The following is a 115,211-nucleotide window of genomic DNA, read 5'->3' as shown; positions in this document are numbered from 1 at the left end:
TTGATGGTGAGATTCATGATGTATGTGTGTGTGTGTGTGTGTGTGTGTGTGTGTGGATGAAAATGCCAATGTGGAATCCACAGTCCTGGCCACACGGGGGGTACAAAAAACCCATCACTTGTTGCGTTGTTATGCTTAAAGTTTGCAGTACCTAGCGCTGTTTTCTCTTTCACCTCTTTGTCTCATTCTTCACGAAGCAAAGAGAGCCACTCTCTTCTAGATGTGTTTGCAGGTGTGTCCGAGGTGTCGTTTGACCGTGTCCTTTAAAATCCTTCTTCTACCCTCCTTGGATGACCCCACTCTTAGGGCAACGGACTCTGCCTTTTCTCACCCATACAGATCAGTGATACATATATCAATAAAAAAAACCCCTTGTGTTATGTTGCTGCGACTTGATTTTTTTGGGACCTGACAATAGCAAGTGGAAGGTGATATGCTGCAAGTCAAAACTCACCTGTGCTGGGCAGCAGCACTATGAGAGAGAATCGAAGGCAGAACTCAAGTTGACTGTGCGGAAGAAGGCACTGGTCAGCCACTTCCGGATTTTTACCAAGAAAACTCTAGGGATCCACTATCTGAACCAATGCAGATGGAGGTGGGGCGTTCTGGGAGAGATGCGTCCACAGAGTCGAATGGGTTGGAAACGACTAGACAGCATAAGACAAGACTCTCCTTGCTTTCAGTTTCCCATTTCAGCTCCCCATTCGGCAGCTGTTTGGGTTTTCTTCATTCTTCTCACGTGTCCCATTCAGCATAGCTGTATTAAGGTGAGCAGAGCTTCGATGCTAGGGGAATGATTACATTCCAGAACTTCATTGTTCTTGTTCGTGATCTTGTCTTACTGATAACGATAATGATAATAATAATGTGGTATCTGTTAAACGCTTACCATGTGCCAGGCACCGTACTAGGGGCTGGGGTGTATCAAGCAAATTGCTTTGGACACCGTCCATGTCCCACATAGGGCTCACGGTCTTCATCCCTGTTTTACAGATGAGATAACTGAGGCACAGAGAAGTTAAGTGACTTGCCCAAGGTCACATAGCTGACAATGATGATGATGATGATGATGGCATTTGTTAAGCATGTACTATGTGCAAAGCGCTGTTCTAAACATTGGGGAGGACACAAAGTGATCAGGTTGTCCCACATGGGGCTCACAGTCTTAATCCTCATTTTACAGATGAGGTAACTGAGGCATAGAGAAGTTAAGTGACTTGCCCAAAGTTACCCCGCTGACAAGCGGAGGAGCCGGGATTAGAACCCATGACCTCTGACTCCCAAGTCCGAGTTCTTTCCATTGAGCCACGCTGCTTCTCAGAAGTTAAGTGTACTTCAGGGAAGTCACTTAACTTCTCTGTGTCTCAGTATCCTCAACAGGAAATTGGTAAGAATATAGTTGCCTCTTCAGACCTCATGAAAATATTGTGTGGGAAAAATGAGATCATTGATGTGAAAGTACTTAAAGAAAAGTATGTTTTTTAACTACTAGACAAATTCAGGTTTATTAGTATTATCATTATTGTGATGATGGCAGGAGAGTCAAATGGAAATGGAAAATACTGGGCAGACACTAACTAGATAATCTCACATTAGAGGCCCATATCTAGGAACACGAGAGCTAACGGAACATAGATGTTGCTATAGCTACTCTGAAAATCCAATCTGGATGTGCTACAGTTCAGAATTAGAAATGGAAAATGTAGCAAAATAAGCTCTTAAGTCTTGGCCCATTCTCCTTGCTCTCGTTTAATTAGCAGGGGGCTCTTAGCCTCTGAAAGGAAGAGCCGGGATGAAAGGAGTGCGTCCTTCTGCCGCCTGCTGACAACCCCTCTGTTATCATGGAGCCCCCGAGCCTTTGACGCACATCACTTCCATCCGAGATGTGGCCTCCGCTTTTTACGGACAATTCTGTCTTTAAAAACATGACCTGACTGATCTCTTAATCAACACCGGTCCACCAGGCTAACATAGGAGTGCCTCGATTCCGTGGGTCAACTGAAATTTTTGACTTCCTTATGAAGCTCCCGACCAACTGATTAATGGCACAGATTGAGCGATTACCATGTGCAGAGCAGGCACTGTATTGAGTGCTTGGGAGACTCCAATTTAGTTGGTAGGCACAATCCCTGCCCTCAAGGAGCTTAAGGTCCATCCTGTGCAGAGTACTGTGCTGACCTCTTGAGAGCCCAATAGAACTGGTGGAACGATCTCTGCCCTCAAGGAGCTTCCAGCCTATTGGGTGCAGAGCACTGTACTGAGCGCTTGAGAGAGTACAATTCAGTCGATAGACATGATCCCTACCCTCAAGGAACTTACAACTGAACGGGGGTTCTCTAGGCTGGTCAGTTCAAGTTTATCAGAGGTACCATCTGCCCCGATCCCTTGCTTTTCCCCTTTCTCTTTTATTGGAATGTCAAAATAATAGAATGATAATAATGGTATTTGTTAAGAGCTTACTATATGCCAAGCACTATACTAAGCGCTAGGGTAGATATAAGATAATCGGGTCCCACGTTGGGCTCAGAGTTTAAGTAGAAGGGAGAACAGATAATGGGTCCCCATTTTGCAGATGAGGGAATTGAGGCACAGAAAAGTGAAGTGACTTGCCCAAGACCACACAGCAGACCAGTGGTGGAGCCGGGATTAGCGTCTAGGTCCTCTGACTCACAGGCGCTTGCTCTTTCCACTAGACCACCTTGCTTCCCTCACGTAAGAAAAATGTGGACTCCAAACAAGAATCATCAAGCAGGAGCCAAACCACGAGCCCTGGGTAATATCCATAGATTCATTCATTCAATAGTATTTATTGAGCGCTTACTATGTGCAGAGCATTGTACTAAGCGCTTGGAATGTACAGTTGGGCAACAGATAGAGACAATCCCTGCCCAATGACGGGCTCACAGTCTAATCGGGGGACACAGACGAACAAAAACAAGACAACATAATCACGATAAATAGAATCAAGGGTATGTACACCTCATTAACAAAATAAATAGGGTAATAAAAATCAATAAAATGAGCACAGTGCTGAGGGGAGGGAAAAGGAGAGGGGGAGGAGCAGAGGGAAAGGGGGCTTAGCTGAGGGGAGGTGAAGGGGGGAAGGCAGAGGGCGGAGGGGGAGCAGAGAGGGAGTAGAGGGAGCAGAGGGAAAAGGGGAAGCTCAGTCTAGGAAGACCTCTTGGAGGAGGTGAGCTCTCTGTAGGGCTTTGAAGAGGGGAAGAGAGTTAGTTTGGCAGAGGTGAGGAAGGAGGGCATTCCAGGACAGTGGGAAGACGTGGGCCAGGGATCGACGGCGGGACAGGCGCGAACGGGGGACGGTGAGGAGGTGAGCGGCAGAGGACCGGAGCATGTGGGGTGGGCGGTAGAAAGAGAGAAGGGAGTTGAGGTAGGAGGGGGCAAGGTGATGGAGACCCTTGAAGCCCAGAGTGAGAAGTTTTTGTTTCATGCAGAGGTTGATAGGCAACCACTGGAGGTTTTTAAGGAGGGAGTGACATGCCCAGAGCGTTTCTGCAGAAAGATGATCCGGGCCTCAGAATGAAGAATAGACTAGAGTGGGGAGAGACAGGAGGAACGGAAATCAGAGAGAAGGCTGACACAATAATCCAGCCAGGATATTATGAGAGCTTGTACCAGCACGATAGCCGTTTGGATGGAGAGGAAAGGGCAGATCTTGGTGATACTGTAAAGGAGAGACCGGCAGGCCTTGGTGACGGATTGGATGTGTGGGGTGAATGAGAGAGCAGAGTCAAGGATGACACCAAGGTTGCAGGCTTGAGAGATGGGAAGGATGGTCGTACCGCCCACAGTGACAGGCAAGTCAGGAAGAGGACAGGGCTTGGGAGGGAAGATGAGGAGCTCAGTTTTGGACATGTTGAGTTTTAGGTGGCGGGCAGACATCCAGGTGGAGATGTCCTGGAGGCAGGAGAAGACACGAGTCTGAAGGGAGAGGGAGAGAACAGAGGAGGAGATGTACATCTGTGTGTCATCTGCATAGAGATGATAGTTGAAGCCGTGGGAGCGAATGAGTTCACCGAGGGAGTGAGTGTAGATGGAGATCAGAAGAGGGCCAAGAACTGACCCTTGAGGAACCCCTACAGTTAGAGGATGGGAGAGGGAAGAGGAGCTCATGAAGTAGACCGAGAATGAACGGCCAGAGAAATAAGAGGAGAACCAGGAGAGGATGGAGTCCGTGAAGCAAGGTGAGATAAGGTGTGGAGGAGAAGGGGATGGTCGACAGTGTCAAAGGCAGCTGAGAGGTCGAGGAGGATTAGGGTAGAGTAGGAGCCATTGGATTTGGCAAGAAGGAGGTCACGGGTGACCTTTGAGAGAGCAGTCTAGATAGAGTGGAGGGGATGGAAGCCAGACTGGAGGGGCTCCAGGAGAGAGTTGGAGTTGAGGAATTCAAGGCAGCGAGTGTATATGACTTGTTCTAGGAGTTTGGAAAGGAAGGGTAGTAGGGAGCTAGGGCGATAACTGGAAGGGGAAGTGGGGTCGAGAGAGGGTTTTTTTAGGATGGGGGAGACATGGGCATGTTTGAAGGCAGAGGGGAAAAAGCCATTGGAGAGTGAGTGGTAGAATTGCTGGATGAAGAGGCATCTGTTGAAGCTTGAGGTGGGAGGCTCAAAACATGTGAGACAGATGCGGAATACCTTACCACTAGAGGTGAATTTGGTACCACTGAAAATTGTGGGAGGGGGATAAACATATCCAAGTAGGGTGGGGATAAACCCTCTAGACTGTAAGCTTGTGCGAGCAGGGAACATGTCTGTTTATTGATGCATTGCACTCTCCCAAGCACCCAGTACAGATATTCAGGCAGGCCTGAATCAAAGAGATGGGATTTTTGTATCAGAGTTGTAGTTTGCCAACCACAACGAAGCAGTGAGTATCCATTCAAACTAGTGTAGACCAGTTGGTGAGAATCCATTTGTTTGGGTATTCTTGTGATTAGCATTCACTTGTGTTGTGACTGCCATTCAGTAAGGGTCAGTGTTTCATGATGTACCTGACAACCTAGAAAGGAAACAACTGGATGGATTCTCTTTATCCTGGGCCATCTGGTCTACGTCAGTATACCAGGAAAATACAGCCACCCACAGATACACATAAACAGATGGAAATAAAAATGGTAGTGTCCACCAGGGGCCTAAGAAAAATCAAGGTAAGCAGCCTCAAATCCATTTAACTTACTCTGCCTCTCTTTTCTACTTCACTTCAGAAAAGCAGCATGGCCTAGTGGCAAGAGCAAGGGCTTGGGAGTCAGAGGACGTGAGTTTTAATTCTGGCTCCACCTCTTGTCTGCTGTGCGACCTTGGGCAAACCACTTAACTTCTATGTGCCTCAGTTACCTTCTCAAGCCACTTCACTTCTCTGTGCCTCAGTTACCTCATCTGTAAAAATGGGGATTAAGACTGTGAGCCCCACATGGGAGAACCTGATTACTTTGTATCTACCCCAGCGCTTAGTATAGTGCTTGACACAAGGTCAGCACTTAACAAATACCATAATTATTATCATTATTATTATTATCATTATTCTCTCATCATTATCTCATTTGGCTTTCATACAGGTTGGTATTTGTGTTTTTTTACAATGGCTAAAATTCAAGTCTTGAGGAAAAAGGACCCCGGCTATAGCCCGACTTTCTAGAGAAGCAGCCTGGCCTGGTAGAAAGAGCCCGGGCCTGGGAGAGAGATGACCTGGGTTCTAATGCCGGCTCTGCCACTTGCCTGCTGTGGGACCTTGGGCAAGTCATTTAACTTCTCTGTACCTCGGTTCCCTCATCTGCAAAATGGGAATTGAATCCTCCTCCCTGTTACTTAGACTGTGAGCCCCATGTGGGACCTGAACATCTTGTATCTTACCTAGTGCTTGGTACGATGCTCGGCACATAGTAAGCACTCAAAGAATATCATAATTATTATTATTATCATTATTATTGTTATTATTTCTAGTCCAGCTCTGCTCTCATGTATGGCTTCTGCTCACTTAGGGCGTGGAAGCAGGGCGAAGGTGGATGTTTGGGGTCTTTTAGCTTCGGGATAGGAGGCTTTGGATTGATGGTGGTTGCAGCTAGGAGGGGTAGAAGGAAGCACTATTAGGTGTGCTGTTGGCAAGGAAACTGTGACTCTCCAAACTAACCTTGCATTGTCTCTGCCCGTCTATGTTCTTCTCATCTGCACCAGAGTCGGCTTGTTGGCTAGCTACTGCTCTTCCACCTTGGAATGCGTGAAACTCAGTTTCTGCAAGGAAGTCACCCTGGACGCAGTCAGGAAGCTTTGCAAAAATGGCACACGGTAAGAGGACTCAGCTTTTCCCACCTCTTTGCCCTCCCCTCAGGTTTAAAAAAAATCACATAACTGAGGAAAAGAGAAGTGAAGTGACTTGTCCAAGGTCACGTGGCAGAGAGGTGGCGGAGCTGGGATTAGGTCCTTCTGACTCCCAGGTCTATGCTCTCTCCAACACTTTCCGTGCTACTGCACGTGCCACTCTTCAGTTGGTGAGACTTAGGGTTAGGGTGTCTATAACTTGCTGGGTACTGATTAGTAGGTTTCTGATGTGTTTTCCAACTTTTCCAATCAATCAATCAATCAATCAATGGTATTTCTTAAGTGCTTACCATATGCAGAGCACTGTTCTAAGCTCTTGGAGAGTCCAGTAAAATAGGGTTGGTAGACACAATCCCTACTCTTCGGGAGTTTACAATCTAGTGGCTGTAGGGTTATGGACTCAAGTGCGTAGCGGTTGCAGTGAGGAGGTAAAGGGTGGAGAGATGAGAGATCAGGCAGGAAAGCCTTCCTGGAGGAGGTGTGATTTCAGTAGGCCTTTGAAGATGGGGTGAGTGGTGATCTGTTGAATTTGAAGCGGGAGGGAGTCCCAGGTAGTGGGGAGGGAATGAGCAACGGGGTTAGAGGTGGGAGGGATGAGAACGATGCACAAGGTTGGTAATAGAGAAGCAAAGAGTGTGGGCAGGAATATAATGGGAGAGGATTGAGGATAGGTAGGGGGCAGAGAACTGACTGAGCACCTAATAGCTGATGCTCAGGAGTTTGTGCATGAATATGCCATGTAAAACACCCAGCCATACGGTTAATGTGTACATCACAGAACTTCCAAATACATCCAAACAAGTTTGCCCAGGATTTTTGAGAAGCAAAAGGCAAACATCTATTGTACTTCTGCAATTTTAAAGAAAAGATAACCTTTCCAAAAAGTGTTTGGGTCAACGCTGGCATATTCTTCTTTGAAAAAAATCAATCAATGGTATTTATTGAGCAACTTACTGTGTACGGAACACTATACTAAGTGCTAGGGAGAGTACCATACAACATAGTTGGTAGACAGGTTCCTTGCCCGCAAAGAGCTTACAGTCAATCAATCAATCATTTGCATTTATTGAGCACTTACTGTGTGCAGAGCACTGTAGTAAGAGCTTGGGAGAGTACAGTATAATAATAGAACAATATGTTCCCTGCCCGTAACGAGTTTATAGTCTAGAGATAAGCTTACAGTCTAGAGTCTAGAGAAAGATTGATTGGTTTTAATAACTGTGGTATCTGTTAAGTGCTTACTATGCCCTGGGCACTGTACTAAACGCTGGAGTGGATACAAGCAAATTGGGTTTCTCACAGTCCCTGTCCCATGTGGGGCTCACATTCTCAATCCCCATTTTACAGATGAGGGAACTGAGGCCCGGAGAACTGAAGTGACTTACTTGCCCGAGACATAAGCCGACAAGTAGTCGAACGCGGATTAGAACCCATGACCTCCTGACTCCCAGGCCCGTCCTCTACCCGCTATGCCATGCTGCTTCTCTACCATGGTTTTTGAGCTTCTCTACCATCATTTTGAGCTTCCGGTGTCGAAGTTCCTTTTTGAAAGATTTTTCAGGAAAATGGGGCTAGATGGGCCAATTGGAAAGGTACAGACCTGGAACATTACATGATCAAATCCATTCTGAGCACTATGCTCTTCCAGTAAATACTCCAAAACATTCAGGCACTTAGTAGTTCTCTACCCACAAGTTCCTGACACGATGTTTGCTGTTGCTGCTGCTGCCACAGCCACCACAGTTGGATTCCATCGTGCTGTTTATTCTGTGGCAGAGGCTGAGGAAGACAGAAATTATGTATGGTCTCTCATCTACACAATAGCACCTATGTTGTCATAGAGATGCTCAAAACAAATAGAGCTGATAGAGTTGGAAGAGGGTGAATTAAGTTGGTGACTGCAAAGAGAAAGAATTGATGCACAAGCTCTGGAAAATGTAGGAGGTGCCATAAATTGGGTCATGGCTTAGTAATAAAAATAGTAATAATTATGGTATTTGTTAAGCGCTTACTATGTACCAGACACTCTTTCATTGATTCATTCAATAGTATTTATTGAGCACTTACTATGTGCAGAGCACTGTACTAAGCGCTTGGAATGGACAATTTGGCAACAGATAGAGACAATCTCTGTCCAGTGGTGGGCTCACAGTCTAAACGGGGGAGAGGGAAAGCAAAGCAAAACAGAACAAAACAAAATCAAGACAACATCATCAAGATAAATAGAATCAAGGGGATGTACACCTCATTAGCAAAATAAATAGGGTAATAAATAATATATACAAATGAGCACAGTGCTAAGGGAAGGGGAAGGGGGAAGAGCAGAGGATGGGGGGGAGAGGAGGGAGAGAGCAGAGGGAAAGGGGGGGCTAAGCCTGGGAAGACCTCCTGGAGGAAGTGAGCTCTCAGTAGGGCTTTGAAGAGGGGAAGAGAGTTAGTTTGGCGGAGGTGAGGAAGAAGGACATTCCAGGACAGCGGTAGGACGTGGGCCAGGGGTGGACGGCGGGATAGGCGTGAACGGGGGACAGTGAGGAGGTGAGCGGCAGAGGAGCGGAGTGTACGGGGTGGACAGTAGAAAGAGAGGAGGGAGATGAGGTAGGACGGGAGAGGTGATGGAGAGCTTTGAAGCCAAAAGCACTCTTCTAAGTGCTGGGGTAGATACAAAGTAATCGAGTTGGACACAGTCCCCATCACACATGGGGTGCACAGTCAATCTCCATTGTACAGATGAGGGAACTGAGGCCCAGGGAAGTGAAATGCCTTGCCCAAGGTCACATAGCAGACAAGTGGTGGAGCCAGGATTTGAACTCATGACCTTCTGACTCCCAGGCCCGTGCTCTATCCCCTAGGCCATACTGCTCTGCTCACAGGAAGAGCTAAAGAAATGCCATGTATTCATTCGCTCGTTCATCCAGTCTTATTTATTGAGCACTTACTGTGTGCAGAGCACTGTACTAAGGGCTTGGAAAGTACAATTCAGCAATACAGAGGGACAATTCCTGCCCACACGGGGCTTACAGTCTGGAAGGGGGAACTGGTTGCTTGCTTGCTTGATTGATTGATTGTATGGATCAAGCCAGTGGTTCATCTAGCCCACTATCCTGTCTCTGACATAGGTAACAGGATGGTGGAAGGAACCATGTGATGGTTGTCAGTCAGTCAATTGTATTTAATGAGCTCTTACTGTGTGCAGAATCCTAACTAAGCACTTGGGAGAGTACAATATAACAATATGACAGACATATTCCCGGCCCTCAGCGAGTTTACCATCTAGATGGAGAGAGAGACATTAACATAAATAAATAAAATTATATAAATACATAATAAAATACATTAATAAAATACATGTCCTCCTCAACATACATCCTTTGGCTAGGGATAGACCATCCATCCATCCATCCATCTATCCATTCATTCATGTGTGCAGAGCATTGCAGGAAGCACTGGGGAAGAATGCAATAGAGGGAAGCAGTGTGCTCCTCAGAGTCAGAGGACCCGGATTCTTATTCCGCCTCTGCCACTCGCCTGCTGTGTGACCTTGGGCAAGTCACCTAACTTCTCCATGCCTCAGTTTCCTCCTCTGTAAAATAGGGATTCAATACCCATTCTCCCTCCCACTTAGACTGTGAGCCACATGTGAGAGAGGGACCCAGTGCCATCTGCTCATCTCCTATCTACTCCAGCGCTTCACTCATTCATTCAATCGTATTTATTGAGCACTTATTGTGTGCAGAGCACTGTACTAGGTGCTTGGGAAGTGCAGTTCAGCAACAAATAGAGACAATCCCTGCCCATGAAGGGCTCACAGTCTATAAGGGGGGAGACAAACATCAAAGCAAGTAAACAAGCATCAGTGGCATCATTATAAATAAAAAGAATTATAGATATATGAGCATCATTAATAAAAATAAATAGAATTATAATTATAAATATGTTCATATATATACAAGGGCTATGGAGCGGGGAGGTGGGTAGAGCAAAGGGAGCGAGTAGGGGCGATGGGAAGGGAAGGGGGAGCAGAGGAAAAGGGGGGCTTAGTCTGGGAAGGCCTCCTGGAGGAGGTGAGCTTTCAGTACAGTGCTTGACATACAGTAAGTGCTTAACAAATACCATCCCCCAAAACAGAGGATAAACCAAACATGATCCCTGGCCTCCACAATCTGAAAATGAGGGTGGGGAGAGGCGACAGATGCACTCAGAAACATGGCAAGGATTACCCACTCCCCAGCCCTTCTCTGCAACCGCATCCTAATATTAATGATCCGAACAGATCTACGAAGTTTCTGTGGATATCCATAGATGTTCGGTTGCATTCATTCACTCACTCACTCATTCATTCATTCATTCATTCGTATTTATTGAGCGCTTACTATGTGCAGCGCACTGGACTAAGCGCTTGGAATATACAATTCGGCAACAGATAGACAATCCCTGCCCAATGATGGATTTACAGTCTAATCGGAGAGACAGACGGACAAAAACAAGACAACATAATCACGATAAACAGAATTAAGGGGATGTACACCTCATTAACAAAATAAATAGGGTAATAAAAACATATCAAAAGGAGCACGGTGCTGAGGGGAGGGGAAGGGAAAGGGGGTGGAGCAGAGGGAAAGGGGGCTTAGCTGAGGGGAGGTGAAGGGGGGAAGGGGGAGGGAGCAGAGGGCGGAGGGGGAGCAGAGGGAAAAGGGGAAGCTCAGTCTGGGAAGGCCTCTTGGAGGAGGTGAGCTCTCAGTAGGGCTTTGAAGTGGGGAAGAGAGTTAGTTTGGCGGAGGTGAGGAGGGAGGGCATTCCGGGACAACGGTAGGACGTGGGCCAGAGGTCGACAGCGGGATAGGCGTGAACGGGGGACGGCGAGAGGTGGGCGGCAGAGGAGCGGAGCGTGCGGGGTGGGCAGTAGAAAGAGATAAGGGAGGTGAGGTAGGAGGGGGCAAGGGGATGGAGAGCCTCGAAGCCCAGAGTGAGAAGTTTTTGTTTCGTGCGGAGGATAATGGGCAACTGCGGGTTGCAGATCTCCTTCCCTTCCGCCTCCCTCCTATCTGTGCACCCAGTGCATCTCTGCGGTACAGTGCTCTGCACACAGTAAGCGCTCAATAAATGCGATTGAATGATTGAATGAATCTTCCCATCCAAGCCTCTCTCAGGCGCTTAGGGAGGATGGGATCCCGCGCCCCCTGCTGGCCGTCTAAGGACGGTATTACGGGCTCTCGTTATATCCCGGCTAGACTACTGTGTCAGCCTTCTCTCTGACCTCCCTTCCTCCTTTCTCGCCCCGCTCCGGTCTATTCTTCACTCCGCTGCCCGGCTCATCTTCCTGCAGAAACGATCTGGGCATGTCACTCCCCTTCTTAAACAACTCCAGTGGTTGCCTATCGACCTCCGCTCCAAACAAAAACTCCTCACTCTAGGCTTCGAGGCTCTCCATCACCTCGCCCCTTCCTACCTCTCCTCCCTTCTCTCTTTCTACCGCCCACCCCGCACGCTCCGCTCCTCTGCCGCCCACCTCCTCGCCGTCCCTCGGTCTCGCCTATCCCGCCGTCGACCCCCGGGTCACGTCCTCCCGCGGTCCCGGAACGCCCTCCCTCCTCACCTCCGCCAGACTGATTCTCTTTCCCTCTTCGAAACCCTACTTAAAAATCACCTCCTCCAAGAGGCGTTCCCAGACTGAGCTCCTCTTCCCCCTCTACTCCCTCTGCCATCCCCCCTTTACCTCTCCGCAGCTAAAGCCTCATTTTCCCCTTTTCCCTCTGCTCCTCCACCTCTCCCTTCCCATCCCCACGGCACTGTACTCGTCCGCTCAACTGTATATATTTTCGTTACCCTATTTATTTTGTTAATGAATTGTACATCGCCTCGATTCTATTTAGTCGCCATCGGTTTTTACGAGATGTTCTTTCCCTCGACGCTGTTTATTGCCATTGTTCTCGTCTGTCCGTCTCCCCCGATTAGACTGTAAGCCCGTCAAACGGCAGGGACTGTCTCTATCTGTTGCCGACTTGTTCATCCCAAGCGCTTAGTACAGTGCTCTGCACATAGTAAGCGCTCAATAAATACTATTGAATGAATGAATGAATGAATGAATGAAATAGCACCAGACCGACGTCCTTCCCCTGTCATTCACTCAAACAGTTGGATTTATTGTCAGACTTCATTCATTCATTCATTCATTTCGTATTTATTGAGCGCTTACTGTATGCAGAGCACTGTACTAAGCGCTTGGGAAAGTACAATAGAACAGGTACGTTCCCTGCCCACAACGAGCTTACAGTTCTGTGGCGGGGTCAGTCCCTTCATATTAATGTCTGTCTCCCCTCTGGGCCGTAAGCTCGTTGTAGGCAGGGAGCGTATCTGCTGATTCTGTGGTATTCTCACAAGCGCCTAGTACAGTCCTCTGCTCATAGTAAGCGCTCAATAAATGCAACTGATGGATTGATTGATTGGTTTCTGCCTCAGTTTTGGCTTTTCTCTTCTTACTTTGCTGGGAGAAGGGCCAGTTCCTTCACTAGAAATGTCCTCTCACAAGAAAAGCACCTTCTCTTTCCTCCTGCTTTGTAGAAACACAAACAGCTTTACTCTCTTGCAAAACTTTAGAGTTTCATTGGCCAGAATAGAAGCAATGAAATTGATCAAACACCTACTGCCTGCAGTGCATTGTAATGACGGCTTGAGAAGTATTTTAATTCAACATCTGCCACCCCCACTAGACTATAAGTTACTTGAGGGCAGAAATAGTGACAAGCAACGAGCAACTAGTAACTACACGACAGGCAGGCAGAGGCCTTTCCCGACTAAGCCCTCATTTCTCTTACTATCCTCTCCTTTCTGTTCCGCCTATGCCCTTGGATCTTTACCCTTTAAATTCTTCATAGTCACCCCACCCTCAGCCCCATAGCACTTATGTACATATCCATAACTTATTTTCACATCTGTCTCCCCGTTTAGACTGTAAGCTTCTTATGGACAGTAATAATATTGATCATTACCATACTAGTGAAGTGCTTACTATGTGCCAATCACTGTTCTAATCGCAGGTATGGACCCTGTCCCATATGGGGCTTATATTTTTAACCCCCATTTTACAGATGAGGTAACTGAGGCCCAGAGAAGTGAAGTGACTTGCCCAAGTCACACAGCAGACATGTGGTGGAGTTGGGATTACAACCCAAGTCCTTCTGACTCCCAGGCCCAAGCTCTATCCCCTTGGTCACAGTGCTCCTTGAAATGTATCTACCAACTCGGTTGCCCAGTACTCTCCTAAGTGCTTAGTACAGTGCTTGGTACGCAGAAAGCCAGTAAATACCACTGATTGATTTATGAGTTGATCACCTGTCTCAAAACCTAGTTCTCATTCAACTTTTCACATTTTCTGTGGTCTTTCCTGTAGACTCAAAATGCTGCATCTTTATGGCTGCCATTTTGCTGCTCCTGACTTGAGACTGCTGAAAGACATTTATAAAACAGTAAACGTGTTGCATGACCTCTCTGCCACCAGTTGCTGTTGATGTTTGTGGAGAAGGTGGAGCTCTGCTCATGGGGAAAATGCCTCTGAGAGAATACTGCTTTGGTGAAGATAAGCTTTGCCCTTTTGTAATGGTACTTGTAGAGCACATGTGCCAGACATTGTACTAACTGCTGGAGTAGTTACAAGATAATCAGTTGGACATTCATTCATTCAATCGCATTTATTGAGTGCTTACCATGTGCAGAGCGCTGTACTAAGCACTTTTAGTCCCTGTCCCACATGGGGCTCTCAGTCTAAGTCGGAGGGAAGATGATTTAATCTTCACTTTATAACGGAGGTAACGGAGGCACAGAGAAGTGAAATGACTTGCCTGAGGTCCCACAGCAGACCTCAAGTTGTAAAGCCAGTATTAGAACCCAGATCCTCTGACTCCCAGCCCCGCGCTCTTTCCAGTGGGCCACATGGCTTTCAGTGCTTGAGAAGCAGTGTGGACTAGTGGATAGAGAATAGAGCAGTGAATAGAGCAGGGGCCTGAAAGTTAGAAGGACCTGGATTCTAATCCCAGCTCTGGATTTGGGAGGGAAGAGGACGAGTTCAGTTTTCGGCATATTAAGCTTGAACTGGAAGCAGAACATCCATGTAGAACTGTGCTGGAAGCAGAAGGAAATACTAGATTGCAGAGGAAGAGTGAGGTCAGGGCTAGTGAGGAAGATCGGGAGTCATCCTCATAGAAGTGGTTCCAGGTCAGAGGAAGGGCAAGAGCTGGAGTTTGGACATGGGAGAGGCAGAAACGAGTGACAGAATGTGGGTTTGGGAGGAGCAGAGAGTGTGAGCTGGGGTGAAAAGGGAAAAGAGTGGATAGGTAAGGGGGAGAGTGAGCTGGAGGGGTGCTTTAAAGCCAGAGGTAAGGAAGTTCTGTTTGATGCACATTAAGTCGTTTATCTCTGTCCGCTCCATTAGATTATAAGTTCCTGAAGGGAAATACAGTGCTATGCCCTCCATAGGCCTGGAATAACTTCCTTTGATGATGATGATAATGATGATTTAAATACTGCACTTTATACATATTGTCTGTTTCTAGAACAGTGGTAGTAGCAATTTACTGAGCACTCAGTTGGTGCAGTGCACTGTACTAGGCATTTGGGAAGTATTCATTCAATAGTATTTATAGTAGTATTTATTGAGCGCTTCCTATGTGCAGAGCACTGTACTAAGCGCTTGGAATGAACAAGTCGGCAACAGATAGAGACAGTCCCTGCCGTCTGACGGGCTTACAGTCTAATGGGGGGAGACAGACAGACAAGAACAATGGCAATAAATAGAGTCAAGGGGAAGAACATCTCATAAAAACAATGGCAACTAAATAGAATCAAGTAGAGAATAATGATGTGATACATTCCCTGTCCACAAGCCGCTTACACGCTAATGGGGAAGACAAACAGAAAAATGAAAACTATACAAAGTTTAGTTGGAGCCTCAGTTTCCTCTTCTGTAAAATGGGGATAAAATGTCTGTTCTCTCTCCTTCTTAGACTGTGAGCCTCATGTGGGCCAGAGGCTGTGTCCAATCTGATTACCTTGCATTTTCTCCAGTGTTTGACTTATACAAAGCACATAATAAATATCATTATTATTATACTTAATGATACATTAATGTTTATTTTCATTAGTGTATCAAAGTACAGCATTCTGTACACAGTAAGCTCTCAATACATATTATTAATTGCTTGACTAAAAGGAAAATAAATTTAAAAACCTGGTCTCTTCCTATTTATTTATTACCTAAAATCAGTTCATAAGAAAGTTAATTTTCCTTTTTGCCATTTGCTGTCTATATCCAATACCTCCCTGCCTCTTTCCAACTTTCCCCTATCACTGTGGCTTTTAAAATTGTTTTCCCATCTCCCCACAGCTCCCAGAGTAGCAGAGGTATTCATTAAGCAAGCAGTATGGCCTAGTGGCAAGAGCATGGCTTGGGAGTCAGGTTGTAATCCCGGCTCTGCCACTTGTCTGCTGTGTGACCTTGGGCAAGCCACTTAACTTCTCTGTGCCTCAGTTCCCTCATCTGTAAAATGGGGATTGAGACTGTGAGCCCCACGTGGGTCAACCTGATTACCTTGTATTTACCCCAGCGCTTAGAACAGTGCTTGGCTCATAGTAAACGCTTAACAAATACCATAATTTTTTATGCACTGTGCTAAGTGTTTGGAAAATTACAACAGAAGCCCGAGACATGTTCCCTGTCTACAATGAAATAACATTCTAGTGGGGGAGACAGACATAAAATTATTTTAAAAGGAGGAAATTAGAACCGTAATCGATCATACAAAAATACCTAAGTGCTGAGGGTGGGTATAGAGAAATGTGTAAGTGAAAGAGAACCAACCGGTGACTACTATCTTGCCTCTCCTCACTATGCATTCTCAGTTCCTCTCCTCCTTGGCTAAGCAAAGGAACAGGGATTCCCTCCCTACACCCCCAGTGAAGCAGCATGACTTAGTGGAAACAGTACGGGCTTGGGAGTCAGAGGATGTGGGTTCTAATTCCAGTGCCACCACTTGTTCATTCATTCATTCATTCAATAGTATTTATTGAGCGCTTACTATGTGCAGAGCACTGTACTAAGCGCTTGGGATGAACAAGTCGGCAACAGATAGAGACAGTCCCTGCCGTTTGACGGGCTTACAGTCTGCTGTGTGACCTTGGGAAAGCCACTTAACTTTTCTGTGCCTCAGCTACCTCATCTGTAAAATGGGGATTAAGACTGTGAGCCCCACGTAGGACAACCTGATTACCTTGTATCTATCCCAGGGCTTAGAACAGTGCTTTGCACATAGTAAGCACTTAACAAATGCCATTATCATCAACACTCCCTCTCAGGATGGCTTCTGGAGAGTTCCCAGTACTCTACCAGTCTCATTCATTCATTCATTCAATCGTATTTAATGAGTGCTTACTGTGTGCAGAGCACTTTACTAAGTGCTTGGAAAGTACACTTTAGCAACAGAGACAATCCCTACCCAACAATGGGCTCACAGTTTAGAAGGGGAAAGACAGACATCAAGACAAGTAAACAGGCATCAATAGCATCAATATATATAAATATAATTTAAATATATATACACTATTAATAAAATAAAAAGAATAATAAATATGTACATGGGGAGGGGAGGAGGAGCAGAAGAAAAGGGGGTCTCAGTCTGGGAAGGCCTCCTGGAGGAGGTGAGCTTTCAGTAGGGCTTTGAAGGGGGGAAGAGTGATGGTTTGGCGGATGTTAGGAGGGAGGGCATTCCAGGCCAGAGGTAGGACGTGGGCCAGGGGTCAATGGCGAGACAGGCGAGAATGAGGCACAGTGAGAAGGTTAGCACCAGAGGAGTGGCTACAGGAGGGAGAGTCAAGCAGAGGCACAACTGTTCCATTCCTATCTTGGGCAGTGGCTAGCGAGTGGAAGGCAATCTGCTACTAGTCAACTCACCTGTGTTGGGTAGCAGCGGCACGAGAGAGAGTCCAGGGTGGTGACAAGTTTACCGCGCAGAAGGATTTTTACCAAGAAAACTCTATGGATCCACTACCAGAACAATTGTAGATGGAGGTGGGGCATTCTGGGAAAGATGTGTCTATGAAGTCGCTATGGGTTGGAGACGACTCGACAGCACAAGGCAAGACAAGCCACAACACTCTGCTGAATTTTGTTATTTTGTGTGTTTGTCTTTGCCTTTTATGCCATTTGGATGTTTGATTGTTTCATCCCTCATTATATCTTTCACCAGTTCCCCCTCCCCCCACTTATATTCTTAGGTCATAAGCACCCTGAGGGCCAGGTACTGTGTCCGATTTCCACCCGTGTGTATTTTTTCCAGTGCCCGGTATAGTGTCCTGCACACAATAAGCACTTAATGAAAATCGTCACTACTGATGGGTTGATGAACTTAAGGTGTTCATCAGGGAAAGTTTGTTGGAAGAGGTGGGATTTTAGAAGGGCTTTGAAGAGGTTTGTTGGATTGGCGGGGATAGGGAGTTCCAGGCTGGTGGAAAAGGGTCAACATGGGGATGGAGGTGGGAGAGTAAAGAGCGAGGTAGAGCTAGAAGGTTGGCTCGAGAGGAATGACTACCGAAGAGTAGTGCGCGAAGAGAGCTGATGTGCAAGCCAGGAAGAGTTGGTGGAAAGCCTTGAATCTGACTGTTGGAGAAGCAGCGTGGCGCAGTGGAAAGAGCACGGGCTTTGGAGTCAGGGCTCATGAGTTCGAATTCCAGCTCTGCCACTTGTCAGCTGTGTGACTGTGGGCAAGTCACTTAACTTCTCTGTGCCTCAGTTCCCTCATCTATAAAATGGGGATTAAGACTGTGAGCCCCACGTGGGACAACCTGATTCCCCTGTGTTTACCCCAGCGCTTAGAACAGTGCTCTGCACATAGTAAGCGCTTAACAAATACGAACATTATTATTATTACTGTGAGGAGTTTAAGCTACATGCAGGGGAAATGAGCAGCCAGGGGAGTTTTGAGGAGATGGGTGATGTGACGTGAGGAAAAATTCAAGAAGACAATCCATGCAGTGCTATATAATACAGATTGGCCTTCCCAGAATAAGCCTTTTATTTCCCCTATCTGTCTCCCCTTAGATGGACTATGAGCTTGGTTGTGTACCCCTTAACTACAGCCCCTCAATACTTACATAAACAGTCTTACACTCTGTTTCCCCTATCCATAATCTATTTTAAGTCTGTCTCCCTCCACAGACTGTGAGCTCTGTGTGGGCTGGAATCACACTTACCAACTCTGCCAAGTGCTTAGTACAGTGTTCTGCACACAGTAAAGAGCCCAAAACATTCCATTGATTCATTGCTTGAAATGGCAAGAGGTTGGAGGCAAGGAGTACAGCAAGGAGGCTATTACAATTGTTTGACTGTAATATAACAAGTGCTTGGGCCAAGATGGTCGCGGTCTGGGTGGAGAGGAATGGGAGAATATGAGAAATGTTGTGTAGTGAAAACTGGCCAGGATGTGAGAGTTGAAAGATGGTCAAGGGTAACGCCAAGGCTGTGGACTTCCGGTACCAGGAGGATTGTGGAAAAGTTGGGAGGAAGAAGAGGTTTAGGTGAGAAGATGAGAAGTTTGGTTTGGGACATGTTAAATTAGAATTGCTGATGTGACAGCTAAGTGGAGATGTTCCTAGAGACAAGAGGTGATGTGGAACTACAGGCTAAATTAGAGGTCAGGGCTGGAGAGGTAGATTTATGAGTCATCCACAAAGAGGTGGTAGCTGAAGCCATGTGAGCAAATGAGCTCCCCGAGAGAGAGTGGGTGTATGGAGAGAAGAGCGGGAGACCCAGAACAGACCCCTGTTATGGTCCACAAAGCAGAAGAGGAGCCAGTTAATGAGATCGAGAAGAAGCAGTCAGAGAGGTCGACAGAGAACGAGGTTAATACCGTGTCAATAAAACCGAGGCCTGGTAGTGTTTCTGAGGAGGCTAGGTGTGGTGATCTGCACGCAATAAGCTCTCAATAAATACCACTGGCTGATTGATTGAGGGAGTGGTCCACAGTGATCAAAGGTGGCTGAGAGGTCAAGGTGGATTAGAATGGTCTAGAACCCACTGGACTTGGCCACGAGGAAGACAACGGTGTCTTTGGAGAAACTAAACTCGCTATGGGTGGGGAACGTGTTTGTCAACTCTGTTGTTTTATACTTTCCAAGTGCTGAGTACAGTGCTGATCATCTTATATCTACCTCATCGCTTAGAAGCGTACCTGGCACATAGTAAAAGCTTAACAGATACCATTAAAAAAAATAAATAGAGAAGCAGCATGGCCTAGTGGATAAAGCATGGGAGTCAGAAGGTCCTGGGTTTTAGTTCTGTTCCACCACTTGTCTGCTGTATAACCTTGGGCAGGTCACTTAGCTTCTCTGGGCCTCAGTTACCTCATCTGTAAAATGGGGATTAAGACTGTGGGCCTCACGCAGGACGGGGACTATGTCCAACCTGATTACCTTGTATCTACCCCAGCTCTTAGATAGTGCCTGGCACATAGTAAGTGCTTAACAGATATCACAATTATTATTATTATTTCAGTGTTCTGCACATGGTAAGTGCTCAATGAATGTCATTTGTCAGACAGTTGTATTTATTGAGTGCATTCTGTTTGCAGAGTACCTTATTAAGTACTTGGGAGAGTACATTATAACTATAACCCTAATTATCTCTCCCAGCACAGTTTCACATTACTTCCTGCCTTCAAGACATCTCTACTTGGATGTCCTCCTGTCACCTCAAACTTAACATGTCCAAATAGAGCTCCTTATCTTCCCACCCAAACCCTGTCCTCCCCCTGAATTTCCCATCATTGTAGATAGCACCACCATCCTTCCTGCCTCACAGCCCATAACTTTGGTATTATCCTCGAGTCACCTCTATCGTTCAACCCACATATTCAATCCATCACTAAATCCTATCAGTCCCACCTTCACAAGATTGCTAAAATCTGCCCTTTCCTTGCCATCCAAATTGCTTCCATGTTACTACAATCACTCATTCTATTCCGCCTAGATAGAGGCAGTGTTGCGTAGTGGATAGAGCACGGGCCTGGGAGTCAGAAGGTCATGGATTCTCATCCTGGCTTGGCCACGTGTCTGCTGTGTGACCTTGGGCAAGTCACTTCACTTCTCTGGGCCTCAGTTACCTCATCTGTAAAATGAGGATTGAGACTGTGTCCAACCCGATTTGCTTGTATCCACCCCAGCACTTAGTACAGTGGCTGGCACATAGTAAGTGCTTAACAAATAGCACAATTATTATTACTGCATCAGTCTCCTTGCTGACCTCCCTGTGTCCTGTCTCTCCCCACTCCAGTCCACACACCGCTCTGCTGCCTGGATCTTTTTCCTTCAAAAATGTTCTGAGCTTGTGTCCCCACTCCTCAAGAAACGTCAGTGGTTGCCCATCCACCTCTGCATCAAACAAAAACTCCTCACCATTGGCTTTAAAGCAGTCCATCACCTTGCCCCCTCCTACCTCACCTCACTACTCTCCTACTACAACCCAGCCTTCACACTTTGCTCCTCTAGTGCTAACCTTCTCACTGTGCCTCGATCTCGCCTGACTCACCGCCCATTCCTGGGCTACGTCCTGCCTCTGCCCTGGAACACCCTCCCTCCTCAAATCCGACAATTACTCTCCCCCTCTTCAAAGCCTTATTGAAGGCATTTCCAAGAGGTCTTCCCTGACTAAGCCCCCTTTTCCTCTTCTCCTACTCCCTTCTACGTCACCCTGACTTACTCCCTTTGTTCTTCCCCTCTCCCGGCCTTATAACATTTATGTACATATCTGTAATTTATGTAATTTATTTATATTAATGTCTGTCTCCCCCTCCCCTGCCCCCGTGTCTGTTTACTGTTGTATTGTACTCTCCCCAGTGATTAGCATAGTGCTCTGCAAACAGTAAGTGCTCAATAAATATGACTGAATGAATGACTGAATAACAGACACATTCCCTGCCCACAACAAGCTTACAGTCTAGAGGTTGTTTGATATTGGTGTTGGGATAGTGCAGTTTCAGTGGAATGATGGGGTCGAAAACCTGATTGAAGCAGGCCAAAAAGAGTTGGTGGAAAGGAAAGGAAGGAAGTGGGTGGGTACAACCCAGTTCAAGAATTTGGATAGGAACGGTAGGAGGGAGAGGGGGTGATGGCTAGAGAGGGCAGTGGGATCGACAGGGACACCCTGTGACCCCACAAGCTAGTACCAAAAATGAGCTTAGTGCTGTAACATCGGAACCAATTTGTACGAGAGCTGAAATTTTTCAACAGTGTAAGTGCTGTTTGCCGTAACTAGAAATGACATCAATTGTTGACTTCCTGTATCTGTCCATCTTTCAAATGAAATTTTTTATAGTATCTGTTATGCGCTTACTCTGTACCAAGCCTGGGGTAGATGCAAGCTAATCAGGTAGGACACAGTCCATGTCCCACATGGGGTTTACAGTCTCAATCTCTATTTTCAGATGAGGTGACTGAGACACAGAGAAATGAAGTCAGTCAATCATATTTATTGAGCATTTACGGTGTGCAGAGCACTATACTAACCTTTTGGGAGAGTGCGGTATAATAAAGTTGGTGGATATCGTTCCCTGCACATGACTTGCCCAAGGCCACACAGCAAACAAGTGGTGGAGTAGGGCTTAGAACACAGGTCCTTCTGGCTCCCGGGCTTGGGCTTTTTCCACTAGGCCATGCTGCTTCTCATCTTGCTTCTCACGCTGCATCTTGGTGTAGGATGCTGGGGTCTAAGGGCAAAGGATGAATTCCTTTGCTGCAGAGCCCTGGCAGGATTCGAACCTACCTAGGGACCTAGGGTTGAGATCCTGCCCCACAGATGCCCCAGGCTTTCAACAAGTTGAAATAGTATTTATGAAGTACTTATTACATGCTATGTACTTACCATTATGCACTGGCTTCTGTGACCTTTGGACATTTGATATTCACCCCCCCCACATACATCCCCCACAACACTTATGGTATTTATTAAGTGCTAACTATGTGCCAAACACTGTACTAAATGCTAGGGTAGATACAAGGTAGTCAGGTTGGACACAGTCCCTGTCCCACTTAGGGCCCGTACTCTTAATCCCCATTTTACAGATGAGGGAACTGAGGCCCAGAGAAGTGAAGTGCCTTCCCCAAGGTTACACAGCAGATGTGGGGTGGAGCCAGGATTAGAACCCATGACCTTCTGATTCCCAGGCCCGGGCTCTATACACTACTAAGCCATGCTGTTCATATCTTTAAATTATATATTAGAAATTACTTATATTAATATTTGTCTCCCCCTCTAGACTGTAAGCTTATTATGGGCAGGGATCCGGTCCACTAAATCTGTTGTATCATACTCGCCCAAGCGCTTAGTACAGTACTCAGCATACAGTAAGCACTCAAATACCATGGATTGATGTACCAATTACTACATAATAGGGAAGCAGCATGGCATAATGGATGCAGCTCTGACCTGGGAGTCAAAAGGTCATGGGTTCTAATCCCAGTTCTGCCACTTGTCTACTGTGTGACCTTGGTCAAGTCACTTCACTTCTCTGTGCCTCAGTTCCCTCATCTGTAAAATGGGGATTGAGGCTGGATGCCCCATGTGGGACAGGGACTGTATTCAACTCAATTTGCTTGTATCCACCCCAGTGTTTAGTATAGTGCCTGGCACAAAGGAAGTGCTTAACAAACACAATTATTATTCATTCATTCAATAGTATTTATTGAGCGCTTACTATGTGCAGAGCACTGTACTAAGCGCTTGGAATGAACAGGTCGGCAACAGATAGAGACAGTCCCTGCCGTTTGACAGGCTTACAGTCTAATCGAGGCAGACGGACAGACGAGAACAATGGCGATAAATAGAGTCAAGGGGAAGAACATCTCATAAAAACAATGGCAACTAAATAGAATCAAGGCGATGTACATTTCATTAACAAAATAAATAGGGTAATGGAAATATATACAGTTGAGCGGACGAGTACAGTGCTGAGGGGATGGGAAGGGAGGGGGGAGGAGCAGAGGGAAAGGGGGAAAAGAGGGTTTAGCTGCGGAGAGGTGAAGGGGGGTGGTAGAGGGAGTAGAGGGAGAAGAGGAGCTCAGTCTGGGAAGGCCTCTTGGAGGAGGTGAGTTTTAAGTAGGGTTTCGAAGAGGGGAAGAGAATCAGTTTGGCGGAGGTGAGGAGGGAGAGCGTTCCGGGACCGCGGGAGGACGCGGCCCGGGGGTCGATGGCGGGATGGGCGAGACTGAGGGACGGTGAGGAGATGGGCAGCAGAGAAGCGGAGCGTGCGGGGTGGGCGGTAGAAAGAGAGAAGGGAGGAGAGGTAGGAAGGGGCAAGGTGATGGAGAGCCTTGAAGCCTAGAGTGAGGAGTTTTTGTTTGGAGCGGAGGTTGATAGGCAACCACTGGAGTTGTTTAAGAAGGGGAGTGACATGCCCAGATCATTTCTGCGGGAAGATGAGCCGGGCGGCGGAGTGAAGAATAGACTGGAGTGGGGCGAGAGAGGAGGAAGGGAGGTCAGAGAGAAGGCTGACACAGTAGTCTAGCCGGGATATGACGAGAGCCCGTAGCAGTAAGGTAGCCGTTTGGGTGGAGAGGAAAGGGCGGATCTGGGCGATATTGTAAAGGTGAAACCGGCAAGTCTCGGTAACGGATAGGATGCGTAGGGTGAACGAGAGAGACGAGTCAAGGATGACACCGAGATCGCAGGCCCGAGAGACGGGAAGGATGGTCGTGCCATCCACGGTGATAGAGAAGTCTGGGAGAGGACCGGGCTTGGGAGGGAAGACGAGGAGCTCAGTCTTGCTCATGTTGAGTTTTAGGTGGCGGGCCGACATCCAGGTGGAGACGTCCCGGAGGCGGGAGGAGATGCGAGCCCGAAGGGAGGGGGAGAGGACAGGGGCGGAGATGTAGATCTGCGTGTCATCTGCGTAGAGATGGTAGTCAAAGCCGTGAGAGCGAATGAGTTCACCGAGGGAGTGAGTGTAAATGGAGAACAGAAGAGGGCCAAGAACTGACCCTTGAGGAACTCCAACAGTTAAAGGATGGGAGGGGGAGGAGGCGCCGGCGAAGGAGACCGAGAATGACCGGCCAGAGAGGTAAGAGGAGAACCGGGAGAGGACGGAGTCCGTGAAGCCAAGGTGAGATAAGGTATGGAGGAGGTGGGGATGGTCGACAGTGTCAAAGGCAGCAGAGAGGTCAAGGAGGATTAGAATGGAGTAGGAGCCATTGGATTTGGCAAGAAGGAGGTCATGGGTTACCTTAGAGAGAGCAGTCTCGGTAGAGTGGAGGGGACGGAAACCAGATTGGAGGGGGTCTAGGAGAGAATGGGAGTTAAGGAATTCTAAGCATGAATTATTATTAACACAATCAGCTGTCTCAGTTCCACAGATGCGGAGCTCATGGAAGGCTCACAGTCTAAGGGGGAGGGAAGGAGACGGATCGTGTCTATCAACTCTATTGAATCGTACTCTCCCAAGTGCTCAGTACAGTGTTCTGTACACAGTAAAAGCTCAATAAATATCACTGATTGGAGAGCAGGTATTTTAACCCCATTTTACAGATTGGGAAACTGAGACAGAGAAGTTAAATGACATGTCCAAGATTACACAGAAGGCCAGTGGTAGAACTAGGATCAGAACCTAGGCCTTCTGGACTCTCAATTTCATGTCTCCCTACACTTCAGAAACATCCAGTGGTTGCCCATCGATCTCCGCATCAAACAAAAACACCTCACCCTTGGCTTTAACGCACTCGATCAGTTCCCCCCATCCTACCTAGCCTCAATCCTCTCACAATGCAACCCAGCCCACACACTTTGTTTCTCTAGCACCAAACCAATCACTGTGCCTTGATCTCATTTCTCTCACCATTGACCTCTTGCTCATATCCTCCTACCAAAATGGAACTCCCGCTCCTTTCATTGCTTTGTTTCCAACTGAACACCACTCTCAAGGTTACATTCAGGGTCCCCTTCTATTCTCCATCTACACCCACTCCCTTGGAGAACACATTCGCTCACATGGCTTCAACTACCACCTCTATGTGGATGATTCTCAAATCCACACCTGCAGCCTTGATCTCTCTCCCTCTCTGCAGTCTCACATTTCCTCTTATCTTCAAGACATCTCTACTTGGATGTCCTGCTGATAGCTCAAACTTAACGTGTTCAAAACAGAACTCTTTGTCTTCCCACCCATACCCTGTCCACCCCCTGATTTCCTCATCACTGAAGACAGCACCACCATCCTTTTTGTCTCACAAGCTTATAAACTCAGTGTTGTCTTCAACTCATCTCTCTCATTCAACCCACATATTCAATCTATTGCTAAATTCTGTTGGTTCGACCTTCACAACATCCCTAAAATCCACCATTTCCTCTCCATCCAAACTGCTCCCATGTTAATCCAAGCACTTCTCCTAGTTCAGTGCTCTGCACATAGTAAGTACTCAATAAATACTATTGATCGATTGATTGATCCCACCTTGATTACTGTAGCAGCCTCCTTGCTGACCTCCCTTCCTCCTGTCTCTTCCTACTCCAGTCCAAACTGCTGCCCGGATCATTTTTCTACAAAAATGTTCAGGACATGTCACCCCGCTCCTCAAGAACCTCTGCATCAAATAGAAGCTCCTTATCACTGGCTTTAAAGCATTCAATCATCTTGACCCCTCCTACCTCACCTTGCTACTCCCCTACTCCAACCCAGCCCACACACTTCATTCCTCTAATGCCTACCTACTCACTGTACCTTGATCTCATCTATCTTGCTGCCAACCTCTCGTCCATGTCCGGCCTCTGGCCTGGAACACCTTCCCTCTTCATATCTGACAGACAATGACTCTCCCCATCTTCAAAGCCTATTGAAGGCACATCTCTTCCAAGAGGCCTTCCCTCATTACCCACTCCCTCTCCCTTCTGCGTCACCCTAACTTACTCCCTTCATTCACCCTTCCCTCAGCCCAACAGCACTTTTGTTTCACCCAAAGGTGGCTGAAGGTGGCTGAAATCTGTATTTATTTATATTAATGTCCATATCCCACTCTAGACTAAGTGTGTTGTGGGAAGGGAATGTGTCTACCGACTCAGATATAGTGTTATGTTGTACTCTCCCAAGCACTTAGTACAGTGCTCCGCACAGTATGAGAAGCAGCGTGGCTCAGTGGAAAGAGCACGGGCTTGGGAGTCAGAGGTCATGGGTTCGAAACCCAGCTCTGCCACTTGGCAGCTGTGTGACTGTGGGCAAGTCACTTAACTTCTCTGTGCCTCAGTTACTTCATCTGTAAAATGGGGATTAAGACTATGAGCCTCACGTGGGACAGCCTGATTACCCTGTATCTACCCCAACGCTTAGAACAGTGCTCTGCACATAGTAAGTGCTTAACAAATACCAACATTATTATCATTACAGTGCTTCTTCAAAAGCCGTCAGATCTTTTCTGATCCATAGTGACGCCGTGGACACACCCTCTCCAGAAGATCCCACCTTCTGCCATAAAGTCGCATTCTGGTTATGTGTTTTCTTGGTAAAGATATGGAAATGGTTAGTGTCTGTGCAGTTAAAAACTGGAGTCTCTGCCGTTGTCTTTGATTTGCATTTTATTCACTTGATCATCCACCTTTGACTTGTTCCCATGCCGCTGCTGCCCAGCACAGGGGAATCAACTTTGTCTGACGCTTTGGGTTAGACCTTTCCATTATGGGTAACTCTATATGGTATAGCTCTAAGCTTCATCAGCGGGTGCAAACTCTCCTGCCACAATAAGGCGTCGATTCATAGGAGAGCTGCACACAGTAAGCACTCAATAAATATGATCAATTGATTGAGTGACTCTCGTCACCTTCAAAGCCCTCCTAAAATCATATCTCCTCCACTAACCTTATACTCCCTCCCTTCTGTTTCATCTAGGCAACTGGGTCCATAGCCCTTGAACACCTTGCCATCAACCCCAGCACTTATGTCCACATCCTTATACCCTGCCATGTCCTTTATCTATAATTAATTTTAATGTCTATCTCCCCACTACATTGTAAGGTAGAGGGCAAGGAGTGTGTCTACCCACTCTGTTGTACTCTCCCCAGTGCTAAGTATACTGCCCTGCACAAAGTAAGTGATCAATAAATACTATTGACTGGTCTTTCCAGTAGGCTGTACTGCCTCCTTTCTTCCACTTCCTTCCTCTGTCTCTGGAATTGGAAAAATGGTGGCCAAGGGCTGGAACTTTGCACTACTGACTTCATGGTTGCTCTGCTTTTAGCAGTATGGAAAGACATTCCTGGTGCCAGGAGTTCTTCTTCTTGGGTCTCAGATCAGGAAGAGAAAGGCAATATATACATAACCTGCAAGAGGAAAGCTTCCCATTAACCCACTACTGACTTCATGGTTGCTCTGCTTTTAGCAGTATGGAAAGGCATTCCTGGTGCCAGGAGTTCTTCTTCTTGGGTCTCAGATCAGGAAGAGAAAGGCAATATATACATAACCTGCAAGAGGGAAGCTTCCCATTAACCCACCCCTTCACTTTAAAAGGAGGTTGGCCAGGAAATCCCCAGCTGGTAATAGCTAAACTGGTTGATTCTATTTTTTCTCAATGGCATTTATTAAGCATTAATATGTGCCGAGCACTGTTCTAAGCACCGGGATAGATGCAAGTTAATCAGGTTGCACACAGACCCTCTCCGACATGGGGTTCACAGTCTAAGTTGGAGGGAGGAGGATTTAGGCCTCATTTTACAGATGAGGAAACTGAGCTACAGAGAACTGAAGTGACTTGCCCAGGGTCACACAGCAAACAAGTGGCAGAACCAGAGCTAGAAACCAGGTCTTCTGACTGACTCCCAGGCCAGTGCTCTTACCAGTCGGCCACACTGCTTCATCTTCTAATATGTTATTCCCCGGGGCCCAAATCCCGGCTATTTCTTTGACTGTTCTGACACCCTGTTGGCTCAGCCCTTTGAAAAGGCAAATGTGTCTTAGCAGACAGAGGGGAGCAGACAGAGGGGAGTATAGGAGCAGTGTTGCCTCAGAATACAGTGAATTTTGTTATTCGCTGTTTTATACAACGAGTTTGGTTTTTCCCCATTTTAAAGGTTGTCGGCTTTCTGGCTCCATAACATGCCAGGAGAGGCTGGGATGTAAAGCCATTAAGAACCCTAATGGCCTTTGTTGGAACACGCACTTACAACCCAAGCACCCAGAAGAAGGGGCAGTCGGGTCGGAGTGAAACAGGAGACTGATAAAGAGCAAGTGGGTAATTAATAAAGGCTCTGAAGGAGATGAAGGGCTTAAACTGCTCAGTTCAGATGAGCAGACTAGCCCCAGTCCATTCTCTGGAAGAAGCAAGGTGGAGGAAGAATTTTTGGCCCTGCAACAATCACACACACACACACACACACACACACACGTTTAGGAGGATTAATCTTGTACTCGTGTTCCAATGCTTAGTACAGTGCTTTGCACACAGTAAGCACCTAGCACAAACTACTACTATTATGTGTTATGACAAAAGTAAATACCCACTGGTCATTTCCATTGCAGTAGAGACAATGTTATTTATGGCAGTGCTCACAGATTTGGTGGCATGTGTGTATCGTCTGACTAAAAAAGAGATTCCACATTAACCACTTCATGAATTATAAAGAAAAATTAAATCTGTTTCTAAAATGACCAGAGAATATGCACCCCCAACACTTATTTAGACAATTAATGATTAAGCAATTTAAATCGCGTTAACTAGGAAATTAATTTTCAATGCACTATCATTTATCCAGGTTTAAAGAGCTACTTTCACTTAGTAATTAAAATGCTGGATGGCTGTAGAGAACACTGCAGAATCCTCCAATGAAAAAGCTCTTGTACTTTTCCTGCCAAATTTATGCATGGAAATTATCAATAGCAATTATACCGTGAACATTGTCATTGTCGAAGGCTCTCACACCAACTGGGTAAATTCAAAGAAATACGATTTATTCAAATGTTTGGATGGAACCTTACACCTTTGAAGATACAACTTCAAGGACAATTTGCCAGCTCATACTCCTACGTAATTTTAGCATGAAAGAAATCAGAGTGGTTGGAAATTGAGTCTCCTGAGAGAACAATATAGTGTTGTCCTTAGTCAAAGAATACAGCGCTGAGGGTGAAATTCACCTACGAGCGAGCGTGTGGCTGAAAAGGCCAATGTGAGACCCTCGATCTCGATCACATTGTGTCCACAGAAAGGCCGTCCCTTGTTGTGTCGTTACGTTTAACATTTGTAGAGCCTGGTGCTGTTTTCGCTTTTTCCTCCTTGCCTCTCGTTCTTCAAGAAACTTTTGATCAACGAGAGCCACTCTTTTCTTAATAGCGGTGCGTCGTGCCGGTCTCTCTGCAACCGACTCCCAGTCTGCAGCCGGGTTGCAACATTAACCGAGGCTCTGTCGGACCGCGTCCAGCCCTCCCCGTACAGCCGTTATTTGGATATCTGGCAATGATGGAAATAGTGCTATTTGTTAAGCGCTTACACTGCTCCAAGCCCTGTATTAAGCACCGTATGCCGAGAGTTGGTAGACACATTCCCGGTCTTCCTACCTCACTTTCCCTCCAGTTACCCCTTCTGGATCACTTAGCCATGATTTTTCCAACCCCCCGGCACCTACTGATGTTTTCAGCCTGCACGATTTATAGTGGTCACGACTTCTGCACCACTCTCCCGGTGAAAGTTTCCTTGCATTCGTTCGGAACCCCCCTCCCTCCTCCCGGTGATGAGAGCATAAGTAAAATGCGGGACGGAAACGGGGTTGGGGCAAGTCGCAGAAGCGTCCCGGGCCTGGAAAAAACTAGGTGCGAGGTGTGGCGGGTGAGAGAGGGGGATAGGAAACCACAGTCCAGGATTCGGGAACGACTAGGGCGGAGGGCAATCCACAAAATCCTAGTGTGTTCCTCGTTTTACAGGTGGGGGGACGGGGACGGGGGACTAGTATCAGTCCCAGGAAGCGCCGATGCTGGTGTGGATTTGTCTTTTCTCGTTGCCTTCGCCAGGGCAGCGCGATCCCGGCGAAGGACCGTGCGCACTGAGCGCTGCGCTCAAGCTCAACGCCGCGAAACAGGGAGGCGGCTCCGTCCGGAGCCCGCAAAGTGGGGCTCAACTCCTGACCGCCCCCGCACACCTCCCCCGGGGAGGGGCGGAGCCAGGGGCGCGACAGGTGGAGGCGGGGCGAGCCGAGCAGACAAGAAAAGCGGAGGCTCCGCCGGCGGGAGGAGTTTCGGAGTCCGAACCGCAGGAGGCACAGGTGCCTCTTGTCGGACCGGCCCGAGCTGCAGCCCGCAGCAACCAACAGCGAAATCTCCCCAACTAGGCGCCGTCGCCTCTTTGCCCTAACTCTTCCTAAGTTGCGGGAGGCATTTCCTCCTCCGCCACCGGGGCAAAGCCGTCTCCTCCTCCTCCTCCTCCTCCTCCGCCACCGGGGCAAAGCCGTTTCCTCCTCCTCCTCCTTCTCCTCGGCCGGTCAGGGATGGAGGCGGACGCGGAGCGGGAGGAGCTGGCCCGGCTCCGCTCCCTCTTCGCCGCTTGCGACGCCAACCGGTCGGGCCGGCTGGAGCGCGAGGAGTTCGGCTCGCTGTGCGCCGAGCTGCAGGTGCAGCCGGCCGATGCGGAGACGATCTTCCAGCGGCTCGACGCGGACCGGGACGGGGCCATCACCTTCCAAGAGTTCGTCCGGGGCTTCCGCGGCGCCAACCGCGGGCGGCGGCTTGACCTGCGGCGGCGGCTTGAGCTGCGGCGCGGGGTGCTAGAACGCGGGCTGGGAATCGTCGGCGGCCCGCAGCTGGGCGACGAGGAGGAGGACAGGGAGGAAGAAGCGGAGGGCTATTACGAAGAGGAGGAGAAGGAGGCGACGGCTGGGGAGGCCTCGGGGGGCCCGGAGGGCCTCGGGCAGGCGTGGCAGGACTTCCAGGCCCGGCTCGGAGAGGAAGCCAAGTACATCCCCAGGTAAGGAAAGGGAGGGGGAGGGGGAGACGAGTCTTCCCCCTCCCCGTCCCGCTCCCCCACCCCCTGTCCCAACCTTCCCACTCCCAAAGTTTCTCCGTTCCCCGCGCATCTGCCAGGAGCGCAGAGTTTGCGTCCCCGGGGAACTGAGCGAAGAGTCCAAGACTCGAGAGTGCGCGCCAGTTGGCCCGTTTAAGGGGGACACCTTCTTCCCCCCGCTCTTCTCCCCACCTTGGCCAGAGATCCTCCCCGCTCTTTCCCGGCCACGGGGGTTCGTCCCGGGAAGTCACGCTGCATCCGTCCGCAACTCTGACACGTGTTCGGGGGGCGTCCAAAGGGGTGCAGGACCCCTGCCTCTCTCCCTCCTCTTCTGTCTCTCTCCCTCTCTCTTCCTCCGCGTTTCTTCGGAAGAGTCTCTCTGCCGCCCCGATCTCCCTTAGGTTCAAAGTGCTCAACCCACAAGGGTCTGAGCGCAGAACCGCTTTTGATGTCTTGAGCCCTGCCCACCTCGTGCCATCGCCCCGGCTGCTTTGCAAGAGAAAGAGTTGCCTTTCCAGGCAGCTTCCGAAACTTCAGCGTTTCTGTCTTTGAGAACACTTTCCCGGCGGGGGGTGGATGCCTGATGCAATAAGTGAAACCGAAAGACCTGGGGAAGGGAATGCCATTACAAGGAAGCCGCGCAGGTGTGCTTAATTCAAGCCGTCCTGCCGGCTTTCCGGGGCTCTTCCGCCCAACCCTAACTTACTGGAAATCTCCCTTCCTCTCCAATTAGTAGACAATCGGTAATATTTACGGAGCACTTAGCGGGTGCGGAATCCCTTACCCTTGGGAGAGTTACAGTAGAGTTAGCAGTTGTGATCCCTGCCCCAGTGAGTTAAGTCTGAGAGAGAGCGCAAACAAAAACCCTCTGCAGAGACGGAAAGCCTGACGAAGCGTAAGTATGAAGCAGTATAAATATCAGGAAGCTTGGTCGATCTCAGACAACTAAAAGTTGACTCGGAGTTAGTGTTTTCCTTCTGAATCCGTCCCATTCGCACGTAATCCTAATTTGTGGAAACTGCCATGTCCACGTAGCGGCCCCCTCTGTTTCCTACCTTACTAGAGGCTCAACTCTGCTCCTCCTTTCATTCAATCGATGGTATTTATTGAGCGCTTACTGTGCGCAGAGCACTGTACTAAGCGCTTGGGAGAGTCCAATACAAGAGAGTTGGTAAGCACGTTCTCTGACCACCAGGAGCTTATAGTGTGGGGGAGCTCACCTTTACTTTTTTTTTTTTTGGTAGAACCAGACTTCTCCTAGCTATTAAATCCGGCGAGGTACATCCGCATCATATGTGGAAAGCACTTAAAAAATCTCCCTCAAGATCAGAGATGAGAAAATGACTATTAATAGTTGGAGTGTAGAGAGGGTAACAATTTCATAGCTGTTACACCTCATTCGTAAGTGATCGTTATTGATGTTGGGGATGTTACAAAATGCCGTATTACCAGATGTGGTTTCAGACTATTTTCAGGAGATTATAAAATGCAGTATTTTACCTCTCCAAATGTCCCCAGACTAGACTTTAACAGATATGCCGCCCTTCTCCCAAGTTTGTGTTCTGATAGGAGACAAATCAGCCAAATATTTCATTCAATAGTATTTATTGAGCGCTTACTATGTGCAGAGCACTGTACTAAGTGCTTGGAATGGACAATTCAGCAACAGATACAGACAACCCCTGCCCCAGTGACAGGCTCACAGTCTAATCCGGGGAAATATTTTTTTTCCTAAACTCCTATGTTAGCTCGTTGTTTAAATGGGGGGGAAACCCCCCCCCCTCAGATCCTTCTCTTGGTAGCCATGAGCTCCCTCTTCCTCCAGTTCTCCACCATTCAAACCCTGAAGTGGAAGAGATGCCTGTGACTTAATTTAAGGCAGGTCAGGTGTAAGAGGGGTTCGTTGCTGTAGAAACATGAAATCTCATAACTCACTGGCCTAAGTATCACAGGGGTCAACTTCAAATAGGAATTGTAGCTGTGCACATTGAGGATAAATGAACCCTCTCTTCAATTTGGCATCATTTGGAGAAAGTTTTCTCATAGTGATAAAACATGGAATAATTTAGTCTGACATGTACAAGAATTCTAGTTCATTTGGCCACTCTGAAGGGATTTATAAATCAAAGTCTGCCTAGTTTTGTTGTCATGTAAGTGCTTCTCCAAATGTATAATGGAAATAATAACCCAGGCCTCTCTGCCAGGTTGTGGTGACACATAACTGATAAAAATGCAAATGATTTTGTGACCATGAAGCACCAAAAGAGAGAAGTGCTATGACCCTTGTGGGCACTCAGTAAGTTCTTGTTACTTCTCAATTGTCAGTCAACAGAAAATGCAGCAGATCTTGAGTGAGGGCAAAAAAAGAGTTTCTTAATGTGCTGTGATTTGGCGTCGGATGGCCTCTCAGCATTAGACAAACACATTTTTCCTCCTTCATGTGTCACTTACCACATTTAGAGTGGCACTTGAGTGGGTTGCAGTGTGGGGATTGGGCCAGACTGATGGTAGGAAGGAGCAAGCTTGGATGGTCTGGCATGGATGTGATTTTTATCTCCAGTTTTGTTAGACAAGATGCAAACTGTAAAGTGAATAAATTCCTAAAAATAAATTCCTAAAAGAGGTAGCTCAGGTATGACTGTATTTGGTGTGCGTGTGTTTATGTATATGTATATGTGTGTGTGTGTGTGTGTGTATTCAGTTCTGGACTGGCTATAGCACCGTGGAATAACTTTAGGATCTTGGAAAATTCTCAGGGAAGTTGAATGCTTTGGGAAGGTCTGTAAAAGCAGTATTGAATTCTTGGGGTTCAAGAGTGTGTGTGTGTGTGTATGTGTATATACATATATATATATACATACACACTGATACAAAGAGACTTATGACTTGCAAACCCTGACTGCCTGTTACAGTTATATGAAAGTCTTCATATATTGTCCATGGGGCCACGTATAGATTCTTCCCTATTTCAACCCATACGTGGTTTGTGGGAAATATGAAGGCTCTCTAAATCTATTACAAGCCAAGAAAACATATCCAATCCTCTGTGTGTTAAGTACATAATGTTGGTATTTGCTAAGCGCTTACTATGTGCCGAGCACTGTTCTAAGCGCTGGGGTAGACATAGGGGAATCAGGTTGTCCCACATGGGGCTCACAGTCTTAATCCCCATTTTACAGATGAGGGAACTGAGGCACAGAGAAGTTAAGTGACTTGCCCACAGTCACACAGCCGACAAGTGGCAGAGCTGGGATTCGAACTCATGAGCCCTGACTCCAAAGCCCGTGCTCTTTCCACTGAGCCACGCTGCTTCTCTGAAGTACATCTAGACGTATGCACACTGCTCTGTACAGAGCTCAACAGAGGCACTCATTCATTCATCTATGAGTGAAAAATCAAGGGTGACAAACATGTAATTATGTACAGGCAGTCCTCGGCTTAAAATGTTTCGAGTTACGATAAACGGCACTTACGGCATTTCTAAATTTACACCATTTCAGCTTTACAACACGTCGGTTTCGACTTATCAACACTAGCCTCCCTTATGGCACTAGCTCCGTTTACCACCTACGGGACAGTACTTCATCTGAGGTAAGATGGATGTGTCGACCCTCCCTGGTGACTCCACCTGGCGACCAGGTAACCCTGCACTCCCCTCTGCTCCTCCATAAGCTTTCCCCCTGCCCGGCACTGGTGGGTAGGGTGGGTTTTTTTTGTTTGGTTTTTTTCAAGTGACTGGGTTGGCTCCTTCCCTCACTGCAGCCCCCTCCTTCCTCTCCCCATGCCCACTCCCTGCCAGGATCACCACAGCAACGAGGAAAGGGCCAAGCCAGACAGGCCAGGGGAGGAGGCCTGAGAGAAGAATGACCACTGCCACCCACCTCTCCACCCACCCCTTTCCACCCTCTCTGCTTGCAGCCCCGGAAACAACACAGCCTTGGGTCGGAACGGGATGGGGAAGAGGGAGGGCGGTGATGGTCGTCTTCCCGGTCTTCTCCCCTGCTCAGGTCAGTTCTGCCCAATCCCTGTGGCTGAGGCAGTCAGTCCCTGCAGGGGAGTGGGATGGGGGTGGGGGGCTGTACCTTGGGAAGGGACCAATCTGGCTGTGAGACATGTATATTCTCTATTTTAATAAACAAAACAAAAACAACCCTCAAAGCATTGCCTGGCAGGGGAGGAAAGGGGAGAGACCAGGGAATGTTGGGCTGGTGGTCTTAAGGGTACAGGGATGGATTTGGCCAGGAGAAACTATGGAGAAACTATTTTAAAAGCTGCAATGTTGGGGGTGAGGGGAAAGGCCGGGAGGGAAAGTTTAAAGAGGGTGGGGGTTTGGGTTACCAGATGGCTAGGGAGACTCACCAGGAAAGGTCGACACTAGGGTGTATAGTGGACACCCAGATGCATGTGATGTTGCATGCGGTACTTTGCCAGAGTACCCCCAAATCTACACAATGCTTCCCCAGAAGCTTTCTTGGGGGGTGGTGGGCAAAAAGAACCCTGCACCCTTTGCTCCAGAACCATTCCCAGAACCCCGGGAATACAGTCATTGCTTCTGAGCTGTGGAACCGGGTGGCAAGAGCCAAGGCAGAGGGACCCTGAGAATAAAAATACTGGGAAGAAAGATGTCTGGTGGCATAGGAGTGCAAGGCAGGGAACAGACCAGTTGAAAACTGGACTGTCCAATATCAAACTAGATGTCAATTGGTTGACATGTCCAATGAAGGCAAAGTTGGTTATCCTGTTGTTGTACCTTTCTGCCTCAATGTAAATTTAATGTAACTATATTATCCATAAGAGAGAAGCAGCACTGCCTAGTGGAGAGAGCACAGGTCTGGCAGTCAGGACCTGGGTTCTATTGCCCGCTCTGCCTCTTGCCTGCTGTGATCTTGGGCAAGTCACTTCACTTCTCTGGCCCTCGGTTTCCTTCATCTTTAAAATGGAGGTTCAATGCCTGTGCTCCCTTTCTATTAGACTGTGAGCCCGGGACTGTGTCCAACCTGCTTAATTTGTGTCTATCCAGTGTCTGGCACATAGTAAGCGCTTAACAAATACCGTAATAGTAATGATCTTTGGGAACATGGGTAAGTTTGATTAAAAAGATGATGTCCATCCTCGGTTCTAGAGCCAGTCTCCCATTTGTAACATTATCCCTATGAGAAGATTGGCTCTGACCGCCAACATTTCCCCTAAGATGCAGTTGGCAGTAACCAATCGTGGCTTAAGCCCGAGGCCTGCCTGTATTTTTCTGCACTATAATTTTTAAACAATGTCTTGCCCAAACAGAAATTTTCATGTTGGATGTTACCTTCCATGTGAACAGCTTGGGTAAATTTGTCACCTTTGCCTGAGCCATTTAATATTCCCAGCTACACCAACAGGCTTTTACTGTCTCTTCTATTCTGGCCTGTTCATCTTAGCATCTTTTAGGTGAAATCAAAGTTCCAAAGATACATCCTTAAATATATCTTCATCTCCTCATCTTTTTAAAACCTCATCACTCCCTTTTTGGGAACAAAAGCTCATTTTTGTAGCCACCCCTTGACCCAGGGCTAAAGATCAGTGATGCTCTTTTCATTCCTGCACTGGCAGGGACATTGGTTAAGCAGAGTGGTCATGGTTGAAGCTCTTGGATAGCAAGCTTATTTTGCACCCCTAAGTTTTGTGATCATGAAGGAATCTCCCCGAGTAGCCAAATAGGCTGGGGGAAAAAGACAGATTGGCAAATCAGAAAGTTTTCCAACTTGGCCCATCATCAGCTATTGAGTGTTACATTGTCCTTGCACTTGGGGATATGCAAAGAAAACTGAATTGAAGACAGCCCTCTTGCCCTCACTAGAAACAACCAACCACTAAAATTTAAAAGAAACAAACACCAACATTTGCACAAGTGCTGCTTTGCAGGAGTGGTCAGAACAGTATGGTGTTCTGTCTCCTCAGTCCAGTAAACAGATACATCATCTATGTTCTTTCCTCCCCTACTTCTTCTACCTCCAACCCTCCTCCCATAATCTATAAAGAACCATGCTGTCATTCTGATGCACCAGTAAGATATCTAATAGAATGGACTAGTTCTATTACTGAGGTCAGGGAATTGCCAAGTTGGGGATATCACAATGGCTGGAGACTATTCAACTATACTGCAAGACATGTTTCACCTCCTTAACAAACTCTTAGACTCGTGTACACAAATTAATTAGGATGAGACTAATCAAAAGACAAGCTTTTAACTGGATGTGTGATATGACTGTCTCTAGATTGATATACTTCTGTCGGTGTCAGTTATTTTACTTCTGTCTCCATTTCACTTCCCACCTCTCTGTCTTTGTTTGTCTTTGGGTTGTTTCTTCTCGTCTCTGTCTCTTGGTCTCTAACTCTGTATTTTTAGGTATGTCTGTTCAAATTTATCTCTGAGTGAGCAAGAATAAAGAGTCATTGTTCTCATTTGAGATTTCTCTTTGAGTTTAAGCTGTTCCGTTTCAAACTTGGTCACTTTAACGATTGATAGATATAATTCATAATATTATGATGGTGCTCAGATTATTTTATGTTAAAATGCTGTCTTTGGCATGCTTAAGAAAATATTATGGAGTTGAGGTCTGAATATTTGCCAAGTCACAATTCACCCAAGTAGGGCGGGCCCATAGAGTGTGTGAAAATACCCACAGTGGTGAAAATATCAAATCCATATTTGAAAAACCTGATCCCAAACTTAGTGAATCTTTTAGTGAAGTTCTTTTACATTGTCTTGCTTTGTTTATATTTTCCTCTTGTTGCCTAGGCATTTTAAAATCAACTTAGACGTTCAAGCATTACTAATCACATGACACATTCCTCAAATAAACACGTTGACTTGTTCTTGCACCCTAAGAATTGAGTTACGGTCTATATTTGGAGCCAGAACTCCCTAGGGTGGGGAAGGAGGAATCAGGATATTTTTAAGTAGGAGCTAAAATTCAGTTTCTGAAGTTTTTGCTTAGGAAGAGTCTATTGGTACCTTGCTCCTTGGAGAATTTGTAGGGCACCCTCTTAAAATGTTGAAGGAAGCAAATGAGGCTTAAACAGTGTGTTGAAACCAATCCCAAGCACTGAAAGTGGCAGTTACAACTGCAAACTAAAGCCATCATATCTGTATGAGGAAGGAAGTTTGGGCCCAGTGGTCTTCATTATGTTTGTGGGAGGATGGCTGATCACACAGTGTGTTCTTTGTTCTTAGAAGCAGCGTGCCCTAGTGGAAAGAGCATTGGCCTGCAAGTCAGAGGACCTGGGTTCTAATTCCGGCTCTGCCACTTGTCTTTTCTGTGCCTCAGTTACCTCATCTGTAAAATGGGGATTCAGTACCTGTTCTCCCTCCTACTTTGATTTTGAGACTTGTGTGGGACAGGAACTGTGACTGACCTGATTATCTTGTATCTTCCCTAGTGCTTAAAACACATAATAAACACTTAACAAATACTATTATGATGATGATTATTAATCGATTATCTCTGAATACTAAAGATAATTACTGTGAACATGTAACCAGGTATCCAGTGTGGGGCAGATAGTGGTTTTTTTAAGGCCTGAGATGGGGGATAGTGGGGAGAAGACTAATCAGGGTAGCATCTAGCTCAACTTTACAAAAAATATTCCCTAGTCTGCAAACATGTTTTTGAATCCTTAAACTTTTTGTGAGCCCAGCCTGCACTATGCAGTGTCTTAGCAGTAATGTTTCTCATAGCCATGAGGATTCATGGTTCAGAGTATGATCCTGTCAGTGTGTGTGTGTGTTTGTGTGTGTGTGTAATTTTGATTGCAGTTCTCATCCAGCACTTGCTGAGAGTTGTTTTTGTTGTTGTTTCCTGGACAGTGCCAAAATGCCGTCAGTGGGGAGAGGGTGGAGTGAAATGTCCTTGAGAACCAAGCAAGTGTAATGATTTTTGAACCCCAAGAAGCACTATCACAGCAGCATGGTCTAGTGGATAGAGCCTGGGCTTGGGAGTCAGAGGACATGAGTTCTAATTCCGGTTCTGCCACTTGTCTGCTGTGTGACTTTGGGCAAATGACTTCTCTGGGCCTCGGTTCCCTCATCTGTAAAATGGGGATTAAGACTATGAGCCCCATGTGGAACATGGACCGTGTCCAACCTGATTACCTTGTATCTACCCCAGTACTTAGAACAGTGCTTGGCACATAGTAAGTAATAAACAAATACAATTATTATTATTATTAGTATTAGTTGCAGAGAGATTCCACAAACTGGGGAAAACACTTTTTGGGGGAGTAGGCATGCTGTAGAAACATAAGAACATAGCCCCCTCTACCTGAGCTTGTAGTGTGCAGTCAATATGATGTTTTATATTGTACTCTCCCAAGCCCTTAGTACAGTGCTTTGCACACAGTAAGTGCTTACTAAATATGATTATTAATAATATCACAAATACTCATAGGATAGCCAGGTCAAACTTCAAAACTGTCAAACTACTCCTAAGCAAATAGCTAATGAAATATTTGGAAGCTATTGAAAGTTTGAAATGGGTGATACAAATTCAGTAGTGAAACAATGAGGAATTTGGCCTAGAGAAAATGCCTGGGCCACAACTCTGCTCTGTATAATTTATTTCCTAGTTAGCACCCTTTAATCTGAACTCTGAAATGTTCAACTCTTAACCACTTTACCATGCAGGATAACCATCTAATCACATCTCCCAAGTCCATTCTGCACTTGATTTATTATTTTTCTGTGAAATACAATGTTTTAAGGTAAAAAATATAAACCACGAATGCATTTGGTATTGGAAATAAGGCTTCTCAGTGGGATATTTGCTCTTTGGTATCCACAGTTGTCAGCTATTCCAACACCTGGTGTATTTCCTAGCTACTCTGTTATTCCTCTGATATTACTGTATTTTTTTTGGAATTTTTATGATGTGTCTTATTTTACATACAGTTTTGACCTGATTATCAAACATAAGCTCCTTAATGTTTCTTTTAAAACACTCAACCACGTTGACCCCTTCAATCTTCACTAATTTCCTACTACAACCCAACATGCTCATTTTGCTCCCCTAACTCCAGCCTACTCACTGTACCTTGATTTCGTCCATCTTACCACCACCCCTCACCCATGCTTCTGGCTTGAAACACCCTCCCCCTCCGTGTTTGACAGATGACCACTCTCCTCACGTTCAAAGCCTTATTAAAATCACATCTCCTCCAAGAGGCCTTCCCTGACTAAGCCCATATTTCTCCTTTTCCCTCTCCCTTCTGCATCACACTTGCCCTTGGATTTGTACACTTTAAGGACTAGATATTCACTCCACCCTCAGTCCCATGATACTTATGAACATATACATAATTTATTTTAATATTTTTCTCCCCCTCTAGACTCTAAGCTCCTTGTAGGCTGGGAATGCCCCCGCTAACTCTGTTTTATTGTAGTCTCTCAAGCACTTTTAATACAGTGCTCTGCACACAGTAAGAACTCAGTAAATACCATTGATTATAAGGCAAACTGCTTAATTGACTGTCAAAATAGCTTCTGAATATTTTGAAAAACAAATATTGTATTGTCTTCGTGGTTGCTGGAAGTGAACTACAAGGAATGAATTGCTATCCCTTTTCAAAGAGAGAGATTTTTCTTTCCCCAAGTCTCCCAGGAGTTGAGTTTGGGAAGCGGGGAATTGTTTACCTTTTAGCCTTTTTGTTTCCTCACTGAGTTATTGAGCCAGAAGCAAAAGCAAAAAAAAAGACAAGTTTTTCAAACCTGGCGACCCATGGATAATGTGCGAAATCCGATTTTTATCGGATTTTTTTTTCTGTTCACTTTTTAAAAAATTTAATCAGATCCTATTTAAGGCTGTGGGCAATTAAATGTTAAAAGTAATTAAACTAAAAGGGCATCAGTGACTCTGCAAGTACTGATGATGGATTTTAGGCAGTTGGTGGTGTAAGCCTAGAAATCTTTTTCTTTAAAGACAAGCGACTGGGCTTTTTTGAGTATATTATTTTGAAAGACTGTGTGCTATTTGCATAATCTACTTTAATTTTTGACCATTTCTGAATGGAAGAAAGCTGTGGCGTTTTTCTCTACACCAAGAACAGCTGAGCTGTCTCCTAAATGGAACTCTGGGACAGACTTAATGGGAAGTTTTGCTCCTATCTGGTGGTTAGGATTGGGCAGATTTCAGAGTTTAGGTTACACAGTGCAGTTAAAAATTAGTTTTATCTTTTATGCACATACACTTTGGAACTTAAAATATAGGAATTGGTGGAGCTGGCAGAGATCGGAGGGAACTGAGGAATCAAGAGTTCCCTCAGTAAGCTCCAAGTGCTTAGTACAGTGCCCTGCACACACTAAGCACTCAGTAAATACTCATTGATTAATGAGTGATGGAAATGTGTTCCCTGAAGCAGTTTGAGTCAGTTCTTGGCTACCTTGAAGAATTAATTTATCTCGATGGTTTCTCCTCATGGCTTTAAGAAGAGTTATTCTTGAAGCTCCCTGCATCTACCCATGAAATCCAAAATAGGCAGGTCAGTTTTTACAGGAAAATTGTCAGAGAAGATAGACTCTGGGTTCAAAGTGAAGTTATCTCATGCCAATCGAATTATTTGGTCAATCAACTGCCAAAGAATAAACAGATGTTACAGCAGTAAAAGAACAAGCAAGATTCCAATTTCATTGAAGATAGTTTGTCAAAGTCAATGTCTAACTTTCCAGGCATAGTTTTCAACTTGACTCTGAGGGGAAAAAAAAAATGACCTCCTTCCCTCTGGTAATGATCCCTTGCATTGATCCATCAGTCAATAAGTGGTATTTAATTTTTATGGTATTAAGCACTTACTCTGTGTCAAACACTTCTAAGCAGCAGGGTAGGTACAAGTTAATTCGGTTGGGCAGAGTCCCTGTCCCACATGGGGCTCACAGTTTAAGTAGGAGGGCGAACAGGAGAACTGAGGCACAGAGAAGTTAAGTGAATTGCCCAAGGTCACTCAGCAAGCAGTTGTCAGAGCCAGGGTTAGAACCCAGGTCCTCTGATTCCCAGGCTCGTACTCTTTCCACTAGACCATGCTGCTTACTATGTGCAGAGCCCTGGGCTAAGAGCTTGGGCGAGTACAGTACAATAGATGTGGTAGAAGAGATCTCTGACCTCAAGGAGTGCTTTCCTTAAGTTGCTGCTCCACCCAGCCAGCTGGCAAGGGAGGGAAGGAAGAAGGGAGGGCCACGGGCTTTCATTCATGCATAAATGAGGCAACCGATGAGGTACAGAGAGGGTAAATGACTTGGCCGATGTCACCCACCCAGGCCTCTTGCCTCCCATTCAATGCTATTTCCACTAGAATACACCTCCTGACTGGGACAAAACAAAGAGAGTAGTATGTTCCTTTTTATTCTGGAAGGTGAAACTGGATACGGGTTAATGAATGAAGGCACACCATTGTGAATGAGCGAATGCCATTGTTAGAATGAAGATGGGGATGGATCTCTTCCAACTTGAGGTACGGCTGACGTTCAAGACTGTTAACAGTGGACAGAAACATCCTATTTGGAGGAGAGAGTCATACCCTGTAGAAAAACAGTGAGGAAAAGAAGTACTCAGTTGCTAGAAAAATACTAATAGGAGCTCTCTACTTGCAGACACACATACTCCCACCCCCACCCCACCCCCAGATGATGTGAAAAATAGAACATACTAGAGAACAGTACCAATGCTGTGAGTTGTAACTTCTTAAACGAAAATGGAAAAAAAAAGTACCATCTTGATCATTTTGAGTCAATGAGGAAAAAAAATGTTGGGTATTTTAAAATGAATTCATTCAATAGTATTTATTGAGCGCTTACTATGTGCAGAGCACTGTACTAAGCGCTTGGAATATACAATTCAGCAACAGATAGAGACAATCCCTGCCCAAGGCTGGGCTCACAGTCTAATTGGGGGAGACGGACAAAAACAAGACAACATAATCACGATAAATAGAATCAAGGGGATGTACACCTCATTAACAAAATAAATAGGGTAATAACGAATCCACTTCCAAAGCTTTACCGTGGCAAAACTTTCATTTCCTCTTTTCTGACTCCAGTTACTGCAGCCTCTGTACAGGAGAATTATTCCTTATCTTTCTCCATTTTATCAATACCATTTTACAGTATAATTGTTGAATGTCCCAAAATACAAGTGGAAAGAGGAAATGGTCTCGCTTTATTTTTCCTCTCCTACCATCTTGGGAAATTACTCTTATATGAAAGAAAATAGAATAAGCGTTCCCCCAATTTTCCTAGATCACTTTCCAAAATGAATATAATATTAATAACAATAATGATGATGGCATTTGTTAAACACTATGTGCCAAGCACTGTACTAAGCGCTGGGGTGGATACAAGGTAATCAGGTTCCACCTGGGGCTAATAATCTACATAGGAGGGAAAATGGATATTGAATCCGTATTTTGCAGATGAGGGAACTGAGGCCCAGAGAAGTTAACTGTCTTGCTCGGGGTCAAACAGCAGGTATGTGACAGAGCCGGGATTAGAACACAGGCCCTCTGACTCTCAAGCTTGTGCTCTTTAGGCATTTGCAGAAAGATGCCAAGTTTCCAGAAGGGGTAAATTGGACCAGAGCTAAAGCCCAGGCTGGGAAGAGACCGAGTGAGGGACCTGCTAGAGTAAAAATTTTCAGAGAAGCCCTAAGAGTGCTATCACCTCCAGATAGTGCCAATTGCCCTGAGTGACTGCAGAGTTCCTGATAGCCCCTTACTGTAAATATTCTCATGAATACAAAAACAGGATCCTGATTTTTGGAAGCAGTTTATGAGGGGGTGGGATGTGTGTGTGTGTGCCCGCGCATATGTGTGTGTAAGTAAAGCTCCCTAAGTGTTTGTGGGTGTATATATTTAGTGTCATGTACACACAGTTCTCCCAAGCACTACAGCACTTGACACATTCCCTGGCATTCTGAGAGTTAACAGGACAGACTCAATTTGTTTAACATATGATTCAAGACAAACAAAGTGAGCCTCAAGTAGTGCTGGTGAAATAAAGACTACCCAGAAGGAATGGGCGGGCAGTATCTGAGCCAGGTTCCAGAAGAAGGAAATAACCTGTTTGAACATTAGCCCAGGGTGAAGTAATCCTGGCAGCTATGTCTGCCAGGGCTAGGTAGGTGTTCCTTATTTTGGTGGTGTTTTGGGTTTTGTTTTTCTTTTCACAGGAATTTCCCCCAAATGCACCCAAGGTTAATTTAATGTTATGGAGATTGTGCCGTGCAGCAGGATTTCTATCTTTGAGGGCAGGGATGACGTTTACTTATGCTGTTGCATTCTCCCAAGCACGGCGAAGGTGCTGCTTAAAATCCCATTGATTTGATCGGAGCCGGGTATGACAGACCCTGATGGCCCTGTGCTTGCTAGCTTGGGGCGGATGACTATGCCCCTGGAAGTGAAATCTTAGCTTGGTCCTCAGGTTAAGGGGTCTGGTGAGTTTCTCAGGTATGGTGGTACATGCAAGAATTTTCCCTTCTTCATCTGGGCCTGGGAATAGAATGAGTGAATCAGTCAATCAGTGGTATTTATTCAGCACCATATGCAGAGCACTGTATTTTGCCCTTGGGACTGTAAGCTCCTTGTGGGGAGGGAATGTGTCTACCGAATGTGTTGTACTCTCCCAAGTCTATTAACTCTGTTTTATTATAACTACCTTCTCTATGCTCATCTGTAGAATGGAGATTAAATCCTCCTCCCTCCAACTTAGACTGTGAACCCCATATGGGACAAGGACCGTGTCCAACCTGATTATCTCGTATCTACTCCAGCACTTAGTACAGTTCCTGGCACATAGTAAATATTTATCAACAACCCTAAAGAAACACTGTACTAAACACTGGGGGCTTGTTGATGGCAGGGACTGTGTCTACCAACTCTGTTATATTGTACTTTCGCGAGTGCTTAGCTCAGTGCACTGCACATAGTGCTTCATAAATCTGAAATATTTCAGAGATACATTATAACCAGATCTGGCACAATTTGTGTTCCACACAAGATTCACGGTCGAAGGGGGAGGGAGAATGGGTATTTTAATCCCCCTCTTAGAGAAGAGGAAACTGAGTCACAGAGAAGCAGCATGGCCTAATGGAAAGGGCATGGGCCTGGGAGTCACAGAACCTGGGATCTAATTGTGGCTCTGTCATTTGTCTGTTGAATGCCCTTGGGCAAGTCATTTAACTTCTCTGTGCCTCAGTTCCGTTATCTGCAAAATGGAGAGTCAATACTTGTTCTCCCTCCGATTTAGACGGCAAGTCCCATGTGGGACTGATCACCTTGTAACTACCCCAGTGCTTGGTACAGTGCTTGGCACATAATAAGCGCTTAACAAAACTGGTTACAAATGCGGTGTGACCTTGGGCAAGTCACTTACCTTCTCTGTGCCTCTTACCTCATCTGTAAATTGGGGATTAATACTGTGAGCCCTATGTGGGACATGGACTTGCCCAACCTGATTAGCCTGTACCTACCCCAGTGCTTAATAAAGTGCCTGATATGTAGTAGATGTTTAACAAATACCATAAAATATTATTATTGTTATTATTATTAAATGATTTTTCCAGCTTCACATAGCAGTCAAGTGACAGAGGTGGAAATAGAACCCAGGTCTCCTGACTCGCTGTCCTGTACTCTTTCTATGAGGCCATGTGGCTTCTCTTGGTTTACTGGATTAACATTAGGCTTCCAAGTTTTCCTATAGTTTCTGCTTTGCCAATTTATATGATTTTCTCAAAAACAATTCAAATCCTTTATGCCTTGTGCATTTTTTTGAAGCAGCATATGCTACTTGAACGCTATTATAAAGGAAGTTTAGTAGTTCAGAATCCATCGAAGTCCGGAAGATGCTTTAAAATATCACATAGCTAGCTCTCAATTTTCTCTCCTCATGCTCAACTATTCATTGCAAGTAGTAGCATTCTGACTCTATAATTGTGAAGTACTTTGAAGGGATGCAGAGAGCTTCTCAAACATTAAATGGCCAGTTCACACAGTGACTTGATGAGATCCGTAAATGTTATTCTCATTCATAGATGGGGAGATGGGGACTGACAGATACTGCAGTTTATACTTGAAGTCAGGGTTAGAACTAGACTTGGTTGTTCAGTTGAGTGCTCATACAGTTAAAGAAACACCTGGTGAAGGGCTGATTGTGCTTCTCAATTTCGATAGGTTTACCATTTTTCTTGTTTGGAAGAACTGCCTTCACCCCCCCACCCCCATCACTACCTTCTTGAACACATGACTTTGTATGAGTCACAGTGGAAGGTTGGAATCCTGCTGAGCACGAATGTTGTAATAGCTACTTTTAATCACTTCTCCCCTGGTGTCATGTCATACTAGAACAGACTTAAATCCCCAGGAAGAAGTGAAAACCAAGACAAGAATGGGGAAAAGCTAAGAAATCTCACACCACTGGTTTGGGTTAAAATTGTGGCAAGCTCTCCTTCCCAAGGCTTAGGGTGGCTGCATGTATTCTGTTGAGTTTTGAGGTAATTCTTAAAGACCAAGCAGATCTAGTAGAAGATGGACCTCTTGTCTTGGACTGGGTGCACTGAATAAGTCATAAGGAGACTTGGGCTCAAGAGCCAACTCTGCCACTGACTTTCTTGGGGGTGTCTGGGCAACTTCATCCCTCTGGACTCAGTTTCTCCAAATGTGACAGTGTTTTGCTTCTTTAGAAGGAAGATGCCAAACAGTGAATCCAATGTCTGTACCATTGTGACTTAATAATAATAAATAAATAATTGTGGTATTAAGTTGCTTACTATGTTCCAGATACTGTACTAAGCACTGGGGTGGATACAAGTAAATTGGATTGGACCCAGTCCCTGTCTCATGAGGGGCTCACAGTCTCAATCTCCATTTTACGGATGAGGGAACAAAGGCCCAGAGAAGTGAAGTGACTTGCCCAAGATCACACAGCAGACAAGTGGCAGAGCTGGGATTAGAACCCATTACCTTTTGAGTTCCAGGCCTGTGCTCTATCCACTATGCCATGCTGCTTCCCCTATGATCTGCCTTGCAATGTGCCCATTTTTACTTATTTCCATTAGCATCATTAGGGATTGTTGCTCAGTCTGGGACCACCTGACTCTCTAATACGGTGTGTTTCCCAGAGACGTCATTTTTTCATTTTGGTTGCTGGATTTGAGGTCCTGGCAGCTTCCCGTGTGAGGTTAGGGTTAGCTTCTGGGAGGTGGGAACTTGCTTTACTACTCCCGGTAGCACAGTTTAGCAAATCCCATCCTCCTCCTCCTCTCCTCGCCACCATCGTGCTGCTTTTCGAGTGCCTAAGCAAGTTGTTGGTAGTAAGAAAACATTCCGAGAGAGTACTTTTGATGTGATTCATTAAGGGCCTAAGTGTTAGCTATTAAATAATTTTCCTAGCCTTGACTTGGCAATCAGCCCTCGGGGAGGCAACCATAGCCTTCTGTGTTTTGCAGAGGACCCAAATACGTTCATTCATTCAATAGTATTTATTGAGCGCTTACTATGTGCAGAACACTGTACTAAGCGCTTAGAATGTACAGATCGGTAACAGAGACAGTCCCTGTCCTTTGACAGGCTTACAGTCTAATGGTTGTCAGCCTCAATGAATAACGAGCTCGTTGTGGGCAGGAACGTGTCTCTTGTTTTATTGTACTCTCCCAGGCGCTTAGTACAGTGCTTTGCACATAGTGAGCGCTCAATAAATACGATTAAATGAAAAATTTGAGCAGTACACAATTGACCGTTAGGAATCTCAGCACACCGTCAAAAGTTTGCGGCCGTTCCCCAGCTGGGCAGCGCATCTCGCATTTTGACGTCTGGCCCAGCCTCATTGACGGCTCTTGGCTCTCTCCCATCCCAGCCCAGCCCAGCCTGGTCTGGGCACACCCTTTTCTTGACTGCGGAAGTGTAATCTTTTTTTGCTCTGCTTCCAAAGAGAGGCGGGAAAAGCTGTATTGGTTCCCCGTCGCGGTAAATGTCATTTTAAAACGTATCAAATGCATGTGCAGTTGCTCTCATTCTGGGAGAATCTGGCAATGAGAAGCAATTCAGAATGAAGATTTAAAGAGAGCATGGCCAACCACTGTTTGCACAACAGCCAGCTTAGGTGGACAAAAACCGGCTGGGTGGCTAGCTAGAGGGTGAGTTCTGGAAAGCATTTTAAATGATGGGGAGGGAATTTTTCTAAAACCAGTTTGAACTTAGCCAGCATAAAGTGGAGAATTTAACTTGCTTAACCATCTAGCAGGTAGGTGTGGTTTTTAAATTTCTGGAGCCTCGCAAAGCACCTGACAGGCTTTCACTTATTAATATTATTATTTTATTTTTATGATTATTATTATTAGACTAATGATTCTGGGTTCTGACTAGAAAATGCTAAGTGACATGACCAATGAAAATTCCCTTCCTAAAGACAGTGATTGGAAAACCACAGGAATGCTTGCCATTGAAAATAAGAATTATTTCCTCAATGAGCAAGAAATCACTTATGTAATAATAATGATAGTAAAAATTGTGGTATTAAGCGCTTACTATATGTGAAACACTGTTCTAAGCACTTGGGTACATACAAGATAATCAGGTCCTACATGGGGTTCACAGTCTAGGAGGGAGAACAGGTATTAAATCCCCATTTTACAGATGAGGTAACTGAAGCACAGAGAAGTGAATCGACTTGCCCAAGATCACACAGCAGACAAGCAGCAGAGCTGGAATTAGTACCCAGGTTCTCTCACTTCCAGGCCCGAGCTCCTTCCAGTAGGCCACGCTGCTTCTCAACATGCAGACAGAGTGTAAGAAATTAGATTTACTGAAGCTATGTGGCATTCTGAAGGGAATTTTTATCTCATTTGTATTTAATCTCTTTTAAATTTCTAGAGAACTCATATTTTGATATTCTTATAGTCTAGGACCTTTTTTTCTGTCTGAAAAAAGGAAGTGTTTGTTCTCCAAAAATCATCCCTGATTTAGAAAGGCCCTCTGGTGTGGCAGTGTTGAAATTGCTTCTTTCTTGCCTTTAGAGGTGTTGAGGAATTCCTCAGATACATGAAGGCTTCCCAGCTGGCTCTGAAATCACTAATTACTCAGTAAGCCTCAGCATTTAGTGCTATGCTAGACGTTGATGCATCGCTGTCTTTTTGTTTTCATCTGCCATTTTTGGGTAGGTACATTTCTGGCGAATGCTACAATTATTTAAGTTTGCCTGAGTCTCTATGTATTTATTACATGGGCTCCCTCTAGATTGTAAGGTCCTAGAGGGTAGGGAAAGTATCTTGTTCTTTTATAACCCCTTTAGCCCATGTTCAGCGCTCAATAAATGTTGCTGACAGATGTTAACTAAGGAATAAACTCTTGTCATAGTGGGTTTCCCCTTATCTGCTGTTTCCGGTTGTCTGTAATCAGTACAGAGATGGTGTTTTCTCTGTCTCTTGCTGTCCTTCTCCTTTGTAATTTCATAGCCCCTGGACATTTAATGTTTCTATCTGAACTCACTCAACTCTATCTGGGATTTCTCTAGGCTTCAGTGTGGTTTAGACATCAGTGGATCATACTTTCCTTTCTCATCGACTATCTGGTTCATGTGGAAGAAGGGAGGAAGAGGGCTGAGTATAATGGTTAAGACTGATCTGAAAGGGAACTGTTGCCAGAATCCATCAAAAGTATTAATCGAGGGCAAGATTTCAGTGCTTTACTAGGCACTGAGAACGTTTCAGAGGAAGAAAGAGCCTTGGTGCTACTAGTCTGATGGAGAAGCAGTTGATTTAATAATGGTATTAATTGAGTGCTTACTGTGTGCAGAGCACTGTTCTAAGTGCCTGGGAGAGGGCAATAAAAGAGAGTTGGAAGAGACATTCCCAGCTCACAACGTGCTTACAGTCTAGAGGGGGAGACAGACACTAATGTAAATGAATCATTTATAATATATAATTTATAGATATGTACATAAGTGCTGTGGGGCTGAGGGTGGGGCGAATATCAAATACCCAAAGGTCACAGATCCAAATGCATAGATGGTGCAGAAGGGAGAGGGAGTCAGAGTAAAGAGGGGCTTAATTGGGGAAGGCCTCTTGGAGGAGATGTGACCTTAATAAGGCTTTGAAAGTGGAGGGAGTGGTAGTGTGGCATATATGGAGGGGGAGGGATTAAGACTGAAGAGCTCAGGGGCTTGATTGTACAGGGAGAGGTAGACAGGAAGAACTTGGATAGACAAAACACTCATGCTTAGGTTGAGTGAACAATTCTTTAAAATGGTGGTGCTTAGAGGCTTGCTCCAGTCAAAAAGTGTGTGTGTGTGTGTGTATGTGTGGTGGGGGATGAGGAAAGAGCCAGTAGACTGATGGTTGCATACATTTGCAGGTCCCGGTTTTGTATGAAGACTGAAGTTAGCCATGCTGCCCCAGCCGCAATGACCTCTTCAGAAAAGATTCTGGTGTTGGGCAGGCGGGGTCCCAAGTTTTAACAAGGCCACAGGGCTTGGACTAACACAGATCCAGCCCATAGGGAGCTCTAGAAGGCTGGCCAAACCCAAACTTAAATCAACTCTTACACTAAACAATTGTTAAATTGTACTTTCCCAGGCACTTAGTAACAGTGTTCAGCACACCGTAAGTGCTCAATAAGTACGATTGAATGAAAGATCTGCAGCAAAATGGCATAATGCCACCAGTGGAAGCAAATGCACATTTGGACAGAATCAACAAGTGTCCTCTCCAGATGTTCTCATACTCCTAGTCACATACGATTCTTCTTTCCCCTTGGTTGTAAATGATCGGAGGAGAGGGCTGGGGCTTAGCTTATCTGTGCGATGACCAAAAAGATTCCCCCAAAGATTCCCCGAAATGGCTTGGCTGTTGGCTTGCCCTTTAATCCAGAAATGATCGACTCGCTTTGACCTCCTGCACTGTAGGCGAACTGCTTTGGGTGGTCAAGTGCTATGCGAATGTCCAATGCTGACTCTTTCAATTTTGCAGAAAAGAACAGGTCAGTGTTCTCTATCAGAACATCAGCCTCTTTGAGCCAAGATTAATTCAACCTTATGAGCATGTTATCAGGAACTTCATCCGGGAGATCAAGCTTCAAAGCACGGAGATGGAGAACCTTGCTATTGCAGTTAAAAGGTATTTAAAGACATTTATGGAGTGGTTTTCGAAAACACAACACTTGATGTTTAGACTTTGTAGTCCATGGCTGTGTCTTTGTATAGTTAAGCCCTGGGCCTGGGAGCTTCAGCGAAATCAGGACTGTATTCTCTTCTTCTTTCTCCCTCTCTCTTACCCACTCTTTCTCCACCCCAGTCTTAAGAATAACTCCACCACTAAGGAGTTTGCCAAACACTACACCTTGTGTGTGTGTGTGTGTTAGGTGGGAGTGGGGAGAGGGGAAAGGGGTCATGCCAGGCATATGCAGGTTTTGGGGATGCATTGGGTGGCCGGGGTGAGAGGAGAGCTGATGTGGTGTGGTGACCACCTAGAACCGCCACAGTAGAAGGAGCAATGGACCAGCCAGGTATAGTCTGGGGAGCTGGCTTTCCCCTTCACCCAATCCGATCCAACTGTCCAAGTGCGTGGCCTGGTAGATAGATAGAACACAGGCTTGGGAGTCAGAAGGACCTGGATGCTAATCCTGGCTCTGCCACTAGTCTGCTGTGTGACCTTGGGCAAGTCACTTATTCTCTACACCTCAGTGACCTCATCTGTCAAATGGGGATTAAGACTGTGAGCCCCATGTGGAATGTGCACTGTGTCCAACCTGATTAGCTTGTATCTACCCCAGCACTTAGTATAGTGGCTGACACATAGCATTTAACAAATACCATAAAAAAGTGGGGTCAATCAATCAGTGGTATTTATTGAGCACTTACTGTGCAGAGCACTGTACTAAGAGTTTAGGAGAGTAAACTGTAACAGAGTTGGTAGATACAAGCTCATTATGAGCAGGGGATGTGTCTGTTCAATGTCATGTTTACTCTTTCAAAATTCTTAGTACAGTGCTTTTCACATAGTAAGTGTTCAATAAATTAATTCATTCAGTTGTATTTATTGAGCATTTACTGTGTGCAGAACACTGTGCTAAGTGCTTGGGAAAGTACAACACACAGAGTAAACCACAACAAAAAACAGTGACATTCTCTGCCCACAACAGGTTTACAGTCTCGAAGTGGGGGAGACAGACATCGATACAAATAAATACCATTGAACGAATTGTTCCATTGTACTCTCCCAAGCGCTTAGTACAGTGCTCTGCACATAGTAAGCCCTCAATAAACACGATTGACTGACTGACTGCCCACCACATGCTCACAGTCTAGAGGATCGCGGAAGAAAGCGGCTGCTTTTAGAAGGGCACACCTCAGCCACTCATATTTTTAACTCTTCCCTTCTAGCATTAGCTCCAAAGGGGATGGTAAGGAAACATACAAGAAGTGATAGGCAACATTCTGCCACACCACTGGATGTGGGACTTTGCAGAAGGGATCTCCAAAAGGCCCTGCAATTACTAGTGCTTCCGTGCCGTAATCTTGTAGCCTGGCCTGGCCCGATCCTAATAAGGTAGCCAGATATTTGGAGGCCTGAGTCCTGTCTTAAAATAAAAGCCAATGACTCTGCAGCAAGCCCAAGGGTTTTAAACAATACAGTCCTGGAGACCATGGCTCTACCTGTGTGGTGGACACATCGTCTATAAAGCTTAAGATCCCCCTCAGTTATGCTGAGCATCTGCAGGAACTCCTCACTCTAGGCTTCAAGGCTCTCCATCACCTTGCCCCTTCCTACCTCTCCTCCCTTCTCTCTTTCTACCGCCCACCCCGCACGCTCCGCTCCTCTGCCGCCCACCTCCTCACCGTCCCTCGGTCTCGCCTATCCCGCCGTCGACCCCCGGGTCACGTCCTCCCGCGGTCCCGGAACGCCCTCCCTCCTCACCTCCGCCAAACTGATTCTCTTTCCCTCTTCAAAACCTTACTTAAAAATCACCTCCTCCAAGAGGCGTTCCCAGACTGAGCTCCTCTTCCCCCTCTACTCCCTCTGCCATCCCCCCTTTACCTCTCTGCAGCTAAAGCCTCATTTTCCCCTTTTCCCTCTGCTCCTCCACCTCTCCCTTCCCATCCCCACAGCACTGTACTCGTCCGCTCAACTGTATATATTTTCGTTACCCTATTTATTTTGTTAATGAATTGTACATCACCTCAATTCTATTTAGTTGCCATTGTTTTTACGAGATGTTCTACCCCTTGACGCTGTTTATTGCCATTGTTCTTGTCTGTCCGTCTCCCCCGATTAGACTGTAAGCCCGTCAAACGGCAGGGACTGTCTCTATCTGTTGCCGACTTGTTCATCCCAAGCGCTTAGTACAGTGCTCTGCACATAGTAAGCGCTCAATAAATACTATTGAATGAAAAGGAAGTACACAACTCTTCTACCTCTTGCCTCCTGTTGGCTGCTGCAGTACCTTCTCATGCAGACAAATATAATGATAAAGGTAATGATTGCTGGATTTGTTCAGTCCTTACTATGTGCGAAGCACTGTACTAAACATTGGGGTAGATACAAGATCATCAGGTGGGACACAGTCCCTATCCCACAGAGGACTCATGGTCTAATAAGGAAAAAGGAAAGGCAATGAATCCCCATTTTACAGATGAGGAAGCTGAGGCGCAGAGAGTCAAGTGACTTGCCCAAGGTCACACAACAAGGAAGTGGTGAAGCTGGGATTAGAATCCATGTCCTCTGATTCCCAGGCCCTGCACTCTCCACTGAGCCAGCATATTAGGAATTAGAAATCCTCTCCTTTCCCAAGCCCCACTATTACTATTTCCAACTAACAGCAAGTCTGAATGATTCATTCCTCACTTTTACAAATAAAGTTTTCTCTGAGCTGGCTCCAGTCCAGCCTTTGAGCCAAATAGGGCCTGATTGGCCACTAGTTTCATGCCCAAGAAGGATGGCCACCGACGACAGTAAGAAATTCCGCAAGCCACCACTTTGCCGATCCTGTAATGTGACTTGTTATGTAAGTGTAGGTGACATAAGGACACAAGTGAAAATGTTCTTTGAGGAAGTTTGCAGAGCCTATCTAAAAGCCGAGTATATCCCTGGCTGGAGCCCTGATCCCCCTCCCTTGCTTCCCTTAGAGGATTCCAGAACATGCATGTTCAATGTACCGGGCATAAAGTCATACAGTGCCATATTGGTACTGGAGCTGGGTACAGATGAGCTGAAATCCAGACTGTCCAGTGTGAAAGCAGATGAATGGTCAGTGTAAAGCTGAGAGAGATGGTTTCTGCTACTTAGAAAAGGACTGGGGAGAGAATTTACCATGCTTGATTGCTTTTAATGTAGTTTTCCCAGTTAACTTTCTTTAGTTCCTTAAGTAATTGTCTCTTCTCTTTCATGCTTATAATTTTCATAGTTCTAGTCCCTCTCAGTTAACCTGGAAGCTTCCTTCCTATGTCATATCCCCTAGTTCTTTCAGTCCCTTCAAAAGTGGATTGTAGTTCTTGAGATTCTGGGCTATTTTTCTGCGGGGTAAGTGAATTTTCAGTTGGCTAATGAAAGCTTACAACCCAACCCATACCAGTTTTCTCTACTCAAAGTTTTCATATTTTGAGTTAGTTTTCTCATTAGCCTTATCAGGAATTTGATAAAAATCTACATTTTGCTGAAATGTAATTTTATTTCCTGTTTAATAAAAACTTGGGGAAGCAAGTGCCATTCTACCTGCCTAGCCTGGCTTTCTCCTCTTCCCCTCCTTCCTGCTTCTTCCTCTTCCCCACTCAATTGCAGGGCTAGTCCCATTGTTAAGGGTGAGAAAGCCAAACTGTTTTTGGAAAGGGAAGATTGGAACCTCTGGCTGAAGCCATTCCCTTCTTTTATACCTATAATTCTGTATTGCACATGAAAGAAGGTAGAGGTAAGATCGAGAAATGGCAACTTTTGCCCACAGTGCTTTTCTTAAGTGTTACCTTTTACTAACGTGTCTCATTAGCGTGCTTGGTCTTCTCAATTTCAGGGCACAAGACAAAGCAGCCATGCAGTTGAGTGAGCTGGAAGAGGAGATGGATCAAAGGATTCAAGCTGCAGAAAACAAGACTAAAAAAGAAGTGAGTTTCTCAAATTTGTGTCCTTACTGAATGTCGGTTCAGAAGATGACCTGACCCATCTCCTAAAAATGTGCATATCAGAACATCCTCTGATTAACCTCGTCTAACCACATTTAATTGCAAAGACAATTGAAAAAAATTCAAGAAAGTAAATTCAAAGATTGAAAACCACAAACTAAGATTTCCATCAGGAAATCTTCAAAGTAGATCATCAGCTCTCTATTCCGTGGCCTACCTTCCCATCCCATTGCAAAAAAAAAATGTGTATTTTGGGAGAAAAATGGAATTCAGTCAGTTCCCCAATAATACAGGAGGTTAAATATTCTTGAAGACATTCACTTCCCAGGATGCTCACCTAGATTGTCACTGCCCCAGTTCTTCCGGCATTATTGCCTTCTGTTGAGATAGTTGCATTTTGTTGAAAGAATGCTCCCTACTTCCCCAACAACGTTCTCTCTAAAGTATCCATTAGGGAAGATGAGACTAACTGGGTTTTTATGACTCTGCATTTTCTGATGATTCATCTATTTACTCTTTGACTACCTGGGAAATACCATCTCTAGGCAAATGATTCCCAAATCAATGTCTCCAGCCCTGATCTCTCTCTCTCTGCAGTCTTGCATTTCCAACTGCTTTCGGGACATCTCTACTTAGATGCTTCTCCACCCTGCCCTCTACCTCCACAACCCATTAAACCTAACGTGTCCAAAACAGAACTCCTTATCTTTCCACCCAAACTTTTTCCTCCCCCTGACTTTCCTGTCACCGTAGACAGCAGCACCATCCTTCCTGTCTCACAAGCCGTTGGTGTGTATCAACTCATCTCTCTTTTTCAATGCACATATTCAATGTCACCAAAGTCCTGTCAGTTCAACCTTCACAACGTCATTAAAATCCTCCCTTTCCTCTCCAAACTGCTACTGTGTTAATCCAAGCACTTATGCTATCATGCCTTCACTACTGCATCACCTTCCTTGCTCATCTCCCTGCCTCCTGTCTCTCCCCACTCCAGTCCACATTTCACTCTGCTGTCCGGATCATTTTTCTACAAAAAAAACATCAGTCCATGTTTTCCCCACTCCTCAAGAATCTCCAGTGGTTGCCAATCTGTCTCTGCATCAAACAGATACTCCTTACCATCAGTTTTAAAGAACTCAATCACCTTTCCCCCTCCTACTTCTCCTTGCTACTCTCCTGCTACAACCCAACCCTCACACTTTGATCCTGTAATGATGACCTACTGATTGTACCTTGTTCTCATCTGTCTCATTGCCGACCTCTTGCCCACGTCCTGCCTCTAGACTGGAATGTCCTCCCTCCTCATATCTAACAGACTATTACTCTCCTCATCCTTCAAAGTCTTATTGAAGGCACATCTTTTTTTTTATGGTACTTGTTAAGCACTTACTATGTGCCAAGCACTGTTCTAAGCAGTGGGGTAGATACAAGGTTGGACACAGTGCCTGTCCCACATGGGACTCACAGGCTCAGTCCCCATTTTACAGATGAGGTAACTGAGGCCCAGAGGAGTTAAGTGGCTTGCCCAAGGTCACACATCAGATAAGTGACAGAGACGAGATTAGAATGCATTACCTCTGACTCCCAAAGCCCGTGCTCTTGCCACTAGGCCATGCTGCTTCTCAAGAGGTCTTCCCTAACTAGGCCCTCATTTCTTCTTCTCCCACTCCATTTTGTGTCACCCTTGCATTTGGATTTGTTCCCTTTATTTACTTTTCCCTCATCCCCACAGCACTTATGTACATGTCCATAATTTATTTATATTAATGTCTGTTTCCCCCTCTACACTGTGTTTGTTGGGGCCAGAGACCATGTCTACCAATACTATTATATGGTACTCTCCCAAGCACTTAGTACAATACTCTGCACTCAGTAAGCACTCAATAAATACGATTACACAAACATTACTGCAGGAAGTTGTTGTACAGGCTGATAATGTCAGTAGGTTCAAGAAGGTGGGGATGAGGTTCAGTCATCCCCAAATATTAGGGCAGTTGTCATGGATGGATACCATCCACTGCTTCTTTCATGTGGTGGTTGAGCCACTGTCAGAGGCAAAATTCTGGACCGGATGGACCATTGGTCTGATCTAGGATTGGCAATTCTTACATCTTTATGGCAAAAGCAGTTTCTGCCCCTTCATCAACTAGGAGGAAACCAAGAAGGGTATCTTAGAATTACACACCATCACTATCATGAATACCCAGTATTATCACTCAGATCTCTTTTACAGATGGATTCTTGTCCCGTAAAAGAGTAACAGGGAGAAATTGATGATCTGATAGGATTGCAGTGATTTGAATTATGGGAGTGTAGCAAATTTTGGGGTGGTTTGTAGTGGTCTTGACTGTGGTAGGTCCATCGGATGTAGGATAATCGTGAATTGAAGTCGTCTCTTCTCCCTGTAGTGTTTGTTAATTTTGGGCATTTGTCAGAGGCCTGATGGGCATCGGTGCTGACTATAGTAATAATGGTATTTATTCATGGGAAGCAGCGTGACTCAGGGGAAAGAGCACGGGCTTGGGAGTTGGAGGTCATGGGTTCTAATCCCGGCTCTGCTTGCTAGCTGTATGACTTCTCTGTCCCTCTCTTACCTCATCTGTAAAATGGGGATTAAGACTGTGAGCCCCACGTGGGGCAACCTGATCACCTTGTATCCCCCCAGCGCTTAGAACAGTACTTTGCAAATAGTAAGAGCTATTACTTAGTAAGTGTAACAAATACCATCATTATTATTATTATTATTATTATTATTATTATTCGACACTTGCTAAATGCCAAGCACTGTACTAAGCATAGAGGTAGATATGACATAATCAGTTGAACACAGTTTTTGTTCCACAGGGGGCTTACAGTCTGGGGGAGGGAGAACAGAGATCTTATCTACATTTTACAGATGAGGAAACTGAGGCTTAAAGAAGTTATGTGACTTGCCCGAGGTCACACAGCGGGACTAGAACCCCAGTCTCCTGATTCCTGGTCCTGTGCTCCGTCTACTAGGCCTTGCCGATTGGAGCATAGGCTTGAGGCAGCCCTGTTAAGGATGAGGTTAGCAACAGAATTCCCCAGATATTAATTTACTACATTCCCGGTTTGATAAAATGTTCACTAGTCAGCCTAGGTGAGTGTCTTTTTTTTTTGTGTGTGTGTGTGTGTGTGTCCCCTCAACAAGAAACACCCCTAAAGCAATTGGAACCTATAGCAATATTTACTTAATGGGATTGTCCTAAAGTGTGTCATCCAAACTTTGGAAACAATTTCTGACGAAGTCCTGACTCATACGATGGAAGCTCTTTGTACTGTGGCCCCTGTCCTTAATGTCCCACATGAGGATCCCAGTCTAAGAAGGAGGGAGACCTGGTATTATATTCCCATTTTTTTTTTTAAAGAGGAGGAAACTGAGCCACAGAGAAGTTAAGGGACCTAGCCAAGGACAGACAGGAGGCAAGTGGCGGCCCTAGGATTAGAACCCAGGTCCCCTGACTCCCAGCGCTCTGCTCTTTCTGCTAGGTCATGGTGCTTCTCTGTGGTGAGGGGTGGAGGGGATGCCCCTCAGAGAGGTCAGTGGGGTCCCTTTTGGTCTTCTAGAAGTATCACCAGAAAATGCCTGGGCCATCAGCTTTCTGGTGTCTTTCCACATCCACTGGATCCTACTTCCCATGACTGCAGACATTATTCCCCCTCATGGCTCCAGACTCTGTTTTCCCAGGTGTTGGCAGTGGTAGAGCTGCATGCATTGTGCTGGGGAGAAACTTATTGACATTCATGTTCCCTGAGATAAAGGGCAACACACACACACACACCCCTCCCCCCCCCCCAATCTCCTCCTCCCCCCCATGAGGGCAGTTTCCACATAGACACACCCAGGGTCAGGGAGGTGTACACATCCACAAACAAGGGTTTCTGGAAGTGGCCAAACAGATATGCACACATATATACACATGGACACACAAAGTTAGGTAGATGTAGGCATAGACAAAGATATCGGGTGAGGAAGGTGACAGCAAGAACCACAAGGAGCTAAGAGTACGCACAGGGAAAGCAGTTAGGGTTTGGTATTTACTGAGCACTTACTGTATACAGAGTACTGTACCAAGTGCTTCGGAGATACAACAGAGTTAATAGACATGTTCCCTGCCACAACAAGCTTACAGTCTTAGAGGGAGGGAGGCAGACATTAATATGAATAAATTATGGGTATGTATTTAAATGCTGTGGGGAAGAGGGAGGGGCAGGTACCATGTGTCCAAAGGGTACAGATCCCAGTGCATAGACAACGCAAAAGAGAGAGGGAGTTGGGGGAAAGAGGGCATAATTGGGGAAGGCCCCCTGGAGGTTTGACCTTAATGAGGCTTTGAAGGTGAGGATTGTGGTGGTCTAGCATATATGGAGGAGGAGGAGGCAGTTCCAGGCCAGAGGGAGGATGTGGGAAAGGGGGTCAGTGGCATGATAAATGAGATCAGGGTATAGTGAGTAAACTGGTGCTAGAAGAGCAAAGTCTGGGGTTTGGGCTGTAGTAGGAGATAAGTGAGGTAAGGCAAGAGGGGCATGGTGATTGAGGGCTTTAGAGCCAATGGTAAGGAGTTTCTGTTTGATGTAGAGGTGGATGGGCAACCCCTGGAGGTTCTTGAGGAAAGTGGAGATATGGATTGAAAGCTTTTTTAGAAAAATGTTCTGGGCAAGTGTGAAGGATGGACTGGAGTGGGGAGAGGCAGGAGGCAGAGGCAGTAGTCAAGACAGAGCCCCCTGAGATGAGTTGGGTGGGGAGCTCATTAAATTATGAAGGCAAAGTGTAATCCCATGGATATCAGAGCTCCCTTTGCCTCTCTGGAGTTGGCATCCCTGGGGTAGAGCTTTATATGAACTAAGAAAGAAATACAGTGGGTCCAAGTGGATGTAGCCTCAACCATGAGTGAATGCTAATTACAGAAGAAACTAACCATAAAATTTACCTTTGCCATAAAATCCAAAACAATTATGGTGTATGTATTTGGTGTCTTGTCATTCATTGATTTTATGTGTATCTCTGCAATTATCAGCTTTTATCCGAGAGCACTGTTCTTCATTCTGGAATAGGCTGAATAGAAACTATGAACAGATTGTTTTCTCTGATTCAGGAGAGACAGTCTTATAAAGTTCTAGCCGAAACATTTGTGTTTTGTCACACGTCTCCCGTGGCAGAGTTTTGTTGTGGGAAAGATTCACATCATCATTACCATAATGGTTTGAAGGGGAAGGTTTTGTCTTCCAGCACAGTCCACTGGAAAAGGTGAGTGTTGAAGTCATTCATTCTTTAGCTCTCCTTTGTGGGAATCAATCAGTAGTATTTATTGAGCACTTACCTTGTGCAGAGCACTGTACTAAATGCTTGGGAACTTTCCAGTTAGTGTGTCATTTAGACTGTAAGCTCCTTGTGGGCAGGGAATGTGTCTTCCAACTCTATTGCAGTGTACTCTCCCAAGTGCTTAGTACAGTGCCCTGCCCACGGTAAGTACTCAGTAAATACCCTTGATTGATAGCTGCTGTCTGGGACGAATAAGTGGTGATTCCGTGGATCCTATCAGAGATCTGTGAAACCATCTTGATGATTCTTTGTATTTTGCGTTCTAGGAAAAGCGGAAAGCTGAAGAGGCACTCAATGATCTCAAGCGACAGTATGAGGCAGAAGTGGGAGATCTGCAGATGACCATCAAGAAACTCAAAAAGGTATGCATGACAGTGGAGGACAGAATTGGGCATCTGACTGCTGTCGGCATCCTGTGGGTGTTAGAAGTTGGAAGCCCCTCCCTTGAGGGCCCCTGAAGCCCACTGAAAGGGTCTCCTTATCCTCTAGACTCTCATCCATGGCTCTCCTCACTCATCGTTGGCCTAGTGGTTCAAGCACAGGCCTGGGACCTAGAGTAAGCTAGACTAAGTTTGTTGTGGGCAGGGAATGTGTCTGTTTACCTCTCCCAAGAGTTTAGTGCAGTGTTCTGCACCCAGTAAGGGCTCAATAAATATGATTGAATGAGTGAATAGAGGAGTTTTCAGGGCCTGGGCCACGACTAGTCATGATAATGTTTGACTTTGGGTTTGGAATATCAGTAGACTTTGCTGAGCTGGAAACCTCCTGTAGCCATTGGAAAAGACAGTGATTTCCTAGTACCTAGTACCTTCCTCTGACGGGCAGGTAAATACTGCTCTGCTAATTTGTATAGGGAAGTCTGTCAAATCACTAACGGATTCTAGATTTTGCACCTCTCAATCCTATGACCTTGACCTCAGTTGGGTTCATTGTGTTACCACTGGAGAGATGAGAAAATGTGACATACACTTTCATTCATTCAGTTGTATTTATTGAGCACTTACTGTGTGCAGAGCACTTACTAAGCACTTGGAAGAGTTCAAAATAACAATAAACAGACACAGTCCCTGTCCACCACAAGCTTGCCACACCCAGCATTAAAAGTGATATTACAAGTCTTAATACAATTTAAACTCTAGACTGTAAGTTCATTATGGGCAGGAAACTGATTCAGTAATTCTGCTGTATTGTACTCTGCCAAGCGCTTAATAGAGTGCTCTGTTCATAGTAAACACTCGGTGAATACCATTGCTTGATAACCAAGTGCTTGGAAAATGACTATCAGTCTTGAAAATAGTTTTCAAGACCCATCTTGAAATAAATTCTATTTGGATCCCAACATCTGCATTGGGCCCTCTCCCAATAAATCGTGTCATCCCTACCTCCTCCTGGCCATTCGTCCTTCCTCTTTATGTTCTCTTAGAGGAGAAGGCAAAAGAGAAAGAGTTCTGTGCAGCCAATAGGCTCCAAATTTGCTCAAAGCCAAAGCAAATGGAGAAGAGGCAGAATATATTTCATATTACACACATTACTTGATTCTTATTTGGCCTGACTTTTTTTTTTTTGAACAGTGGATTTTTGGCCTATGCTTATGTTCATGGCTTCATTATCAATAATAATAATAATGATGATGGTATTTGTTAAGTATTTACTATGTGCCAAGCACTGTTCTAAGCACTGAGGTAGATACAAGGTAATCAGGTTGTCCCACATGGGGCTCACAGTCTTAATCCCCATTTTACAGATGAGGTAACTGAAGCACAGAGAGTTTTTATGGAGAGGGGCTTTTCAGAACATGAAGATGGCACACATGAAGATGAACCAGCCTTATGGAGTTATGTTAAAAGTGAGAGATGAGTAAGATATATTTAGGAGAAAACTTGTATACTCAAGCCTTTCCCCCACCCCTGTTCTTCATAAATAGATAACTGGGCATACCAGGTAATCATTTAATTGAATGTATTTATTTAGCACTTAGTATGTGCAGGGCATTGTTCTAAGCACTTGGGAGAGTACACCACAACAATATGATGGACACAGTCCCTGCCTACCATGAGCTTACAGTCTAGAGGGAAAGACGGACAATAATATAAATAAATAAATTACAGATATGACCATAAGTGCAGTGGGGCTGGGATGAGGGGTAGTGAGTAAAGGGAACAAGTCAGGGTGATGTAGAAGGGAGAGGGAAAAAGAAGAAATGAGGACTTAATCAGGTCAGGCATCTTGGAGGAGATGTGTGTTCAATAAGGCTTTGAAAGGAGGTGGAGGAGAGTAATTGTCTTTTGGATATGACTTGTCCTTTCCAAGCACTTAGTACAGTGCTCTGCACACAATAAGCGCTCAATAAATATGAATGAATGAATGAAGAGAGAGGATCTTCCAGGCCAGAAGCAGGATGTAGGTGAAAGATCAGCCATGAGATATACGAGATCGAGGTACAGCGAGTAGGTTGGCATTAGAAGAGCGAAGTATGTGGGCTGGGGTGGAATAAGAGAGGAGCCAGGTGAGGTAGGAGGGGGCAAGGTGATTGAGTACTTTAAAGCCAATGATGAGGAGTTTCTGTTTGATGCAGAGGTGGAGTGACAACCACTGAAGGTTTTTGAGGAGTGAGGACCGAGCATTTTTGTAGAAAAATGATCCAGGCAGCAGAATGAAGTATGGGCTGGAGTGGGAAGAGGCAGGAGGCAGTGAGGTCAGCGAGGAGGCTGATACAGTAATTGAGGCTGGATAGGATAAATGCTTTAGTTTAATGTGGTAGCAGTTTGGATGGAAAGTAAAGGGCAGATTTTAGCGATGTTGTGAAGGTTGAACCAACAGAATTTAGTAGATTGAATATGTGGGTTGAAAGAGAGGAGTCAAGGATAATGCCAAGGTTATTAGCTTGTGAGACAGGAAGGATGTTGGTGCTGTCTTGTAGTGATGGAAAGTCAGGGGGAGGACAGGGTTTGGGTGGGAAGATACGGAGTTTGAGGTGATGGCAGGACATCCAAGTACATTCCAAGTGCTTAGTACAGTGCTCTGCACATAGTAAGCGCTCAATAAATACTATTGAATGAATGAATGAATGGAGATATCTTGAAGGTAGGAGGAAATGCGAGACTGCAGAGAGAGAGAGAGAGATCAGGGCTGGAGATGTAGATTTGGGAATCATCCTCATAGAGGTGGTAGTTGAAGTCATGGGAGCGAATGAGTTCTCCAAGGGGGTGGGTGTAGATGGAGAATAGAAGGGGACCCAGAACTGAACCTTGAAGTGCTCCCACAGCTAGGGAGTGGGAGGCAGAAGAGGAGCCCGCGAAAGAGACTGATGAGTGGCCAGCGAAATAGGAGGAGAACCAGGAGAGGACAGTGTTAACGAAGCTGAGATTGGATCATGTTTCCAGGAGAAGGGGATGGTTGACAGTGTCAAAGGCAACTGAGAAATCGTGGAGGATTAGGATGGAGTAGAAGCTGTTGGATTCAGCAAGAAGGGCAAGGGGAGTTGGGTTTAGGTTGCTGTTGATTAAATGATGTGGATGAAATTCATTTCGTGGTGTTTTGACTGATCACATAAAGGCATTTAAGATGTAATGTATGAAATTGCAATTTTTAACCTTCATAGTTTTATTTTCTATGGGATTTAACAATCCATACCTTCCACTGAACTGTCCCTCAGTGTTACATTACACTGTCCTCTGAATGGTCCCCTAAACTTCTCCGTGTTGTTACCTCATTTGTAAAATAGGGAGTAAATCCAACTCCTACTTAGCCTGTGAACTCCATGTGGGACAGGGACAATGTCTAACTTGATTAACTTGTATCTTTCCCAGCTCTTAGAACAGTACCTGGCACATAGTAAATGCTTAACAAGTGTCGTAATTATCATTAATCATTCCAGCATGGCCTAGGGACTATCTTGTATCTACTCCATTCATTCAATAATATTTATTGAGTGTTTACTATGTGCAAAGCACTGTACTAAGCGCTTGGAATGTACAATTTGGGAATAGAGACAATCCCTGCCCAATGACGGGCTCACAGTCTAAACAGGGGAGACAGACAGCAAAGCAAAACAGAACGAAACAAAAGCAAGACAACATTATCAAGATAAATAGAATCAAGGAGATATGCAGCTTATTAACAAAATAAATAGGGTAATATATATAAATGAGCACGGTGCTGAGGGTAGGGGAAGGGGGAAGAGCAGAGGTTGGGGGGGAGGGGAGGGGGAGCAGAGGGAAAGGGGAGCTCAGTCTGGGAAGGCCTCCTGGAGGAGGTGAGCCCTTCAGACAGTGTTTGGCACATAATGAGCCCTTAATAAATGCTATCAGTATTATGTGAGAGTTACTTGTTGAGTAAATAGACCCATCAGGAATGGGTTTGTAAGCACATTTTGTCTTTGCTTTTACAGCTGGAAGAACAATCCAAAAACATAAGCCAGAAAGAAGACATGGCTGCATTAAAAAAGAAAATTCATGACTTATCCATGGTAAGAATTGCCTCTTCATTTAAGGAAATAGATTTTTTGGTAAGCTCTTTAATAAATAGACCAGAAGTATAACCCCTATCTTGTAGAAATCAAAGCTCAAAAGGAAATCTATTTTGTGTCATTGAAAACACTCTGAAATGTCGGTGAGCAAAGATGATGTGTTTTACCTTTCTCTAACACTCAGGGTGATATTTATGAAGGTAGAAGAACTTCATCATGATATTAGAAGTTATTTTTAGTAATAATAGTACCTACTACAGTGCTCTGGCACAGACACTCAATCCTGTTGCTGCTAAAGTACTCATCTTTTGAGCAGACTTTTTAAAAATGACCTGCTCTCTAAAACGTATATTACGTCCTCTTCTCCCCCGGCTGTTCTTCTCTCTCTCCGTGCCCCCCTCTCCCCTCCGGCCCCCCCCCCCCCCTACGCCTCCTGACACCAAGAATTGGACATTCTGTTGTGTAAGAATGGTATCTGTAGCAACTGGAATCTTCTTACTTAAGGGGGCCTGGCATAGTTCATTTGCCTGGAGTCTTCGTTTCAAGTGAACCTAATGGTCCATCTTTAGCTACTTGACTTTGGATTTCAGATATCAGAGAGAAAGCAATTTCAGGGGTTTTGAGTTGGGATACTTTTCACTGTCAGGCTTTGTTTTTTGAGTTGGTTTTGTCTAAATAGTAGTTTTGCTTTTTGGAGGGGATTCTTTGCAGTCCAAGGGGTGGGGGAATGGAGGGAGGAGGAGGGAGGAAACCATTTATGAAACTAGAAACATATTTACTTATTTCCTGTAGGAGAACCAGAAAGTGAGAAAGGATCTTTTAGAGGCACAGACGAATATAGCCTTTCTTCAGAGTGAACTAGATGCCTTGAAAAGTGATTATGCTGATCAGAGCCTGAGTTCAGAAAGGTAAGAAGCAAACTTAGTACAATGCTTGACACATAGTAAACGCAAAAGATTATTATTACAATTATTATTGCTCTCCACATTTAAGCCCCTAGAAGAGCTGCACTTAGAGCCACACATTCTACCTAAGGGAATTTTGTAAGGAATAGTCCCTAGAGGCTGGAATGTGACACCATCAACTCTAATGCTAAAGTCTATTGGGGCATCTGTAGTGTTTTGCTCTGTTTTGCTTTGCTATCCGTCTCCCCCGTTTAGACTGTGAGCCCGTCATTGGGCAGGGATTTTGTCTCTCTGTTGCCGAATTGTACATTCCAAGCGCTTAGTACAGTGCTCTGCACATAGTAAGCGCTCAATAAATACTATTGAATGAATGAATGTTTTACACTTCATCTTGTGGAAACATTGTGGAAACTGGATGCATCCTTAAGACCTTTTGCTCAAGGCGTCACTCAAGATGTTCCTCCCATTTAGGCTGAAACTATGAGTTCCCTTCTTGATCATCATAGCTGGGAGACTAGATTTAGCTTCTCAAGAAGTTTCATTGGTGATCCCTGGTGAGCCTTATACAATATCAAAAGCAGGACAAGACGACCCACAAAGAGTCCTGGAACACATTGGGCTCATCGGCACCGAGGCATAGCTCAATGTAACTTGACTTCTCTAGGTGGGACAAAAGGGAATAAAGGATAAATTAGGGACTCTCCCCCACCACTGCCCTAACACTGAGGGTCCCTCAAGGTTCAGTTCTGGATCCCCTTCTATTCTCCATCTACACCCACTCCCTTGGAGAGCTCATTCACTCCCATGGCTTCAACTGCCACCTCTGTGTGGATGATTCCCAAATCTACATCTCCAGTCCTGATCTCTCTCCCTCTCTCAAGTGTCGCATCTCCTCCTGCCTTCAAGACATCAACACTTGGATGTCCTCCCATCACCTCAAACTTTAACATGTCCAAAACAGCGCTCCTTATCTTCCCACCCAAGCCCTGTCCTCCCCCTGACTTTCCCATCACTAGACAGTGCTGCCGTCTTCCCTGTCTCACAAGCCCATAACCTTGGTGTTATCCTTGGCTCCTCTCTCTCATTCAACCCACGAATTCAATCTGTCACTAAATTCTGCCGTATCACTAAAATACGTCCTTTCCTCTCAATCCAAACTGCTACCACGTTAATATAATCACTCCTCTTATCCTGCCTGGATTACTGCATCAGTCTCCTTGCTGTCCTCCCAGCCTCCTGTCTCTCCCCACTCCATTCCATACGTCACTCTGCTGCCCGTATCATTTTTCTACAGAAACGTTCAGGACATGTCACCCTGCTCCTCAGAAAACTCCAGTGGTTGCCCATCCACCTCCATATCAAACATAAACTCCTCACCATTGGCTTTAAAGTACTCCATCACTTTGCCTCCTCCTACCTCACCTCACTTCTCTCCTTCTACCACCCACCCCTCACATTTCATTCCTCTAGTGCCACCTACCTTCTCACTGTGCCTCCATCTTGCTGGTCTCACCGCTGACCCCTAGCCCACGTCCTGCCTCAGGCTTGGAATGTGCTCCCTCCTCAAATCCGACGGACAATTACTCTCCCCCTCTTCAAAGCCTTATTGAGGCACATCTCCTCCAAGAGGCCTTCCCAGACTAAGCCCCACTTTTCCCCATCTCCCACTCCCTTCTGCATTACCGTGACTTGCTGCTTGCTTGCCTCAAGCCGAGAGAGTGGAACAGATATTTCGGAGGCCCAGTAGAGCACACTTTCAACAACTCGGGTGGCGCGGCAGGCAGAGCAGCCCCTCGTGAGGAAATTAGAAATGTAGAGGCTGGGAGTCCCAGAAACAGCTTGGAAAACAGAAGCGGGCCCTGCAGGTGGCAATGGCAGCAATGCAGCAGGGACTATTTTTATTATGTTTAAGCGCGCCATGTGGAGGGGACTGTTGATTGCACACTGGTCGTGATAACCACAGCCTTGGGCATGGAGAGGATCTCCTATCAGTGGAGTCATCTTTGAAAAATGAAGGACAGTTAAATCTGTCATATATGATGGCACTTAAACCTCTATGTGCGTGTACGTACCCCCCCCCCCCCCCCCCCCGCGCGCCTTCAACCTTGGAGAAAGGTTCTACTGCAGCCACTTCTGACTCAGGATCAGGAACCAGGACCAAATGAGAAAATTCCCCAAAATAACAAGGCGGTAGAGGATCTGGTTGCTAGAGAGAATTGGACTTCTACCCAGATTTATATGGGAGACGAGGACACCTGGAATCAGTCAGTAGTATCGAATACCTACTACGAGCAGAACATTGTAACATCGATTAGAGTGTAAGCCCGTCAAAGGGCAGGGACTGTCTCTGTTACCGATTTGTCCATTCCAAGTGCTTAGTACAGTGCTCTGTACATAGTAAGTGCTCAATAAATACTATTGAATTGTACTGAGCACTTGGGAAGTATAAATAAAATGGTAGACACGATCCCTGCACTCATGAAGCTAGCAGTCTAGCGAGGAAGACAGACACTGAAATAAATGAGACATAGGAGGAGATAAAAGTATAAATAGAGGTGTACATAGATACTCCATAGCATGGGAGCACCGTAATATTTTACGTTGACCTTTTTAGGGTAATGTGTGCACTGCCTCTGACTTAGGTAAGCCACTTAGTGGTGCCCTGTCTCAGTTTCCTATGCTGCAAGATGGAGTTATCAATCACTGGATTCCATCTAATACACTGCTACAGCCCTTTGAACTCCTCAGATAAAGGTGCTGTACGAACCTGAACTTCAGTTTAGGTCATTTGTAAAGGGAAAGAGGGTTAACAACATCTAGCCTAACGGACTTTTCCAAATTTGCATCCTGGTCCCAATTCTCATAGCACGAGCCAGGGCGTTTCATCTGTCCTTTATCACACTCTTCCCTGATGCGTAATGTAGTGTTTGGCACACATTAGTCACTCAAATAGTACTGAATACATAAACTCAGCAGTTGATTCTTCAGTCTTATTTACTGAGTGCTTACTGTGTGCAAAGCACTGTACTAAGTGCTTGGGAGCATACACTATAACAACAAACACATTCCTGCCCACGACAAGCTCACAGTCTAGAAGGGGAGACAGGCATTAATATAAATTAATCAAATAAGCAAATTACAGATATATACATAGGTGTTGTGGGGATGGGAGGGAGGATGAATGAAGGAGCAACTAAGAGTGGCACAGAAGGGAATGGGAGAAGAGGAGAGGAGGGCTTGGTCAGGGAAGGCTTCTTGGAGGAGATATACCTTCAGTAAGTTTTGAAGTGAGGGAGAGCAATTATCTGTCCATCCATCCAGCCCAGTATTTTGTCTGAGTGGTGGTAAGGGCAGGGAATGTAGCTGTTTATTGTTGTATTGTACTCTCCCAAGCACTTAGTAGTGTTCTGCACACAGTAAGCTCTCAATAAATTACGATTGAATGAATGAATGGTAATGAGTCGTTTAGAGCAACAGTGAGAGGAGAGTGACCTCCTGGACACCCCATGGAAAACTGAGGGAATGAACTGAGGTCTGGAACTGAAATGAGTGCTCTAAATTGCCGTGTAAATGATATACCTGATAAATTTACAGGGATCTGGAAATAATACGGGAATACAACGAAGACAGAGATAGTCTGGAAAGGCAAATCGAAATGCTTCAGTAAGTTCCTAAGCACAGTTTTCCTTGTGTTTAGTTTTCATTGTTCTTATTGACAAAATATGGTTTGTGCAGCTACCTAAACTTTAATATGTATCCTATGGGTTGGGATTGGCTCTTCATATGTTGTTCTCTTTGCCCGGGACCATCACTTCTCTTCGAGAAAGACCTGAATTTTAATATGGAAATTGAGTATGATTCTGCCAAGATCATTTCATGGACACATGATACTTTAGCTATTTCTTTGTTGTGGCCTGGTAGAAGGAGAGGGATTTCCTGCAGTAGCTAGTACGGATTATAATTTTGATATTTAAGTACTTCTTATGTACCAGGCACTATTCTAAGCACTGGGGTAGATACAAGTTAATCAGGTTGGACCTGGTCCCTATCTCACGTGGGGCTCACAGTCTAAAGTAGGAAGGAGAACAGATTTGGAATCCCTATTGTACAGCTGAAGAAACTGAGGCACAGAGAAGTGAAGTGACTTGCCCGATGTCACCCAGCAGGCAAGTGACAGAGCCAGGTCCCCTGACTTGCAGGCCCATGCTTTTTTGATTAGGCTATGCTGAATTCAGAGGTGTCTGGGGAATTGTTTCAAGATAATCCCCATTTCCCCACACCTCATCTCTCCCCTCCAGGACTACTCTCTTCAGCCCAATGGATGGATGCCTCCATGTCTTTCTCTGACCTTAATAAGGGCCTCAGATTGCTTCCATTCTGCCCACTCCCCCATCCACCCTTAAGCTAGCCAGGCCTCTTGACCAGGGTTCATCCAAATACCAGGGAGAACTTGTGAAGATGAAATACCAGTTTTGAGGGATTCTTTCTTGTTGTGATAGCTGCCGTAACCGTAATAAGCAATTCACACTTTTCCTAGCTTTGAAAAATCAACTAAAACCTGTAATTCTCTTCTCCTCCTCCACATCTTTGAACTCCAGAACAGCTAACAGAAAACTTCATGACAGCAATGATGGTCTAAGAACTGCCCTGGAAAACAGTTTCAGCAAGCAAAACCGAAGCCTGGTATGCAATATAGTTTCGTTTCTTATTCATATACAGTCTGCTGTTGGTCTATGGGATTTACCTGACTAGAAGTATAAGTGCATGTATCAAGAGGAAGAGAACTCCTAACATTTTTTTTTTGAGCGGATTTCCAAACACACCTGGATGTTAACAGGTCCTTAATAATAATAATAATAATTTTGACATTTGTTAAGAAGCAGCATGGCATAGTGGATAGAGCACAGGCCTTGGAGTCAGAGGTTCTTGGGTTCTAGTCCTGGCTCTGACACTATGCTGTGTGGCCTTGGGTAAGTCACTTAACTTTTCTCTACCTGTTACCTCATCTGTAAAGTGAGGATTAGGACTGTGAGCTCCATGCAGGACAGGGACTGTGTCCAATCCGATTTGCTTGTATCCACTCCAACACTTAGTAGAGTGCCTGGAACATAGTAAGCCCTTAACACATTCTGTAATTATTATGATTATTAATATTACTATGTGTCAGGCACTGTTCTAAGTGTTGGGGTGGATACAAACAAATTGGGTTGGACACAGTCCTTGTCCCACATGGAGCTCACTGTCTTCATTCCCATTTTACGGATGAGGTAACTGAAGCACGGAGAAGTGAAGTGATTTGCCCAAGGTCATACAGAGAAGAGGTGGCAGAGTCCGGTTTAGAACCAGATCTTTCTAACTCCCAGGCCCGTGCTCTATCCACTAGGCCATGGTTTAGAGTACTCAGAGTTTCCTTTGAAGTTGTGGAATCTCACTGAATTATGCTTTTTCAATCAACAGTAGACCAACTGTGACAGGTAATTACAGGCTTGTATGTTTATATTCCAGCGTGCGAGCAGTGTATCTCCGGTGAGCGTGATTGCAAGAAACAGTCCCAAACTGCACGGTGGCCAATCCCCTCAAACTCTACAGTCTGACAGGTAGGTTCCCATGGTCTTTATGCTTCAATCCTTTGTATTTATTGAGCACTCATTGTGTGCAGAGTGTTTAGTGTATTGCAGGGCACTGCACTGAGCACTCGGGAGAGTACAGTAGAGGAGATAACCATGCTGTCTGCTCTCAAGGAGCTTCCAGACTACCGTGTGCAGAGCACTGTTCTAAGCACTTAGGGTGCATTAAAGTAGGTAGACACGATCCCTCCCCTCAAGGAGCTTCTGATGTAGTGGTTCTTGAATCGTAGTCCACTTGTATTCGAGAAGCAAACTACTTCACCTAAGAAATAGAAAGCTGGAATAATAATGGAGTTAAGGAATGAGCTGTCTTCTGTCTCTCCCCCCAAAAGTTCCAGAAGGAAGGAGAATTTAGTAAGGTGGATCAGTTTGTAATAGGGCTCTTGTCCCATGAAGCAGAAAGTTTTGTGAGTTCTTTTTGTTCTTTGAAACATTCATGAGGCTCTCATTTGCAGAACACGAGAGAGCAACATGAGAACATCAACCCCTACAATTTACTGAGCACCTACTGTGTGCACGGCACTACTGTAGGTGTAACATTCGGCATGCTCACAGTTTCCATATTCAACTCTGCAAGGGATTTTGGCAAGGCTGAGAATTATCCCATCTGTCTTGGCTATGGCTTCAGGACCGGTGGATTCATGTCTCTCCCTTTGCTGAGTTCTCCTGCTTAGGTGCCGTGAGCAGGCTTCCCTCTGCCTTTCCAAAGCAGGCTTTTCTGTCTGGCGATGGAGTAGTTGGAATTTGGGTTTTTCTCTGGGATTACCAGCCAGCCTAATTGAGGGAGCCAGCTTGCGGAGACCTAAAAATATCCCCATCTGTCTTGGCTTTGGCTGGTCCTATCCATACCATTCTTTAGTGGCTCTTTCCCCTGCTAGGTTGTAAATTCTTTGAGGGGAGGTGTCACGTCCAGTACCTCTAGTCTACTCTCCCAGGTGCCTAGTATAGTTCCCTGCACACAGTAGCCGCTCAAGAGATAAGATTGAGCGATTGAGGTGGGTTTTTCTTCAGCAGTGTTCCAGGCGGGATGTTGATGATTACCACTTAAATGTATTTTTCTTTGTGGGTCATCAGGAGGTAGGAAATGAAGGGATCGGATTATGTTCGGACCGATGTTTGAAGCATGAGGAAAGGAGAAGAGATGGCCGGTGTGTCATTTCAATGGGAGAAATAAAGAAGTGGAAAGATTTATGCCATTTCCCGGCACTGGCAGATGCCCCATTAATTTGCCCAAGTAACTGAACAGCTCCTTCGGCTCCGTGCAAGTGTAATGGTTTAGACTGGAGGGCTAGCGACCCGGTAATACTGTGATTACAGTTTTGTTTGTCTTTAATCTCACTGCTGTTTGGTGCTAACTACCTGAACTAGAATCCCGGGTATTTTTCCTAGTGGGAACCCCTCATGATCACATTACCGCGGCAGAAGAAAATGCCTGTAAAGAATCAGTGCCTGAATGGTGACTGTGAAATTCAGATGAAAGCAAGGTGGCCCTAGGCTACAATGTCTTGTAATCTCATCAGCCAACTTTAGCACTTAGGAATGTATTTATACCCATAGTAATTGTGGTATTTGTTAAGCATTGTGTGTCAAGCATTCTTGTAAGTGCTGGGGGAAGGTACTAGATAATCAGGTCTTCCTCAGCCCCCTTATATTTATGTTTATACATTAATTTATTTTGACTAATTTCTCCATAAATATTTTATGTTTAGCTCCCTGCATTAGAGGGGAAGCCCCTCGTGGGCAGGGAATGTGTCACTTCCTTATTCTGTACTTCCCACGACCCTGGTATAGTGCATTGCACCAACTAGTCATTCAGTAGATAGTACTATAATGTTAACAGTAGTAGGGAGGTTTCAGATACTCCCGAAAAGGAGTGGGTGGCATGCCATCTAGTTACATGCTATCTCCAAGTGTATCGCCGGTCTGAATCATTGTCATCTTCTGCATTTATTTGACATATTTTGAGTTACACCCTCCAGTAGATTCGAGAATTCACAAGAGCTTTATAGGATAAGTCCCTGTCTTGGAGGAGCATGAGATCAAATGGCAGAGTGGCAAACAAACATTCAGTTAGATCAAACGGAGCAGTATAATGGACATTTACCTTACCTACCTGCTGAAGAAACTGTAAAGCACAAATGAGTTCTTAATGTGATAATGGTTGTTTTTAAGACACTGTGATGATTATCACAGGCACAAATACTGGTGATGATGATTCCCTGATAATTCTTGTTTATTTGGAGGCAAACAACTGGAAGTTTTTGGAAGAAATTCTTGGCAATAGAAAGGGTACATCGAGAATGTGTACCACCCGACTTAAATAGTAGGCTTGATGTATGTTTGAATGGTTTGTGGAAGTGTTGAAAATTGAAAATGGTGGGATGTATGCAGGGTGGGGAGGGGTTGGATGGGAGTGAGCTGAGGGGGGCTGGATTGTGGGGATGGGGTGGGAGGGATGGACTGTGGGGATGGAGAGGAGGGGGGCATGCTGAATGTGGGGAGGGCCGGGGTGGGGCAACCAGAGGGAGGGGACTGAAAGGACACTGGGGGCGGAGGGGTGCAGGGTGTTTCCAAAAGAAAGTCTGGAGCTGAAGCGGCTGATCTGGAGCACCAGCGACCAACCCAGGCTTCTCTAGTGGGTGGGGGCTTATCAGCTCCCAGCCCAGGGGATCCCCAGAGGGAATGGATGAGCTCTAATGTTTACTCGTTGATGTGCAGTCTTGTTTGTCCTTTCTCCTCAGTGCATTCCCAGGTTCAGGTCAGTGTCCTGCCTCTTTGGCACGGTCTCGGGATCATCTCCATCAATGGTATTTATTGAGCACTTACTGTGTGCAAAGCACTGGACTAAGCGCTTGGGAAAGTTTGATACAACAGAGTCAGCAGATACGTTCCCTGCCCCCAACGAGTTTAGGATCCCAGTTGGTGGAGGGGGTGTGGGGTGGTTGGCCCCTCGAAAGTGGAGGGCATCTCTTTGGAGGCAAATTAGTGATGAGCTGAAAACGTGGGATGCTAACCCCTTGGTTTCACTTTACTGTATCCTGTCAGGAATATTAATTATTGGGAAATAGTGTTTAGAGATTAAATCAGAATTGCAAATCACATTCTTTTTGGTGGTGATTTTATTTACAATTATTGGCCTCATAATTAGCATTGGCCTTACCCCACCTTCTAAATTTGCCTCTGGAGTCACTCCCCCATTCCTCTACCAGGCACAGATTCTAGGACAAACCGAACAGAAAGGGAAAGAAAGGAGAGGCAGATTATGGTTCTCATCAAGGCCAACCTTAATTTCACTTGAGTCTTGGGCACATGGGCTGGTACTTATTTTCATGGTTAGACTGAAGATTTAGTTGAGATGCCATTTTTTATATGAACATGGCTTTTTAAAAACTTGACTTTACATTCATTTGGGTGTCTGTGGAGCAATAGGTTGCTGTGGGACACAGTGTTGAAATCTGATAATTATGATTATGGTATTTATTTAGCCCTTACTATGAACAAGCACTGTGCTAAACTCTGGGGTAGACACAAGACAGTCAGGTTGGACTGTGTCCCTGGCCCACCTGGGCTCAGAGTCAAATCGAAGGGAATAGGATTTAATCCCCATTTTACAGATGAGAAAACTGAGGCCCAGTGAAGTGACTTGCCCAAGGTCACACAGCAGACACGTGATGGAGCAGGGATTAGAACCCAGGTCCCCGACTCCCAGATCCCTGTTCTTTCTGCTAGGCCAGACTGATTATAATTATAATAATAATGTTGGTATTTATGAAGTGCTTACTATGTGCCAGGCACTGTTCTAAGCGCTGGAGTAGATACAAGATAATCGGGTTGGACACGGTCCCTGTCCCACATAGGGCTCACAGTCATAATCCCCATTTTACAGATGAGGGAACTGAGGCTCAGATAAATTAAGTGGCTTGCCCAAGGTCATAAAGCAGGCAGCAGACTCCTTCACAGGCTGGGCAGAGCAGTCATTATCCTGGAATTTGGGTGATTCTCAGAACCCTCCTCTAAAGTGTTTTGTGTCTTCCCCCTGAACCCCTTTTCTCTTCAGGTTGTCACGGTCATCTTATATGGATGAGGATTGTGATTCTTTGGCTCTGTGTGATCCCATGCAACGGATTAACTGTGAGGTGGATAGTCTGCCTGAAAGCTGCTTTGACAGTGGCCTATCTACTTTCAGAGATTCCAACGAATATGACTCTGAGATTGAATGCAAGCCCCCAAAGATTTTCCAGCCACCCCAGAGTGCTCAACAGAGTGTGACCGGAGATGCGTCTGATACAGATGTAAGTGCCAGCACTTGCTGATTTTATGAGAGAAAGAGAGAGAGATGGCATTGCTTGGAGAAGCAGCGTGGCATAGTGGGTAGAGCACGGGCCTGGGACTCAGACGTTCATGGGTTCTAATCCTGGCTTTGCCACTTGTCTGCTGTGTGACCTTGGGCAAGTCACTTCACTTCTCTGGGTCTCAGTTACCTCATCTGTAAACTGGGAATTGAGACTGTGAGCCCCATGTGGGACTGTGTCCAACCCGATTTACTTGTTTCCACCCTAGCACTTAGAATAGTGCCTCACATGTAGTAAGCTCTTAACAAATACCATAATTATTATTATTATTAGAAATCTGTTTTCAATCATGTTTATTGAGCGCTTAATATGTACAGAGCGTTGTACTAAGCACCTGGGAGAGAACAATTCAACAGAGTCGGTAGACATGTTTCCTGCCCACGGCGAACTTATGGTCTAGTTTTCCTGCTTGAAACTGGTCTTGGACAGGAGTTCAGAGTATATTGGGATCGGAAGTGTTAAACATAATGAATAGACATGAAAAATGTCTCTTAAGAAAGAATAAGGTGGAAAAACCAACACTTCATTGTTGAGAAACCCTCTTCGTCTATATTGAGGATTATTGATGTAAATATCACAGCGGTGAGCTGTTAGGCAGCAACTAACTTGATCCTGTCCAAATGATGGGGAGGGTCTGGAATGGATCAGTGAAATCCCTGAATAATCCAAAACTTTATTTTCACCAGTGGTTTTCCTCCCCTCCCTAATAAAGCTGTTGGGTTTGAATTTTTTTTTTTAATTGTATATGTTAGAAACTTCCTATGTATTAAGCATTGTATTAAGCACTAGGATAGATATAAGTTATCAGGTCAGACACAGTTCCTGTCTCTCATGGGGCTTACAGTCTAAGGAAAAGGGAGAACAGAACCCGTTTTACAGTTGAGGAAACTGAGGCACAGAGAAGTAAAGTGACTTGCCCAAGGTCACACAGCAGGCAAGTGGTGGAGTTGAGTTCAGAGCCCACATCTTCCGACTCTCGGGCCTGTGCTTTTTCCACTGGGCCATGCTCCCCCAATTTCCATTTCCAAGCATTTCTATTTCTTGCTCATCTCTTTTGGTGGAATGGTTGAGAAATTGGTGGTCAGAGGAATAGTCAAACTGCAGATAGCCTCAGGGAAAAGGGGATCTTGAAAAATCAATGGTTCCCTGTATTAGAGGCCCAGAAAGATCCATTTCTACCAATGAACACTGATGTGAAAGCATTAAGAAGACAAGAACATACCCAGTGCTATTTCTAGGTCAAACTGTGGTCCATCCAGCCCAGGGTTTTGTCCCCATGGCAAAAGGATGTTCCTAGGAACCGGGTGATAGTGCTGTCCTGGACATCCATCCTCATGGCTTGGGATGACCCATCCAACTTGCCTATTTCCTGTGGTAACCTATCCTGACTGGCTTATCATGAGTTTGCCCAAATCCTTTTGAAATTTGCTTATATTTTCAAGTAAATGTGGAAGCAAAAGTGCTATGAGCTATCATATTAAGTCTAGCTTCCAATTAGAGTTAACTTATACTTTTATATGAGTTGAAGACATGATTTTTAAATGACTTTTTCTATGAAGTGGGTGGAGGAGAGTGTTTTTAAGTTTTGTAGAATACTAACTTGATATGGATTTGTCCCCTTTATTCACCCCACCCTGAGCCCCACAGCACTTACGTGCACATCCACAACTTATATTAATGTCTATCTTCCTCTCTAGACTGAAAGCTCCTCGCGGGCAGGGAACGTCTACCAGTCCTGTTGTGTTGGAGTCTCCCAAACACGCTGTACAGTGGTATGCTCAATAAATACAATTGATTGATAAGTCTGCATTTGGCACAGCTTTAACGCTAAAGGTATGATTGGGAAAGAATAAAATGATGGTTGATAAACCGGGACAAGTTAAGCAAACTCTTTCTCCCAAGTTTTGGGGTAAATTGGTGAGGCACCAAGCTGCTCAGGAGGGTGTGAGGTTAGATTATCAGAATGGTGTGTCCTTATGGGTCAGGAAACTATTGACACTTAGAGATGGTCCTTCTGCTCTTATTGTGCAGTGTTGACCCAGCTTCCAGTGTGGTTTCAGTTGGATCATACCCTTGCCTGCTGTGTGACCTTGGGCGGGCAACTTCACTTCTTTGTGCCTCCGTTTCCTCAACTGTAAAATGGGGATTCAAACCTGTTGTCCTTCCTTCTTATCTGTGAACCCCATGTAGGACCTGATTATCTTGTACCTATCTCAGCACTTAGTACAGTGGTTGGCACATAGTAAAGACACAAGAAATGCCACAGTTAAAATAATATTATTATTAGTAGTAATAATAATGATAAAAATAATGGGATCTATTAAATGATTACTGTGTGCCAAGCACTATACTAAACCCTGGGGTAGATACAAGATAAGCAGGTGCCACGTGGGGCTCACAGTCTAAATTGGAGGGAAAATAGGTATTGTGTCATCAATTCATAGATGAGGAAACAGGCACAGAGAAGTTAAGTGACTTTCCGAAGGTCATGTAGCAGGCAAGTGGCACAGCCAGGATTAGAACCCAGGTCCTCTGACACGCATGCCTGTTCTCTTTCTGCTAGACCACACAGTATCACTGTTATTCTTGACATTCTTCCTTTCAACCATGGAATTTTCTGTAAGAACAAGTGCAATATGAGAAGTTAAAAATGGTGTTTCTTTTTGTTGGTAGGTTCCAGAGATAAGAGATGAAGAGGCTTATGGTTCCAATAATACCGTTATCCAGAATCCGAACTCTCCTACAACTCTGTTAGACTGGAAACCCAAAGGATGCTTCGGATCTTCAACCAGGAAGCCCATCTCAGCACTCTCTTCCCAGGTAGTATGCATTTTGAATATGTTTATCTGCTCTATTACTGTTTCTTATAGGTTACTAGATTTGAAGGAACAAATTTCATCTGATTTTGTTTGGGGTGGGGTGTTTTTATAGTCAGATCCAGAGGATGGCCCCCCAAAATATCCTAGCTCAGAGAAGACGTTCAAGATTGTTCTTGCTGGAGATGCTGCAGTTGGAAAATCCAGTTTTCTCATGAGACTTTGTAAGAATGAATTTCGAGGGAACACCAGCGCCACCCTCGGTATGTTTCAGTCAATCAGTGGTATTTATTGAGCGCTTACTGTGTTCAGAACAGTGGACTAAGGACTTGGGAAAGCACAGCCCAATAGAAATGGTAGACGCCATCCCTGCCCACAAGGAGTTTACAGTCTAGTCTGTACCCCAGGTAGGTTTTGTCCGAGAAATAGAGCAATGCTGACAGTGCCCACCTCTGGGGCTTGGTCTTCAAGGGAAAACCTATGCAAATTTATTGGAATAGAGCTGGGAGAATTTGGACAACCGTGGACCAGGTGTTTTTGTTTCACCATTGACGTACTGAAGAAAGATGGTGAAACTATCTTCTTTCCCTCATTCTCCATCTGGCAAATCTGTTTCGTTAGAAGTGGTGTGAACATGATAGATCATCGGCACCATAATAAAATCTTCATCAATTAGTCATTTATTGAATGGTTATTGTGTGCAGAGAACTGTACTAAACACTCAGGAGTGTACAATACAACAGAGTTGCTAGACAGGTTCCATGCCCACAAGGAGATTACAGTCGAGAGCTCAGTCACTTAGGGTTATCTATTTGTCACTCCATGTTTTTTCCCCAGTAGTCGCTCTACTTATTTTTCATTGATTAGCAAAAGCACATGTACTGAAATCTTATTTCATTATTATTATTATAATTATAATTATAAATAATAACATGAAATCTTATTTCAGGTATTAGTTGGGATGATGGGAAATATGTAGGTTCCCTTTTCTTTCTTTTCCTCTATTCCCTGGCCTCTATGCCTAAAGCCCCTTATAATCGAACTCATGATTGAGCTGGATAAATTGGTCCTTGGCCTGTTTTGTCTTGTGGTGACGTTGCCACCTTTTGCTGCCATTCACCGAGAGATGTAGTGAAGCAGCGTGGCTTAGTGGAAAGAGCAGGGGCTTGGGAGTCAGAGGTCTTGGGTTCTAATCCTGGCTCCGCCACTTGTCAGCTGAGTGACTTTGGGCAAGTCACTTAACTTCTCTGGGCCTCAGTTACCTCATCTGTAAAATGGGGATTAAGACTGTGAGCCCCACGTGGGACAACCTGATGACCTTGTATCTACCTTGGTGCTTAGAACAGTGCTTGGAACATAGTAAGCGCTTAACAAATACCATCATTATTATTATAATAAGATGTAGGTTAGAGAACATAGAGACCACAGCTCGCTCCCAGTCAGGCATCTTTAATTTCACTCCTTCCCAGGAGGGCTCAGCACATGGCCACCAGCCAATCCACATAGTGAGCACAGGCTTTTTACATCCCGGGGGGGGGGGGGGGCAGTTTCAACACATCCTCTCATTTGCATAAGCCCACCCCTAGCTGACACAGTCAGCTACCCTTGGCCCTTCCTCCCCAAGATGCCCATGGAAATGAGCCCTCAGTCCCTGTGCTGTCAGTCAGGTTCCGTGGTTTCTCGTTGAAGGTTGAGCAGGAAGTTGGCCTCCCTCAATCTCCAGTGGTATCCCTTCATCGCTCTTAGTCCCTCCTCCAATGGTCTGTTGAACTCCACGTCAAGGCCTCATCTGCCATTTTGGAAACACTTGGCCTGGGGGTGGGGGAGCAGGGGGCACCTCCAAGATACCCAGACGTAGGGGAAACCTGGAGTGTTAAGGTCAATCCTGAGCTGTGATAGGGCGAGGAGTTGGAGGATGGAGTCGGGCCCTAGGACGAATAAGGGGTAGGGGCCTCTGCGATGGGCAAGGAGAACTCTGCTTAACACCGCGGAGGTTGTCAGAAGTGGTGGCAACTCAGGCCTTCGGCATGCACTACAGGCAAGAGGGGATGCTATAGGGGGAGGGTTGGCGTAAGCAGGTCAGAGCCCCCTCATCTGCACGGCGGGGCCCACCTTGGCGTGGCTGGAATCTCCCCGCACTGCAGAGCTCAACGCAGGCCACGGTTTGGGCCGGGGAGGGGAAGGAGTTGGTGGGGGGTGGGAGGGAACATCACGGCACCCTGAGTCCCCATGGTAGAAGCCGCTCTAGACTCAACTCTCTGCCACTGAGCCCGAGCCTGAGGAGGGCCAGGAGAACACTGTTGTTTGTAGGAAATCTCGTTGACGTGGAGTTTAAAAACTGATCTTAGAGTAATAGGGACTGGCTCTTCCGGTTCTTTATGTTTCTTGTAAAGGTGTTGACTTTCAAATTAAGACTCTGGTTGTGGATGGAGAACCTACCGTGCTACAGCTCTGGGACACGGCTGGTCAGGAAAGGTAAGTAAATTTTATGCTTTGACTACTACATCAGTCTCTTCTCAGAACCCTCTGCCTCCAGCTTCTTCCTCTCCGGTCGATATTTTGTTGCTCGTATTCTTTTTCTAAAACTTGGTTTTGCGCACGTCTGCTCGCTCCTCGAAAACCTCCGTGGCTGTCTAGTCTTCTCCTCAGCAAACGTCAGACCAGAGGCTTTAAGGTAATTAATCAGCTTCCCTTTCACCCTCATCCCCAATTTTCTTCACTCTTCTCCCCAACACTCCAGTTCACTCCTTTCATTCTCATGTCACCATTTTTCGTTCCCGTTCTCTTGCCACCGACCTCTCGTTCACACCCTCCCTTTCGACTGGAACGCCTCCCCCTTCATATCCAGCAGACCAGTACTCTCCTCCTCATTAAAGCCCTTCTGAAATCGCATTTCCTCCCTGACTGTATGTATGATTTCAGTCAGTCAAGGAGGCTGTCCTTGATTATTTTCTCATTTCCCCACCCTTTTCCTCCACCCTTTTCCCCTAACTTTTATGTAAGTGCTTCCAGGTCACCTAAACACTGGAGTACTAGTACACCCTTATTATTGTTTTTATACCCTTTTGTTTCCTTCTCCCTGGAATTTTTTTAATGTCTGTCTCCTCAGCTAGATGGTGAGCTCCTTGAGGGCAGAGATCGTGTCTCCGCGCGTAGAACAGGGTTCTCCCCAGAGAAAGCCTCAATGAATACTACTGATTGATTCATCCTGATTTTATGATTTTTCACTACAGATAATTTTTCTCCGCACCTTGATCTTCCTTTCCAGCCTCCCTTTCTCATCCTTTTAGTCCACTCCAGCTGTCCCTAGGTCTCATTTCCATTCTTTCTTCATATTCCTGAGCATATCTGTTGCTAATTTAGTTTCAAGAAGCAGCTTCATAATTAAAAGGAAAACTTAACTGAAGTCAGTCACTCATATTTATTGAGCACTTACTGTGTGAAGAGCACTGTACTAAGCGCTTGGGAGAGTACAACAATAAACAGAAACATTCCCTGTCCACCAAGAACTTAGTCTAGAGGGTGAATTTTCCTAATGAAAGCGTAGGGCTGGGGGCTTCTTAGCTGATGTAGATGAAGAAAGATGCATCTTCCAGGACTTATCTCTGAAGAAAATGAACCTGCCAATTAGTTTGTGCATAACAGTCGAAGTACTTGCCAGCGTAGACTAGAATCCAGTGCCACAAGCTTAATGGGCATTCATTGCCATTGGAGGAATGGCCTGAGGAGCTTATCCTGGTCATCGTGCTAATAATAGTAATAATAATAATAATGATGATAATATTGGGGACTTTGCTTACTATGAAACAAGCACTGTACTTAACGGACATTCATTGCCAAAGGAGGACTGGCCCGAGATGCTTATGCTGGTGATCCTAACAATAATATTATCATTATTATATTCAATTCAATCATATTTATTGAGTGCTTATGTGTGCAGAGCACTGTACTAAGCGCTTGGAAAGTACAATTCAGTAAACAAATAGAGACAGTCCCCGCCCACAATGGGCTCACAGTCTATAAGGGGAGAGATAGACATCAAAACAAGTGAACAGGTATCAGTAGCATCATTATAAATAAGTAGAATTATAGATATATACACATCATTAAAAGTACTTACTATAAGTCAAGCAAAGCACTGTAACAAGCACTGGAGTAGTTATGAGAAAACCATATCAGACACAGTCCCTCTCCCACATGGGACTCACAATCTAAGTAGAAGGAAGAACAGGTATTGAATTCCCATTTTACAGAGGAAGGAGACTGAGGCACAGAGAAGTTAAGTGACTTGTCCAAGGTCACACAGGCAAGTGGCAGAGCTGAGATTAGAACCAAGATCTTCTGACTCCCCAGGCCCGGACACTTTCCTCTAGGCCACGTTGTTTCTCTGGCACTAGATTTATCTGGTCAGACTTTTTGGGAATGAGGGGAGTTCAATGTATTCATCACCTCTACAGCATGCAAAGCCTTCTAAACTTCACATTGAGGTCTTCCCAACAAATGTAGCACAAATGAAATCCTCAAAAATAGCATGTTTGGAGTGCCTTGGTCCCGTTTCTTTGCTCTTCAGTCCTTCAGTACGGAATCCAGAGAGATTTTTGCAATATGGGCACTCTTTCTCTGCTTTCCTTAGGAAAGTGGCTAAATGGATTCGGGTCAGTAAAGTACATGCATAGTAAGGTAATTTTGGATTAGTGTGACGAGACTGTCAGCTCACTGTGGGCAGGGAGCATGTCTAACAACTCTGTTATATAATACTCTCCCAGGTGTTTAGTACGGTGCTCTGCACACAGTAAGCGCTCAATAAATACAATCGATTGATTGATTTCTCTTTCTCGAGATTCCGAAGCATTGCCAAGTCCTACTTCAGAAGAGCGGATGGTGTGTTGCTGCTTTATGATGTCACCTGCGAGAAAAGTTTCCTCCATGTGCGAGAATGGGTGGAGATGATTGAGGTAAGAACCCAAATGTGGAGAGAAAACGGGGGCAGGGGCTCACAGCTGGGTCAGGAGACGGAGGACTCTGCTTGGGTGGGAAGGTAGCCAAGGTAGCGGAGTGGCTTGGCCTGGATGATGAGCGTGGGTCAGACACCACCGTTGTGGGGGTCAGTGAGTCTCATTTCCCCATTGAGGTTAACGCATCATCCCGGCACAAGGAATGGTTCAACTTGGATGTCACAATGTTTTTTTTTCTTAGTTGTTTTTATTAAGTGCTGTGTGCAGAGCACTGTACTAAGCGCTTGGGAGGGTACAATATAGCACACATTCCCTGCCCACAACCAGCTTACAGTGTAGATGGGGAGACCATCAATGCAAGTAAATGAAATTACAGATGTCCGTTTCCCCCTTTAGAATGTAAACTTGTTGTGGGCATCTACCAGCTCTTTTGTATTGTATTCTCCCAAGTGCTTAGTACAGGGCTCGGCACACAGTAAGTGCTCAATAAATACCATTGATTATTATGTGTTTAAGTGCTTACTGTATTCCAAATTCTGTATTAAGCAGGGGGGTAGATACAAGATCATCTGATCCCATATGGGGCTTACAGTCTGTCAGAGGGAGAACAGGTATTGAATCCCCATTTTGCAGATAAGGGAACTGAGACACAGAGAAGTTAAGTGACTTGCCCAAGGTCACCCAGCAGGCAAGTGGCAGCATGGAGACTAGAACCAAGGTCCCTTACTCCCAGGTCCATGTTCTTTCCACCAAGCCACGCTGCTTCTCTTGATAGACTGACGGTAAGTAAGCCAAACCTTCCCCCTCCTGCCCAGTGGCAACCTCTTCCATGCAGCAAGGTTGGCAGTGTGGCCTAATAGAAAGAGCGTGGAGTCTATCTTGTATCTCTAATTCCCACACTACCACAGGCCTGCTAGGGGAACTTGGGCAAGTCACTTAACCTCTCTAGGCCTCACCTTCCTCACCTGCAAAATGGAGATAAACTACTTGCTCTCCCTCCCTCTCAGATTGTGAACTCCCTGTGGGGCAGGGACTGGATCTGACTTGATCATCCTATATCTGCTCTAGCACTTAATATGTAATAAGTGCTCGACAAATACCCTAAAAAGAGGAGCTCAGGGAGGTGCACTGAGTCACTGTCATCTTGCAGTCATTTCCAAATTGGTCTGGGTTTGAGAGTTGGTTATCTTCACTCCCAGCCCAGGGCTCAATTTTCATGCCACATTCTAGTTATTTCTCTCTCCCGCCACTCCAGAAGTGGTGAAGGCAGAGAGGGTCCCAGAGACTTGGAAGAGGAGAAAGAGAAGTGGGGAGAAACCTTGTGGCCCATGGCCCGATTATTGATACACTCAGCCCAGTATGGAACACACTGTCGACCATCCCCTCCTCCTCCGTACCTTATCTCACCTTGGCTTCACGGACTCTGTCCTCTCCTGGTTCTCCTCTTACCTCTCTGGCCGATCATTCTCGGTCTCCTACGCTGGAGCCTCCTCCCCCTCCCATCCTTTAACTGTTGGAGTTCCTCAAGGGTCAGTTCTTGGCCCTCTTCTGTTCTCCATTTACACTCACTCCCTCGGTGAACTCATTCGCTCTCACGGCTTTGACTACCATCTCTACGCAGATGACACGCAGATCTACATCTCCGCCCCTGTCCTCTCCCCCTCCCTTCAGGCTCGCATCTCCTCCTGCCTCCGGGACGTCTCCACCTGGATGTCGGCCCGCCACCTAAAACTCAACATGAGCAAGACTGAGCTCCTCATCTTCCCTCCCAAGCCCGGTCCGCTCCCAGACTTCTCCATCACCGTGGATGGCACGACCATCCTTCCCGTCCCGCAGGCCCGCAATCTCGGTGTCATCCTTGACTCGTCCCTCTCGTTCACCCCACACATCCTATCCGTTACCAAGACCTGCCGGTTTCACCTCTACAATATCGCCAAGATCCGCCCTTTCCTCTCCACCCAAACGGCTACCTTACTATTACGGGCTCTCGTTATATCCCGGCTAGACTACTGTGTCAGCCTTCTCTCTGACCTCCCTTCCTCCTCTCTCGCCCCGCTCCGGTCTATTCTTCACTCCGCTGCCCGGCTCATCTTCCTGCAGAAACGATCTGGGCATGTCACTCCCCTTCTTAAACAACTCCAGTGGTTGCCTATCGATCTCCGCTCCAAACAAAAACTCCTCACTCTAGGCTTCAAGGCTCTCCATCACCTTGCCCCTTCCTACCTCTCCTCCCTTCTCTCTTTCTACCGCCCACCCCGCACGCTCCGCTCCTCTGCCGCCCACCTCCTCGCCGTCCCTCGGTCTCGCCTATCCCGCCGTCGACCCCTGGGTCACGTCCTCCCGCGGTCCTGGAACGCCCTCCCTCCTCACCTCCGCCAAACTGATTCTCTTTCCCTCTTCAAAACCTTACTTAAAAATCACCTCCTCCAAGAGGCCTTCCCAGACTGAGCTCCTCTTCCCCCTCTACTCCCTCTGCCATCCCCCCTTTACCTCTCCGCAGCTAAAGCCTCATTTTCCCCTTTTCCCTCTGCTCCTCCACCTCTCCCTTCCCATCCCCACAGCACTGTACCCGTCCGCTCAACTGTATATATTTTCGTTACCCTATTTATTTTGCTAATGAATTGTACATCGCCTTGATTCTATTTAGTTGCCATTGTTTTTACGAGATGTTCTTCCCCTTGACGCTGTTTAGTGCCATTGTTCTTGTCTGTCCGTCTCCCCCGATTAGACTGTAAGCCCGTCAAACGGCAGGGACTGTCTCTATCTGTTGCCGACTTGTTCATCCCAAGCGCTTAGTACAGTGCTCTGCACATAGTAAGCGCTCAATAAATACTATTGAATGAATGAATGAAAGGGAAGTTAAGAGATACAGATTCTGGTCTCAGCTTTGCCTCAGATGCCTTGAATGATCGTGCCCCAGCTGTATGATTTCAGTCAGTCAGTCATATTTATTGAGCACTTACTGTGTGCAGAGCACTGTCCTAAGTGCTTGGGAGAGTATAATATAACAGACTCATTCCCTGCCTCAAACAAGCTACAGTCTGGAGGGGGATACAGACATTTATAGAAATAAATAAAATTACAGATATGTACAGAAGTGCTGTGGGGCAGGGAGGGGTATGAATAAAGGGAGCAAGTCAGGGCAGTGCAGGAGGGAGTGGGAAAAGAGGAAAGGAGGGCTTAGTCAGGGAAGGCTTTGTGGAGGAGACATGCATTCATTAAGGCTTTGAAGGGGGGTGAGTAATTGTATGTTGGATATGAAGAGGGAGAGTGTTCCAGGCCAGAGGCAGGACATGTCTGCATTGACTGTGTCTGCTTTTTTTTATTTTTTATGAGACCCTTCCTGGAAACAACTCTTGTTTCTTGGTTCTAGTGTGCACAAGGCAAACTCACACTGCACTGCTGCCCTAATATTCACTTGGATGGTGCCTTGCCAACAGAAACCAAAGTTCTTAGAGCCAGGCACTGCTGGTTTCGCATCTGCATCTCCACATCAGCACATTGGCCTGCTTGACAGAGAGCATTATGGGGTTTTCCGCTGCTCAGCCCCAACCCTCCATCCCCCCACCGTCACGATGAGGTGGCTCAGGCTAGTCCCCGCCGTCCAGCGAGGCTGGCGTGGATGGGGCAAGGGAGGACGGGGACACCAGCATCCAGGCATTGAATATCAAAGTTGCTGTCCAGTGGCCAGCGAGAAGGGGAGCATAAGCACCAGGCCTCAGGACTCCACCACCTGTCCTGAAGCTTTAGACTCTGTTCGCACACGGTGGGGTGAACTGGAGGTTGTCGGTACGGGCCAGGGCAACTACATACAGGAGAGTTGCAGGCCAGGGAGGTGTGGACAGTCCCGCAGCTTCCTGCCCCATCTCCCAAACCTGATGTCCTAGTCAACAATATATAATAATGTTGGTATTTGTTAAGCGCTTACTATGTGCCGAGCACTGTTCTAAGCGCTGGGGTAGACATAGGGGAATCAGGTTGTCCCACGTGGGGCTCACAATCTTAATCCCCATTTTACAGATGAGGGAACTGAGGCACAGAGAAGTTAAGTGACTTGCCCACAGTCACATAGCCGACAAGTGGCAGAGCTGGGATTCGAACTCATGAGCCCTGACTCCAAAGCCCGTGCTCTTTCCACTGAGCCACGCTGCCTACTGTGTGCCCAGCACTGTATTAAGCACTTGGTAGAGTACAGTATACCAGACACATTACCTGCCCACAACAAGCTTATAGCCTAGTAGCCCTAGCCCTAAGGTGGTAATAACAGTAGTAGTAATAGGCTAGACGCCGTAAACTACAGTCCTAGGCTAGGGCTTAGTGTGCCCTTATGTATATCTGAACTGGGATCCTCGAGGGGCCTCTCCGGTGACCCACAGGAGACAGAGTTCTCCTGGCCAAGCACCCCATCTGTACCTCACTTCCTCTCTTCAGCCCTGCCATGCTGAACTCAGGCCAAAAAACTCAGACACCCCCCCCCCCCCATGTTAGCCAACTGACGAATCATTCATTCATTCATTCAATAGTATTTATTGAGCGCTTACTATGTGCAGAGCACTGTACTAAGTGCTTGGAATATACAATTCGGCAACAGAGACAATCGCTGCCCCATGATGGGCTCACAGTCTAATCAGCTCTCCTTAGCACCGCCTAGACTCGGGCAGATTTCAGGGAGTGTTTTCTACTTGCCCATAGGTGGCCTCTGTTCACATGCATTGGAGAACTAATCATGGGTGCCTTCCTGGGCCTAACTCTGCCAGTTGGCTGGCAAAGAATTGCTTGCTCTTTTTTTTTTTCTTAAATGGTATTTGTTAAGCGCTTATTACATCCCAGGAGTTGTTTCTGATTCATAGCGACTCTGTGGATATATTTTCTCCAGAACGTCCTGTCTTCTGCCATGATCAGCAATCTTGCAAATGTTTCTTCCGTTATTTTTATGTGCATGGTCCCTATTCATTCAATCATATTTATTGAGCACTTACTGTGTACAGAACACTGTACTAAGCTCTTGGGAGAGTGTAAAATAACTGTAAGCAGATACATTCCCTGCCCACAACAAGCTTACAGTCTAAAGTAACCATAGCAAGGCCAGAGTAACCTTAGCATGCTCTGATGCTGGGTGATCCCACCGCAACCCATATTGGTAACTTATTGATTAAATCTGTAATTTATTTATATTAATGTCTGTCTCCCCCTCTACTTCATAAGCCTGTTGTGGACAGGGAAAATGTTTCTACCAGCTGTGTTGTATTGAACTCTCCCAAGTGCTTAGTTCAGTGCTGTGCACACAGTAAGTGCTCAATAAGTACCATTGAACCCAGCAGGGAGTTTCCTTGGTAACCAGCACCGTCTTCACTGCCCATATTTGCCAGCTGATGATCAGGATTTCTGCTGGGCCTGTTCTCCTCGCAGAGCTCCCTAAATGGTTCTTCGGTCAGAAACCTTCTCCTGATACCCAGAGCTTGGATCTTTCCACTGGACCAAGAGCGGGACAGCAGAGTGTAGTAGAGCTCAAACTCTAAGACATCACTTCTGATTCTCATCTCACTAGTGCAGACCCCTGAAACCTCCCGCTGATTTTCTCTCTGTCTCTTCTTCCTTACTTGGATGGAGCATTAACCCTAGCAAGTAAACAGCTTGGCGTAGTGGTTAGAGCATGGGCCTTGGAATCCGAAGGTCCTGGGTACTAATCCCTGCTCTGCCACTGGTCTTTTGTGTGACCTAAGGCAAGTCACTTGACTTCTCTGGGCCTCAGTTACCTCATTTGTTAAATGGGGGTTTAAGACCGTGAGCCTCATGTGGGACAGGGATTGCATCCAAACTGACTTGCTTGTAATAATAAATAATAATAATTATGGTATTTGTTAAGCGTTTACTCTATGCCAGGCACTGTACTAAGTGCTGGGGCTGATACAAGGAAATCAGGTTGGACACAGTCCGTTGTCCCACATGGGGTTCAGAGACTCAAACCCCATTTTACAGATGAGGTAATGACTTGCCCAAGCATCAGACAAGTGACGGAGCCGGGATTAGAACCCATGACCTTCTGACTCCCAGGGCCGTGCTCTCTCCAGTAAGCTATGCTGCTTCTCAGTGTCTGGCCCATAGTAAGCATTTAACAAATACCACAATTATTATTATTATTAATGGCCTGGCAGGCTGCTGGGCTGCACCGGCCTGGTTTCAACCCTGGCATACGGAAGTCACTTAGCTAGCAGCTTAAATGGAAATTATAACACGTGCTGTGTCAGATTTGTCGCTGTGACTGAGCAGAGGTTTGGCATTCGCACACCAATCCAGTTCCCTGAATTGAAACCCACAGGGTCATCATTTGCATCGTGTTTGGGCTTTAAACTAGATTGATTTTTTTTTTTTAGTAGCAGAACTGTCCAAAATTCCATTGATGTCACAAGGTAATTGAACCCCTACCTGGGTATTGTGTTTGGGGAGGGGGGCATGGTCTTTGTAATTACTATTGTTCCAGGTTGGGTACCAGGAAGCTAGTTACTGCATGCCTCGCAGCCTCCTGTAATCAGTTAGTACAGAAGTTTCAGGTTAAAGTTAGTTCACAGTTTTCTGAGGGGCGGGGGCAAAAACAATATTCAGCTGTAAAAAATGATGGCCGCTATTGCTTTTCACTTTGGTTGCGAATTTCATAACCCTTACCCCAAATCTGTGTTCTTCTTTTGGATGGTAGGATGCAACCCATGAGAGCATTCCCATTATGATTGTGGGGAACAAGGCAGACCTTCGTGAGGCAACTTCCACACAGGAGCCAAAACATGTGCCCATAAACTGTGGAGAGAAACTGGCGATGGTGAGTTGTGGGGCGACGGCCAGGGGGAAGAAGGGGAGAGAAGGTCCATGAAGTCTTGACATCCCTCCCACCCTGTCCCACCCCTGTGCTTCACCCACGGGTGACCTGAGGGAGGGCAAATTGGTTGACCAGACCTGGGAGTTCATCTTTTGAGAAACCAAACTCCCTTTGGCCTCCACCCTGTGGTGCACCTAGGGGCAAGAAGATGAACCACATTTTACTGGGAAAATAGGTGGAGAAATTGTCCTCTCAGTTGTGCCAGTGGTATGCATTTCTGGAGAGAATTTTGATCTCGATGGATACGGTTATTGCAGCTACCCTGCTGTTGGGCAGTGGGAGAGGATGAGCGACTGTGAGCCTCTGTCTGGTATGCAGGTCCTTCTGATTTCTCAACCACTGCAAACTCAGCTCATTTTCCCATAACTTGTATTGCACTTAGTTGGGCCAAATTCAGGGGCACATCAGTTTAGACTTGAATTTTGATCTGCTCAAAATCTTGATTGCAGACACGTGATCTGGAACATGATAGAAATATGAAATTGAGGCTAAAATATGCAAGATGTTTCAGTAATATCAAATTTTCCTAAAGCTTATCCCAAATCTACAAAGACAAGGCAGCTTGATTCCTCTTATCAAATCCACCCATCTTTAACTCTTATCACTTGGTAAAACTTAGTTTTGGAGGGGGGGGACAAAATTACTGGGCTCTTGAAAAAGAGAACTTTTTCTAGATAAAAACAAAGCTCGGGAAAAGCCATAATTTGTTATTGAAGTATAGTATTAGCTGCGATGGGTGCTTGATCAGGTCTTTGTACTCTGAAACAGATAGAGTCTGTTAGTTCTGGTTTGAAATAGGAAACATTTGGCTAAGAGTAATTGTTCTGTGAAGGGCTTTCTATGTGCCAAGCACTGTACTAAGCACTGGGGTAGATGCAAGATCATTAGATTGGGCACAGTCCTTGTCCCACATGGGGCTCAGAGGCTACAGAGGCAGGAGACCAGATGTTGATATTGGCTACAGTTTCAATCCCTTCTAGGCCAAATCACCTGCTCATTCACGGTAAAATAATTCCCTGGAAGAGTTCAGTTTTGGTTACAGGTAAATGTGGACACCTTCCAAGTGGAAAAGGAGTTGTGTCAATGTACCAGATACAATTCTGTTGTTGTTTATTGGTTAGCGGGAAGGAAAGGAAAGAGCACGCCACACCTGAGAAAAATAATGTAAAGCTTTACCTGATGGCTGAATGGATTTATGTCTTCTCCACAGGCCTATAATGCATTGTTCTGTGAAACAAGCGCCAAAGATGGTTCGAACATAGTGGAAGCTGTTCTCCACCTTGCTCGGTAATGTTTTACTGCTGTTCAGATAAACAAATGCCGCATTGACTCATGTTTTGTAGGTGAGGCTTATGTCAAAAATTCTTCACCTAAACACTCAAACATAAGCTGTATTTGAGAAGATTTTCTAGCCTAATCGTGGGAGCAGTAAACATTGTATTTCTTGAAAACAGGTAACACTGCTTAATTGCCATACACATTGCAAAATACCTCTAGTGCCAAACAAAACAGGTGCATCTGGGGTATAGTTGACATTTCTCTAGAAGTGTCACTACAAGGTTAATTGGTGACTTATATGACTCACTTCCAGGAAGTCAACTCTGAATACAGCAGACCATTGTGACTACACCAGACTATTATGACATTAGACTTTCTGTTAGGAAAAAAAAAAGCAATGTATAAATTGCCCAGCCTGGCTTAAATGATTAGAGAGTTGATTATTAGTAGAAAGAGCCTGGGTCTGGGAGTCAGAGGACCTGGGTTCTAATTCCAGCTCTGCCACTTGTCTGCTGTGCAACCTTGGACAAGTAATTCTCTCAGCCTCAGTTCCCTCATCTTTCATTCATTCATTCAATAGTATTTATTGAGTGCTTACTATGTGCAGAGCACTGTACTAAGCGCTTGGGATGAACAAGTCGGCAACAGGTCCTCATCTGCAATATGGGGATTCAAAACCTGTTCTCCAGTCTGCTTAGACTCTGAGCCCCAAGTGGGACTTAATTATCTTTTATCTACCCCAGAGCTTAGTACAGTGCTTGGCACATATAAAGCACTTTGACAAATACCATTATTATTATTATCACCCCGCTAACCAAAGTGGTGCCAATAGTACATCGGCTTTTAAGTGACATTTTGTGATTTAGGCTAAAGCAAGATTGTATTTGTTACCATTAGCAAAGGAAAAGTTTGAATTCCTTTAATGGAATCATTATCAATCAATAAGTGGTATTCCCATTTTCCATGGCTCTTAGCACATATCAAACTTTGCCCATTTGTCAGATGTTGGGCACTGTTGAACACTTTGGGAAATTGAAATTTGGTAAGCCATATTCAAGTATTTTATTGATTTATATGTTATCTGACTATCCTTAGTACTCGAAGACGCAAGTAATGGTAAAGTTCACCTCTGTATGGATGGATGCCTGCCTGAAAAGGCCTGTGAGGAAACCTCTGTCCTGGCCGTATTGTGCACTTGAAACGCCTGTCCCTTGTGCTATTGTGTTTGATGTCTATAGCTTTCACTTTTGCTTAATGGACTCTCGTTTCTTATGAAACTCATGCTTGAGGAGAGCCACTCCTTTCCTGACTACAGTGCACCATGCCAGTCTGCCCTCTGAAGTCGACTCCTTATTTTTGGCTGGGATGTGGCATTGATTATGGCTTTGTTTTACTGTATCCTTAAAACGTTTTCTTGGCCCTACTTGCTTTTGCTTTCTCAATTATGCTTATTCAGCAGTTGCTTGGATATCCTGCTCTTGTCCATTCTCCTCCCATTTGCCACCCTTCCCAGCTGTGTTGTCAGGAATACCTTCAGTGGGTCTGTGATGAGGAAGATGTTTGGTTGGCTTATGAATTTGCTTGGGTATCTTATCAGTTCTACCAGTCCTGTGGTGAAGCGGTTGAACTACGTTCCAACATGGCGCTGCCTCCCCCTTGCCAGTCATAAGGCACAATCTGACGCCAGCCTGGTGCCTGTTCTCCCGCCAGCCCACGTCCACAGTGGCAGCGGAGGTGGCGGCAGAGGAATCCCTCTGCTCCTACAAAGCCCCAATTCAGATAGGCGCAAGGAGTTGGATGTCCTGTTTTATTGGGGGTCCAGGTCTCATGACCATAGAGAAGGGTGGACAGCACTACTGCTCTGTAAACATTTAGGGTGATCTGACCAGTTAATTCAATGGAGCCATACTGGTGGATGCAACAGGAAAACTGGATTCGGGTGCTAGCATATGCTTCTAGTCCCTGACCCCCAAGGAGCTTACAGTCTAAAGGAGAGCCAACTGTCTAGACTGGCCTTTACATCGTTGCTCAGTAAACTGCCTCTGTAACAGAATTCCTTGACGACTTTCTGGGAAAGCTCTGTGTTGCCAGTAAAGATTTTTGGTTGGCCAAATGGCTTCTCTGGTTCAGGCTGATGCATCACCTCAGTTTTTTATAGACCTCTCAGTCCAGAATGCCTGGTTGGTTTGAGGAAGCAGACTACAATCACTTATTTGTAGGGGGTTGTGTGTGCACGCGTGTCTCTAGGATGCAGTCGTCCACAGACAGCGGTTCTTGAAGTACTCTCACTCCGACATTGGGTGATGCTTGAAGTCTGTTGAGTTGGATTTTTCCCAGAGGACTAGAAGCATATGCTAGCACCTGAATCCAGTTCTCCTGTGGCATCCATCAGTATGGCTACATTGAATTAATTGACCAGGATCAAGTCCACTACCCATTCCGTCTTTACCCTCTTGGTGATAGAGAATAGATTAGGCAAGGCACACCTAGCTCTGACCCAGCCAGCCGTGCCATCATAAAGTATTTGGAAATGTAATTCACTTTTATTCAAAGCAGCCAAATTTACTGACCCATTTCCAGAGTCCAGATCTCCCAATATTCATTCATTTATTCAATAGCATTTATTGAGCACTTAGTATGTGCAGAGCACTGTACTAAGTGCTTGGAATGTACAATTCGGCAACAGTTAGAGACAATCCCTGCCCAATGATGGGCTCACAGTCTAAATGGGGGAGACAGCAAAGCAAAGCAAAACAGAACAAAACAAAAACAAGACAACATCATCAAGATAAATAGAATCAAGGGGATATACATCTCATTAACAAAATAAATAGGGTAATAAATAATATATACAAATAATATATACAAATGAGCACAGTGCTGAGGTGAGGGGAAGGGGGAAGAGCAGAGGGTGGCGTGGGGGAGGAGGCTACTAATGTCACATGCTTTCATAAGGCCTATAAACACCACACTGAGGTCTCGGTGCTGCTCCTTGCACTTTCCCTCTATCTGACACTCCTGCAAAGATCATGCCTGCTATGCCATACCGTGATCTGAAACAACATTGTGATGCCAGGAGCGTTTGGTCAACGATATTCCTCGGTTGTCGATACGGGAATACTCCAGCTTGGATCTTGCTGGCAATGGAGAATAATAAGATGTGTCTAATAGTTGTAATCTGACCTTTCACTTTTCTTCTTGAAGATAGTGATGATGGTGGCATCTTTGAGAGCCTTTGACGTTTCCTCAGTAGTCCATATCCATATGTTGAAGAAGAGCATGTGTGCTTTCAGCAGGGTGTCTGTCTCCTATGTGCTTGTAGATGTCAACGGGAATGCCATTGGTTCAGGCGCTTTAGGCATCTTTCATGGCTGTCACTGCTGAGATGACTTGCATGATAATTGGGACAAGTGCCTTGTCCTTGCATGTTGGATGATTTTCTGTGTTTTCAAGAGCCACGTCTTCCATAGTCAAAGTAGAGGATGTTAAAGTGTTTCCATCCCTTTTAGGATTCCCTCCTTTTCTGTGATGAAGCCTCACTCCTGACGTGCCTGAACAATGTCTTATGATTTCTTGAATGATATGTAGATTGTAAACTCCTTGTGGGCAGGGAATGTGTCTACCAACTCTCCCCAGCTCTTAGTACAATGCTCATCACCCAGTACATGCTCAATAAGTGGCATCGATTGCCTGACTGGCTGATGTCGAGTTTTGTGGCAGTCTGCATTGGCCAGAATCTCTTGGGTTTGAGCTTCCCCCCCGCCCCCCCCCCCCATCGTGCCTTAACTTGATATGCTTGTCACAGCAGAGTTTTCTGTAAGCCTCAGTCCTATCTGGGTCCTAGAGCATCACAATGCCTCAAGCGGAAACCACCGACGATAGATTTTAAAGCACTCGACTCTCTCCTGTCTCATTCCCTCTCTTCTCCCACTCTACCTCAGCTCTCCCTCTTTGTTCCTCTCATGTTCACCTCCTCACTGTGCCACATTCTTGTCTCTCCCACTGCTGACTTCTTGCTCACTTTCCCACCTATCTGGAACTCCTTTCCCCTTCACATACAGCAAACCACAGCTCTCCCCATCCTCAGAGCCCTTCTGTGATCCAGGAGGTTTTTCCTATTTAGAAATTCATCTCCCCACTGTATGCCCCCAAATGCCATTTCAGTACTTCCACAACACTTGAGCATGACCCTGGAAAAACATCCTGAATGCTTCCACAATCTAACAATAACATCTCCTTGTGGCTGCATCTACAGTGTTTCTCGGTTGTTTGGCGAGTGGAAGGTGGCGTTTGGCTCATTCAATCAGCAGAAGTAGTCTATTGCTGTTGAGCTTCGCAATTTCATGCTACCCAGTGACCTTTTTCATTCAATTGTATTTATTGAGCGCTTCCTGTGTGCAGAGCACTCTACTAAGCGCTTGGAAAGTACAATTCGGCAACAAAGAGAGAGAGTCCCTGCCCACAGTGGGCTCACTGTCTAGAGGATTCTCTTAAATTCTTAAAAGATTTAGATTTTCAAGTGTGGGCATTGCTACTCGCTCCATTCAATCAATTCATGACATTTATTGCACACCTGCTATGTGCAGAGCTCTGTACTAAGCTCTTGAGAGAATAGATTAGCTGGAGGGGGGAAAGCTGTAAAATGCTCCTGGAATTCCCCCCCTCCTGGTGATTGGATACCCTGATCCTGCCTCACTCTTTGGTTATATGTGTATGTGTGTGTGCGCGCGCACACATACACACACATGCATGACAAAGTTACAAGAAGTGGTCGCGAGCTTACTAAAACATTCCCATGCCTTTCCAACTGTCTCTTCTACTACAGCATACAATCAACCAAGCTTGGTAATAGTGATGGTATTTATTAAATGCTTACTATGTGCCAAGTCTTGGGTTTGAGACCAGGTAACCAGATCAAACATGGTTCCTGTGGCTTTTCTGGAGGCTTTGAAAAATGGGTGACATTGAGGGGTTGGGCAGTCATTTCTTCCTTTCTGCGGTACAAGATTTTGACTTTCTAATTCACTGTTTGATTTCTTTTTTGTTTCTTTTTCTTTTTCTTTCCAGTGAAGTGAGAAAAAGAACGGATGATGACACTAAGTCAGTTACCAACCTGGCTGGGACAAGTTCCAAAAAGTCAACCCAGATGAAAAATTGTTGTAATGGTTAAATGTCATATCCTTCATTCAGCCTATGGAATTTTCCTTTGCCAACCAGTTGTATTTGTGGAGTAATTTTAAAAGGTGTGATGTGTGTCAGTGGCAACCAGAATGTGAAACGCTGCAGAATCTGGGAATTTTAGAGCTTGTGCACTATAGCAAGTAGCCAAATTCCCTCCCCCGCTCCCCAACTTTACTTTGGCTTTAGGGAAGTAGAGAGAGAGAGAGGTGTATGCATATATTTCATCTTTTGCCATCATTCTTGGGCTGTAGTCATTTCCTGGTGGGGTTTGAGTAGAGTAATGATATCAGATAACACTAAAAATTTTGGCTTAAGCTTGAATCACAATTAAGAAGGAAATTCACACAGAGTAGATGGACTCAACTGATGACGGTAAACTTTTCTGTAACCCCCAATGGTATGTTCTTGAAGTACTGCAAGGACAGTTAAATGAAAAACTTAGTTCTTGACTATTGGAGGTGTTGTTTTAGGTACAAAGGGGGAGTACTGATTCACTCGTTCTTTAAAATGAGACTGCTTGTTGAAAGAAAGAAAACCATTGCTGTATCTCTTGTTACCAAGCAGCTTCATCAGTGAGTTTGAGAACTGAGTGATATTTTTCTTCTGTATAACAGATTGGCTCCCAAACTGCTTGTGTGTGTGGAAAGGAAGCCTGTGATAGAGTATGCTAAATATGTGGCTTAGGTGAAGAAACTTCAGTGGTCTCTTGAAGGTGTAAGGTAGTCAAAAGCAGAAAATATTCCAGAAGTTTCATTTGTTGGAACATTATTGTTCTGCACTTTGAAACTATTTTGAGTTTGGTTAAGAGTATTTTAGTGTACATTTAGTAGCTTGTCCCCCAGCTGCAACTTAGTTCTGTATGGCTTATTTTGGAAACTGACCAATTTAGTAGCCTAGTTTGCCCCTAATGGAAACCTGACAGAACTTCTAACTGTATTTGTTGCTTTTCTTTGCTACATTTTAACATTGTATAACTTTTTCATATTACAGCATTCACTTTTAACGTTCTTTTAAATGGGATTTGTTTGGAGGTTATTTAATCTTACATCCCAGACCAGTAAGAAAATTTCACTAGGGAATCCACAGAGAGAATCTTTACACTCTCTAAAAGGTAGTTGGGAAACAGCAAATGAAATGGCGGTGCCTGTTCTGCACGTGCCCGATAATCCCATAAAACATAAGCAACTCAGGAACAGGCTTGTCTTTCACTAACAGACAGTTCTTGAAAAACGGTTTATCAGCATGAAAGGTAGATGAAACCTTGGCATTTAAAGGTAGCGAATAATCATCATCACTGTTCCTCCAGATATGTTCCAGGGAACAAACGGCCACCCTTGTTAGCAGTGTATTTTAATGGCTGGCTGGTTCCTCCAGTTTGAATGGGGTCAGGGGAGTAGGTGGGGAGCAGAGGGTTAGTACCCGGCTACAACCCCATATGTGAACTGAGAACTGGCCGATGACGTGCTCGATCCTGTAGCCCACGAGGCAGAGTGCAAGAAACCCTGGTGGTCAGAGGGTGTGGCAAGAGGAAGGTATTTCTGCCTATGAAACACGCGGCCTTTGTAGTCTGATATGAGAATACCTGGCATACCTGAAAAGGAAATCGACCAGATTGTGAGCCTGGCAGTTGGCTCACAATAAGATGTTTTACATATCTCGGCTTGTGTAAATTCAGGCTCAAGGTACCAGGCTGAAGAAATTGAAAAGGAAACTTTTTCTTTTATTCTCCAGTAACAAAGTTTGTCAATAACAGGTCAGAGTTTGAGGGATTAGTGTAATAAAATGGTGATTCAGTTTCCCAATAATGTAAATCAGATGTACCTTTTGAATTTTCATTTTTAGAGGTTCTTAGTCTTAAAAAATGTATATTGAATTCAGTAAGGCAGGGAACCTTTCAAAGGAAAATGATTTTATACTGAAAATGGTTTTGAGTGATTTTTTTTCTTTCTGTCACATAAGAAGCAGAAACTCTCAAAGCTAGTGGATGATCATATCTATTTAATACCCATAACACTTTTGCTTTAATTTAAAAATAAACTTTGAGTACTCCATATTTATTGAGTTAATTTATTTACTATTTATATAAGCTAAAACTAGCTCTCTGTTTGCTCAAAATAAAATCCCAAGGAGATCTTTTTGTAATAGGTTATTCATACAGAAAATTTTTTATTGACAGAGTTTCAATTCCTAGATGACAAAACTCTTGAAACGGAAATAGTAACACATTAAAAATATGCACTCTGTCCCGCTATGATAGTTTTTTGTTGTTTTTTTTTTTTGACAACAAGTCTCTTGTCTAGATACAATACCTCTACTGTTTTGTCAGTCGATATTGGAGGCTTTAAGTGAACATTTAGACAGTCTGAAAACAGCCCATTTTGGTTTTCCGCACAAGAGAGCATATACGGCAAAGAAAGAGAGCTTGTCTGTACTGTTGGTCATAGACATAATAAGGATTCCTAATGTCTTAGTGAAGCTGAAGTTTTGCTGTTGTTCTGCTGTAGGATGCTAGATCAACTAGGGGCTTTTGATGTTTGATGTTTTGAAGTCAGTAGCAGTAATAATCGTTAAGGTATCGTTTATGTGAAAGTGACAAACTTGTATGTTCGCTTCTCAGTGGTTCATCTCAATATATGAAGCTGTTGGTAGAATTAATTCAAAGTTAGGCTTGGAGCTGCAAGTGCTACCTTGGGGCATTGATTCCTCCCTATCTCCTTATTTGCCCAACAATCTGCAAATATGGTGATTTTTATGTATTTGGCACAAATATTTTGTTTTCTGACTCCATTATTAGAAGAGGAAATGATCCATTTAAGAGGGCCAAGAGAGCTTATTACTCTGGATGGAGTCTTTAGTGCAGTTTGGCTAACAGAAATTAATCATTTTGGATAAATTTTTAATTCTGATCTCTTGTAGATCACAGTGGATCTGCGTTTTTGCTTGATAATTGAACCACCCCCTCCCATCCCACCACACACACACACACACACACACACGCGTGCACGCGTGCACAGAAAAAAACTCTTGGCCATGCATTCAAAATGCCTTCATGTGAGATTAATAATGCCAGTTCACTCAACCAGAAATGGCTGAAAAAATATTTTAAAAAAGCCCATTTCCCTCCCATACCAGGCCACAGTACAATATTTAATACTTTTCATATCCCAGACTTCAAACTGAGCTGACGAGCAGCTTCTCACTTATTCCCTAAGAGTCCCAGGCAAATAATAGATCTGACCATATTCAGCTTAAATCTCACGAGGCCACCAGTACATCTCATTCCTTCCTAATGAATTCTGGCACTTTTGACAATGTTGTCATTTCGGGAGGAAAATAGCTTATACGAGACAAGCTTCACACCACTTTTAGCCCCAGGTGCATTTAATTGCTTTTCCACTAATTGCTTTATATGAAGTTTGCCATTTGATAGTAAACGTAGTGTGCATTTGATAGTAAACGTAGTGTGCATTACTCAAAATTAAAGCCTTTAATGTAAAGATTTATTTCCTCTTCGTACAGTGATCTGCTTCAAAATAATTGTTTTAGGCTTTTACTGTAGATGCATAGGAGAAGCTTTATATGTTCAAAGGAGGTAGAACTTACAAAGCAAATTGTTTACGCAATTTTGATTTATTTGTTCTACACATTTCATAGAGTGGAATGTTTTGTCGTTGTTGTCGTTGTTGTTGTTGTTGTTGTTTGAGCGATGTAGTTCTCTTCAATCCACTGCTTTTTTGTACCGGTTCAGATGTCAAAGGAACCAGGAATCTTGTCTTCATTGTAAATTCAATAAAGTGTGCTTTAATTGGCCTGTGGAATGTCATCTTGGCTTGGCCTTCAACTCCACTAATATTCTTTTAATACCAGGCTGTGTCTGCATTAGCACATCTCCTGAGAGCACTTGAGATCAATTTTGGTAGCAGTGGGAGGTGAAGATCAGGTATTACTCTGCAATAATGTCATCATCGGCACTACTGTCGTTTTTTATGGAACACCCACTGTGTGTAGGGAACTCTCTTGGGGCCTCATTCTCCTCGCTCTTTCCCTTCTGCCTTTAAACTCCGATTTTCTCCATACTTAAAAAAATCATTTTCTTGATCCAGCCACCCCAAAGTACCTACACCATTCCTTCTATAAGGAACATAGGGGAAAAAGTGTGGCTCAATAGAAGCTGCACGGGTCTGGGAGTCAGAGGACCTGGATTCTAATCCCGGCTCAACCGCTTTCCTGCTGCGTGACTTTGAGGAAGTCACTTAACTTCTTAGTGCCTTAGTTGCCTAGTCTGTTCAATACCTGTTCTCTCTCCAACTGACTGCAAGCCCCTTGGGGGATAGGGACTGTGTCCGACTTGATAAACTTGCATCTACTCCAATGCTTAGAACGATACTTGACACATAGTGAGTGCTTAACAAAAACCATAAAAAACCCAAAACAATGAAAAAACAACACATGCACTGCCATTACAGGGTTAGACCAATGGTTCCAACAGCAGCAACTTTGAGGAAACAAGTAATGTTTGTTTTCATGGTTAGTGATGAACCATTTAACAAATCTAACATTTCCTTCTACATTCAGTCTGTCACCAACTCCCGTTGAGTGATCCCCATTGATATTTCATGGGTCAGTCCTCTTCCTTATCATTTCTTCAATCAGCCTTAAATCATGTGGATGGATTCCTGGAACAGTCAATCAGTCAAGCAATGATATCTGAACACTTACTGTGTGCCCAGCACTCTGGAGCACTTGGGAGAGAGCTACCAAATAAATTACAAATGGGGAAGCAACAGAATTTAATGATAGGTACATAGGTTCTGTAGGGGGAAGTGGTCGTGGTAATTACCTAAATGCTTAGCTGATGAAGACTCCGATGCATAGGTGTTGAAGAAGTGTTGAATTGGGAGTTGAAGGTGTTGGGGAGTGCAGAGATGAGAGATTAGTTGGGGAAGGTACCCTCGAAGAGGTGATCTCAGAAGGGCTTTGAAGATGGGGGAGAGCAGTGGGTTGCTGGAAGTGAAAGGAAGTTCTAGGCACGAGGGAGGGTATGAACAAGAGGTTGGTGGCTAGAGTGGGTAAGGTATAATCCCTGTCACAAGTAGTTTACAGGCTACAGGAGGGGCTTGTAGTCTGCAGTAATCTCCAGTGGTTGGCCATTTCAGTCCATGTTAAGCAGAAGTTCTCACTAAAGCAGCCACTAAACTCACTTTCCGACTTATTCTCATTCCTCTCTCACTACCCCCCAGATCACACAGGTCACTCTTCTCAAGGCAACCTACTCACTGTGCCTTTGATCATGGGTACTATGGTTAATAAGAGAAGGTAAGACCCAGCCCTTACTTTAGGATTTTGCAAATTTGGAATGGAGGCAGATTTACACGAGTGCAGCATGAAAGTAGGCAAAAATAAGTGGCAAAGGTAGAAGAGTATAAATTCAAGCAGAGAAACCTACAGAAGTGTATTTCAGTGGTAAAATGGAGCTGAGGGAGGAGAGGGGAGGTGGAGTGATTAGCATGCTCAGTCAGATGAGATTCACCTGGGAAGGTCATGTGAAAGAAATGGGCCATTTGTGGTGTTCTGAAGTGGGGGGTGAAGTGGCTGAAGAGGTGAGAGGAGAGTATGTTGGGAACAGTGGTTCACTGATGAGTGCATTGGTTATTGAGTTGGTCCTGGCCAGAGTGGAGAGTATGAGCAGGTATGGAGGGAGGGAGTGATGAAAGAAAAGAGATTTGTGTTGGAGGAAATGATGATGGAGAGGATTAAGAGGGTTAGAATCGTGCATTTTAGGACCTGCTAGTTGTTTCTGTAGGGAAATTTGTGTGCATCATTAGTATTGTTAGTATTCATGGCCCAGCCATTTAATGTGTCCCCATGTTTGATAACTCTGTCTCTCTTTTTGAAATGGGGAGATGGACCAGTAAGAGGCAAAATAAATCTTGGAAAAAGACAGAGATCTGCTTTTCTTCACTGTTGCGTGTTTCCTGAAACACCAGTGAGGAGTTAATATCATGTCAGGGCACATCTAAATCAAGCTGTTCCTCAGGGGTGTTCTCTGGTGAAGAAGTAGACTCCCCTGTCCTGCCGTAATATTGTAGTATTTAAGTGCTCACTAAGTTTCAGACACTATATTAAACTCTGGAGTCGAAACAAGAATCAGATCAGACAGAAACCCTGTCCCACGTGGGGCTTACAGTCTAAGTAGGAAGGAGAACAGGCACTGAATCCTCATTTTACAGATGAGGAAACCGAGACACAGAGAAGTCAGAAGTCAGAAGTCAGACAGCAGTCAAGTGTCAAAACCGGGATTATGACCCAGGTTCTCTGACTCTGACGCCTGTGCTCTTTCCATTAGGCCACACCGCTTTCTCAATCTGGGATATTCCTATCCTGGAGGTGGGGTGGGTTCTCTGACCCCAGGGATCTGGCTTGAGTCTCCCAAGTTGAGTTTGGGGGAGAGGTGGGAACCCACAATTCTCTGCAGAATCACATCCCTTGAGAAGAAGCCTAGAGCTGGTTCCCTGAAGGGAATTACACCTTTCCTTGTCCTCCCCCTTCCATCTTTAGTCAGGGTTTGTGGGACTCGCCTTCCCACAGCTTTGGAACAATGACAGCAGCACAGAGGGGATTCCTCTCGATTGCAGGATGTACATTTGTAGCTTTTCAAAAATAACGCTTTCTCAAGCAAAGATGCTCAGTTATGTGCACATCAGTTATTGACACATATAATGGTGGTGCCTCAAACATTAGAGAGAGAATCAAATTAGCAGGAAGAGTTAGGTATGAGTTACTTGCCCGAGTAGTGAATGTCACTCTTCCTAGAAAGAGATTGTTTTTCCGAGACGGTCACACTCATGGATGCGATTTCACCTTCGGCAACCCTATCTGCAAACATCAATCAATGTTGATGTCAATACATTATAATATAAATCAATACAATAGACTTGGTGACACAATGCCTATCCACAAGGAGTTTACAATCTAGAGGGGTCACAAACATTAAAATCAAGTACGGAAAGGGGCAAGTGCAGGGTCTAAAAGTGTCCTCCCCGATTCTGCATCACCAAATCACTGTCCTCTCCTCCTCCAAACCTGTATTGGATTGTAAAACTCTCAAGGGATAGGTATCGGGTCTAATTTCCCTTGTTTATTCTCTCCCCCCGATGTAGTACAGTGCTCTTGGAGGAGATGTGATTTGGGGAGGTGAGCTCATTGTGGGCAGGGATTTTCACTATTGTTGTGTTGTACTTTCCCAAGTGCTTAGTATGGTGTTCTGTACACAGTAAGTGCTTTATAAATATGATTGAACGAATGAATGAGGAGGGTTTTGAACGTGGGGAGAGTGGTGGACTGTCAGATATGAAGTGGGAGGGAGTTCCAGGCCAGATGGGGAATGTGGGCAAGGGGTCAGCAGCAAGATAGATGAGATCTAGATAGAGCAGGTTGGTGTTAGAAGAGTGAAGTGGGAAGCTGGTTTGTAGAAGGAAACTAGTAAGGTAAGGTAGGAGGGGGTGAGCTGATTGAGTGCCTTAAAGCATGAGAACAGTTCTTTTTCGCTATGTATACATGTAGTAAATGTGATCATTAAAATCAGTACAGAGAGAATAGTAACTTCATAATGGAACATTAAACATTGGATCTGGGAGGCGAGATTTGAGTTTGAATTTAATAGTATCATCATGGTGTTATATGAAGTGTTCAAATTTAGGAAATCAGTAGAAGCAACTATTTCTCTTCAATGTTAGGCCTGTCAGCAAACCTGAAACATAGCCTGAGTGGATTTCCTCTTATTGCATTGCATCCCTTACTTGTGAAATAGTAATAATTGTGGTATTTATGAAGTACTTTTGATGTGCCAAACCGTTTCTGCTGCATGACCTTGGGCAAGTCACTTCACTTCTCTGGGCCACAGTTCCCTCATCTGTAAATTGGGAATTAAGAGTTTGAGCCCCCTGTGGGACAAGGACTGCATCCAACCCAATTAACTTGTATCTACCCCAGTGCTTAGAACAGTACTTGGCAAATAGTAAGCACTTAACAGGTATCATAATTAGATACAAGATATTCAGTCCCTGTCCCACGTGGGACTCACAGTCTAAGACAGAGGGCGATCAGATATTGAATCCCCATTTTACAGATGAGAAAACTGAAGTACAGAGAAGTTAAGTGACTTGCCCAAGGTCTCACAGCAGACAAGAGACAGAACTGGAATTAAAACCCAGGTGCTCAGACTCCCAAGTCTGTGCTCTTTCTAATAGGCCACATTACATTAGAGAAGCAGCATGGCTTAGTGGAAAGCCCGCTGGCTTGGGAGTCAGAAGATGTGGGTTCTAATCCTGCCTCTTCCACTTGTCTGCTGTGTGACCTTGGCAAGTCACTTAACTTCTCTGTTCCTCAGTTACCTCATCTGTAAAATGGGGATTAAAAGTGTGAGCCCCATGTGGGACAACCTGATTACCCTGTATCTACCCCAGCGCTTAAAACAGTGCTTGGTGCATAGTGAGGGCTTAACAAATACCATCATTATTATTATTATTACTTCTTACCTCTAAACTCAGTTCTTTCACCTACCTGTATTTATTTTTGTGTCTGTCTCCCTGGCAAGATTATAAATTTCTTGAGGGCAGGGATTATGTCTCCTAAGTCTAATGGACTCCACCAAGCATTTTGCACAGCGTCTGTAAACTCCTTGAGGGAAGGGATCATGACTATTTGTTCTATTTTATTCTCCCAAGTGCCTACTACAGTTTTCTCCACTCAGTAGACTGTGAGCTCCTTGAGGGTGGGGATAATGTCAACTATCAATCAATGGCATTTATCGAATGCTTATTGGGTGCAGAGCACTGTACTAAGCGCTTGGGAGAGTATAACACAGAGTTGGTAGGCATGATTCCTACCCTCAAGGACCCTGCAGTCTTGTGCTGGAAACAGACATTAAAATAAATAAAACGTACATACGTAAGTGCTGTGGGGCTGAGGTGGGATGAGTATCAAAAAGTGCTTATGGGGTACAGACCAAGTGTGGGGGTGATGCAGAAGGGAGGATGAATAGTTAGGGAAATGAAGTGTTAGAGAAGGCCTCTTGGGCTTTGAAGATGGGGATAGTGGTGGTCTGTTAGATGTGTAGGGGGAGTGAGTTTCAGGCCAGAAGGAGGATGTGGATAAAGGGTTGGCAGAGAGATAGACTAGACAGAGATACAGTGAGTCGGCATTGGCATTGGAGGAGCGAAGTGTGTGGGCTGGGTCGAAGCTGGAGATTAGCAAGGTTAGGTAGGTAGAAGAGAGCTTAAAGGCAGTGGTTAGGAGTTCCTAATTCTACTGTCCTCTCCCATGTGCTTACCATAGTGTACTGTACAGAGCGCTCAATAAATACTATTGATGGATTCCCTTCAGAGCAGCCTGTCTGGGATCAGGTGCACATTGAAAATTCAAAGGCTGGTGATCTCTGGGTGAAATCTCGGGGGAGGTAAAGCTATCAAAATATTAGAGATTGGGACAGTGATTGACCCACGTCCTGCCTCTGGCCTGGAACTGACAAACAACGACTTTCCCCACCTTGAAAGCCTTAATGAAGGCATATCTCCTCCAAGAGGTCTTCCCTGACTAAGCCCTCCTTGTCTCTTCTCCCACTTCGTTATGCATCACCCTGACTTGCTCCCTTTATTCATCCTCTGCCCCCCGGGCCCCACAGCACTTATCTACAAATCTGTAATTTATTTATATTGATGTCTGCCTCCCCCTCTAGACTGTAAGCTTGTTTTGGGCAGCGAATGTGTCTGTTTATCATTGGACTCTTCCAAGCACTTCGTACTGTGCTTTGCACACAGTAACTGCTCAATAAATAGGATTGATTGACTGCCTCCCTCTTTAGGGTCCCGTTTGGAATTGGAGGAAAACTATAACCATGTTTCAAATGGTGAGCAGATCTGAGGCCCCAGGGAGTTTTGTTTTTTTGTCTGTCTCCCCCTTCTAGACCGTGAGCCCGTTGTTGGGTAGGGATTGTCTCTATCTGTTGCCGAATTGTACTTTCCAAGCGCTTATTACAGTGCTCTGCACAGAGTAAGGGTTCAATAAATACGATTGAATGAATGAATGGACTAATAGATTGATTTACAAACAGGATTCAGGGATAAGATTCCACCTTTTCATACTACCTAGCTTGCCTGCCCCATTTCCTATCTACTATATTCTCACCAAAAATCATGTTTTAAAAGTTAATGGGAAATGTCAAAGGAAGCAATATTCTAAACAAACTGCTTCTCCTCGGGCAATGCAAGTTGAGAATTTGTGGGCTTGGTGGAAGTTTAGCTTTCACTGTCATGACCTCCGTGCACCCCCCACCCCCCTCAAGCCGACCACCCCTCTCGAAGAAGAGTCTTCTGCCAACTGTCTTACACAGCAAACCTCTGCTAAACTGGCTCTGCCAGGACAGATGGTACCAGGTTTGAAAGTGTTTCTGCAGGGGATTCAAAAAGCCAAATGGGAACACTTAAAAAAAATGGAAAAGCATAAATCCTTCAAAGCATCTGAAGTAAAGGAGATATCAAAGGAGCAGTTTACAAATTAACAGACATCTTAGAAGGACACGATCTACTCTGCAGTTGTTTTTTTCTTTTCTATTTTTCTGTAAGGTGACTCCATAAAGTTAACATCTCAGGGGTGGGGGAGGGAAAGAGAGAAACACAATTTTCAGGGCCACTTTTCGTGAAGGAAAAGATGGCCACCTAGCCCATTGGCTGAAATATCAAAGCCCCAGAGAGGTGGTCCTGGCTGAGGTTTCAAGTAGCCGAACTCAGGATCATTCAGGGGCTGATTATCTTTCTCTTGAATATGCATATCCCTTGCTCCTTATCCTCCTCATCTGCTGCCATTTCCTTGCTCATTAACACCTCCTACAGCTGGTCTAGAGGTAAAGGGAGAGGAGGTGAGACTTAAATCAATCCCTTCATTAACTGTTAATTGCCTGGGTAAAGACTTGGCCAAAGGAAGAAATTGAAACTAGTAATACATAGTTTTTTGGCTTGTTTTTGGATCCCCTTGCCCATTTTCTTCGGTCATTGAGAACTGCAGCATGACCTAGTGGATAGAGCACAGGCCTGGGAGTCAGAAGGACCAGAGTTCTAATTCTGCCTCTGCTAATGTCTGCTGTGTGACCTTGGGTAAATCACTTAACTTCTCTGTACCTCAATTCATCTGTAGGGTGGGGATTAAGATGTGAGCCCCATGTAGGGCATGAACTCTGCCCAACCCTATTAGTTTGTTTCTACCCCAGTGTTTAGAACACAGTAAGCACTTAAACACCATTAAAACAAAACTGGATGGTCTACAATAATCTAATACTAGCAAATCAGTTTATTAATGAACCTGGCTTTAACAACCTAAAGAGGGAAAGTTTCTATGGCTCCAAAATCCCAGCAGGGTGGTCACCCAGAACTATAGATTAAGGATATTCGCAGAGGATACTCATTTTGGAAATGTATGTTTTGGAAACAGAAAGTCCACCTGTTAAATGTTTGGGTCTATTGATGCTTATTTATCTTCTAGTCAAATTGAAGGGATTTCTCAATAGCCTGGAAATCTAAAAGAACAACTGCATGAAGTTTGGGTTTCTGTTTGAAGTTCATATGGAAAATGCCTTTGACTTTTCAAGGGTAGAAAATCCTTCTTGCAATGGAGTCCTCATTTGAAAAAAATCCCGATTTTTCCTACTCCTTACCATCCTCTTCCTTCCACTTCACCCTTGCAGGGTTTCTAATGAGACAGGCCATCTTGTGGCATTTTCTGACTAGTTGCTTGTCATTGGCCAGATCTCTTTCATGAAGATGATTCCAGTAGGGAATGCAGTACTGCCATTGGAGGAGTTCCCATGGTGAACAAGATGGCTCCCAACTAGCTTGACCCAAATGCCAACCTGCCCAGTTCTGTGGGTCAGATCAGACTGATTACTCTTACTGTTCAGCAAGATGGCCAAAATGAATACCTCCAGTGGAAGAAAGCTGGAGTGGAGATGTAGAGGTTCTGGAAACACTTCATTTTGTCATCATCATCAATGGTATTTATTGAGCACTTACTGTGTGTAGAGCACTGTACCAAGCATTTGGGAGAGTACACTAGAGTAAGTAGACACAATCCCTTCCTAAAGGAGCTTGCAGTCTAACAGGGGAGACTGACACTGAAATAAATTACAGATAGGGGAAGCAACTGAGTGTAAGGAAACATACATAAGAGGTGAGGGGCTGGGATAATACCTAAGTGCTTAGGGGATGTGGACTCAAGTGCATAGATGAAGCAGTAGAGAGGGAGACTAGAGTGGGGAGATGAGAAGTTCATCAGGGCAGCCTTCCCAGAGGAGGAGGGTTTGTTATGGTATTTAAGTGCTTTTTATGGGTCAAGCAGTATTCCAAGTGCTGGGATAGATAGAAGATTATCAAGTTGGGCACAATCCCTGTACTACATGGGGCTCATGGTCTAAATTAGAGGGAAGAGGATTTAATCCCCATTTTACAGATGAAGTAACTGAGGCACAGAGAAGTTAAGTGACTTGCCAAGATCACACAGCAAATCACAGGAGATGTAATTTTAGTAGGGCTTAGAAGATGGGGAAAGCAGTTGTCTATCCGGTGTAAAGGGGGAGAAAAGTCCAGGAAGGAGAGAAGGCGTGAGCAAGAGGACAACAACAAGAGGCCAGAGTGAGGCAGGGTGTGTTGGTGAGGGCAGAAAGATGAAGTGTGCGGGCTGGGCTGTAGTGGGAGAAGAGCTAGGATAGGTAGCGGGAGATAGAGCTGATTGAGTGCCTTAAAGCTGACAGTGAGGAGTTTTTCCCAAATCTCCCTTCTCAGCCTTAACCTCTTTCTTGCTATTCAGTTTCTCATTTCTTCTTGCCTCCTGGGCATCTCTAACTCGGATGATCCACAGACACCTTAAGCTCAACATAACTCAAATTGAAATTCGCATCTTTTCTCCTAAATGCACTGTTCCTTCCTACTTTCCTATCTCTGTTGATGGTACCCCGATCCCCCTGACACTGAAGCCTTCAACACTGGTGTTACCCTAAGCTCCTCTCTGCTTTTCATCACTCGCCAATCAAGTGCTACATCCTGCTGATTCTTCCTCCACAATGGTTTCCAAATTCTTCCCTTCCTCTCCACCCAATCATCTACCATCCTGATTTAACTTTCATTATATCATCATCAGACTATTGGTCAGTCTCCTCACTGGTCTCCTAGCCTCCAGATTCTGTCCATTTCTGTCCACAATCCAAGCTGCTGACTGGTTCACCTTCCTGAAATGTAGTTTAGAACATGTCTCTTTGCTCTTCAAAATACCTCCAATGGTGACCCATATCCCTATACATTAAGCAAAAACTTCTTACCAGTGATTTCAAGGCTCTCTGCTAGCTTTACCCCTTTTCCATATTGCCTCTTTTTACCTAAACTATATGTGGTCCTAACTCTACAAGTAGCAGCATGAAAAGCAGTGTGGTATAGTGGAAAGAGCAGGGGCCTGGGAGTCGGAGGGCATGGGTTCTAATTCTAGCTCTTCTACTTGTCTACTATGTGACCTTGAGCAAGTCACATAACTTCTCTGGGCCTCGGTTTCTTCATCTGTAAAATGGGGATTAAAAACCTGTTCTACCTCCTGCGTAGACTGTGAGTCCCATGTGATCCAGGTACTATGTCTGACCTGATTATCTTCTATCTTCCCCAGTGTTCAGTGCAGTGCTTAAGAAATAATGAGCTCTTAACAAATACCATGGTTATCATTATAAAGAGGTAGTGGCAATTCATCTTTCTGAGTTATCCCTACAGGATGCTGCTGGTGCCGTTATAGTTCAGAGGGATATTGCTCTTTAGGGGCTTAGTAGAGCGCTCTGCACACAGTAAGTATATGATAAATGCCATTGATTGAGTTTAAACCCAGTGACCCCATTCAGTGGAGGATAATAGTGTGCTTTGATTTTTGTTTGATACTTTGGCATGAAATAGAATTCTAGACCTGTAAGGTCAATCTCTTTCAGGCCTTGAGGCTTTCTTTTTCATCTTCTTTTTGTGCCTAGTAGAAAAATTGTTCCCAGCTACAATGACCAGAGTACTATTGCTACGTAGAATTTATCACAGATTGGGTTTATACAGGTGTACCCCTAGATTATGACCATCCAATGTTAGATATGACCCAGAGATAGATCATACACCATTTGCTGACTTACCCCAGTATTTGTGAGCTCCACTCCTGACACTACATCCAATTGCTGCCAATAAGTCAATTTCTCCTCTCACACACTCCCTATGCATTGAAATGTGTTCTATGGTAGACAGGGTTTTGGTTCTTTCACCTCTAATTCTAACCTTAGCAGCCACCATGACACTGACCATTCTCATCCTGCCCTTCCCTACTATTTTCCTTTCACAGTCTTGAAGCTCCGTTTTCCTGCCCCGGTCAAAACTTTCATGACAGAAGCAAGGGGGGTGGGTAACAGGAGTGGCGGTGGTGTGGGAGGGCTCCACTGACCAAAGGGTGTAGGGCAAACTGGGTTGCAAGGCAGGGAAGCTGAAGCAGTGGGTTCAGGGAAGGTAGTGGCTGCAGCGAAGATTAGAATGAAAGGTGAATTAAAGAACTAAAATGCTCTAGTATGCAGTGCAGTTCACAAAAAAGGGAGTATAGGGAGGGAGGTGGAGTCAGAGACAGGAAAGCTACTTGGAGCAGGGGAGGACGGGGAGGGGAAGGTGGAGGCCGAGACTAATGGCCTTTTTCGGAAAGCACATCCTGAGCAGTATGCTTGGCAAGAGGTTCAAAGGGGCTAAGAGAGGTTCAGAAGGAGCTACGTTACCTAAAGAAGAAGCAGTGTGGTTTAGAGGATACAGCATGGGCTTGGGAGTCAGAAGAACCTGGGATCTAAACCCGGTTCCTCCATTTGTCTTCTGTGTGACCTTGGGCAAGTCACTTCACTTCTCTGTGCCTCAGTTACCTCATCTGTAAAATGGGGAGCGAGACTGTGAGTCCCACTTGGGACAGGGACTGTATCCAACCTAATTTGCTTGTATCCACCCCAGCGCTTAGTACAGAGTGCCTGGCACATAGTAAGTGCTTAACAAATACCATTATTATTATAATTACTATTATGACCACTTCTCTGTGATTCATTTACCTCATCTATAAAATGGGAATTAAGAGTGTGAGCCCCATATGGGACAGGGACTGTGTCCAACCTGATTATCCTGTATTTACCCCAGGGCTTAGAACGGTATCTGGCACACAGTAAGTGCTTAACAGGTACCGCAAAAAAATAGAGGAAGTCTGCTGTTCCAGCTCAGTTGAACAAATTCTTCACTAAAGTTGTGACTACAATCAGCTGAACAGGCTTCTACTTCTGCAGCCTCCTGAAAAGACACATAATCCCATGGCAATTTACCTCTTATCTCCAAAGAAGATGACATCCACATCCAGTCTCTTATCCTTCCCAGCCATCTCCCAAGAGATCTCCCATCTCCTTTCAAAATCTAACCCTTCCACCTGCACCTCTTTGCACCCTATTCAGACATTTGCACCCACCTTTCTTCCCTCTGGCACTGCTATCTTTTAACCATACACTCTCTAATGGCTCCTTCCCTTCTGCTTTCAAATGTGCCCAAGGCTCCCCTATCCTTAAAAAAAAAAAACCCTCTCCCTTGATCCCACTACCCATTTTGGCTTTCTCCCTATCTCCCTCCTACCATTTCTGTCCAAAATCCTTGAGTGAGTTGTTTACTCTCGCTACCTCTACTTCTTCTCCTCCATCCCCCTTCTAAGACTCTGCCTACTCCCTTTGGCCTTCTCCTTTGCTTCCCACCCACTAACTGTGGGGACACCTTAAGGTTCAGTTGTGGGTCCTCTTCTATTCTCCATCTACACTCACTCCCTTGGGGAACTCGTCTGTTCTTACAGCTTCAATTACCATCTCTACATGGATGATTCCCAAATGAAACTCACCAGGCCCTGGCCTCTCTCCCTCTCTGCAGTCTCACATTTCCTCCTGCCTTCAGGACCTCTCTACCTGGATGCTCTGCCATCATGCCAAGCTCAACTTGCCCAAAGCTGCACTTCTAGGAGAGAGATTGGGTTGAATGAGACAGATGAGCCATGGATAATGCTAAGGTTACAGGCTTGTAAAACAGGGAGGATAGTGGTGCTGTCTACAGTGATGGAAAAATTTGGAGGACAGGTTTGGGTGGGAAGATGAGTTCTATCTTGGGCATGTTTAGTTTGAGATTCCGGCAGGACATCCAAGTAGAGATGTCCTGAAGGCAGGAGGAAATACCAGCCTGCAGAGGAGAAAGATCTGGTCTGGAGATGTAGATTTAGGAATCATCTGCATAGAGATGGTAGTTGAAGCTATGGAAGGGAATGAGTTCTCCAAGGGAGTGGGTGTAGATGGAGAATTGAAAGGGACCCAGAACTGAGCCATGAAGAACTCCCACAGTAAGAGGCGGAGGAGACTGCGAAAGAGTGAGGTTAGGATCCATTTTCAAAAGAACCACATTTTCCAGGATGATAAACCCATCATATCATGTATGCCTATACTACTTGGAGGAAAGAAGTGCACTTGGACTGAAATGATCTGCTTTTTCATGCAAAAGTAGTGAGTTAAAATTCTCAAGCCCTGGTATTTTTCTTAGAAATTCCGCCTATCTTTTATTCTTTCAGTGTTAGATGGATCATTACCTTTTCAATTATTTTTAATTACCTTTTTAATTATTTTCACCCTACTTATATTTTCTATTTAGTGAGGGTTTTGAAATGATTTCCTGTAATGCCCACTCCTTTAGGGCCTTATGGGTCGAATCCTTTTTCATTAATGAATAACTTGGCCTTTACTGGAAGTCAGACAGAGTACTTGTCATGAAAGACACTTTTGTTCCTGGTTTCCCATCAAATCAGGTATAATAATTACCATTCCATCCTGTCACATTTTGCCTTTTGCAGAACAGCAATCCATTCATCAGTTTGTCTTTCCTTTCCCCCCGTCTGTCCTAGTACCTCATCTATCTGTAATGTTCTAGGAAGAAATGGAATAATTTCAGACAAGTTTTATTTTTTCCAATCAAATCAAGGCTCGCACCATGTGGAGCTGCTCAGCCTTTTACAACAATCAATTCCAGTGATTTTCTGTCATTGCAACTCAAGCTGAAAATCAAACTTAACCTTTGTAATGAAAAGAACTGTGCAGAGAGAATATAATACTTATGTCTCTCTGAGGAGCTCCTGCAAGACTAATTTTTTTCTTCTGAACAATGCTTTGTAGTTTATCTCTATTTAGTGTCAGTTTGGGGAAGTAGCAGAGAGCAGTGAAAAATGTATTTTAGGCTCTCGTGTTTTATGCTCATGGAACGGACCCAGGACACGGCATCTAGCCATTCATCTGAGGGATTCTTTTCGGTTCCCCACGTCTATTACCTCAGAACTTCTGAAAGGTAAAAGTTTCCAAAAGAACAAGGGACGATGCTCTTCGAGTGGCCGGTGAGGGCTTGCCATGGGGTTGGTTCCTCAGTCTCTCCTCTAGATGGCAGCAGTGTCCACGCTAACATTCCTCGCAGAATCCTTGCTTGGGTTAGTACAGGTTGGGCTGGAAGAGAGGAGAAATCATTAAAAAATAGATGTCATCGAAAGAAGTAGGTTATTCCAGCGGCACATTCGCCCTGCTGGGATTGAAGGTCGGCCAGTACTGCCATTGCTTCTGTGGGGTTTATCATCCGGCTCTGGAAACTTGCTACAGGCTAAACCCGAAGTAGAATTGCTTCAACCCTTTCTTTGGTTTCAGTGGTTTGGGCTACTTTTAAAGTACGAGGGCAAAGGAGTGAATAGGGTACTGGTTTGTATCGTTCAAGACCCCTCAGCACGGCTCTAAAACTCCCCAGATGTAATAGGGTGCCTTGCAGCCGTTTCCGTCCTTTGGCCCAGTTGGAAGATCTCATCGTTACTGTGTTCCGAGCAAGAA

The 115,211-nt window shown here is 45.1% G+C and overlaps 1 protein-coding gene across 3 annotated transcripts; it reads left to right on the top strand.

Moving 5' to 3' along the window:
* Window positions 1-30,604: 30,604 nt before the first annotated feature.
* Window positions 30,605-101,058, top strand: RASEF (RAS and EF-hand domain containing). 3 transcript variants are annotated; one of them, XM_029056253.2, is made up of 18 exons: window positions 30,605-31,295; window positions 51,311-51,457; window positions 55,344-55,434; window positions 61,063-61,158; window positions 65,187-65,264; window positions 66,057-66,172; window positions 69,764-69,832; window positions 70,768-70,852; window positions 71,675-71,766; window positions 75,983-76,088; window positions 77,846-77,920; window positions 78,822-78,968; window positions 79,080-79,227; window positions 81,358-81,439; window positions 83,805-83,919; window positions 90,614-90,733; window positions 92,001-92,077; window positions 97,136-101,058. In XM_029056253.2, the coding sequence occupies exons 1-18, from the start codon at window positions 30,820-30,822 to the stop codon at window positions 97,236-97,238; spliced, it is 2,223 nt and encodes a 740-aa protein (XP_028912086.1). In that variant the 5' UTR covers window positions 30,605-30,819; the 3' UTR covers window positions 97,239-101,058. The 3 variants fall into 3 exon arrangements, with proteins under 3 accessions (XP_028912086.1, XP_028912083.1, XP_028912085.1); XM_029056250.2 differs by having other exon boundaries at window positions 75,854-76,088; XM_029056252.2 differs by lacking the exon at window positions 77,846-77,920 and having other exon boundaries at window positions 30,606-31,295; window positions 75,854-76,088.
* The last annotated feature ends 14,153 nt before the right edge of the window (window positions 101,059-115,211 follow it).

The sequence above is a fragment of the Ornithorhynchus anatinus genome, chromosome X5, assembly GCF_004115215.2.
Source record: "Ornithorhynchus anatinus isolate Pmale09 chromosome X5, mOrnAna1.pri.v4, whole genome shotgun sequence".
NCBI lineage: Eukaryota > Metazoa > Chordata > Mammalia > Monotremata > Ornithorhynchidae > Ornithorhynchus > Ornithorhynchus anatinus.
This window is presented reverse-complemented; position numbering and strand designations above follow the sequence as displayed.

Bases quoted from the DNA above. Each gene is read 5' to 3' on its own strand.
- RASEF (XM_029056250.2), top strand. From the start codon at position 30,820: ATGGAGGCGGACGCGGAGCGGGAGGAGCTGGCCCGGCTCCGCTCCCTC. The intron at 51,458-55,343 runs GTATTTAAAGAC...TCTCAATTTCAG, and splicing joins CTTGCTATTGCAGTTAAAAG to GGCACAAGACAAAGCAGCCA. The intron at 90,734-92,000 runs GTGAGTTGTGGG...TCTTCTCCACAG, and splicing joins GTGGAGAGAAACTGGCGATG to GCCTATAATGCATTGTTCTG.